Source organism: Natator depressus, chromosome 4, assembly GCF_965152275.1.
Source record: "Natator depressus isolate rNatDep1 chromosome 4, rNatDep2.hap1, whole genome shotgun sequence".
In the NCBI taxonomy this organism is placed as follows: domain Eukaryota; kingdom Metazoa; phylum Chordata; order Testudines; family Cheloniidae; genus Natator; species Natator depressus.
The window spans coordinates 11,551,620-11,695,798 of record NC_134237.1 but is presented as its reverse complement, the minus strand read 5'-3'; the positions used below and the strand labels follow the sequence as shown (position 1 = coordinate 11,695,798).

At 45.4% G+C, this 144,179-nt stretch overlaps 2 protein-coding genes across 3 annotated transcripts; both read left to right on the top strand.

Moving 5' to 3' along the window:
• Nucleotides 1-59,016: 59,016 nt before the first annotated feature.
• MTHFD2L (methylenetetrahydrofolate dehydrogenase (NADP+ dependent) 2 like) lies at nt 59,017-118,723 on the top strand. 2 transcript variants are annotated; one of them, XM_074950399.1, is made up of 9 exons: nt 59,017-59,396; nt 74,368-74,552; nt 77,165-77,287; nt 88,862-89,014; nt 90,744-90,851; nt 94,806-94,856; nt 104,660-104,752; nt 109,373-109,498; nt 117,162-118,723. In XM_074950399.1, exons 1-9 carry the CDS (start codon nt 59,284-59,286, stop codon nt 117,272-117,274), a joined length of 1,065 nt encoding a protein of 354 aa, XP_074806500.1. In that variant the 5' UTR covers nt 59,017-59,283; the 3' UTR covers nt 117,275-118,723. The 2 variants fall into 2 exon arrangements, with proteins under 2 accessions (XP_074806500.1, XP_074806501.1); XM_074950400.1 differs by lacking the exon at nt 94,806-94,856 and having other exon boundaries at nt 59,021-59,396.
• Nucleotides 118,724-121,106: 2,383 nt separating this feature from the next.
• Nucleotides 121,107-131,488, top strand: EPGN (epithelial mitogen). The gene is made up of 5 exons (XM_074949921.1): nt 121,107-121,143; nt 121,687-121,776; nt 130,041-130,158; nt 130,877-131,029; nt 131,455-131,488. Exons 1-5 carry the CDS (start codon nt 121,107-121,109, stop codon nt 131,486-131,488), a joined length of 432 nt encoding a protein of 143 aa, XP_074806022.1.
• Nucleotides 131,489-144,179: the final 12,691 nt, after the last annotated feature.

Sequence of the window (144,179 nt, the reverse complement as noted above, 5' to 3'; positions counted from 1 at the left end):
GATCTTCTGAGTCCGGTGCAGTGCCTTCACCACAGGAACATCATTCCTCTCATTGAATGATAACGTTTAGAACTAGGGCACTGAGCCATGGGGAGTAGTGACTAAAAATTTTCATGCAGAGGTGCCAGCCAAGGCTAGATTAGGGCTTGCCTACATAGGGAAATTGACTGGAATAGCTATTGCGGAATAGCTATTCCAGTCAATTTCCCCATGCAGACAAGCCCTAAGGAGATGCATCTGATTCCGCCATGAGTTCAAGTGATCACCGCAAAGCTCTCAGCATGACTCAGCTCCCATTCAATAACACTCAGCTCTGAAGCACGAACAGCAAAATATGAATTATTTATATAAAAGAGACATCTCTGGACTTGTAGATCGCTTATATAAAGAACACCATCTACTAGCAAACGAAAATCTGTAGCATTGTTCATTGGTATGTAGGTTCAATAAAGTTGTTGATATGCACTACAAACGGCTTCCTAAGGCAGGCCTTAACAAAGATCGTATAGAATTATAACAACCTCGGGGGTTGAGGCTGCAAGATTGGCAACTTTGTGTGGACTGGCCTGAGCAGCAGTAGTAATTATGTGGCTTTCAACATAACACATTTATAGATGACTTGGTACTTCAAAAAGATGCCTGTACGTAAAACAGGGATCTTGTTGGGCAATGCGCTGATTAGAGACATGCTGGAGGGGGCACTCAGATCAAAGGGAAAGCAAGGCTGATTTTTCTGACTTTGGAGTCACCCTCTCTCTGGATACTGCCAAACCATTCCCACTAGAGATGATAAAAAATACTTCTGATGTTTTATCTTTGGCATGGGTCAGATTGCAAGAATTGCAAAAGGTGTTTTTTGAAAAATGTACTGTGGGAGGATGTGTGTGGTTCTCCTAAAGCTCTTCCTCTCCTTCTCCATTCACATTGAGTACTGCATTGTATCAATATATTCAATCTAGTTTTCTAGACTGTGACAAAGTTCCTCCTCTACCTTGGTGGGTCTTGCGCTTATTGGTGGATTTGCTCACCTTGGAGCTTCACGGCAGCCCTCAGTTTGGCTGTTTTCGTGAACCCACAGTCCAGGTCATCAACTCCTGTGTCTGACCAGGAGTTGGGAGGTTTGGGGGGAACCCAGGCCTGCCCTCTACTCCGGGTTCCAGCCCAGGGCCCTGTGGAATGCAGCTGTTTAGAGTGCCTCCTGGAACAGCTGTGCGACAGCAACAACTCCCTGGGCTACTTCCCCATGGCCTCCTCCCAACACTTTCTTTATCCTCACCATAGGATCTTCCTCCTGGTGTCTGATAATGCTTATACGCCTCAGTCCTCCAACAGTCCACGTTCTCACTCTCACCTCCTAGCACCTCTTGCTCCCAGCTCCTTACACACGCACCACAAACTGAAGTGAGCTCCTTTTTAAACCCAGGTGCCCTGATTAGCCTGCCTTAATTGATTCTAGCAGCTTCTTGATTGGCTGCAGGTGTTCTAATCAGCCTGTCTTGATTGTCTCCAGAAGGTTCCTGATTGTTCTGGAGCCTTCCCTGTTAGGAGACGGAATCGTTTCTTTGCTCGCTCCTGAGCTATCTGCTTTCCTTTCTTTCCTGAAGCCCCCTGGCCCAGATTTTTCACACTTTTCCTTTTGCTTAGTTTCCCCCCCCGCGTTTGGGCCGGACGCTTTGTTTTTTTGGTTTTGTTTTCTCCCGCTTTTCTGAGCTGCGTTAGTGTGCTGGCCGGTTGCCAGCACCCCCCCCCAGACGCCTGCTTTTGGATTTTGCTTTTTGCTTAATTGAAACCCCCGGAGGAGGGGGGGAGGACTGCCGACCCGCTGTCCAGAGAGGGGAGTGGACGCCCCCAGACCCAGCCGTTTTGTTTTTTGCCTGGACTTTTTTCTTATCATTACAACATTCCTAGCTGCCGAGAGCCTTGGGACAGAGCCAACAGCTGCAACAGATGCCAGAGGCCGGAGAACTCGCCCGAGCAGTTATAAATCATCGTGGAGAGAAGCCGTAAGACTGAGGGATTTCCTTTGAATTATACCCTCGGGGGGGGGAGTTGACTGCGTTCCAGCTGCGTCTGTGGCGGCACAGGGGTGTAGCAGGGAGCTACCCCCAGATCCACCGGTGCCCCCAACCCCCCCACCACTACTACGACTATCACGGCCCCCGCTGCCTCGTCCCTGCTGGCGATCTGCCATCTGCCTTCGGATCCAGCTGTTTGCTTTGGACTTTGCCTTTCGGACCGGACATAACAACCAACCAAACGAGACTCTTTGGACAATTGTGGTGGGTCGTCCTCCCTCCACCCCCACCCCCCGGATTGTTTATCCCATAGTTTACCCCTACCACCGGACCCCGTTTTTTGCCCCCCCCCCTTCTTCCGGTGTCTCCCTGTCTCTCCCTGCTTACAATGGCAGAGATGGAGAGACGCAAGGCCCCTCCAACGAAATTGGTTGTCCCTTCCCCATCTACCCCCCTGCCCACCCCTCAAGATTTTCCCACCGCCTCCATTGTTAGAACCCCTGCCCCCGCCCCCGCTGGGGCCTCGGCAGTGGGAGGCACCGGGGCAATTACCACTGCTGCTTTGGTTTTTGCCCCATTAGATTCTAGGAACCCCCCCCCAGTTCGACGGAAGGGTCGGGGCGGGCCGAAAGGAAAGGGCCCCGCTAAAGCCGCTGGGCCCTCCATGGCAGAGGCCGCCCCCACCACTGTGGCCTCATCATCGATCGTGGCACCCCTCCCAGCTGTTCCCTCCACCAGCTCTGCGACCGTCCCTCCCCCGGCCCCCAGGACGTATGCCCGGGCGGCGGCAGGCTCCCCCTCGCCTGCCGCCTCCTCATCTCGCCCACCCACTACCTCCGCTACCATCACTAGCGCCCGGGGCCCTCTTCCCGCCCTGACCAGGAAGCACGGTGTCCGTTGCCTCCTGGTGCCCGCCTCGCCCCACGTGGAAGCATACGTGCAGGCGTTGGCGAAGGTGGTAGGACCCATGGCCATTGTGGCGGCCTCCAAGATGTATGGGAAGGTCGTTTTCTTTCTGGCTTCGGAGACTGCCGCCCAGGAGGCGGTGGAGAAGGGCCTAGTGGTAGGAGGGGTGTTTATCCCCCTAGAACCGCTAGAAGATCTGGGCGTTCGCCTCGTCCTCACCTCCGTTCCTCCCTTTTTACCTAATGTTGCCCTGTTACCCGCTCTTTCTGCCCTGGGAAAACTTGTTTCTGCTATTAGCCCTCTCCCGTTAGGCTGCAAGGACCCCGCCCTCCGTCACGTCCTCTCGTTCCGCCGGCAAGTGCAGATTTCACTGCCGGCGGGGGTGCGTGACGGAGAGGCGCTTGAGGGGTCCTTCCTAGTTCCCTACCAGGGAGCCCGCTATAGGGTCTTTTATTCCACCGGAGAGGCCCGGTGCTACCTCTGCCGCTCGGCGGGGCATGTCCGTAGGGACTGCCCTTTGGCCCGGGGGAGAGGGGCACCTGAGACCCCCGAGACCCGGCAGGATATCGGCCCTGTCGTTGCCGACACCCCTGGCCACCCGGCACCTGAAACCACCCCTCCTCCCACCCGATCCAACGCTGCCCCCGTCCGGGCCCAAGAGGTATCTTTCCAACAACGCCCGGGCGACCACGGGAGTCCCGCTCTTGCTGTAACCACCTCGGCAGAGCCTCCGGAGGAAAGTGTGGCACAGCTATTACCAGGTGCAGGAGAGGGCTCGCCCCAAGGAGAACCCCCCGCCCCTCCTGCTGCCTCACCGCTATCCCCCCGAACCCCTGAACCTTTGCCTCCGCGCCCCGCTCCGCCCCCTGCTACTCAACCCCCAGATGATGCTATGGAGGGCTGGACTGTAGTCCAGGGGAAGCGAGGCAAGCGGAGGGCTCGAGCCCCGCTGCATCCATCTGACGCGGAAGCCCCCCGGAAGACCAGGAAGGGAGGTACTGACCTTGAGCCTCCCGCCTCGGCCACGAGTGAGATCCATTCGCTGGTGTTGGGAGGTGAAGATAGACTGGCATTGGAGGGAGGAATCCCCCCTCCGCGAGGGACCCTCCCCTCCGAAGCCCCGGAGGAAGCCCCTTCTAACTGGACACCACCTGAACTCCCTACGAACCCCGACGTGACCGTTGAGGCGGGCCCTAGCGGAGAGGCCCCCAGGGTAGTAGGAGTCGGCCTCTCCTCTGTGTATGCAGAGATTGAGGCCCTAGATTTGACCCCGGTCACCCAGGGAGGGGATGATTTACTGCCGGCCAGCCTCGTTTTAGGCAATCTCACCCCAGGCCCCCTTTCCCCATGTTCTCTCCCCCTGACTGCCTTTCCGGGTGAGCACCCCACGGAAAGTGGTTTACCACCTGATGCCATGGCTGCCACGACCACCCCGAAGCCAGCATCTAGCATTGCTCGGAGCCCCCTCCCTTGCCCCTTAACCCCCGACCCTGCTCAGGAGGCATCTTCTTTTTGCTGCTCGCCTCCTGAAGCCCAGGGCCTTACCTCTGCCCCTGTCCCCACCCCTGTCCCGGTTCAATTTCCCTCCTCCTGCAAGGCTACTGCCGCCCCTGGGGTTATTTCTTTTCCGCCTTTTGCAGACCCCCCCCAGGGAGCAGTCTTTACGTTTTCTAGTTGCGACTCATTAGGAGTTGCGCTTTTCCCCCTGCCATCCCCTTCCACTCCAAGGCACGAGATGGATTTACTAACCCCAGCCTGTCAGACGCCCCGTCGGCGGTCCGCACCCTGCCTACCCGCCTTAGCGGACCTCGAGGCTGTATTAAGAACCCCATCGGGGAGTACCCCGGAAACCGTAACCCCATCCCCCCATGAGCTGCGGCATGCACTACGGCAGTTCTTAGAGCACACCCGTGGTGCCCGCAATAGGGCACAGCTGGCTCTCCAGCGATGGGGGGACTTCGATCAACTTGTTCAGGCCGCAAGGGCCCTTATGAAGGAGGGCAGAGGGCAAGGGAGGCGCGGTGCTGCGGCCTACGAGCGGGCCCGCGGCTTCCGGAAAGAGCTACTTACTTATGGGATGGGACACGGGTTGCTACGCGACCCGCCGGGGGCCATGAGCACCCCCACCACTGAGAACTCCCCACCCCCCCGGCCCTCCGCATGACACCTCTCATTATTGTAACCCTGAATACCAGGGGCTGTAGGATGGCTCTCCGCAGGTCCCAGGTGCTCTCCTACCTTCGGGAGGGGGGGTACTCTGTGGTTTTCCTGCAGGAGACCCACACGGACCCAACCGCCGAGGATAGGTGGCGGCTGGAGTGGGGGGACGGGGTATACTTCAGCCATTGCACGACCTGGCAAGCTGGAGTGGCGACCCTGTTCTCCCCCGCCCTGCGGCCCGAGGTGCTAGGGGTCACTGAGGTCGTACCGGGCCACTTGTTGCACCTCCGAGTTCGTCTGGAGGGGCTCGTGGTCAATCTTGTTAATATCTATGCCCCGCAAGTGAGTTCACAGCGGCCACAATTCTACCAGCAGGTGTCCGATTTTCTCGGCACCCTAGACTCGCACGAGTGCCTGATCCTGGGAGGGGACTTTAACACTACCCTCGAGGAGCGGGACCGCTCGGGGGCCGAGCCGAGCCCGGCCGCCGCGACCATTCTCCGAGACATAGTCGATTATCATTCCCTAGTGGACGTCTGGCGTGACCATCACCCAGATGACACTTCCACGTTTACCTTTGTCCGGGTGGAGGCCCATCGGTCACACCGCTCTCGGTTAGACCGTATTTACCTATCCCGTTTCCATCTTTCACAGGCCCACTCCTCCACCGTGCGGCCGGCCCCTTTTTCCGACCATCATTTAGTTACCGTCACGGTCTCCCTCCGTGCGGAGGGACCGGGGCCGGCCTACTGGCACTTTAATAACAGCCTGCTGGAGGACGAGAGCTTTGTGATGTCCTTCCGGGAGTTTTGGCTGGCCTGGCGGGAGCAGTGGCGTGCCTTTCCCTCGGTGCGGCGCTGGTGGGATCTAGGGAAGGTGCGCGCCAAGCTCTTCTGCCGCAACTACACTCGGGGCGCCAGCCGACGGAGAAATGCAACGATAGAGCAGTTGGAACGGGAGGTCTTAGAGCTGGAGAGGCGCCTGGCCGCCAGCCCCGGGGACCCGTCCCTCTGCGGAGCGTGCCGGGAGAAGCGGGAGGAACTTCGAGCCCTCGAGGACCACTGGGCCCGAGGTGCCTTTGTCCGGTCCCGCATCCGCCTCCTTCGGGAGATGGATCGCGGCTCCCGCTTCTTCTATGCCTTGGAGAAAACGAGGGGGGCCAAAAAACACGTCACCTGCCTTCTAGCGGAAGACGGCACCCCCCTCACGGATCCAGAGGAGATGTGTGGGAGGGCCCGTGACTTCTACGCAAGCCTTTTCTCCCCGGATCCGACCGATCCTGGCGCTCGCGGGGTGCTCTGGGAGGAACTCCCCACGGTCAGCGTGGGCGACCGAGACCGGCTAGAGCTGCCTCTCACCCTGGCCGAGTTCTCGGAAGCCCTCCGCCGCATGCCCACCAATAAATCTCCGGGCATGGACGGGCTGACCGTGGAGTTTTACCGCGCGTTCTGGGACATCCTCGGCCCAGACCTAGTCACTGTCTGGGCTGAGTCTTTGCAGGGCGGGGTCCTCCCTCTGTCGTGCAGGCGAGCGGTGCTTGCCTTGCTGCCGAAGAAGGGGGACCTCCGCGACTTACGAAACTGGCGTCCCCTCTCACTCCTTAGCACGGATTACAAAATCGTAGCGAAAGCACTTTCGCTGCGGCTAGGGTCCGTGATGGCGGACGTGATCCACCCAGACCAGACCTATACTGTCCCGGGTCGCAGCATTTTTGACAACCTCTTTCTAGTCCGAGACCTTTTGGAACTCGGGCGGAGAGACGGTCTGTCGTTCGCCCTCCTGTCTCTCGATCAGGAGAAGGCGTTCGATAGAGTGGATCATGGGTACCTCCTGAGCACCCTGCGGGCGTTTGGATTCGGACCTCAGTTTGTGAGTTTTCTCCGGGTGCTGTACGCCTCCGCGGAGTGTTTGGTTAGGCTCAACTGGACCCTGACCGAACCGGTCAGCTTCGGGCGAGGGGTGCGGCAGGGGTGCCCCCTCTCAGGCCAGCTGTACGCTCTGGCGATCGAGCCTTTCCTCTGTCTCCTCCGCAGGAGGTTGACGGGGTTGGTGCTGCGGGAGCCGGAGCTGCGGCTGGTCCTGTCGGCGTACGCCGATGACGTCCTCCTCGTGGTCCAGGACCCGGGCGACTTGGCGCGAGTGGAGGCATGCCAAGCCATCTATTCAGCAGCCTCCTCCGCCCGAGTCAACTGGGTCAAGAGCTCTGGCTTGGCGGTGGGGGGCTGGCGGCAGGTAAGCTCCCTCCCACCCGCGCTTCAGACCATCCGGTGGAGTGCCGGCCCTCTGCTCTATCTCGGCGTTTACCTTTCTGCCACGCACCCTTCTCCGCCGGAGAACTGGCAAAATTTGGAAGGCGGCGTGATTGAGCGGATCAGGAAATGGACGAGGCTACTCCGCTGTCTCTCCCTTCGGGGGAGAGCACTGGTGCTTAACCAACTAGTCCTGTCCACGCTCTGGTACCGGCTCAACACCCTAGCCCCGGCCCCGGGTTTCCTGTCCCACCTCCGGAGATTGATTCTGGAGTTCTTTTGGTCAGGATTGCACTGGGCCCCTGTTGGAGTTCTTCATTTGCCCCTGAAGGAAGGAGGGCAGGGCCTGAAGTGTCTGTACACTCAGGTCCGCGTTTTCCGCCTCCAGGCCCTGCAGAGGCTCCTTTATAGTGCAGGTAGTTCGACGTGGAGCATATTGGCGCACGCCTTCCTACGCCGCTTCCATGGGCTCCGATATGACCGGCAGCTCTTTTATCTTTGTCCGAGAGGTTTTCCGCGAGACCTCTCCGGGCTGCCGGATTTCTACCAGGACCTCCTCCGGACCTGGAAACTGTTTTCAACCACCAGGTCTGTGGCGGCCATCGTGGGGGCAGATCTCCTCACGGAGCCCCTGCTACACAACCCCCAACTTCGTGTGCAGGTGGCGGAGTCCCGCACGGTGCGCCAGAGGTTGGTCCTGGCGGGAGTTACGAGGGTCGGGGACCTCCTGGACTACGACCGGGGGGACTGGCTCGATCCCCTGACGCTCGCTCGACGCATGGGGCTCTCCAGCCTTCGCACCCCCCGGCGCGTGCTTCAGGAGGTGGAGGCCGCTTTGACCCCCGCTGCTCGGGCTTATGTCAGCCGAGCCTTGCGCGAGGGCGCACCCCGCCCATCCTATACCCCAGGCCCGCCGGACCTTTCCATCGGGCCCCTGCCCTGCCGATCCCAACACACCCCTCATCCTTTCACTGCAAGCCGGCTGCATGAATTGCAACCGGTCGGTTTTCAAGTTGCATCGCGGCAATATCTATATACACTCACGCTCCATACCCTTCACGCCCACACCCTGGTGTCCCGCCCCGACACAAAGTGGCGAGATCTCCTGCCACCCTTGGAGGGGGAGCAACCTCGGTGGGCCAGCCTGTACTCCACCTTGGTCCCGAGGCCCGTCGGGGACATTAGTTGGCGGCTCCTTCACGGGGCCGTGAGCACGGGCGTGTTTTTGACACGTTTCACCTCCGTTCCGGAGACTTGCCCCTTTTGTAATGTGAGGGAAACCCTGGCGCACGTCTATTTAGAGTGTGCCAGATTGCAGCCTCTTTTTCGGCTCCTCACAAATATTCTCTTGCGCTTTTGGCTTCATTTCTCCCCTCACCTCTTTATCTATACACTCCCCATCCGTGGCCCCACCAAGTCGCGGGATCTCCTGGTTAGCCTCCTCCTAGCCTTGGCTAAGACAGCCATTTATAAGACCAGAGAGCGGAGGTTGGCTCATGAGGCGTCCTGCGATTGTAGGGCCGTTTTCCGATCTTCAGTACATTCACGCATCCGGGCGGAGTTCCTCTGGGCGGCGTCCACCGATTCCCTTGACACCTTCGAAGAACGGTGGGCGCTGTCCGGGGTTCTCTGCTCGGTGACCCCGTCCGGCTCCCTCCGTCTGACCCTCTGATTGAGGGACAGAGCGAGAGATGCCAGCCACAGCCGCTAGCTGCTGTGAATACCATCATTATTGTTATTTAGTAGGGGTTTATAATGCATGGGTGTGCCCCCCTCCCTCCCAACCACCCACCCCGCAGCCGTGCCCATCTTGTCGGGCACTCTCAGGAGAGGGAGGGTCGGTGACCCTGGGCGCGGCACTAGGTAACTCGAGGGGGTGGAAGACCACGAGTGTCGAGGAAGCCCCCCCGCTCTAGGCCACCAGGTAACTCAGGAGGGTGGAAGACCACGAGTGTCGAGGAAGCCCCCCCGCTCTGGGCCTGGGCTAGCCTGAACACCTCTCCCTCCTGAAAGCTGTTGTGTTATACCTTCTGATTGCGTTGTTTTGTTGCTAAGTTTTTCTTTGTCTTCTTGTAATCTCTGTAACTGTTACAAATAAATTTCTTTTCTGTTTCAAAAAAAAAAAAAAAAAAAACCTTCCCTGTTAGGAGACGGAATCGTTTCTTTGCTCGCTCCTGAGCTATCTGCTTTCCTTTCTTTCCTGAAGCCCCCTGGCCCAGATTTTTCACACTTTTCCTTTTGCTTAGTTTCCCCCCCCCGCGTTTGGGCCGGACGCTTTGTTTTTTTGGTTTTGTTTTCTCCCGCTTTTCTGAGCTGCGTTAGTGTGCTGGCCGGTTGCCAGCACCCCCCCCCAGACGCCTGCTTTTGGACTTTGCTCTTTGCTTAATTGAAACCCCCAGAGGAGGGGGGGAGGACTGCCGACCCGCTGTCCAGAGAGGGGAGTGGACGCCCCCAGACCCAGCCGTTTTGTTTTTTGCCTGGACTTTTTTCTTATCATTACAACATTCCTAGCTGCCGAGAGCCTTGGGACAGAGCCAACAGCTGCAACAGATGCCAGAGGCCGGAGAACTCGCCCGAGCAGCCGTGAATCATCGTGGAGAGAAGCCGTAAGACTGAGGGATTTCCTTTGAATTATACCCTCGGGGGGGGGAGTTGACTGCGTTCCAGCTGCGTCTGTGGCGGCACAGGGGTGTAGCAGGGAGCTACCCCCAGATCCACCGGTGCCCCCAACCCCCCCACCACTACTACGACTATCACGGCCCCCGCTGCCTCGTCCCTGCTGGCGATCTGCCATCTGCCTTCGGATCCAGCTGTTTGCTTTGGACTTTGCCTTTCGGACCGGACATAACAACCAACCAAACGAGACTCTTTGGACAATTGTGGTGGGTCGTCCTCCCTCCACCCCCACCCCCCGGATTGTTTATCCCATAGTTTACCCCTACTACCGGACCCCGATTTTTGCCCCCCCCCCTTCTTCCGGTGTCTCCCTGTCTCTCCCTGCTTACAATGGCAGAGATGGAGAGACGCAAGGCCCCTCCAACGAAATTGGTTGTCCCTTCCCCATCTACCCCCCTGCCCACCCCTCAAGATTTTCCCACCGCCTCCATTGTTAGAACCCCTGCCCCCGCCCCCGCTGGGGCCTCGGCAGTGGGATGCACCGGGGCAATTACTACTGCTGCTTTGGTTCTTGCCCCATTAGATTCTAGGAACCCCCCCCCAGTTCGACGGAAAGGTCGGGGCGGGCCGAAAGGAAAGGGCCCCGCTAAAGCCGCTGGGCCCTCCATGGCAGAGGCCGCCCCCACCACTGTGGCCTCATCATCGATCGTGGCACCCCTCCCAGCTGTTCCCTCCACCAGCTCTGCGACCGTCCCTCCCCCAGCCCCCAGGACGTATGCCCGGGCGGCGGCAGGCTCCCCCTCGCCTGCTGCCTCCTCATCTCGCCCACCCACTACCTCCGCTACCATCACTAGCGCCCGGGGCCCTCTTCCCGCCCTGACCAGGAAGCACGGTGTCCGTTGCCTCCTGGTGCCCGCCTCGCCCCACGTGGAAGCATACGTGCAAGCGTTGGCGAAGGTGGTAGGACCCATGGCCATTGTGGCGGCCTCCAAGATGTATGGGAAGGTCGTTTTCTTTCTGGCTTCGGAGACTGCCGCCCAGGAGGCGGTGGAGAAGGGCCTAGTGGTAGGAGGGGTGTTTATTCCCCTAGAACCGCTAGAAGATCTGGGCGTTCGCCTCGTCCTCACCTCCGTTCCTCCCTTTTTACCTAACGTTGCCCTGTTACCCGCTCTTTCTGCCCTGGGAAAGCTCGTCTCTGCTATCAGCCCTCTCCCGTTAGGCTGCAAGGACCCCGCCCTCCGTCACGTCCTTTCGTTCCGCCGGCAAGTGCAGATTTCACTGCCGGCGGGGGTGCGTGACGGAGAGGCGCTTGAGGGGTCCTTCCTAGTTCCCTACCAGGGAGCCCGCTATAGGGTCTTTTATTCCACCGGAGAGGCCCGGTGCTACCTCTGCCGCTCGGCGGGGCATGTCCGCAGGGACTGCCCTTTGGCCCGGGGGAGAGGGGCACCTGAGACCCCCGAGACCCGGCAGGATATCGGCCCTGTCGTTGCCGACACCCCTGGCCACCCGGCACCTGAAACCACCCCTCCTCCCACCCGATCCAACGCTGCCCCCGTCCGGGCCCAAGAGGTACCTTTCCAACAACGCCCGGGCGACCACGGGAGTCCCGCTCTTGCTGTAACCACCTCGGCAGAGCCTCTGGAGGAGAGTGTGGCACAGTTATTACCAGGTGCAGGAGAGGGCTCGCCCCAGGGAGAACCCCCCGCCCCTCCTGCTCCCTCACCGCTATCCCCCCGAACCCCTGAACCTTTGCCTCCGCGCCCCGCTCCGCCCCCTGCTATTCAATCCCCAGATGACGCTATGGAGGGCTGGACTGTAGTCCAGGGGAAGCGAGGCAAGCGGAGGGCTCGAGCCCCGCTGCATCCATCTGACGCGGAAGCCCCCCGGAAGACCAGGAAGGGAGGTACTGACCTTGAGCCTCCCGCTTCGGCCACGAGTGAGATCCATTCGCTGGTGTCGGGAGGTGAAGATAGACTGGCATTGGAGGGAGGACTCCCCCCTCCGCGGGGGACCCTCCCCTCCGAAGCCCCGGAGGAAGCCCCTTCTAACCGGATACCACCTGAACTCCCTACGAACCCCGACGTGACCGTTGAGGCGGGCCCTAGCGGAGAGGCCCCCAGGGTAGTAGGAGTCGGCCTCTCCTCTGTGTATGCAGAGATTGAGGCCCTAGATTTGACCCCGGTCACCCAGGGAGGGGATGATTTACTGCCGGCCAGCCTCGTTTTGGGCAATCTCACCCCAGGCCCCCTTTCCCCATGTTCTCTCCCCCTGACTGCCTTTCCGGGTGAGCACCCCACGGAAAGTGGTTTATCACCTGATGCCATGGCTGCCACGACCACCCCGAAGCCAGCATCTAGCATTGCTCGGAGCCCCCTCCCTTGCCCCTTAACCCCCGACCCTGCTCAGGAGGCATCTTTTTTTGCTGCTCGCCTCCTGAAGCCCAGGGCCTTACCTCTGCCCCTGTCCCCACCCCTGTCCCGGTTCAATTTCCCTCCTCCTGCAAGGCTACTGCCGCCCCTGGGGTTATTTCTTTTCCGCCTTTTGCAGACCCCCCCCAGGGAGCAGTCTTTACGTTTTCTAGTTGCGACTCATTAGGAGTTGCGCTTTTCCCCCTGCCATCCCCTTCCACTCCAAGGCACGAGATGGATTTAATAACCCCAGCCTGTCAGACGCCCCGTCGGCGGTCCGCACCCTGCCTACCCGCCTTAGCGGACCTCGAGGCTGTATTAAGAACCCCATCGGGGAGTACCCCGGAAACCGTAACCCCATCCCCCCATGAGCTGCGGCATGCACTACGGCAGTTCTTAGAGCACACCCGTGGTGCCCGCAATAGGGCACAGCTGGCTCTCCAGCGATGGGGGGACTTCGATCAACTTGTTCAGGCCGCAAGGGCCCTTATGAAGGAGGGCAGAGGGCAAGGGAGGCGCGGTGCTGCGGCCTACGAGCGGGCCCGCGGCTTCCGGAAAGAGCTACTTACTTATGGGATGGGACACGGGTTGCTACGCGACCCGCCGGGGGCCATGAGCACCCCCACCAATGAGAACTCCCCACCCCCCCGGCCCTCCGCATGACACCTCTCATTATTGTAACCCTGAATACCAGGGGCTGTAGGATGGCTCTCCGCAGGTCCCAGGTGCTCTCCTACCTTCGGGAGGGGGGGTACTCTGTGGTTTTCCTGCAGGAGACCCACACGGACCCAACCGCCGAGGATAGGTGGCGGCTGGAGTGGGGGGACGGGGTATACTTCAGCCATTGCACGACCTGGCAAGCTGGAGTGGCGACCCTGCTCTCCCCCGCCCTGCGGCCCGAGGTGCTAGGGGTCACTGAGGTCGTACCGGGCCACTTGTTGCACCTCCGAGTTCGTCTGGAGGGGCTCGTGGTCAATCTTGTTAATATCTATGCCCCGCAAGTGAGTTCACAGCGGCCACAATTCTACCAGCAGGTGTCCGATTTTCTCGGCACCCTAGACTCGCACGAGTGCCTGATCCTGGGAGGGGACTTTAACACTACCCTCGAGGAGCGGGACCGCTCGGGGGCCGAGCCGAGCCCGGCCGCCGCGACCATTCTCCGAGACATAGTCGATTATCACTCCCTAGTGGACGTCTGGCGTGACCATCACCCAGATGACACTTCCACGTTTACCTTTGTCCGGGTGGAGGCCCATCGGTCACACCGCTCTCGGTTAGACCGTATTTACCTATCCCGTTTCCATCTTTCACAGGCCCACTCCTCCACCGTGCGGCCGGCCCCTTTTTCCGACCATCATTTAGTTACCGTCACGGTCTCCCTCCGTGCGGAGGGACCGGGGCCGGCCTACTGGCACTTTAATAACAGCCTGCTGGAGGACGAGAGCTTTGTGATGTCCTTCCGGGAGTTTTGGCTGGCCTGGCGGGAGCAGTGGCGTGCCTTTCCCTCGGTGCGGCGCTGGTGGGATCTAGGGAAGGTGCGCGCCAAGCTCTTCTGCCGCAACTACACTCGGGGCGCCAGCCGACGGAGAAATGCAACGATAGAGCAGTTGGAACGGGAGGTCTTAGAGCTGGAGAGGCGCCTGGCCGCCAGCCCCGGGGACCCGTCCCTCTGCGGAGCGTGCCGGGAGAAGCGGGAGGAACTTCGAGCCCTCGAGGACCACCGGGCCCGAGGTGCCTTTGTCCGGTCCCGCATCCGCCTCCTTCGGGAGATGGATCGCGGCTCCCGCTTCTTCTATGCCTTGGAGAAAACGAGGGGGGCCAAAAAACACGTCACCTGCCTTCTAGCGGAAGACGGCACCCCCCTCACGGATCCGGAGGAGATGTGTGGGAGGGCCCGTGACTTCTACGCAAGCCTTTTCTCCCCGGATCCGACCGATCCTGGCGCTCGCGGGGTGCTCTGGGAGGAACTCCCCACGGTCAGCGTGGGCGACCGAGACCGGCTAGAGCTGCCTCTCACCCTGGCCGAGTTCTCGGAAGCCCTCCGCCGCATGCCCACCAATAAATCTCCGGGCATGGACGGGCTGACCGTGGAGTTTTACCGCGCGTTCTGGGACATCCTCGGCCCAGACCTAGTCACTGTCTGGGCTGAGTCTTTGCAGGGCGGGGTCCTCCCTCTGTCGTGCAGGCGAGCGGTGCTTGCCTTGCTGCCGAAGAAGGGGGACCTCCGCGACTTACGAAACTGGCGTCCCCTCTCACTCCTTAGCACGGATTACAAAATCGTAGCGAAAGCACTTTCGCTGCGGCTAGGGTCCGTGATGGCGGACGTGATCCACCCAGACCAGACCTATACTGTCCCGGGTCGCAGCATTTTTGACAACCTCTTTCTAGTCCGAGACCTTTTGGAACTCGGGCGGAGAGACGGTCTGTCGTTCGCCCTCCTGTCTCTTGATCAGGAGAAGGCGTTCGATAGAGTGGATCATGGGTACCTCCTGAGCACCCTGCGGGCGTTTGGATTCGGACCTCAGTTTGTGAGTTTTCTCCGGGTGCTGTACGCCTCCGCGGAGTGTTTGGTTAGGCTCAACTGGACCCTGACCGAACCGGTCAGCTTCGGGCGAGGGGTGCGGCAGGGGTGCCCCCTCTCAGGCCAGCTGTACGCTCTGGCGATCGAGCCTTTCCTCTGTCTCCTCCGCAGGAGGTTGACGGGGTTGGTGCTGCGGGAGCCGGAGCTGCGGCTGGTCCTGTCGGCGTACGCCGATGACGTCCTCCTCGTGGTCCAGGACCCGGGCGACTTGGCGCGAGTGGAGGCATGCCAAGCCATCTATTCAGCAGCCTCCTCCGCCCGAGTCAACTGGGTCAAGAGCTCTGGCTTGGCGGTGGGGGGCTGGCGGCAGGTAAGCTCCCTCCCACCCGCGCTTCAGACCATCCGGTGGAGTGCCGGCCCTCTGCTCTATCTCGGCGTTTACCTTTCTGCCACGCACCCTTCTCCGCCGGAGAACTGGCAAAATTTGGAAGGCGGCGTGATTGAGCGGATCAGGAAATGGACGAGGCTACTCCGATGTCTCTCCCTTCGGGGGAGAGCACTGGTGCTTAACCAACTAGTCCTGTCCACGCTCTGGTACCGGCTCAACACCCTAGCCCCGGCCCCGGGTTTCCTGTCCCACCTCCGGAGATTGATTCTGGAGTTCTTTTGGTCAGGATTGCACTGGGCCCCTGTTGGAGTTCTTCATTTGCCCCTGAAGGAAGGAGGGCAGGGCCTGAAGTGTCTGTACACTCAGGTCCGCGTTTTCCGCCTCCAGGCCCTGCAGAGGCTCCTTTATGGTGCAGGTAGTACGACGTGGAGCATATTGGCGCACGCCTTCCTACGCCGCTTCCATGGGCTCCGATATGACCGGCAGCTCTTTTATCTTTGTCCGAGAGGTTTTCCGCGAGACCTCTCCGGGCTGCCGGATTTCTACCAGGACCTCCTCCGGACCTGGAAACTGTTTTCAACCACCAGGTCTGTGGCGGCCATCGTGGGGGCAGATCTCCTCACGGAGCCCCTGCTACACAACCCCCAACTTCGTGTGCAGGTGGCGGAGTCCCGCACGGTGCGCCAGAGGTTGGTCCTGGCGGGAGTTACGAGGGTCGGGGACCTCCTGGACTACGACCGGGGGGACTGGCTCGATCCCCTGACGCTCGCTCGACGCATGGGGCTCTCCAGCCTTCGCACCCCCCGGCGCGTGCTTCAGGAGGTGGAGGCCGCTTTGACCCCCGCTGCTCGGGCTTATGTCAGCCGAGCCTTGCGCGAGGGCGCACCCCGCCCATCCTTTACCCCAGGCCCACCGGACCTTTCCATCGGGCCCCTACCCTGCCGATCCCAACACACCCCTCATCCTTTCACTGCAAGCCGGCTGCATGAATTGCAACCGGTCGGTTTTCAAGTTGCATCACGGCAATATTTATATACACTCACGCTCCATACCCTTCACGCCCGCACCCTGGTGTCCCGCCCCGACACAAAGTGGCGAGACCTCCTACCACCCTTGGAGGGGGAGCAACCTCAGTGGGCCAGCCTGTACTCCACCTTGGTCCCGAGGCCCGTCGGGGACATCAGTTGGCGGCTCCTTCACGGGGCCGTGAGCACGGGCGTGTTTTTGACACGTTTTACCTCCGTTCCAGAGACTTGCCCCTTCTGTAATGTGAGGGAAACCCTGGCGCACGTCTATTTAGAGTGTGCCAGATTGCAGCCTCTTTTTCGGCTCCTCACAAACATTCTTTTGCGCTTTTGGCTTCATTTTTCCCCTCACCTCTTTATCTATACACTCCCCATTCGTGGCCCCACCAAGTCGCGGGATCTCCTGGTTAGCCTCCTCCTAGCCTTGGCTAAGACAGCCATTTATAAGACCAGAGAGCGGAGGTTGGCTCATGAGGCGTCCTGCGATTGTAGGGCCGTTTTCCGATCCTCAGTACATTCACGCATCCGGGCGGAGTTCCTCTGGGCGGCGTCCACCGACTCCCTTGACACCTTCGAGGAGCGGTGGGCGCTGTCCGGGGTTCTCTGCTCGGTGACCCCGTCCGGTTCCCTCCGTCTGACCCTCTGATTGAGGGACAGAGCGAGAGACGCCAGCCACAGCCGTTAGCTGCTGTGAATACCATCATTATTGTTATTTAGGAGGGGTCTTATAATACATGGATGTGCCCCCCTCCCTCCCAGCCACCCACCCCGCAGCCGTGCCCATCTTGTCGGGCACTCTCAGGAGAGGGAGGGTCGGTGACCCTGGGCGCGGCACTAGGTAACTCGAGGGGGTGGAAGACCACGAGTGTCGAGGAAGCCCCCCCGCTCTAGGCCACCAGGTAACTCAGGAGGGTGGAAGACCACGAGTGTCGAGGAAGCCCCCCCGCTCTGGGCCTGGGCTAGCCTGAACACCTCTCCCTCCTGAAAGCTGTTGTGTTATACCTTCTGATTGCGTTGTTTTGTTGCTAAGTTTTTCTTTGTCTTCTTGTAATCTCTGTAACTGTTACAAATAAATTTCTTTTCTGTTTCAAAAAAAAAAAAAAAAAAAAAACCTTCCCTGTTAGGAGACGGAATCGTTTCTTTGCTCGCTCCTGAGCTATCTGCTTTCCTTTCTTTCCTGAAGCCCCCTGGCCCAGATTTTTCACACTTTTCCTTTTGCTTAGTTTCCCCCCCCGCGTTTGGGCCGGACGCTTTGTTTTTTTGGTTTTGTTTTCTCCCGCTTTTCTGAGCTGCGTCAGTGTGCTGGCCGGTTGCCAGCACCCCCCCCCAGACGCCTGCTTTTGGACTTTGCTCTTTGCTTAATTGAAACCCCCAGAGGAGGGGGGGAGGACTGCCGACCCGCTGTCCAGAGAGGGGAGTGGACGCCCCCAGACCCAGCCGTTTTGTTTTTTGCCTGGACTTTTTTCTTATCATTACAACATTCCTAGCTGCCGAGAGCCTTGGGACAGAGCCAACAGCTGCAACAGATGCCAGAGGCCGGAGAACTCGCCCGAGCAGCCGTGAATCATCGTGGAGAGAAGCCGTAAGACTGAGGGATTTCCTTTGAATTATACCCTCGGGGGGGGGAGTTGACTGCGTTCCAGCTGCGTCTGTGGCGGCACAGGGGTGTAGCAGGGAGCTACCCCCAGATCCACCGGTGCCCCCAACCCCCCCACCACTACTGCGACTATCACGGCCCCCGCTGCCTCGTCCCTGCTGGCGATCTGCCATCTGCCTTCGGATCCAGCTGTTTGCTTTGGACTTTGCCTTTCGGACCGGACATAACAACCAACCAAACGAGACTCTTTGGACAATTGTGGTGGGTCGTCCTCCCTCCACCCCCACCCCCCGGATTGTTTATCCCATAGTTTACCCCTACTACCGGACCCCGATTTTTGCCCCCCCCCTTCTTCCGGTGTCTCCCTGTCTCTCCCTGCTTACAATGGCAGAGATGGAGAGACGCAAGGCCCCTCCAACGAAATTGGTTGTCCCTTCCCCATCTACCCCCCTGCCCACCCCTCAAGATCTCCCCACCGCCTCCATTGTTAGAACCCCTGCCCCCGCCCCCGCTGGGGCCTCGGCAGTGGGAGGCACCGGGGCAATTACTACTGCTGCTTTGGTTTTTGCCCCATTAGATTCTAGGAACCCCCCCCCAGTTCGACGGAAAGGTCGGGGCGGGCCGAAAGGAAAGGGCCCCGCTAAAGCCGCTGGGCCCTCCATGGCAGAGGCCGCCCCCACCACTGTGGCCTCATCATCGATCGTGGCACCCCTCCCAGCTGTTCCCTCCACCAGCTCTGCGACCGTCCCTCCCCCGGCCCCCAGGACGTATGCCCGGGCGGCGGCAGGCTCCCCCTCGCCTGCCGCCTCCTCATCTCGCCCACCCACTACCTCCGCTACCATCACTAGCGCCCGGGGCCCTCTTCCCGCCCTGACCAGGAAGCACGGTGTCCGTTGCCTCCTGGTGCCCGCCTCGCCCCACGTGGAAGCATACGTGCAAGCGTTGGCGAAGGTGGTAGGACCCATGGCCATTGTGGCGGCCTCCAAGATGTATGGGAAGGTCGTTTTCTTTCTGGCTTCGGAGACTGCCGCCCAGGAGGCGGTGGAGAAGGGCCTAGTGGTAGGAGGGGTGTTTATCCCCCTAGAACCGCTAGAAGATCTGGGCGTTCGCCTCGTCCTCACCTCCGTTCCTCCCTTTTTACCTAATGTTGCCCTGTTACCCGCTCTTTCTGCCCTGGGAAAGCTCGTCTCTGCTATCAGCCCTCTCCCGTTAGGCTGCAAGGACCCCGCCCTCCGTCACGTCCTTTCGTTCCGCCGGCAAGTGCAGATTTCACTGCCGGCGGGGGTGCGTGACGGAGAGGCGCTTGAGGGGTCCTTCCTAGTTCCCTACCAGGGAGCCCGCTATAGGGTCTTTTATTCCACCGGAGAGGCCCGGTGCTACCTCTGCCGCTCGGCGGGGCATGTCCGCAGGGACTGCCCTTTGGCCCGGGGGAGAGGGGCACCTGAGACCCCCGAGACCCGGCAGGATATCGGCCCTGTCGTTGCCGACACCCCTGGCCACCCGGCACCTGAAACCACCCCTCCTCCCACCCGATCCAATGCTGCCCCCGTCCGGGCCCAAGAGGTACCTTTCCAACAACGCCCGGGCGACCACGGGAGTCCCGCTCTTGCTGTAACCACCTCGGCAGAGCCTCTGGAGGAGAGTGTGGCACGGTTATTACCAGGTGCAGGAGAGGGCTCGCCCCAGGGAGAACCCCCCGCCCCTCCTGCTCCCTCACCGCTATCCCCCCGAACCCCTGAACCTTTGCCTCCGCGCCCCGCTCTGCCCCCTGCTATCCAATCCCCAGATGACGCTATGGAGGGCTGGACTGTAGTCCAGGGGAAGCGAGGCAAGCGGAGGGCTCGAGCCCCGCTGCATCCATCTGACGCGGAAGCCCCCCGGAAGACCAGGAAGGGAGGTACTGACCTTGAGCCTCCCGCTTCGGCCACGAGTGAGATCCATTCGCTGGTGTCGGGAGGTGAAGATAGACTGGCATTGGAGGGAGGACTCCCCCCTCCGCGGGGGACCCTCCCCTCCGAAGCCCCGGAGGAAGCCCCTTCTAACCGGATACCACCTGAACTCCCTACGAACCCCGACGTGACCGTTGAGGCGGGCCCTAGCGGAGAGGCCCCCAGGGTAGTAGGAGTCGGCCTCTCCTCTGTGTATGCAGAGATTGAGGCCCTAGATTTGACCCCGGTCACCCAGGGAGGGGATGATTTACTGCCGGCCAGCCTCGTTTTAGGCAATCTCACCCCAGGCCCCCTTTCCCCATGTTCTCTCCCCCTGACTGCCTTTCCGGGTGAGCACCCCACGGAAAGTGGTTTACCACCTGATGCCATGGCTGCCACGACCACCCCGAAGCCAGCATCTAGCATTGCTCGGAGCCCCCTCCCTTGCCCCTTAACCCCCGACCCTGCTCAGGAGGCATCTTCTTTTTGCTGCTCGCCTCCTGAAGCCCAGGGCCTTACCTCTGCCCCTGTCCCCACCCCTGTCCCGGTTCAATTTCCCTCCTCCTGCAAGGCTACTGCCGCCCCTGGGGTTATTTCTTTTCCGCCTTTTGCAGACCCCCCCCAGGGAGCAGTCTTTACGTTTTCTAGTTGCGACTCATTAGGAGTTGCGCTTTTCCCCCTGCCATCCCCTTCCACTCCAAGGCACGAGATGGATTTAATAACCCCAGCCTGTCAGACGCCCCGTCGGCGGTCCGCACCCTGCCTACCCGCCTTAGCGGACCTCGAGGCTGTATTAAGAACCCCATCGGGGAGTACCCCGGAAACCGTAACCCCATCCCCCCATGAGCTGCGGCATGCACTACGGCAGTTCTTAGAGCACACCCGTGGTGCCCGCAATAGGGCACAGCTGGCTCTCCAGCGATGGGGGGACTTCGATCAACTTGTTCAGGCCGCAAGGGCCCTTATGAAGGAGGGCAGAGGGCAAGGGAGGCGCGGTGCTGCGGCCTACGAGCGGGCCCGCGGCTTCCGGAAAGAGCTACTTACTTATGGGATGGGACACGGGTTGCTACGCGACCCGCCGGGGGCCATGAGCACCCCCACCAATGAGAACTCCCCACCCCCCCGGCCCTCCGCATGACACCTCTCATTATTGTAACCCTGAATACCAGGGGCTGTAGGATGGCTCTCCGCAGGTCCCAGGTGCTCTCCTACCTTCGGGAGGGGGGGTACTCTGTGGTTTTCCTGCAGGAGACCCACACGGACCCAACCGCCGAGGATAGGTGGCGGCTGGAGTGGGGGGACGGGGTATACTTCAGCCATTGCACGACCTGGCAAGCTGGAGTGGCGACCCTGTTCTCCCCCGCCCTGCGGCCCGAGGTGCTAGGGGTCACTGAGGTCGTACCGGGCCACTTGTTGCACCTCCGAGTTCGTCTGGAGGGGCTCGTGGTCAATCTTGTTAATATCTATGCCCCGCAAGTGAGTTCACAGCGGCCACAATTCTACCAGCAGGTGTCCGATTTTCTCGGCACCCTAGACTCGCACGAGTGCCTGATCCTGGGAGGGGACTTTAACGCTACCCTCGAGGAGCGGGACCGCTCGGGGGCCGAGCCGAGCCCGGCCGCCGCGACCATTCTCCGAGATATAGTCGATTATCACTCCCTAGTGGACGTCTGGCGTGACCATCACCCAGATGACACTTCCACGTTCACCTTTGTCCGGGTGGAGGCCCATCGGTCACACCGCTCTCGGTTAGACCGTATTTACCTATCCCGTTTCCATCTTTCACAGGCCCACTCCTCCACCGTGCGGCCGGCCCCTTTTTCCGACCATCATTTAGTTACCGTCACGGTCTCCCTCCGTGCGGAGGGACCGGGGCCGGCCTACTGGCACTTTAATAACAGCCTGCTGGAGGACGAGAGCTTTGTGATGTCCTTCCGGGAGTTTTGGCTGGCCTGGCGGGAGCAGTGGCGTGCCTTTCCCTCGGTGCGGCGCTGGTGGGATCTAGGGAAGGTGCGCGCCAAGCTCTTCTGCCGCAACTACACTCGGGGCGCCAGCCGACGGAGAAATGCAACGATAGAGCAGTTGGAACGGGAGGTCTTAGAGCTGGAGAGGCGCCTGGCCGCCAGCCCCGGGGACCCGTCCCTCTGCGGAGCGTGCCGGGAGAAGCGGGAGGAACTTCGAGCCCTCGAGGACCACCGGGCCCGAGGTGCCTTTGTCCGGTCCCGCATCCGCCTCCTTCGGGAGATGGATCGCGGCTCCCGCTTCTTCTATGCCCTGGAGAAAACGAGGGGGGCCAAAAAACACGTCACCTGCCTTCTAGCGGAAGACGGCACCCCCCTCACGGATCCGGAGGAGATGTGTGGGAGGGCCCGTGACTTCTACGCAAGCCTTTTCTCCCCGGATCCGACCGATCCTGGCGCTCGCGGGGTGCTCTGGGAGGAACTCCCCACGGTCAGCGTGGGCGACCGAGACCGGCTAGAGCTGCCTCTCACCCTGGCCGAGTTCTCGGAAGCCCTCCGCCGCATGCCCACCAATAAATCTCCGGGCATGGACGGGCTGACCGTGGAGTTTTACCGCGCGTTCTGGGACATCCTCGGCCCAGACCTAGTCACTGTCTGGGCTGAGTCTTTGCAGGGCGGGGTCCTCCCTCTGTCGTGCAGGCGAGCGGTGCTTGCCTTGCTGCCGAAGAAGGGGGACCTCCGCGACTTACGAAACTGGCGTCCCCTCTCACTCCTTAGCACGGATTACAAAATCGTAGCGAAAGCAATTTCGCTGCGGCTAGGGTCCGTGATGGCGGACGTGATCCACCCAGACCAGACCTATACTGTCCCGGGTCGCAGCATTTTTGACAACCTCTTTCTAGTCCGAGACCTTTTGGAACTCGGGCGGAGAGACGGTCTGTCGTTCGCCCTCCTGTCTCTTGATCAGGAGAAGGCGTTCGATAGAGTGGATCATGGGTACCTCCTGAGCACCCTGCGGGCGTTTGGATTCGGACCTCAGTTTGTGAGTTTTCTCCGGGTGCTGTACGCCTCCGCGGAGTGTTTGGTTAGGCTCAACTGGACCCTGACCGAACCGGTCAGCTTCGGGCGAGGGGTGCGGCAGGGGTGCCCCCTCTCAGGCCAGCTGTACGCTCTGGCGATCGAGCCTTTCCTCTGTCTCCTCCGCAGGAGGTTGACGGGGTTGGTGCTGCGGGAGCCGGAGCTGCGGCTGGTCCTGTCGGCGTACGCCGATGACGTCCTCCTCGTGGTCCAGGACCCGGGCGACTTGGCGCGAGTGGAGGCATGCCAAGCCATCTATTCAGCAGCCTCCTCCGCCCGAGTCAACTGGGTCAAGAGCTCTGGCTTGGCGGTGGGGGGCTGGCGGCAGGTAAGCTCCCTCCCACCCGCGCTTCAGACCATCCGGTGGAGTGCCGGCCCTCTGCTCTATCTCGGCGTTTACCTTTCTGCCACGCACCCTTCTCCGCCGGAGAACTGGCAAAATTTGGAAGGCGGCGTGATTGAGCGGATCAGGAAATGGACGAGGCTACTCCGATGTCTCTCCCTTCGGGGGAGAGCACTGGTGCTTAACCAACTAGTCCTGTCCACGCTCTGGTACCGGCTCAACACCCTAGCCCCGGCCCCGGGTTTCCTGTCCCACCTCCGGAGATTGATTCTGGAGTTCTTTTGGTCAGGATTGCACTGGGCCCCTGTTGGGGTTCTTCATTTGCCCCTGAAGGAAGGAGGGCAGGGCCTGAAGTGTCTGTACACTCAGGTCCGCGTTTTCCGCCTCCAGGCCCTGCAGAGGCTCCTTTATGGTGCAGGTAGTTCGACGTGGAGCATATTGGCGCACGCCTTCCTACGCCGCTTCCATGGGCTCCGATATGACCGGCAGCTCTTTTATCTTTGTCCGAGAGGTTTTCCGCGAGACCTCTCCGGGCTGCCGGATTTCTACCAGGACCTCCTCCGGACCTGGAAACTGTTTTCAACCACCAGGTCTGTGGCGGCCATCGTGGGGGCAGATCTCCTCACGGAGCCCCTGCTACACAACCCCCAACTTCGTGTGCAGGCGGCGGAGTCCCGCACGGTGCGCCAGAGGTTAGTCCTGGCGGGAGTTACGAGGGTCGGGGACCTCCTGGACTACGACCGGGGAGACTGGCTGGATCCCCTGACGCTCGCTCGACGCATGGGGCTCTCCAGCCTTCGCACCCCCCGGCGCGTGCTTCAGGAGGTGGAGGCCGCTTTGACCCCCGCTGCTCGGGCTTATGTCAGCCGAGCCTTGCGCGAGGGCGCACCCCGCCCATCCTTTACCCCAGGCCCACCGGACCTTTCCATCGGGCCCCTACCCTGCCGATCCCAACACACCCCTCATCCTTTCACTGCAAGCCGGCTGCATGAATTGCAACCGGTCGGTTTTCAAGTTGCACCACGGCAATATTTATATACACTCACGCTCCATACCCTTCACGCCCGCACCCTGGTGTCCCGCCCCGACACAAAGTGGCGAGATCTCCTACCACCCTTGGAGGGGGAGCAACCTCGGTGGGCCAGCCTGTACTCCACCTTGGTCCCGAGGCCCGTCGGGGACATCAGTTGGCGGCTCCTTCACGGGGCCGTGAGCACGGGCGTGTTTTTGACACGTTTTACCTCCGTTCCGGAGACTTGCCCCTTCTGTAATGTGAGGGAAACCCTGGCGCACGTCTATTTAGAGTGTGCCAGATTGCAGCCTCTTTTTCGGCTCCTCACAAACATTCTTTTGCGCTTTTGGCTTCATTTTTCCCCTCACCTCTTTATCTATACACTCCCCATCCGTGGCCCCACCAAGTCGCGGGATCTCCTGGTTAGCCTCCTCCTAGCCTTGGCTAAGACAGCCATTTATAAGACCAGAGAGCGGAGGTTGGCTCATGAGGCGTCCTGCGATTGTAGGGCCGTTTTCCGATCCTCAGTACATTCACGCATCCGGGCGGAGTTCCTCTGGGCGGCGTCCACCGACTCCCTTGACACCTTCGAGGAGCGGTGGGCGCTGTCCGGGGTTCTCTGCTCGGTGACCCCGTCCGGTTCCCTCCGTCTGGCCCTCTGATTGAGGGACAGAGCGAGAGACGCCAGCCACAGCCGTTAGCTGCTGTGAATACCATCATTATTGTTATTTAGGAGGGGTCTTATAATACATGGATGTGCCCCCCTCCCTCCCAGCCACCCACCCCGCAGCCGTGCCCATCTTGTCGGGCACTCTCAGGAGAGGGAGGGTCGGTGACCCTGGGCGCGGCACTAGGTAACTCGAAGGGGTGGAAGACCACGAGTGTCGAGGAAGCCCCCCCGCTCTAGGCCACCAGGTAACTCAGGAGGGTGGAAGACCACGAGTGTCGAGGAAGCCCCCCCGCTCTGGGCCTGGGCTAGCCTGAACACCTCTCCCTCCTGAAAGCTGTTGTGTTATACCTTCTGATTGCGTTGTTTTGTTGCTAAGTTTTTCTTTATCTTTTTGTAATCTCTGTAACTGTTACAAATAAATTTCTTTTCTGTTTCAAAAAAAAAAAAAAAAAAACCTTCCCTGTTACCTTACCCAGGGAAAAGGGACCTACTTAACCTTGGGCTAATATATCTGCCTTCTGTTACTCTCCTGTAGCCATCTGGCCCGACTCTGTCACAAGACACATAAATACTTTCAAGGCAAGGCATCTTAAAAGCATTTCGTTTGCCTTAGTGGTTGCCAAAACATATTTTTCTAATCCTAATATGCACTACACCTGTCTTCTTGGTGTGCAGTGAGATTTAAATTTTGCAGCTGTGAATCTGATTTTATTTTTTCACATAGGTTTTTTTTTCCTTACTGATGTTAGAGTAGTTAGCGTTAGATGTGAACCAAGACTCCACATCCCTTGAAAGAACGTCAATGTCCTTGGTATCATGGCTCACTTAGATTGTACTGTGAGTAAAATGTTAGTGAATTTTCGTGAAATATGCCATTAGTCTCTAGGCACGGGTAAGCTGTATAACCCTGGAGAACACCAATTAACGGTGCCTCTTCTGAACCCCCAACGGTGCTGAATGCTCCTTACTCATGTGAACAAAGGAAAAACCAATAAACTATAAATATTTTTAAAAATATTGGCAATGTGGACTTGTTACTGTTGTAAGGTTGTTACACTTTTGGTTTGTTTTCCTTTGCAGCTCCCACTTCAATATATGCTAAACCAGCATAAAGCCCATGTAACTCTTTAATCTCAAAGTATCAAATCATTCCTGTTTGTATCACTTCCTATTTTCAATTAAAAGAAAGGTTCATAATTTAATTGCTATCACTTGCAGGCTAGAAGATTTTCTTTTCGAAGCAATAAGCCTCTGGCTGCTTACACAGAAGATCCAAGTGGAAAAAGGCTACTACAGGTACACCCACAAATGCTGGGATGTGCTGAGTAGACAGCATTCACTCCTTGGGGAAGTGCCTCACCCAGTTATGTAGAAACCTCTCTCTGTGTCTCAGGACAGGAGCGGCACTGATGGATTCCAGGGAGCTATGATTAGCCTTACTTGATCAGAGAAGTGATAAGTAGCAAATCTCAGGGGTCTGAGCGTGGGTGGACAAAGAGAAAGATGCTACCCTTTTCAATGATGATGTCATCTTCACATAATAAGCAGCAAAGTACCAGTGTTATTCCAAAATAAAGGCAAAACAGAGCACAGATTTTTTTAAAAATAAGCATCAAAGAACACCAAACAAAGAGAACAAGACGGGAAAACAGAGCTACTGGAGGAGACCCAAACTGACACATTTTCAGCACAAGCCCAGTGTGTGCATGCCCATCTTTGAACAGGTATGCTTTTGAGCATTATCACTTGCGCATGTAGGTGACAGGATGTACATGTGCAAACCCAACCTGTCCAAGGGATAATCTTTCAAGTGCATGTACTGGCAATAGTTTGAGCCAAACATCTGAGCCAAAAGGTTGACAAAATCAGTCCTTTCTTGGTTCTGAAACACTCATTTTGCTTCTCTGAGGCTACTTTCCAATTATTTTTGTTATACTTTAAAATTGTGGCTCAATGATCATTCTTAGACATATTTCTTCCCTCCCCCGTCTTGGTCAGATGTTCGTTATTGCAGTTTGTTTAACAAATTAGTTTGGGGTCAGGGAGTATATTATTGAGCAAGTCTGGATTTGTCACCTGTTTTTTGGCAGTTATGTATTGTTGCTGGAATAGGCGTTCATGACCCAAGAACAAAAACAGCTAATGGCACTAGAAATATTAACAAATTATCCCATTTATTAAGTAATTGTCTCTAACTGGTAAATGTTGTTAGTTCCCAAAAGTTTTAGTTTCCTTTTTCAAGGTGCATATCTGTATAATATATGGGGAAAGTGTTAAGCAAAAATATATAGGACATACATTTGAAATATATAGAAAACTTACTCAGTAGCTTGTAAAGCCATTTGTGTCATCCGAAGATATTAACCTAGGCTAGGCCAAACGCAGGGATCACAGGGCTTTTGACCAGAAATCACTTGTTGCAGGTCACTTAACACTTATGGCCATTTTTGTTGGCCTAAATTTGGTGTAACTGGAAAGTGCGTTTCTGGTCAGAGTTCTGGTTTGTAGAGTTACTGATACAAATAGGGGCCATTCTTGGTTGGTCCCTAGGCACTATGGTAATAAATATGATTAATAACAAATACCCTTGTTTATAAAAAGGCTGTTTATAACATACAAAGATATGGAGGAATAACTGAAAAAAGCACTGGATTCAGTTGCCAACATTGGAAGCTGAAAAATTGTCTATAAATGACAAACTATTTATTATGACCTCTACAAGGGATGTTTTGAGGGTGGATACCAATAATGCTGAGTACATTTTTTGTTGCAATTATCTGAGCGAATATTTCTTTGCAGAAAAGAAGTTGAATTTCTTGAAACTCAATTGAAAAGTAAAAACGCAGGCATACCTGATGCTTATGAAAATCTCTCCAGGAAAAAAAATATTTGATTCATTTTTTTAAATTGAATTATCATTGAACGTTTAATTTTTTGTCACCATTTTAAATGAAGAAAAAGTTTGAAGTGTTCCCAGGAAGGCCCTGACAAAGTCTCGAGTTCTTGGCCTGGGTGGGTTAAATAAGGAGGCATATCAGACTGTTTCTTATTCCCTTCATTTACAGACAGTTGTGCTCAATATGCATAGAGGAAAAAATGCAGGTTTTCTGTGTAGAACATAGTTACTGTGGGTGAAATTCATCTACTGTTTTCAATGTAGCTATTCTGGGAATGGAACTATACTAGGGAGGAATCTAGCCTTATGTTTTCTGGCCTTGCATTTCACACAGTAATGAGAGATATGAATTATATTTATAAGAGAGGGAGGCCTCACCCTTTCAGTAGCTTCCTTCAGGTTCCCCTTCCTGCCAATGGCATGGCTCTCTGCTCTAGTCCCTTGCCAGCTCCCATACACCCCAGCATAGATGATCCCGGCTAATTTAATCTGTTTGGCACTTTCAAAGTTCCTTCTCATTAGCTGTAAATCCACCTGTGGTTTATTGATTTTTGCGTTTTTCATTTCCTGCCTGTCCTGAACAGATTCTTCTGTATTTGATAAGTGTAGGATCAGTGGCTTTTTGGAAAAAAAAAAAAGCGAATTTCCTTATTTACCTAACAAAATGTAAATTTATCTAATTAGCATACAATAGCAGTATTATACAACACACTATTATATCAAGTGTTATGTGTTCTTATAAACTAGTGAATTGGCTGTTTCCCCTAAATATTAATTGAATTGTTATCTATAAGTTCATGTTAGGATATTAAACTCTCCAGTTTAGAAAGGGAACAGGGTTGAATCATGCCAGCTATTAGCCAGGATGGGTAAGGAATGGTGCCCCAGCCTCTGTTTGTCAGAGGGTAGAGACAGGTGGCAGGAGAGAGATCACTTGATCATTACCTGTTAGGTTCACTCCCTCTGGGATACCTGGCATTGGCCACTGTTGACAGACAGGATACTGGGCTGGATGGACCTTTGGTCTGACCCAGTATGGCCATTCTTATGTTCTTATGATGCTGACAAGATGAAAAATAAATAAATCTTTACAACAACCAAATGCAAATGATGATGAGCATATTTCAAATACAGACATAAACAGAACTTACTTTCAAATGCCCTTTTTGTTGTAATCTGAATCTGCAATCACTTGATGTTTCATTTTGCCCAGGGAAGCTTGGCTGTCCAAGAAAACTCTGGTCACCAACATCTAAGTTATTACACTTCCTTTCCCCTATCCCCACCCCAAGTCATATAAATAATCTGTTTGTTCTTTGTTATATATTTGAAAATATAGCTTTCAAAAAGAATTCTTCTGAAAATTCTTTTTTCCAAAAGAGACAGTATTCTAAATCAGCTGTGTGTTTTCATATACCCAAATCAATTATATTTTCCGAAATTCTCCAGCTGATCATAGCAGACTGTATCTGCAAAAGGTAACGAAGTGCCAAGCCACCATGAATCTCTCTTCCAATGAGTATCCAACCACCGTTACTTTTTGATCCCCTGCTCTTCTCTGAAAACTCTCTCAACAAGAATTAAAATTGCAGGGGACCTCTCTCACAGGGCTAATTTGCACTTGCTCTAAGGTTTTTCTTTCTGGAGCTAAATTAAGTTCAACATCTTTACCCCTCCAATCTCTTACCTGCTTGCTGTGAAAGTTCTTCTGAGCAGAAACATGGTTCTGAAGAAGGACTGAGGTGATTGTGATAGGGAGAAAAGAGCACTTTGAAGAACTGGGAACTACTTCAATCACATCTTCAATTGAGAATTCCTGCCACCAGTTGTCAAAGTGGTATGCTGCTTTTTGGTCCTCTTGGACTCATTGTTGCTCCTGAACACCCAAAATTGCAAAAAACAAAACAAACAAACTTCTGCCATTTTCTATTAGTAAAGAGACTTTGTCCTGTCCTCCTGAAGACAGCCACTGTGATCTGTGAATTTGCCACCTCCAGGTTGGACTATGTCAATTCTGTCTGCCTGGAGCTGAAGAGGAAGGCTATACAGAAACTGCAACTAGTACTCCTGGGAGGATTCTGTGCTAGTGTGCATGTGCATAATTAATGAGCTGTGCATATCTTTATTTTTTTTGCCCAGAAAAAAGCTTCTGCCAAAACGTTGCTGTAGTTCCACTTTTTGCCCACCAGAGGGCGCTGTGGTGCAAGAACAGCAGCGGCTCCCAGCAAAAATAACTTCTGCTCTTCCTCCTTTTGCCCACCAGAGGGCGCTGTGGCGCTAGAACAAAGTAGCAGCTCCCTGCAGCTAGGGAAGAGAAAGCATCTGCCTTCTTCACAGTGCCTGCCAGGCCAGGTCCTGAGACAGGAGCTATGGGGAGACAGACAGTGTGGGGTGCTGAGGGTGGGGTCAGACAGGGGCTCATAAGGGCTAGTGCGGAAGGACAGACTGGGGCAGGGGCTGAATGGGAGTGGAGGCACAGTGCCACGGGGGGAGGGAGGTGCAGGGGCATGTGGTGATGGGGGAGGGGATGCAGAGCTACATAGGGACAGAGGGTGGCTGAGTGGGGGCACAGAGACTTATAGGGACAAGGGGAGGGGGTATAGGGACACATAGGGACAAGGGGGTGGCTGGGTGAGGGACAGAGGAACATGGAGATGGGGGAAGGAGAACAGAGCCACCTGGGAATGGGGGAGGGGTGAAGGGCCACACGGGGATGGGGGGAGTGGGTGTCTGAGTGGGGGTGGCAGGACACATGGGGATGCAGGAACACATGGGGGCAGGTGTGCCTAACTGAATGGGAGGCTAGGGGTCAGCCAGGGTCTGCATTGGGGAAGCTCCCTAAAAATCCCCCCCCCCCAAAAAAAAACCCCTGTTCCATACTTTTGTCACCCATACCCAACAACCCTCCCAATTCACACCCAGGCTGCTTCCCAGCAATTTACTTCCCTCTCCCTCAGCTGACTTACCCCTGACTCCCTCAAGCCTTTGCACTGCTTCTGAGGGGTTTGGGAAATACGGTTCTGTATTGTAGTTTAAATGAATTATTACTCAGAGTTCTGTATTAATATGCCCAGTAAGGAATCTATTTGTCAAAAAACATTTCTTGAATCTTTTTTGTTGTCTGTATTGTTACAGACATACTTGTCAACAGGTATTTTGAAATAAATGACCAAAAATAATTGAAACTGGTGTGATTATTATTGTGTTATTTTGACAAATAAAATAAGCAGAATTTTAAAATATTGTGAGCAGAATTTTTAATTTTTTGAGCAGAATTTCCTCGGGAGTAAACTAGTCCATGACTCTCAGGGGCACTGGCGGCTCCCAGCTGGTCATGAGGCAACCCAGAAAGATCAGCTGTGCCCAATGAGCTCCCTCCAGATGGTTGCACTTCCTGATTGGGCAGGGGAGCCAACAGTCTGATGCTTGAGTCTTGCAGCACAGTGGCTGCTCAATATATACCTACCTCTCACTTCTACTTTCTACTCCAATCCTTGGTCAAGCCCTGCTCCAGCTCCAGCCTTCCTGTCTGTTTGGATTTCTGACTCCTGGCTCTGACTCTCAGCTATGTACCTATGATTACAGCTTTCCCTTTGGCTCAGACTTTGACTTCTGACTCCCATCTCTCATCCCCTGGCTACTTCTCTAACCATGACTCTGACTTACCTGTTGGCTTAGGCTTTGGCCTCTGACTCTGGTTCTGACCTTCAGCTTAGCCCCTTGATCCTGACTCCGGCTACACCCTTGGACCAGTGCCTTATCCCTGGATCTAAGCTTGTCATGAAACTGCCACCGCAGCCATCAGGCAAGGGCCTGGTTCACCCACTAGATAGGCTGCCCAGGCCCCAGCAGCTTACAATCACTTTCACATGGTATCTCACTTCTTGAGCACAACAGCCCAAAGGGAGCATATAATACTAGTGCTCTGCAACCAGCATTAGCTTATATTTATTATTAAATCAATCTCAGTAACCCATATTAATGAACTAGGCCTGCTCTCTCAGGAACACTTTCTCCTTCCATGCTGCTCCATGGAAGTTTTGATTGTTGGCACACTGTAGCTGATGAAGCCCGGGTTCAGACTATTGGCAGGGTCTTCTTGGTGTAGGGTCCCAAACACTGAAATTTCATACGACCAGAGATAGCACAGAACAAAACATCTCTTCCTGAATGTTTGCAGTGTTGTGGCCCTCATGGGCCCAAGATACGAGAGAGATAAAGTGGGTGTGGTAATACCTTTTATTTGACCAATTTATGTTGGTGGAAGAGACAAGCTTTTGAGTTTCACAGCGCTCTTCCTCAGGTCTGGAAAACATAACCAGAGTAGTTACAGCTAAATACAAGGCAGGACAGATTGTTAAACATAAGTGGGTAACACTTTTGTTTATGGGGGAACACTTTTCACAAAGCGATCACTCCATATCTGACCTCTCAGTCTTAGTCCTCAAAGGAAACCTGCACAACACGTTCAAAAGATGAGCATGGGAACTTGAATTCATGATTCTACTAGACATTAAAAGTCCTGGTCTGAACAGAGACACTGGTTTTATGGCTCATTACAATAATTGTGTTTTTTGCACCGTGTTATGTTTATGCTTAACAACCTATCCCATCTTGTATTTAGTTGTGACACTCTAGTTACCTTTTCCAGATCTAAAGAAGAGCTCTGTGAAGCTCAAAAGCTTGTCCTTCTCAGCAGCAAAGTTGATCTAATTAAAGGTATTACCTCATCCACCTTGTCAATCTCTTCATGAAGGCATTCCCTAAGTAACAGAACTGAGGAAAAGCCCAGCAGCTTTTGTATGAAAAACAATCCATGATGGCTAGGAAAAGTGGAGGATTTTGGTACTGCATTGGACAGAAGTCCCTGAGATTCTTGCTCATGCACAGTAACAATGTCTGTATGCTAAGGAGGTGGGCACTTTATGGTGATTAGATCATGCAGACACCTAAGCATGGGAACAAGATGGTAGCATATAAAATGTGAACTGCACTGAAAAATGTATAGAATTTTCAGAGATTCTTGGGACAATGAACATATTTTTAATGTAAAAATGTCTAGTGCCCAAAGGTTAAGATGACAATTTCTTATACACAAGCAGTTTTTGATGAGCGTATCATACATGGAAGCTGTCTGAAAACCTGACCTTGTAATTGTTTTTAATATGGAGTTTATTAGAGCTGACCTCTTTATAAATGAGTTGGAGATAACTTTCTTAGTGAGAGCATGTTGAGTTCTTCATTCCAAGTGATTACTTTGGAAATGAATGTTTTGGCAAAAGTTACAGGCATTCCATGCTTAGATTTATCACAATAAATCAGTTCTAGTGGAAATCTACTGAATGCTTTGCAGGAAACAAACTAATCGGATGTAACAAAAAAAGGTCTTGTTAGAACATGAGCTGGTTGGGAAATATGATATGAGTTTGACTTCAAGAGTTTGTTTCTGTCTTAAATTTGTAATGACACCTTCCTCTTATGTTGTTAATAATGCTGATTGCATTTATGTATCAGTAAAGTAAAATGTGGTTTCACTGACATCTGCTAACAGGAAAACAACTTCCAGCACGCCTTTTCTCTGGAATTTAGAATTGAGAGAATAAATTCTGTACTATAACGCACACATCACGTAACCTTTGAGTCCTGATGAAAGTCTTGCATAATTTTTACCCTATAATTTAACCAAGTACTTAAAATAATATAAATATTTGCATTTGTTAAATTCAGAAAAATTGTGAAAGAGCTACAAAATAAAATTGGAAAGTCAACCATGTGGAGACTGCATTGTGCTTTAACTGAAGCCCTTAGATAAAACGTTATGTGCTCACAGCTGCCTTTCTACTAATATCAAAGAGCAAAAGCACCCAATAACAATCTCGTGCTTATTTCCTATGGTTCTGCACAACAAAAGTAAATGTATTCAGAAGAGCAAAGAGTTTGGGGGAAAATATTTGAACCTATTTGACTATTGTAAATTTGACTAACCCAGTGTTGACCAAAACACTGAGGATTTAGGCACCTATCTGTATGTTTAGGTGCCCAAATACATTTGAAAATCCAGGCCTTAATACTTGAAAGTCAATCTACTTTCCACGGACAACTCTGTGAGTACATCTTTTTTGTGCATCAGTGTGATTCATTTGGACAAATGGGTTTTGTGCATGCAGGTGGTAGTGAACAAAAATACATGCATAGGTAGCTTCTATGTTACACTGAGGTGCTAGGGGTTGGAACTTATCAGATCCTACTACCCTTATTAATATCCCAGCATAGAATCACAGAATCATAGAAGATTATAGTTGGAAGAGACCTCAGGAGGTCATCTAGTCCAACCCCCTGCTCAAAACAGGACCAGGACCAACACCAACTAAATCATCCTAGCCACGGCTTTGTCAAGCCAGGCCTTAAAAACCTCTAAGGATGGAGATTCCACCACCTACCTAGGTAACCCATTCCAGTGCTTCACCACCCTCCTAGTGACATAGTTTTTCCTAATATCCAACCTAGACCTCCCCCACTGCAACTTGAGACCATTGCTCCTTGTTCTGTCATCTGCTACCACTGAGAACAGCCGAGCTCCATCCTCTTTGGAACCCCCAGGGCTTCAGGTAGTTGAAGACTGCTATCAAGTCCCCCCCCACTCTTCTCTTGTGCAGACTAAATAAGCCCAGTTCCCTCAGCCTCTCCTCATATGTCATGTGCCTCCAGCCCCCTAATAATTTTTGTTGCCCTCCACTGTACTCTCTCCAATTTGTCCACAACCTTCCTGTAGTGGGGGGCCCAAAACTGGATGTAATACTCCAGATGTGGCCTCACCAGTGCGAAACAGAGGGAAATAATCACTTCCCTCAATCTGCTGGCAATGCTCCTACTAATGCAGGCCAATATGCTATTTGCCTTCTTGGCAACAAGGACACACTGCTGACTTATCCCCAGGTCCTTTTCTGCAGAACTGCTGCTTAGCCAGTCGGTCCCCAGCCTGTAGCAGTGCATGGGATTCTTCCTTCCTAAGTGCAGGACTCTGCTCTTGTCCTTGTTGAACCTCATCAGATTTCTTTTGGCTCAATCCTCCAATTTGTCTAGGTCACTCTGGACCCTATCCCTACCCTCCAGCATATCTACCTCTCCCCCCAGCTTAGTGTCATCCGTGAACTTGCTGAAGGTGCAATCCATCCCATCATCCAGATCATTAACGAAGATGTTGAACAAAACCGGTCCCAAGACCGACCCCTGGAATACCCTGCTTGATACCGGCTACCAACTAGACATCGAGCCATTGATCACTACCCATTGACCCTGATGATCTAGCCAGCTTTCTATGCACCTTATAGTCCATTCATCTAATCCATACTTTTTTTAACTTGCGGGCAGGAATACTGTGGGATACCGTATCAAACACTTTGCTAAAGTCAAGGAATATCATATCCACCGCTTTCCCCATATCCACAGAGCCAGGTATCTCATCATAGAAGGCAATCAGGTTGGTCAGGCATGACTTGCCCTTAAAATCCATGTTGACTGTTCCTGATCACCTTCCTCTCCTTCAAGTGCTTCAAAATGGATTCCTTGAGGACCTGCTCCATGATTTTTCTGGGGAATGAGATGAGGCTGAGCAGTCTGTAGTTCCCCAGATTCTCCTTCTTCCCTTTTTTAAAGATGGACACTATATTTCCCTTTTTCCAATCATCTGGGACCTCCCCTGATCGCCACATATTGTCAAAGATAATGGCCAATGGCTCTGCAATCACATCAACCAATTCCCTCAGCAGCCTTGGATGCATTGCATCCGGCCCCATGGACTTGCGCGTGTCCAGCTTTTCTGAATAGTCCTTAACCTGTTCTTTCACCACTGAGGGCTGCTCACCTGCTCCCCATACTGTGCTGCCCAGTGTAGCAGTCTGGGAGCTGACTTTGTCTGTGAAGACCAAGGCAAAAAAAGCATTGAGTACTTCAGCTTCTTCCACATCATCTGTCACTAGGTTGCCTCCCCCGTTCAGTAAGGGTCCCACACTTTCCTTGACCTTCTTGTTGCTAACATACCTGTAAAAATCCTTCTAGTTACTCTTCATAACCCTTGCTAGCTGCAACTCCAATTTTGCTTTGGCCTTCCTGATTACACCCCTGCATGCTCTAGCAATATTTTTATACTCCTCCCTAGTCATCTGTCCAATTTTCCACTTCTTGTAAGCTTCCTTTTTGTGTTTAAGCTCACTGAAGATTTCTCTGGTAAGCCAAGCTGGTGGCTTGCCATATTTGTTATTCTTTCTGCACATTGGGATGGTTTGTTCCTGCACCCTCAATAAGGCTTCTTTAAAATACAGCCAGCTCTCCTGGACTCCTTTCCCCCTCATATTAGCTTCCCAAGGGATCCTGCCCATCAGTTCCCTGAGGGAGTCAGTCTGCTTTTCTGAAGTGCAGGGTCCGTATTCTGCTGCTCTTTTCTTCCTTATGTCAGGATCCTGAACGCGACCATCTCATGATCACTGCTGCCCAGGTTGCCACCCACTTCTTCTCTATTTGTGAGCAGCAGGTCAAGAGGAGCCCGGCCCCTAATTGGTTCCTCCAGCACTTGCACCAGGAAGTTGTCACCAACACTCTCCAAAAACTTCCTGGATTGTCTGTGTACTGCTGTATTGCTCTCCCAGCCTCCCCTGCTGCACCCTCCTACTTGTGTTTCCTCCCGGTATCCCACTTCCGCACTTATCTCAGGGCTTAGGTCTCCATCTCCCAGCGACCTAAGTTTAAAGCCCTTCTCACTAGGTTTAGCAAGCCTGCCTGCAAAGATGCTCTTCCCTCTCCATTAGGTGGATCCCACCACATCCTAGCAATCCTTCTTCCTGGAACAACATCCCATGGTTGAAGAATCCAAAGCCCACTATCTGCATAACCATGCATTTACTTCCACAATTCGATAGTCCTTGCCTGGGCCTTTTCCTTCAACAGAGGATGGACGAGAACAGGACTTGCACCTCAAACTCCTTTATCCTTCTTCCCAGAGCCACATAGTCTACAGTGACCCACTCAAGATCACTCTTGGCAGTATCATTAGTGCCCACGTGGAGAAGTAGGAAGGGGTAGCGGGCCAAGGGCTTGATCATGGCTCCAATGTCACTTCTGTGTCTCTAGCTCTCTGATCCCAGCCAAATCTAATCTAAAAAACCCCAACCAACCAAACCAGCACATCAAATTACGTTCAGCCAATATCAGAGATTTAAATTTCTTATTTTATCACTCCACAATCTTTGTTCCTGAGCCCTGACCTTCACATTGAGATTTAGGCATACAACTCTCTCCAATTTGAAACAATCTTCAGTTCTACTTGGGGTTATTGTGGCTATCATTGGTAACAGAGACTGTGTATGCCCATGGTCTTTCTCAAACCTTTGAATACTTCCATCGCCACTTAGATGCTAAACCTTTTACATTTATGTTGTTCCAGCTATACCTGTCTCCCTATACTGGTCCAGCATATTTGAACTATGTTTTCCTATTATACATTTCTAACAGTTCATTATTAACTGAATTGGTATGCTACTTGGTTTGTCCTGGTAATAACCTCATGACAATGGAAATCACAGCTTTGTCATTAAAAACAACGAGGAGTACTTGTGGCACCTTATAGACTAACAAATTTATTTGGGCATAAGCTTTCGTGGGCTAAAACTCTGAAGTGGGTTTTAGCCCATGAAAGCTTATGCCCAAATACATTTGTTAGTTTAGAAGGTGCCACAAGTACTCCTCGTTGTTTTTGCTGATACAGACTAGCAAGGCTACCACTCTTAAGCTTTATATCATTGTGCCCATAGATTATGGTACTCAGGTCCTGTTACCATTCATAATACCCAAACCATGATGCCACTTAAAATCAAGTTGAAGGAACATATGTTTGCTGCTGCTTTTAATTGTTAAGCATCCAGTGTTTTGTTTCTTTTTGTTAAGAACACTGCTCATAGAAAAAAAAAATTGTGAGTCTCTAATGATAACATATTTATACAGTGTTCAAGCCAACTCATTCTGAGCTAAGGGCCTATCTGGGTCCCCAAACTATGGGCAAAATATTTTACATTTCACACAGAATATTTTATTTTCTGTTATTTTAAAGGGACTCCTGTATTAAGAAACATGGTAGGAGAAGCTTTAATTTAGTAGGCAGGATCACTTTAGGTGACAAGGGAACATTTGATTTTAATTTATAAGATTAAAAATGGATACAACATCTTGGTAAAAAAGATTAACCATATCTTGGTTAAGCAATGGCTAAGAGTGGGGAAGGAGACAGGACACCTATAAATATTGGAAGTAAGTGAAAGCTAAGGTGAAGAGGTAACATTTATGGTGGTACAAAGGGAGTAATGGTATGAAATTAAAAAGAAAAACTTGGAATGAATAATGAAAAATGAAAAAATGTACTGCACTGCAATCTATTAGGCTGGCAATAAAAATGGTAGAAACCTCACTATTTGAGAGTTTTAAAAATGAGAGAAAACTCAAGGAAATATATTGTAGGGACCATTCTGCACAGGCTGTCGGACAGATTAGATGACTGAATATGTCTAACACCTCTAGTGTTTATGATTCTATAAGGAAAATGTTCAAGATTGCAAATTTTTAATTTTTCTGAACTTTTGGAGAGTGCTCTGGTTTCCCCCCTCCCTCCTTGCTTACTGTACATAATGCCCCATTTCTGTATATTTCAACACATCGGTTTATATGCTACTGATATGCAAGAATAACGATTATATTAATTTAAAACAAAGCACACTAGATACTACCTGAAAGACAACATGCAAGCACAGTTTGAACCAAGTGTTTTAGATAGGGTAGTATTAATGGCCCATACATGTTAAACCCCTTTATATGTCAATACTGTGTGTCATTAATATCTTTTTTAAAAGTGTGATGATCAAGGGTATCACTTCATATATCAAGTGCTACAGTAATAACTTCGAATAGACATAAAACTAAATGGGAAAACAGCTCATCTATTTCCTGGATGAACATACAGATGATAATACAACACAGGCAGAGCATGCGGTCAGTCAAGGGCTCAATCTACTTCATTCATGTCATCGCTTCCAATGTTCTCTTCCCCAGAATGACATTTCTGTGTCAAACAATGCTGATTTAGTAATCGCTAAACCATCATTCCCGGAAGCATTGCCTCTTTGAGGGCAGCAAATGACGTTTCAGCATTGGTAGTTCTGTGACTAAAGAAAGGCATCAGTAAGTAGTTGAGGCAGAAGATATTTTATTATTTGCTAATCTCTAACATGTGCAGATGACTCCAGTTTATCCTTTAGTCCAAGAATTCTTTCATTTCTGATTCTAGGGAAAATCATATATATTTTTACAAGACAGTTTAATTCTCATGAGTATTATTCCCACAGGACAGTCTAATTCCCATATGAATTCTCATTGGTGTAAACTCTAATGACACCTAGCAGTTACATGGTTACAGAGATAAAGATTTTTGAGAAGGCATGCCTAAAGTTTGCTGCCTATATCTTTATTTAAGCTCCTAAATAAGTGGCCTGATGCTGAGTCCCCACAGCTCCCCCTGAAGACAGTCGCTCTCTCATGAATGTAGTTCTTGCAGAGGAATTTATGTGTATTTGCCACTTCAGATGTCATCAGCTATGCACATGTTGTGTGGTCTCCAGCTGTTCTTGCATTTAGATATTACACTGCCATTATCTATCAGAAAGATCCTTATAGAGATTATAATGCTAACGTTAGCAGAAATATTTGAGGATCTTATTTCTTGTGATTAATTTTCTCTATTTTACATCATGATGGTCTTAGCTAAATCCACTGTTACTGTAGCATGTGTGACATTTTTAAAGATTAGTTTGTGCATTTCACGTGTTTCCCCCCCAAAGTACTGTATTGCTGTTAACATAGGAAGTTGCACAAGAACTGGAAATATGCAATAGTGTGGATCAGTAACATTTAACTAACATAGCCTCTGAACTCATGTAGTTGCTGCCATCTAGTGTTTAGTTCTATACCATGCATTGTTTTCTAAACATACCTGACAAGTACTTTGATTTCTGTAATTGTCCCATAATAGAAGTTGATTTTATGGGAGTGCGAGGGATGGGGGAGTCGCTGTGATATAAAATCTTGCCTACAGGTAAATGAGGAGATCACAATGACTGTGCAGAATGGGAACCTTTAGACCTTGCTTTGACATAAATCTCAAGACTGAAGGTCCAAAAACCTGGAGATTTTTTGAGTAAGATGCATTTTTTTCATTTACATAACACAAAAAGTAACTGGATTGTAACACACCAGCATTCAGAATACACTACTCACTATCTATTTATCTTCCCTCTTCTCTCTAAGTAGCAAGTACTTTATGATTTTTCCTATCAAGAAGAGACCACCGGAGTTACTTGAAAGCTCTGAAGAGAGGGCTGGTTTTCCAACAGATGCTCAGACCATGTTCTCTATTGCACGTGACCCTCTCACATTGATAATCATGACTTATACAAAATATAATGAATCTGGATTAAAACTGTACACATTAAAATGCATAAAATCAGTGCTATTTGATGGGATATCTGCTATGTGGCATTTGTATATGTATAGAGCAGTGGTCCCCAAACTGTGGAGTGCGTCCTTGTAGGGGGGGTCCAGAGGGAGTTCCACCTAGCCCTGCTCTGCCCCCAGCTCCACTCCTCAGCTGAGGCCTGGGCTCCCGGCTTTAGCTCTCTGCCCCACCCTCTGACTGCAGCCCAACTCCGGTCCCATTCCGCCCCCAGCCCTGCCCCTAGCTGATGCCCCAGATTTGGCTACAGACCTGGACGCTGATCACAGCCTGGCTCCTGACCACAGCTCCCGCTCCTGGCTTCTGACCCCACCCTGCTCCCCGCAGCTCCGCTCCTGGCCTTGGCCCCAGCTGCAGCTCCAGCCTCAGCTTCCAGTCCCACTCCCATCCCTGGCTCCTGGGAGGTTGCGGATAGATTACATTATGGGTAAGGGAGGGCACAACTTAAAAAGGTTGGGGACCACTGGTATAGAGTTTTAAATATCTTATATGGGTTTTGACACCTCCCCCCCTGCAAGGATTGAAGTGTGTGTTGTGAGGACAGTTTGACCGTGTGCTTGATTGGTTGTTTGAAAAGGGCAGGAACTGGGAGTGCTTTGTTCCAGTTGAGCCTTAAGTGGGCCTGACTGTATAAAAGCCAGTCAGCAGCGAACCAGCTGAGCAGCGAACAGAAGGAGTTTGCCTGGGAGTTCGCCTGGGGAGAGCCCACTGAGGCTTACATCTTGCCGGATTCTCTGAGTAAGTACTACAACTCCTGAGGAAGCTCGTAGAAGGAAGGTAATATGGATGGGGGGTGTTCAGCTGTTGTGACCTGCACTGGATGTGCTATGTTTGTCTTTCTTCCACAGGACAAAAGTGACTTTGTCTGTACAAAGTGCAAGCTGGTCTCCATATTGGAAGAGAAGGTTCAAGGTCTGGAGCAACAGGTATCGACCCTGCGTTGCATAAGAGAAACTGAAGATTTCCTGGACAGACGTCAGGATATGCTTCTACGGACACAAGGTTCTGAAGATTCAGAGCAGGCTGCACATCGGGGACAGGAGGATGGTGAAGAAATTTGGCAGCATGTTCCCTCCAGAAGAAAAAAGGGAACGCCCATGTACCAGCAACGCAGATACAGGTAAGTAACCGTTTTCATGTTCTCTCCACAGGTACTAATGCGGAGAGTGGACCAGATGATACGTCTGAGGGAAGGGAGCAGAAGGAGACTCCGCCGACTGGAAGGCATGAGATGCACTGTCCTAGGGTTGGGGGTTCCACGACTACCACTCCCAAGAGAAGGAAGCGGGTGGTGGTGGTCGGGGACTCTCTCCTCAGGGGGACTGAGTCATCTATCTGCCGCCCTGACCGGGAAAATCGAGAAATCTGCTGCTTGCCAGAAGCTAAGATTCACGATGTGACGGAGAGACTGCCGAGACTCATCAAGCCCTCGGATTGCTACCCCTTCCTGCTTCTCCACGTGGGCACCAATGATACTGCCAAAAATGACCTTGAGCGGATCACTGCAGACTACGTGGCTCTGGGAAGAAGGACAAAGGAGTTTGAGGCGCAAGTGGTGGTCTAGTCCATCCTCCCCGTGGAAGGAAAAGGCCTGGGTAGAGACCGTTGAATCATGGAAGTCAACAAATGGCTACGCAGGTGGTGTCGGAGAGAAGGCTTTGGATTCTTTGACCATGGGATGGTGTTCCAAGAAGGAGGAGTGCTAGGCAGAGACTGGCTCCACCTAACGAAGAGAGGGAAGAGCATCTTCGCAAGCAGGCTGGCTAACCTAGTGAGGAGGGCTTTAAACTAGGTTCACCGGGGGAAGGACACCAAAGCCCTGAGGTAAGTGGGGAAGTGGGATACCAGGAGGAAGCACAAGCAGGAGCACGTGAGAAGGGAAGGCTCCTGCTTTATACTGAGAAAGAAGGGCGATCAGCGGGTTATCTCAAGTGCCTATGCACGAAGCCTGGGAAACAAGCAGGGAGAACTGGAAGTCCTGGCACAGTCAAGGAATTTTGATGTGATTGGAATAACAGAGACTTGGTGTGATAACTCACATGACTGGAGTACTGTCATGGATGGATATAAGCTGTTCAGGAAGGACAGGCAGGGCAGAAAAGGTGGGGGAGTTGCACTGCATGTAAGAGATCAGTATGACTGCTCAGAGCTCAAGTATGAAACTGCAGAAAAACCTGAGTCTCTGGATTAAGTTTAGAAGTGTGAGCAACAAGGGTGATGTCGTGGTGGGAGTCTACTACAGACCACCGGACCAGGGGGATGAGGCGGATGAGGCTTTCTTCCGGCAACTCGCAGAAGTTACTAGATCGCATGCCCTGGTTCTCATGGGAGACTTCAATCACCCTGATATCTGCTGGGAGAGCAATACAACGGTGCACAGACAATCCAGGAAGCTTTTGGAAAACGTAGGGGACAATTTCCTGGTGCAAGTGCTGGAGGAACGAACTGGGGCAGAGCTCTTCTTGACCTGCTGCTCACAAACCGGGAAGAATTAGTAGGGGAAGCAAAAGTGGATGGGAACCTGGGAGGCAGTGACCATGAGATGGTCGAGTTCAGGATCCTGACACAAGGAAGAAAGGAAAGCAGCAGAATACGGACCCTGGACTTCAGAAAAGCAGACTTTGACTCCCTCAGGGAACTGATGGGCAAGGTCCCCTGGGAGAATAACATGAGGGGGGAAAGGAGTCCAGGAGAGCTGGCTGTATTTTAAAGGATCCTTACTGAGGTTACAGGGACAAACCATTCCGATGTGTAGAAAGAATAGTAAATATGGCAGGCGACCAGCTTGGCTTAACAGTGAAATCCTTGCTGATCTTAAACACAAAAAAGAAGCTTACAAGAAGTGGAAGATTGGACAAATGACCAGGAAAGAATATAAAAATATTGCTCGGGCATGCAGGAGTGAAATCAGGAAGGCCAAATAACACCTGGAGTTGCAGCTAGCAAGAGACGTTAAAAGTAACGAGAAGGGTTTCTTCAGGTATGTTAGCAACAAGAAGAAAGTCAAGGAAAGTGTGGGCCCCTTACCCTTACTGAAATGAGGGAGGCAACCTAGTGACAGAGGATGTGGAAAATGCTAATGTACTCAATGCTTTTTTTGCCTCTGTCTTCACGAACAAGGTCAGCTCCCAGACTGCTGCACTGGGCAGCACAGCATGGGGAGGAGGTGACCAGCCCTCTGTGGAGAAAGAAGTGGTTCGGGACTATTTAGAAAAGCTGGACGAGCACAAGTCCATGGGGCCAGATGCACTGCATCCGAGAGTGCTAAAGGAGTTGGCGGATGTGATTGCAGAGCCATTGGCCATTATCTTTGAAAACTCATGGTGATTGGGGGAAGTCCCGGACGACTGGAAAAAGGCTAATGTAGTGCCCGTCTTTAAAAAAGGGAAGGAGGAGGATCCTGGGAACTACAGGCCAGTCAGCCTCACCTCAGTCCCTGGAAAAATCATGGAGCAGGTCCTAAAGGAATCAATTCTGAAGCACTTAGAGGAGAGGAAAGTGATCAGGAACAGTCAGCGTGGATTCACCAAGGGCAAGTCATGCCTGACTAATCTAATTGCCTTCTATGATGAGATAACTGGTTCTGTAGATGAAGGGAAAGCAGTGGACGTGTTGTTCCTGTTCCTTGACTATAGCAAAGCTTTTGACACTGTCTCCCACAGTATTCTTGCCAGCAAGTTAAAGTAGTATGGGCTGGATGAATGGACTATAAGGTGGATAGAAAGCTGGCTAGATTGTCGGGCTGGACGGGGAGTGATCAATGGCTCCATGTCTAGTTGGCAGCCGGTATCAAGTGGAGTGCCCCAAGGGTCGGTCCTCAGGCCGGTTTTGTTCAATATCTTCTTTAATGATCTAGAGGATGGTGTGGATTGCACCCTCAGCAAATTTGCAGATGACACTAAACTGGGAGGAGAGGTAGATACGCTGGAGGATAGGGATAGGATACAGAGGTACCTAGACAAATTGGAGAATTGGGCCAAAAGAAATCTGATGAGGTTCAACAAGGACAAGTGCAAAATCCTGCACTTAGGACGGAAGAATCCAATGCACCGCTACAGACTAGGGACCGAATGGCTCGGCAGCAGTTCTGCAGAAAAGGACCTAGGGGTTACAGTGGACGAGAAGCTGGATATGAGTCAACACTGTGCCCTTGTTGCCAAGAAGGCCAATGGCATTTTGGGATGTATAAGTAGGGGCATTGCCAGCAGATCGAGGGACGTGATCGTTCCCCTCTATTCGACACTGGTGAGGCCTCACCTGGAGTACTGTGTCCAGTTCTGGGCCCCACACTACAAGAAGGATGTGGAAAAATTGGAAAACGTCCAGAGGAGGGAAACAAAAATGATTAGGGGACTGGGACACATGAGTTATGAGGAGAAGCTGAGGGAATGCTCATTCTATGGAAGAGAAGAATGAGGGGGGATTTGATAGCTGCTTTCAACTACCTGAAAGGGGGTTCCAAAGAGGATGGCTCTAGACTGTTCTCAGTGGTAGCAGATGACAGAACAAGGAGTAATGGTCTCAAGTTGCAGTGGGGGAGATTTAGGTTGGATATTGTGAAAAAGTTTTTCCTAATATCCAACCTAAGAGGGTGGTGAAACACTGGAATGCGTTACCTAGGGAGGTGGTGGAATCTCCTTCCTTAGAAGTTTTTAAGGTCAGGCTTGACAAAGCCCTGGCTGGGATGATTTAATTGGGGATCGGTCCTGCTTTGAGCAGGGGGTTGGACTAGATGACCTCCTGAGGTCCCTTCCAACCCTGATATTCTACGATTCTATGATAAGTGTGAACCCAGGCATCCTAGCCAAATCATCGTTTGGTAATTCTCCTCACTCACTCATCCCCACTTTCTGTCAGGCATAAACAGACAACATATTAGCAGGAGACAGAATGCACTCCTCCATATGGAATTGGATGCAAATTGCAAGTTATTTGTGTGAATTATGTGACCACTGAAAGCAATAATGAGCTGGAAAATGAATAAGTAATCACAAACTATTTTCATGTACGTTTTGGCACTCAAACTATCTTTTAACATGGTGAATTTGTTCTTTTAGAAGGATAGCTTGAATTTTCTCCTCCAGATGAGTCAAGTGCAGCTCTGTTGATGAACCACTTATCTGTGGTGTTGCAGGCATGGAAGATAGCAGAGATATATTGTTTAAGCATCCTTTTTAATGCCTCACTATTTAAATGTTTTAACATAACAAATGTCTCAGATATTAATCCAAAGAATTCATACTTGTTAGTTTTTCCCATGTGTTTTGAATTAATGACTGACATGCATGTTCCCATCTTATACAGGGCACAAACCTTTTTAATAATGACATCTCTTTCAGGTCTATAATGGACTGGGTTATGGGACCCAGCATAGTGGGAGGCTAATAGCTGTGTGGCTCTGCTAACCACTACCAGAAATCTGCTACCAGGACAGTTGTACACTCCACTATTCTTTGCAAAATCACTACAGCCAGCTTCTGAGCATCCAGGGACATGGACCTGGAGAAGCCATAAATAACAAGCATTCACCATAAACACCTCCATTTTCTTGGTGCTTGGCAAAGTATTTCCCCAATTTACAATAGTAGTTCACCTTAAATGAATATCTTTTCTATATTACTTAGACATCAGCCTTTATTTCAAATTCACATAGTATATCAGAGATGTTTGTAGGAGCAGACAAAATTGGTGTGTTCAAGGATACAGCATGCAATAATCTATCTATGTATTTATATGGTCTCAGCACGATAGTATCTCAGTGCCTCACAATCGTTAATGGATTTTATCTTCACAACCTCCCTGTGGGGTAACATATTATTCCCATTTTGTAGATGGGGAAGTGAGGCATAGGGTAGATTAAATGACTTGCCCAAGGTCACACAGGAAGTCTGTAGCAGAGCCAGGAGGGAGCAGGGGAGACGATAATCAAGGACAAGTGTTTCAAGCTCATATGGTGGAAAGGGCATAATTCCATTTTTATTCGTGGCCTCTGGGGTGGGATATTCACAGCTGATGTCAAAGAGAAGCTTGCACAAAAGTTAATTGATATGTTTTATGTACCTTATATTTGTATTGAGCAACACTTCATGGGAAAATATGCTCACTACAAATACAGGACCTTTGGGGTAAGTGGCTGTCTGTAGCGTGTGTTTGTGTTTGGGGGTTACTTGCTGTGTGGCGAGCTTGTGTTTGTCTGTTTGTTTGAAGGACCGTGTGCTGTGGCCGGCAGCTGGAAGCTGTGAGCTTCTAAACAAGGTTTGAAATCTAGAAACCTCTATTCATTAGCTGAGCCTTAGTCAGAGGGCGGGGCTATCAAGAAGGCCAGGGCTTTATAAAGCAGTGAGCAAGCGACTAGGGACCACTAACAGGGAATTTCGAGAGGGAGTGTGGAAAGGTGGCAAAAGGTGCCATTCTTTAAAACCTTTAAACTATAATCAAAACTTCTTGATTTAAACAAAAACCCTATCATTAACCTAGGTAGCTGTAGGAGAGAATGCAGGCAGAAGCCCAGCAGCAGAGTGGGGGCTATTCTGTTTATTGCACTCAGTGTAGCATGTATGATTACCTGCCCTGTGGGCGGGTAGCATATGTGTGCATTCGGTGCAAGGAGCTCCTGGCCCTCAGACTGTGTATGGGCTTTGGAGGCCAGGGTGGCAGAACTGGAGGAGCTAAGGGAGACAGAAGTATGATGATGAGGCCTTCCGGGACACTGTAGATTTGTCCCACCTCCGGTCAGACAGCCCCTGAGCTGTTAAGGAGGATGAAAGGCCCAGAGAAGGAGAGCAGTCAACGGGAGCAGAGGGAAACCTTCCCATAGTTGGGACCCTCCTTCCAGATGATGATGGGGTATCCTTTCACACTGAAGTTACCTCTCCGGAGGAGGCAACTCCAGTCATTAGGAAAAGGCAGGTGTTAGTAATGGGAGATTCGATCATTAGAAACATAGATAGCTGGGTTTGTGATGACCAGGAGAACTGTATGGTGACTTGCCTGCCTGGTGCGAAGGTTGCGGATCTCTCGAGGCATCTAGATAGACGTGTGTAGTGCTGGGGAGGAGCCGGTGGTTGTGGTACATGTAGGTACCAATGACATAGGGAAGGGTAGGAGAGACGTCCTGGAGGCCAAATTTAGGCTGCGAGGAAAGAGACTGAAATCCAGGACCTCCATGGTGGCATTCTCAGAAATGCTTCCAGTTCCACACGCAGGGCCAGGTAGGCAGGCAGAGCTCCAGAGTCTCAATGCGTGGATGAGATGATGGTGTAGAGAGGAGGGGTTTAGATTTATTAGGAACTGGGGAAACTTTTGGGATGGGGGAGCCTATACAGGAAGGATGGGCTCTACCTAAACCAAAGTGGATCCAGAATGCTGGCACTTAACATTAAAAAGGTTGCAGAACAGTTTTTAAACCAAGAGATGGGGGAAAGCCGATTGCTGCAGAGGCGCACGTGGATCGGACAGAGACTTCTCTTAGAGGAGAGTCTATAGAGAGAGATTCTCTAGGTTTTAGTCAGGAGGAGAGGATGGAAGAGGATAAAATATGGGCCAGATCAGACGAGAAACATTCACATAAAGAATCTGACACATCAGAAAAGGGCAGACAAATAAACAGTGACAAGTTTTTAAAGTGCTTGTACACAAATGCTAGAAGTCTAAATAATAAGATGAGTGAACTAGAGTGCCTCATGTTAAACAAACAAAATTGGTAACCGTATCCATTATTGATATAATAGGCATCACAGAAACCTGGTGGAGTGAGATCAATGGGACACAATCATTCCGGGGTACAAAATATATCGGAAGGACAGAACAGGTCGTGCGGGGGGTGAGTGGCACTATATGTGAAAGAAAATGTAGAATCAAATGAAATAAAAATCTTTAATGAATCCACATGTTCCATAGAGTCTCTATGGATAGTAATTCCAAGCTCTAATAAGAATATAACAGTAGGGATCTATTATTGACCACCTGACCAGGACAGTGATAGTGACAAAGAAATGCTAAGGGAGATTAGAGAGGCTATCAAAATAAAGAACTCAATAATAGTGGGGGATTTCAATTATCCCCATATTGACTGGGTACATGTCACCTCCGGACGAAACGCAGAGACAAAATTTCTCGATACTTTAAATGACTGCCTCTTGGAGCAGCTGGTACAGGAATCCACAAGGGGAGAGGCAACTCTCGATCTAGTCCTGAGTGGAGCGCAGGATCTGGTCCAAGAGGTAACTATAACAGGACCACTTGGAAATAGTGACCATAATACAATAAAATTTAACATTTCTGGGGTGGGAAGAACACCTCAACAGTCCAACACTGTGGCATTTAATTTCAGAAAGGGGAACTATGCAAAAATGAGGAGGTAAGTTAAAAAGAAATTAAAAAGTGACTAGAGTGAAATCCCTGCAAGCTGCATGGACACTTTCAAAGACACCATAATAGAGGCTCAACTTAAATGTATACCCCAAATTAAAAAACACAGTAAAAGAACTAAAAGAGCCACCGTGGCTTAACAACCATGTAAAAGAAGCAGTGAGAGATAAAAAGGCATCTTTTAAAAAGTGGAAGTCAAATCCTAGTGAGGTAAATAGAAAGGAGCATAAACATTTCCAAATTAAATGTAAAAATGTAATAAGAAAAGCCAAAAAGGAGTTTGAAGAACAGCTAGCCAAAACCTCAAAAGGTAGTAACAAAATGTTTTTTAAGTACATCAGAAGCAGGAAGCCTGCTAAACAACCAGTGGGGCCCCTGGATGATTGAGATACAAAAGGAGCACTTAAAGACGATAAAGTCATCGCAGAGAAACTAAATGAATTCTTTGCTTCAGTCTTCATGGCTGAGGATGTTAGGGAGATTCCCAAACCTGAGCCGTCTTTTGTAGGTGACAAATCTGAGGAATTGTCACAGATTGAAGTATCACTAGAGGAGGTTTTGGAATTAACCTGGAAACTTAACAGTAACAAATCACCGGGACCAGATGGCATTCACCCAAGAGTTCTGAAAGAACTCAAATGTGAAACTGCGGAACTATTAACTATGGTTTGTAACCTGTTCTTTAAATCAGCTACTATACCCAATGACTGAAAGACAGCTAATGTAACGCCAATATTTAAGAAGAGCTCTAGAGGTGATCCTGGCAATTACAGACCAGTAAGTCTAACATCAGTACCAGGCAAATTAGTTGAAACAATAGTAAAGAATAAAATTGTCAGACACATAGAAGAACATAGATTGTTGCACAAAAGTCAACATGGTTTCTGTAAAGGGAGATCATGTCTTACTAATCTATTAGAGTTCTTTGAGGGGGTCAACAAACATGTGGACAAGGGGGATCCAGTAGACATAGTGTACTTATATTTCCAGAAAGCCTTTGACAAGGTCCCTCACCAAAGGCTCTTATGTAAATTAAGTTGTCATGGGATAAGAGGGATGGGATCCTTTCATGGATTGAGAACTGGTTAAAAGACAGGGAACAAAGGGTAGGAATAAATGGTAAATTTTCAGAATGGAGAGGGGTAACTAGTGGTGTTCCCCAAGGGTCAGTCCTAGGACCAATTCTATTCAACTTATCCATAAATGATCTGGAGAAAGGGGTAAACAGTGAGGTGGCAAAGTTTGCAGATGATACTAAACTGCTCAAGATAGTTAAAACCAAAGCAGACTGTGAAGAATTTCACAAAGATCTCACAAAACTAAGTGATTGGGCAACAAAATGGCAAATGAAATTTAATGTGGATAAATGTAAAGTAATGCACATTGGAAAAAATAACCCCAACTATACATACAATATGATGGGGGCTAATTTAGCTACAACTAATCAGGAGAAAGATCTTGGAGTCATCGTGGATAGCTCTCTGAAGACGTCCACGCAATGTGCAGTGGCAGTCAAAAAAGCAAGCGGGATATTAGGAATCATTAAAAAAGGGAAAGAGAATAAGACGGAGAATATCTTATTGCCCTTATATAAATCCATGGTATGCCCACATCTTGAATACTGCATACAGATGTGGTCCCCTCATCTCAAAAAAGATATACTGGCATTAAAAAAGGTTCAGAAAAGGGCAACTAAAATGATTAGGGTTTTGGAACGGGTCCCATATGAGGAGAGATTAAAGAGGCTAGGACTTTTCAGCTTGGAAAAGAGGAGACTAAGGGGGGATGTGATAGAGGTATATAAAATCATGAGTGGTGTGGAGAAAGTGAACAAAGAAAAGTTATTTACTTGTGCCCATAATACAAGAACTAGGGGCCACCAAATGAAATTAATGGGCAGCAGGTTTAAAACAAATAAAAGGAAGTTCTTCTTCACTCAGCGCACAGTCAACCTGTGGAACTCCTTGCCTGAGGAGGTTGTGAAGGCTAGGACGATAACAGGGTTTAAAAGAGAACTGGATAAATTCATGGAGGTTAAGTCCATTAATGGCTATTAGCCAGGTGGGTAAGGAATGGTGTCCCTAAGCCTCTGTTTGTCAGAGGGTGGAGATGGATGGCAGGAGAGAGATCACTTGATCATTACATGTTAGGTTCACTCCCTCTGGGGCACCTGGCATTGGCCACTGTCGGTAGACAGGATACTGGGCTGGATGGATCTTTGGTCTGACCCAGTATGGCCATTCTTTTGTTCACTAGAGCAGCTTGAAAACTGGGAGAGGGGGGAAATCATGAAAAATGTCAGTTGTTTCCATTTCACAAGCTTTGAAATTACCCATTTTTTATTTTCTTACAAATTTTCATTTTTTAATAAAAAAATTGATTGCAAATGTTATAGAAACCATGAGTGGAACGGTTACCAATTTTTTTGTTTGCCAATTTACAAAAGAGTTTTTAATGAATGAAATCTTTTTGTAATCACTTTGATAACACTTGATAAAATGTATATAAAAACGTTGACAATTAAAATAAAAGGTTTTCACAATTTTCATTAAAAAAAAAGTTTTTTGATGAAAAAACTTTTCCTTTGAAAAATTTCAACCATTTCTAATGCTCATCTTTAGGACCACTGCCTTTTTCTGCTCATTGGCTCTCTTCTTTCTCCATCCTGCTTTCTTTCTCTCTGCTTTTCCTGTCTTTGTGTCTCTCCTACTTTCTCTTCTCTGAATTTCTCTCCCTTCAGCAACTCCCAGTTTCCTCTATATGTTTCTCTCACTCTCTTTCCCATTCTATCTGCTAAAATGATCAGCAATGAAACAGTTAATATTCACTGAACTAGTTAATGCTGACATTTAAAGTGTCATCATTAAGCTTTAGGGTGAGCATCCCCATGAGATGAATAAGATATGGGGGAGTTCATACCTCCCAGAGCCATTGTTGCAATGATTTATACTTGCTTCAAGCTTGGAAGGTTAACTTTGCAAGTAAGAGGGACAGAAACATTTTGTTTTAAATAAAAGTTTAAATTCTCCAGAATCTGAGTATCCCATGCAGGTCACATAATTACATCAAACAGAGTAGGGGATAGACTCCACTGAACTAAGTCTAGGGGAATGAAAGAATAGGAAAATTTGTGGTTGTCTACCTGAAAAATTTCCTCTCTAAAGGATAGGTCCACAGATCCTGTGTCTGTAGCTGAAGTGGGCAGAATCAAAGCCGATTGGACAGCTGACGAGGGACTAGTTCCCAACTTCTGGAGGACCCCTGAGTTTGGAGATACATCTAAAACTAGTTCCTCCAGGCTGTAAAACAAAACACAAATCTCTTATGCTGCATCAGCCGCTTTCAATACTGATATTCAACAAGAGAATATTATGAATATTAAGAAAAATTTAACTACTGCAGAGAACTTTAACCATAAGTTACAGATCTCCCTTTTCCAGGCAGGGCTGGATCTATGGACCTATTCCTTCAAAGAAGGGAACATTTTTCAGGTAAGCAACCGCAAATTGTCCTGTTCTCTCTTAGGGCTAGGTCTACAGATCCTTAGTGTGGGATTGTCTTAGAAATGACAAAATTCCTAGAGAGAGAACAAAATAAAGTCACTGAGAGAAAGGATTCCCTTATTCTAAGGAATCACCACAGCATGCAGGACCTGCCTGTCAAAGCAACGGCTGAAGACTGACTATCTTGTAAAATTTGGTAAATGTATGCAGATTTAATTGTAAGGGTCTTACCCTTTCTCAGCCCATGGTACCACTACCACTCATACTGAGTGAGCTCTGATGCCCATCAGAGGACTGAGTCCATTTGTTCTATACTCCTCAGCAATGCACCAGCATATCCACCATGAGACTGATGATTCAGATTCCTTAGCACCTCTTATTCTTGGATGAAATGAGACCACGAAGGCTGCTGTTTTTCTTATGCTCTCAGTTCTTTCAAGATAAAACATTAAGGTTCACCTTACATCCAGCAAATACCAGTCATTCTCCTTTGAGTGAGAAGTTTGTGGACAAAAAGAAGGCCATGGCATGTGCTGAAAACATCAAAACATCCCTGGCTGCACTGGCTATGAATACAGAAGCCACTGAGATTTTTAAGTCTGAACCTTACTGTAACGATTTCTTAGCCTTTTTTGGCAGTGTGGCTGCCAAACTGTCAGTCCAGGCTAGTATTGCTCTTGCAAAACATGTTTCCATAGCAGAAGCCATCAGACAGGAAGAGGCATCCTCAAACATACAGTACAGTGATATTTCCATTCTGCAGTCATTGGGTTCTTTCAGGGAAAAAGTCCCCTTCCATTGGGAAAGCAGTGTCTTTGATTCGTTCTGAAACTACCCTGTCCACTTTGGGAAGAGAGACAAAATCTGCTTTGCTGTGCACATTGTAGAATTTTTTGGCATGCTTGGACAATCTCATAGACTTCGCTGGTGTTTCCCAGTTGACCGCAATTACTTTTTCCAAAAAGGCATGAAGGGGAATGTGTGGTTCAGACTTTGAAAATACTTTGTTGTAATTTCTGTACAAATCCTCTATTCTTATTCCTTAGAATCTTTTCTAATGGGCTCATCCTAATCACCTTTCATAATATTGTCTCAAATTATTCAGTTGGAAAAAGATCCTCTTGCTTCACTTAGTCCTCCTGTGAAGAACATCCTGACTTTCCTCTTGACTTCTTTTTTTCCTCTCTTGGACTTAGATTGAATGGGTTTCCTAGTCTTCTTTTTCTTTGGTGATGCCCATGAGGATGAAATTGAATTAAATGATGATGGTGAAGAAAAGACCCATAACAATTCTATTTAATTCCTTTTTATTATTTTTTTTCTTTCCATGTATGAAAACTTTGTGAGCAGAACCTTTAGCTCTGGGGCTCTTTGGTGACGTCAGAGGTACTGCGGCTATACCCAGAACATGCCAGTTTTCTCCTACATTTTGGAGGTAATTTCCTGAACATTTTAAAACTTGTTTAAATATTACTCCTTAGAGGAGCTGGAGATTGGGAACCTGAGTCAGATGAGTCCTGAGAACCTCTTCTGCTAACAGACGTCTCTCTATCTTTGCCCTTTTGAGAGTGGACATTGGCCGCCCATCCCTGATCAAAGGGCAACAGGGAAGCTTGGCAACACCTCAGGTGACAGAGCAGCCCTTTTTAGGATTGTACTGTTCTCCCTTTGTAAAGGAAGGGGCTAGAAAAGGTGCCTCAAACATTGCCTGCCCAAATTAAATCTGGCCAGTTTACCGCGACTGGTGGATCATCCTCAACATGGTCAAAAACCAAAGATAATTAAAAAAGCACTAAAGATTGTTGCTTGGAATATCAAGCCTATGATAGACAAAAACAACCCCTCTTGATTTGAAAGAAGAACAGCTCTCCTTTCAAAAGAGCTAGCCCGGTATGACATTGACATTGCAGCGCGCAGTGAAACTAGATTGGCAGACGAGGGCATTGTTACAGAACCGGCTGTGGGTTTGTAACGATACGGCCTCTGGCGGGACACAACTGAGAGTATCAATTCAGGACAAATTGCTTAGAGCAGGGCAGTCACAGCCCAAAGCTAGGTGTCCTTTATTGCTCAGGCACACCAAACCAGCCAAACAGAGAGGACTTCGGTTTTACCTCACTGGCTTACCAGAAGTCATACAAGCAATTCCTTTAGACGCTCCAGTTTCCCAGTATCACCACCAGCACCGCTCCTTATGGGGATGAATGGTTATGAAAACCAATACCCCAGTAAAAGAAAAAAGGTTCTCCCGATCCCAAAGGACCAAGCCCCAGACCCAAGTCAATATACCAGTCAGATCTTACCCACAAATCACGCTGTTGCCAATCCTTTAGAATCTAAAATCTAAAGTTTCTTCATAAAAAGAGAAATGTAGATGAGAGTTAAAATTGGTTGAACGGAATCAATTACATACAGTAATGGCAAAGTTATTGGTTCAGGCTTGTAGCAGTGATGGAATAAACTGCAGGCTCAAATCAAGTCTCTGGAGTACATCCATAGCTTGGATGGGCCATTCAGTCCTTTGTTCAGAGCTTCAGTTTGTAGCAAAGTTCCTACAGAGGTAAGAAGCAGGACTGAAGACAAAATGGAGATGATTCAGCTGCCTTTTATAGTCCTTTTGCCATGTGGCTTGTGCTTCCTTTGTTCCAAACACCAGCTACCCAGCATATAGCATGGAAAAACTGTAGAGTTCTGTTCATAGGCATGTCCCTCATTCCTTGCTGGGTCACAAGGTGTATCTGCCTTCTCTCAATGGGTCAGTTGTATAGCTGATGGTCCTTAATCAAGCAGGCTAGGCAGTGCTGACGCCAAACCATGTGGGATATCACCCAGAAGCACAGCACAAGTTTGAAATACACACAGTATAGAGCCAATACTTATAACCATAAATACAAAAATGATACATGCATACAGAAAGCATAATCACAACCAGCAAATCATAACCTTTTCATGGACACCCCACTTGACCTCCTTTGTACAAGATCTGGTGCCACCATATGACCTTGGTTGCAACAATGATCTATATGGTCACAGTTCATATCAATAACATCACAGCCACATGGCAAAAGGACTATAAAAGGCTCAGCCTTCAATCTTACAAGGCTTAAAGCAAAAACAAAAGTAACAGAACTACTAATAAGAGAAGCACTCTTTGAGGATGATTGTGCCCTCTAGCGCACACACAGAAAGATCTCCAATGCATCGTAGATCGCTTTGCTGAAGCATCACAATTGTTTGGCCTCATAATCAGCCTGGAGAAAACTGTGGTGTTGCACCAATCATCTTCACTGCTCCGTGCCATATCCCCTAGCATATCCATTAGTGGAATCCAGCTAAAACAACTTGACAGTTTTGCCTATCTCGGCAGCAACATCTCCAATAATGGATCTCTTGACAAAGAGATCATGAACAGGATAGAGAAAGCTTCTCAATCATTAGAAAAGCTACGTAACTAAGTCCTGAAATCCCGCAACATAACCCTCTCAACAAAAATAAAACTTTATAATGCTTTTGTGCTCACATCCCTCCTCTACAGCTGTGAGACCTGCACACCATACAAATGGCATATCAAACAGCTAGAGGCCTTCCATATGCGATCTCTGCACACCAGTATGGGGATCTGCAGGACAAAATTACCAACCTGAAAGTTCTCCAAAAGTCAAATGACATAAGTATCGAGGCCATGCTGATTAAAAACCCAACTATGCTGGGTTGGACACATCATTAGGATGCCTGAATATCAACTCCCCAGAAAAATTTTCTGTGGAGAATTGACACAAGGACATTGGAATCAAGGCTGCCCCAGAATGCATTACAGAGACAGCATCAAGAACTGCATACACCTTGGTGCAATAAACCTAGATCTTGAGAAGGCTGCATTAAATAGATCAGCATGGCAACACACAGCACTCTGAGCTTTTCAAGCCTTTCTAAAGGACAGAAATCTCTTGTTAGCTGCAAGGGAAAAGCATCATACCACTGCTATAGCTACCAAGATGCAAACCACTGATTTTGTTTGCCTGATCTGTTCACGAGCATGCGCATCACGCTTTGAACATCAGAGTCACTCAAGAATCCACAAAAAGAGAACATGAAAACATCATTGTCGAACCAACAGACTACACACACGTACAGCTATTTCTAGATATTCCATGGACAGGAGATTATTTTTATATGCTGATAACCTCTTGTATATGTGTGCTCTCTCTCTAACCTTCAATCCTTCATGTGCTGAATAAGCTCAAGGAGTTAGAGATAATTTTGTTCTATAATCATCATTTGGTACCATAAATTTCCAAAGCAGATGACACATTACATGCCCCCAAAGTGATCAGTTTTAGACAAACCAGAAATAACACAGCCAAGGCGCCTAGATTCACTTATAACCATTGTCCCACCCACCTCTGACTCTTCCTAAGTGTTCCTTTCTTTAAATAAACCTAAAAATAAAATAATATAAGACATATTAGACTGTGTGTGAAGTTTGTGATTGCTGTTTGTTTTTTTTTTATCTGAGAAGTTGGCAGGGCAAAAGAGAAGATGTATGTAATATATACAATATTAGAGAAAATTACAATATCATTGTTAAAAAGTGGATGTAAATTTTCTGTATCAGTGCTTCATGGTTATTCAGTTTGTGATACAATGCTCGTATCCATAAGCTAATCTGTCAGTCTCAAGAAGCAAAAACTGCAAACTCACTGTCACATTTGAATCTTTCACAATGCAGCAAAATCCACCAGCTAGCAACGAAATTAGCAAACTGTGACTAGAAGCATACTGCAGCTGATGCTGCCATCATTATTTGGACTGGCTGCCTGCTGTGCGGCTATTATTTTAGGATCTCATCACTGGTTTCTTAAGGAAGCCCCACTCCTACACACACAAATCAGGAGTAAGATTTAAAAGCTCCTTTCAAGACAAAAAGGAGCAATAATAATTGAGAGAGGCAACAAAAGAGAGCAGTCATCAGAATAGGCTTGCACTGGGAAGACAATACAAACAGAACAGGAAGGAATGACAATAGATGGAAATGTTCCTCTGAAAGATGAATCTGATGTGGAGTGCTAAGAGAAGTGTACTGAACATCAGCTTGGGTGAAGGCAGGAGAATAAGCCATAAAACATCATTTGAAGTTACACTGGCTAGATGGTAGATTTTCTGTCTTGGCAGGGGGTTACATTAGATGACCCTCGTGGTCCCTTCTAACCCTGTGGTTCTATGATTCTGACTTTAACAGTCTCACAGTCATATTCAAATGTTTATAATCAAAATTTTAGTGCTTTATGGACAAAGGATGTACAGTATATTAAATGCAGCACCCTACCAACATAGTTCCATTCAAATCAGTGGTGTACTATAGAACTGGTATGGCCCTTGAGTGTGTAATATCATGTATACCAGCTGATGTTACATCTAGTGCTGCTCTCTACCCACATTAATAAGCCCTATACTTTGCAAAACTGGATACTACAACAAATGGCAAGGATCACAAATCAGGAATACATCAACAAATAGTCTCCAATTTTAAAAGTAAGAATTTGTTAACTTAGAACAATAAGAAATGCAGAAATAAAAATACCAGGTTTGTGTATAATGCAGATACATTTAAATAATAAGTGAGTGAGGCACTATGTACTGAGATGCAGCCAAGTGTAATTTCTAAGGACCTACGTAAACACAGTCTCAATATATAAATTGTTATTAGACATCCTTGAGTATCTGTGCATTGTACATAAACATGTATTATTAGAGATCACGTTGTGGGAATATGCTGCTCCCTCTTCTTTCAATGAGGAAATCAAACCCCTTCCCTGTTTTATCATTTTTAAGGTTATTTCTCATAACATTTTAGCAGTGGTGATCCCTGCCTCTTTTGTAAGGCCCCCCTTTTTTCACAAGATCCTGGAATTTGTTCCTTATACCACAATTTTAAATTTTCTTCCAATTTTTTTTAATATCCTTGGCTTGCTGCCACTATTAACTACTGTAGGAGTATGTATAAGCTTGTATGACTTACAAGTTTGCTAACATATAGTGTTTTATTAATAGCTGGCAACACGTATGACATCACTAAGCACAGCGGGGCCATGGTGTGCTGGAGGCTACTACCCAGCTAGCACTTGTTTGGTCACATCTGCGATACAGACATATCCTCTGCTTTTATTCTGACCCTGCCTGTGTATTTCATCCTGTTAAAATAATGCAGGGGACTGGGATCTCAATGCCCTTTTTAGCCATACATTTCTACGATTGCAGGCCAGCAGAGTCTGACCAGTTCAGAGGAAGATGCCCTGGCTTTAGAGGGATGTTTTCCCGGTGGAGATGGAAGGTTTTGTAGCAAATGTCTGAGGAGGGTGGATTTGAACGGTAATTTTACACGTCTCTCTGATCCTCCTGTCACTTAGCATAGGTCAATAAAACCGCTGCAGCAGATCCCTGTCTGACTCGGGCTGCGAAGCTATAACATTACAATGTGGATGTTTGCATTTGGGCTGGAGCCTGGCCTCTGGGAAGACCCAAAGCAGAGCCTGAACCTCTCTACACTGCAATTGTGTAGCCCCTGGAGCTGGAACCAGCCTAGAGGGGCCAGGTACAGGTGTTTAATTGCAGCGTAAACATACTCTCTGAGCTCAGCTAGCCCTGGCATGGGCTAGTGAGGCCAGGGGAGGACTGCCCATGGCCCCACGGCTGCAGTACACCTCACAGTCTTTAAGGCCTTTGTTCTCACAGCACCCCAGGGCGCGGAGGTGGGGTTAGGCCATCGGAGGTCCGGAGCTGAGGCCCAGAGATGCCCATCTCCTACTGCTGTCAATGGGAGTTAGGAGCCTAAGTACCTTTGAGGACTGGAGCCAACCCGACCTGCCCACAGGCACACCTGGGGCCGGGGCACTCGCCCACCTGCGGGGCCTGCAGCTCCCAGAGCCCCACCTGGCCGTGACCGGCCGCCGACCCTGGGCTCCCGCCTTACACTCACACCTCTGCGGCTCCTCCGCCGTTGCGCCCGTGGGACTGGGGCGCGGCGCCTCGGGCTGTGGAAGGGAGGCGGGGCCCGGGCTCTCCGGGTGCGGCGGGGATGAAGAGCGGACATGGCGGCGGCCGGTGGCGTCTCCTCGCTGCGCTCCTGCCTGCTGCGCCTGGGGAGAGGGCGACCCCAGCCCGCCAGCTACAGCAGCAGCTGCTCCCTGCGCAGAGCCGCCAGGTACGAGCCCTTCCGGGGGTGGGGGAAGGTCATTTCCCTCTCGCTTCGGCCGGCGTGGAGCTCGGGCCCGCGGGAGCCGCCTCCCGGGCGAGGAGCGGGGGCTGGATGCGCGAGCCCCTTGGCTGCCCTTCCCGCCAGCGGCTGGGGGCGGCGGTTAACGGCTGGAACTCGATGCTAACGGCTCCTCCGCGAACGTTCGGGGCGGGGGGCTGCAGCGCGCGCGGCGGGGCTCGGCCACCCGGGGCAGGCCCGGCGTCAGGGGGCCGTTCTTCCCCGGCACCCCTATGCCCATTCAGCCCCTCCTGGGCGGCGGCGGGGGCTTTAAGACCACGTGACCCCAGTTGTGACGTTGAGCACCCCAATGAGATGCTCAGCTCCCATGTTTGGGTGTCGAAATGGGTGCCTGCCCTGCCAGACAGCCCCTAGTACCAGCCAGCAGGGCTCTGACTGCGCCCTGGGTTGGAGCCGGTGGCCAAGCCCAGGTGTGCAAAAATTCTTAGCCAGGCCCGGGAAATCCTGAGATTCTGCCTGAAAATCATGAGATTTTTTTTCTTTCTGAAATAATGCAGGTCTGTCTCTTTGCCTTTTGGGTTCTGGGCCTCGAGGATTCCGTCGCGTCTCCTTCTCGAGCCTTGCTCTGCAACCAGGGGGGCCGCTTGGTTTTTTTATCCACTAAAATAGGGGTTCTCAAACTGGGACCTCTCAGGAGGTTGTGAGGTTATTACATGGTGGGTCGTGAGCTGTCAGCCTCCACCCCCAAACCCCGCTTTGCCTCCAGCATTTATAATGATGTTAAATATATAAAAAAGTGGTTTTAATTTATAAGAGTGGGGGGTCCGCACTCAGCGGTTTGCTAGGTGAAAGGGGTCACCAGTACAAAAGTTTGAGAACCACTGCACTAAAAGCTGAGATTTGCATGCACTCTTCTGACTCCAGCAGGTGGAGCTTTAAACAAAACTACAAACATTGTCAGACGTGCAATGAAATCATAAGAGTTGCCAGTGTGCCCGACTGAGAGCTAAAATGTAGGGTCTGCGCACCTATGTAAGCACCTACATTTGGCAGTTGAGCTCCGTGATTAATCTCTCCATACAGTCTCTTGGTAGGCCTATATTACAGGGACTGTATTGGCATAGCCACATCACAGTAGCTGTGCTGGCATAACCCAATTGTGTAGACATAGCCTACAGTGACAGAAGAGTTTTTCCATTGGTGTAGCAACAGCACCTTCCCAAATGGCGGTAGCTAGGTCAACAGATGCATTTTTCTCTTGACCAGGCTGTGTCTACATTGGGAATTCTATTGGCATAGCTATCCAGTGTGGATTTTTCATAGCTCTCACCGACGTAGCTATGTTGATGTAAATTTTAAATGTAGACCAGAGTCACAAGCCATTCAGACAGATTGAATGAGGGAGAGAGAATTGCAAAATATTTATTCTGAAAATGGACTTGTTAATGGATTTATTGAAACCTAAGAAAATCCTTAATGCCCAGAAACAAACACTGTAAACATGTTTTGAACCTTAATTGCCCCTGGGAGGGGTACTTGGAAATTTATTTGTATTTTTAAAAGCTTTTATTTGACCAAGAGCCCCTTTTTGCTACCATTTGTTCTGGGTCCAGAATTGCTTCTGTGTTAATAGCCCACAATCTAATATTTTCACTTTGTTAAAGAGTGTTCTTCTTTATACAAAGACAATATAATATTGTGGCACTTGTTTGTCCTTTTGTATGTGTTATGAAAAAAAGAAATGAAAGATATTGTAGATGGATACATTGTGTTTTAGTATAGTTTGTTCAAGAACTTCGTACAAAAAAGGACTAAATATTTTTTGTGGGAAGTTTGTTCAGTATATCACAGCAATGAACAAAAAGCCTTGTGAAGTCTCCCACCTCAACCGTGTAACATATAATTTAATGTGCGCGCCTGCTGGTTTGCTAACTTAATGCATAAGTACTCTTGGTACCATGGTATGACAATTCTTTGCTCTTGTTGGATATGGAAGAGGCCCTTAACAGAGACCCTTTTTTATCTAGAGTCTGTTCTGAGATAAATATTAGTAACACTGGACTTTAAGTACATCATATGAAAAATATCCTACATGGATGCAATGCTATTTTCTCTTCACTAATTCTAAAAGGAAACAATCTGCCAGCACTACTGTGACAACATTAAGTAAATGTCCACCTGAACAGCTCTTCTTTCATTGTTCTAGAAAATAGTGGAGAGAAGTGATCCCATTGTTCCTGAGATGGATGTTGAAAAACATTGCCTTTTTGTATGACTAGCTTTTTGGATATGTGGTGCTTTTTGCTGTTATCGTTTTCCAGATCTGCCAAAAATAATTGCTTCTATGATAATGAATTCAGCAAATCACATGGTTTTGAGTGTATTGATCTTAGGGGCATTGGGATATCAGAGATTGAAAGGGACAGGATGTAATGGACTATGTGATCTCCTGGGTTTGTAGTATTTCTAAAATTGATGCTAGGCAACTTTATCTTTGTTATATTTTATCAGTTACTGCATTTATTAAGAAGAATTATTCTCTCTATATACTATAGTAAATTTATACAAGCTTTAGAAACATAAAACCAGATTATTTCCCTGCTGGGCTTTCTCAGAGCTCAGTTATTGGGGCTTTGTCTATATAGGGAAAAAACATGTGGTGTAACCTTAGGTGAGAGTTTAAACTGATAGTTAAACGAGTATAATTGCCCTGTGTAGACATTCTTATTCTGGCATAAGATTATCTTTTTTGGTTTAATTTATGTTGCTTGGGAAGGAGTTTATGCTAAACTGGAAAAAACCCACTCTTATACTGGAATAAGAACATCCACATAGGGAGGTTACACTGATAAAACTATGTTAAATATAGCTGGCTGAACTTGCCCGTGTAAACAAGGTCTGAGCAAAAAGGTTTTTCTTCAACTGTTACTCTCATTGACCTGTTCAGTGAACAGAAGTGCAATCTCATGTTTGTTTTTCTGAAGTACTGATATTTTGTTTTCTGACTTAGTAGTTTAAATACATATATAAACTTTGCTTTATTTGGAGTAAGTTGTCTAGATTTTGACCTGAGTAGGCAAGGTGGGGAGGGGGGGAGGGGGGAGAGGGGGAAAGGTTTAAGCTAGGCTTTTTTATGCTTAAAAATTGTTGAAATTCCATTCCTTGATGAAAAGTTGCATAAACTGTTCTCACCAATATCATGATTCACAACAGAAGGAAAGTAGTTTGAGAGTATCGGGGTGCCAGAGGAGAGATGGCAAAATATTAGAATTTTCAGTTTGTTTTTCTCTTTCAACAATACCTTCTAGACAGAATCAATTAAGATTAAATGGACAATTGAAATAATTTACAGGAGTTTGCCAGTCCAAATGCCAAACGTGCAAGTATTTGCCTGCTGTTATAAAAGAGAGTTCAAATAGTTGCCTCAGTTATATAGGGAATCCCTGGATAGTTGGCTTTCTTCAGAAGAATAAGTTAGAGATGTCTCATGCAAAACAATCATCCTATTTGAATTCAGAAAATCTCCATTTTTTTTTAGTAGCAGTCTATGCTTGTTTTACTTTAGAGAATTTATGTCCCTGATGGTCTCTTGAATTAGGAAATGAACTTATTTGGAATGTTTTTGTATTAGGCCCACTATTCAAGACAGAGCAACCGTGTGTGTGTTACTACTTCTATATATCTTTCATAGTGTATTTGTCACCACCTCCTTTAAAGTATGTTAAAACTCGTTTTAGCATTAATAGCAGTTACAGAATTTAAGAGAATGTACTCTAAGATTCTATGGATAGCTAGTGAGCAAATAAATGGTTGAAACCCTCATATTTAAGGTGAAAAATAGAATTTACATTACATGATCTTTGCTTTCAATGTAATTGGTATTTTACACTTTTTTTAGAATGTTTGTTGCAGATGTGAAAGAATATAGATTAATCTTAAAGAGAGAAATGCACAAGATAGAAAACATTTACTTTGGAAGAAGTATATTTTTGCTTTGGCATTATCTTCTGATTTTTATATCCACATGGACTCCCGGGAACTGGTTTTCAATTTCTGCACATACAACTGTAGTTCCAAATAATAATTTTCAGCAAGTTGGTAGCTATTAGCAGGAGGCTTTGAAGTGATAGTAAAAATTTGCAGTTTAGGTATGGTGAAAAAAAGTCTCATAATTGGAATTTCCAGAATGTTCTACTGATAAGTGATATATTTCTTAATATAACATAATTCATGCAAAACAGTGCCATGAAGAAGTAGAATCAGGTTGTGAATGGCGTGATGTTGAGTTGTGGGACAAGGCTGGGGTGGATACAAGGCAGTGTGTTTATTCTTATTGGTTTCTCTTTTCTCTTCTAGGACCAGCAGAGAGAAGAGATTCCATCTTCCAGAATTCACCACTGTCTGCTTTCCCCCATATGCCCCCTAGACCTGTTTTTTTTTTTTATCATTAAAGGGACACTGCCAAGTAATATTTTAAAATAATCCTTAATATTAATTTTACCCTAAATTGTGTCTAATTGCACTTAATCTTCTTAGAAGTCTAAACATCTGTAGCTATATTTTTCTTATATCTTGAATCATCAACAATTTTCATGTTATTTTAGTGTCTTATTGTCATGCCAAAACATCTTCCTGTCTGTAGACATGTACTTGATTGACGTTACTTTGGGGAAGTAATTTAAGTGTTGCTCTAGTAGAGAAGGTGCACAATACTGGTTTTAGGAGACTTGAAGAAATATTACTTCCTCTAAATACATTTATTGTTTGATCAAATAATCAGCTTAAAAATGAATTCAAAGGACAGTACTCATCATACATCAATTTAAAATTGGTCAAAAGTTTGAATCTAGAAACCTTGACGGTGTCCCTTTTTAAAACTCGTTATAAATGTCTTTTTGTAATTGAAAATATCAGATTACATTTTGCATTGGTAATTTTTAACCTTTGTAGGTGTAATTGCACAAGAAATTGGGTGGTGGTTTTGCATTGAACATATAGAGTGGTTAGCCTCTCCCTCTCCAAAAAAAAATCATACTGATCACTGTCACAACAAAACGTGGGCAATTTATTTTACTTAAGTAGAAAAATCTAATTATAATCATTTATTATTGGTATTGTGCTTTATAAAGTTATCCTACAAATGAAGAATAATTTATTATTCTACTGCACTAATACTTGACATGCACAAGTTTATTCCTTTTTTAAATGTTGAAATAAATAAATTTTGTTGATGTTATACCTAAAAAAAACCCCTCCATTGTATATCTACTATAGTAGTCTCAGGAGTTCTTATTTGTGTAACTGAGATGTCTCAACACACGTGGCAAATATGGCTAATTGTGAAAATATATTAATATATTCTGTCAATGTTTTTTTTTTTGAATAAAACATGATAAAAAGAATAAGTGTTTATGAATAGCCCCAAAGCATTTAATATCTGTACTACTTGAAGAATGAATATAATAATGTTAAAAATCAATATGATAGTCTACGCATAACTATTCTTTCTTTGTCCTTACCTTGACTTGAAATAATTTAAACACAAGTGGAAATTGGGCAAAATTTTTGCGGGCTGTTTGGCCAGTAAAGGAAGAAGATGAAGTAGTCTGCAAGAAAAAAGAGGCAGCCTGTGATTATTTTGACAAGACTGTACACTTAGTATATATGAAGAGGAGGCAAGCCCCCAAATCTATTTTATTTATCTTTTCTCCTTCTGGAAAGAGGTTTCTTCACGTTGTTGTATTTCCAGAGAACAACTATAGGCACAGCAAACAGTGAACTTCTGCACCAAACACTGATTTGTGCCACAGAACTATCTACATTTTGGCTCCTGGTGTGTCACCTCGTGTATCTTTTCATTTTATAATTGGCCCAGTGGATTAGGGAGGCATTTTTAATAATCTGGGAATAATATGGTAGTTGTGATGTTAGATTGCTGAATGAGTAAAATGTTGTTAATCTTTGCTCTTTAGGGAATTTGTATTGATGACAGTTGTGTTAAGGTTTTGTAAACTATAATATGGCTAAGACTAAAGAACATAAAAAATGCAATATATTAAGGTAGTGTTAAAACTCTAATGTTAAAGCCAGGCAAGCAAACATTTTCAAAACTGGAGAGTGTAGCTATGATCTCAAAGGTACGCTATTGTGTGGTACGATAACTCCCAGAGTTCTGCTTGGCATAGATGGAAATGCATAAATAATGCAGTAAAAATAAGATGGTTGGATCCCATGGATCATGCTAAAGACAAGAGGTGAAATCCTGGCCACTTTGAAATCAATGGTAAAACTCCCATTGCCTTCAAATGGGGCCAAGATTTCACATGATGGGTTTGATTCATTACTTCAATGAGTCTTGAGTGAGGAAAGGGTTCACAATCGGATCCAGAGGGAGTAATCAATAATAGCTTCATTGGCAATTCAGAGTTCTATCATCCTAAGTAATACACAGATAACTAAAGCTTAGTGTCCTTAGTGGCAAAGATTAATAATTAGCAAAATTATCCGACAAATTGGGTATTCACCCACGAAAGCTTATGCTCCAATACGTCTGTTTGTCTATAAGGTGCCACAGGACTCTTTGCCACTTTTACAGATCCAGACTAACACGGCTACCCCTCTGATACTTGACAAAATAAAACTCTTATTCCTTTTATGTAGCCAGTTTCAAACTGAGAGTTTCTTTTAAAATAGAGTTGCATATCAAACAGCTATGATCTGTTTCTGAAGAAGTACTCAGCGAGAAGTACTTAAAAGTGAGCTGTGTGTAGTGTTATAGTTCACTTGCATTTTCCTTGGTACAAATAATATTTTAAATAAAATATTGTTATTAGCTAACAGTTACCTAGTTTACAAAGTGCAATTTACGAAGTCACATATCTTTTCTGATAAAGATGAGTTTCATCTCTAAAACTGCTAATAAAATAATTCCAGCATCCTTAAAGTAATTTTAATTTATAAATTAAAGTATACATGGAAGAACCAATTTGGGGACAAACAGGAATTTTCGATCATTTTAAAAATTTAATCCCCTACATATAAATAATCATCCTAGCATATAATGCTCTTTATACCCCAGTAAGACACTGGTTTTCCAGTAATCCTTTTATTTCTTTTTTTTCAAACTTGATTAAGGGGCTTTCTGCAATTACATTGGGGGGTTAAAAATTCAAAACACTTGAATAACCTCTAAAATGGAAAATGTTCTCTATGTATTTAACCCAGGCAGAAAAATTTGGTGTGTCAGCTCACTTAGGATTTATTTTACATGCCTGACCACAATATATTCTATATTAGCCTTACCATCTTGGTAAACTTGAGAGAAGATTCAGTGTATGGGTGTTACATTTTCTTTAAAAATGTGCAAGACTGCTTTAGTGCATGCTTTTGTTTGTTTTCTACACATGTCCATGTGTCTTTTTATTTTGGTTGCTGAGTTTAAGCAGACCCATCCAGCTTTAGCAATTTTGGATAGACTGGCAAAACTATTTATTTTCCTACCCCTCCAAAAGGTATCCATTTACAAAGGGACCAGCCTAAGGATTTTGGGAAGATTTAGCAAGATTGGGTTTGTTTTTGAAGGGAGGTGATAACTACATCTTAACAGGCTCTTTTTACATACAAAGTGTGCCTTTAATGCCTCCCTCCCCCACTAGTCTTATCTTCAATTTATAGAGGCCTATCATAGATAAGGCCATCACTACTGTTTGAGTTTTCATCTTCTTTGGACTTTTATCCAGCAGAAGTAATATGCCTGAAACTGGGCATGGCATTCCAGGTGGGCTTTGCCATGGCCTTCTACAATGGTATAATTTTTCTTGTTTCGCTTACGTTTATTTACATCTTCTGATGTAGCCTGGAATCCTTTTGACCTTCTGTGCTTTAGCTGAACACATTGTGTCCATTTTCATATTAGTGCTAACTTGAAACCTTCCTTTCATTGCCAGTATATTGCAGTACTCTACCCTGCATGTTATAGTTTTTGTATTATAGTTTTTAAGCAATCCATCTCAGCTCTTAAATTTGCTCATATTAAAATCCAACAGCTGTTTAATAGTTTGCTCCCTTAATGTGTTTAGGTCTTCTTGAAGATGATCTCTGTTGCTTAAAGCATTGATGATGATTTGAATGTCAGTGTTTTCAGCAAAATACACCACTAGGCAGGAACAACCCTCCATTAGGTTGTTAAAATAAATTGAAAAAGCTACATTCTCCTGTGAGCTGTTACCATTTACAATTAGCTCTTGCTTATGCTTGTCTGATTTGCTTTATATTATATTTAGAAGGAACACTAAGTAGGTACAGGTATATCATATTGTCTAAGAAATTTGTTACCTCTCAACCATAATACATTGGCATAGAGTTTGTTCTTGACCAAGGTTAATGCACTATATTGATCTGTTGCATTTTTTATTTGGCACTTCATGCTCTAAACCATATTAGTTTATACCACCAATTTCAGCTTGATGGATGTTAGAGTCCTAAATATTTTGTTGTCTGTAAGCCTTGAGTGATGACAGCTCTTTTAGACCTATGCCATGGAGCTGGCGTTACTCTTTAAGGATACAAGCTTGCACTTAGATGTTTTAGAAGGTTAGGCTGTATATGTAGAATTAAGAAAATTAGTCCCTTGATAATACAATTACAGTGAAAACTAGGAGGCTAAATGAGAATAACATGATTTCACTTATATACTGTATGATATGTTTTAAAGACCGGCTTCAGAGTAGCAGCCATGTTAGTCTGTATCTGCAAAAAGAACAGGAGTACTTGTGGCATCTTAGACTAACAAATTTATTTGAGCATAAGCTTTTGTGGGCTACAGCCCACTTCATTGGATGCATAGAATGGAACATATAGCAAGAAGAGATATAACTTAATTAATTAGCCTCTTACTCCACCTTTTCATGTTCTCTCTCTCTCGTGTGTGTGTGTGTGTATATATATATCCTTGTATCATGGATATGTGGACCACCAGCAGTTATCCTGATGCTGTGTGTAAGAATAGAACACTGGTACCCTCCCCTGTGCAGTTCTATGTTTCGGAGGAAGAGTAGACATGTCCACTGATACTTGGCACTTCATATATATCTTGTAAATCTTACTTTCAGAAGTTTAAATGTTATCTATAAAATGAAGTCAGATATAATAGACATATCTTAATATAGAAAGATATACTATTCCTGTCTAGAAACAATATTTAATAAATATATATATATATCATGCTTGCCTTCCTTGGTTTTCCTTGGAATGTGTGAAAAGATAAGGAGTTGAAATATTCGAGGAAACAAACACATAATTACTTCAGAGGAGGGGGAGTCAAAGCAGGGTCATATTAAATGCCGGCAGTGTTGGCACAGAGCTAATATGCACATTTACATATATCAGACAGGTGAGACTGGAAAACAGTGGGGGTGTAGACAGCAGAGTCAAATGGGAGATCTGGATGGAAAAGATGGAATTGCTCCTGAGGACGCTCTTGTCCAAGTGAATGACTTCCATTTTGAAAGGGTGAACTGAGGGATGTTGAGAGAAAGCTGCAAACTCAATTTGAGACAAGAAAGTCAACAGAAAAGAGTTGGTAAAGCGGCTGAAATATAAGTTCAGTTAAGTATCAGCAGCATAAGAGTGACAGTTAAGGTTAAATGTTGTTATAATAAGACCGAGAGAGAGGCTAAAGTTTACTAAAAAACTGCAGCTAGTGAGGAATTCAGCCGCTCACTTGCTTAGCAGTGCTTCTAGCAGGCCACCTATTAAGCTGTACTCCATAGTCCATGATCCTATTTTCAAGTACAGTTCAAGGTGTACTTACTACTTAAAGACCATATTACAATCAGGGACAATTGAATGTCACGATGGACAAGTTTTTAATGTTGCTCCTGCTTATAAAATGCAGACCCTATTTTCTTCATGCACCTCTTGAAATCAGTGAGAGTTCTGGCTATGTAAAATGTACAGGATTGAGCCTTAAAGTTTGGGGAGTTGCTATCTTTATGAACTGCAGTACTTTACTTCAGCTTGTAAAGTGCTAACCCCCTTCTAAGAGAGAGAGAGATTTTATTTTTTAAAATGTTATTTGTAGTTATAGAAGTTGTCTGACCTCTAGTTGGATGTGTGAAAGAGGGAGAATGAAGCTGTGAAATGGTACAAAAATCCTCAATGTTTCTTTGGTCTGTATCCCGAACAACATATAGCATGCTGACTACTAATAAGACAGTGTTTAGAACCCACTTACTCTGCCTCTGATTCTTAGGCCTTGTCTACACTACCAAGTTTTGTCAACAAAAACTGCCTTTTGTCATCAAAACAGTGAATGCATATACACTGCAATGTGACTTTTGTCGGGAAAAATGCCCGGTTTTGGAGACAAAATACTACCACTCCAATGAGAGACATATGTCTATTTCCTCTAAATTTTTCTCGACAAAGTGCCAGTGTAGACACCACGCTTGATTTCATCACTTTAATTGGCCTCCAGGAGGTGTCCCACAATGCCCATCGTGACCGCTCTGGTCAGCAATTTGAACTCCACTGCCCTGCAGCCAGGTAAACAACTATCCGTCCCTCCCGCTTAGAAGCCCTGGGAATTCTTGAAATTCCATTTCCTGCTAGATCAGCATGGAGAGGTCTCATTGCTTCTTCCCAGGTGACCATGGCAGGTTATCGCACCAAACACTCTCTCTCGCTTGGACCGCTGTGGAGCTGTTGGATCTAATCAGGATATGGGGAACGGAGGCTGTGCAGTCACAGCTGCGCTTGAGCCGTAGGAATTGGGATACCTTCAGGCACATTTCTCGAGGCCTGTGCGAAAAGGGCTATGATCGGGACCGCTGCAGTGCAGAGCGAAGATAAAGGAGCTGAGGCCGGCGTACCATAATGCGAGGGAGGCAAACCGTCACTCCAGTGCTTCACCTAAGACCTGCTGGTTCTATAAGGAGCTGGACGCCATCCTCGGAGGCAACCCCACCTCCACTGCCGAGAGCCTCGTGGATACTTCAGTGGGCCTGGAGGTGATGGAAGGAGGACCTAACCTGGCAGACAAAGTTATTGATGAAGAGGTGGAATTAGATGACGATGTGGAGCTCTCGAGGGGGTTGCCTGGGGGGGGCAGGCAGCCAGGAACTGTTCTCCACTCCAGAGGTGTCTAGCCAGTCTCAGCAGTTGCTCTCGGGCGAGCAAAGCAGTAGAGGAGATGGCTGTGATTTGCATAGTGTGGAGGTGGGTTGGGTGTATAGAAATGTGGATGGATGGCTGTGTTTCTGTCAGCTGGACATTTCCCTGTGTAGCTAATCGGTACAGCGGAACAGGGTGTTGATGCACGGTGAGATCTCATGGGAATCCTCCAGAGAGATCTCCAGGAAAGTTTCCTGGAGGTACTCGGCAATCCTCTGCCAAAGGTTCCGTAACAGAGCAGCTTTGTTCCTTCCCCCATTGTAGGAAATTTTCTCATGCCATTCGGCAACCCCTTATGCAGGGAAAAAAGCAGCACGCAGGAGAGCAGCATAGGGAGCAGGACGGAAGCTGGAAGCATGGAGTAGATGTACCCTCATTTCCCTGCTTATCCTTAGTAGTGAGATGTCTGCTAGAATTACCCCCGCCTGTGGAAAAGTGTGGGAGAATTTTAGAATTTTTTCCCTAGTCAGCTACACCACAACCCTTGCAGAGTGTGTGCTCTTTTCCCCATGTGGAGCACCCACCCCCACCAACACTCGCCATGCTTTGGGTGTTCGCAGCGATGTGTGCCTACCAAGGGACAGTGAGAAAGTGATTATGTTGCAAAAAGTGTATTTAACTGAGATGTTTCAATGCTATGTGTGAATTTAACAATCCCGCTTCTATGCATTGTCCCTTGTGCTTCGGTAGATGTGGACTTCAGGAACACCCCACGCACCCCGGCGGAGCATCTCTGCCAGATAAGAAAGCGCCCAAGACACAGCAAAGAAGACACGTTCCGGGAGGTACTGCACTGCTCCAATGCAGAGAAAAGGGAATGGAAGGAGAGCTGGGAAGCCAAACAGCAGGACAGAAAAGAGAATCAGGAGTTTAAGGATGCAACTGAGTGGATGATTAAAGTAATGGAGGAGCAAACGCAGATGTTGAAGTCCTTAATAATGCTGCAGACTGAGCAGATCTGAGCCCGCCCTCCATCCCCTGCAGCACATTCAGAACTCTTTTCCATACCCCTCCCCACCCAAACTCCACCCGCACAGTCCTTTTCCACTGTCCGGGACTTCTCAGTTTCCCCCTCACTCCACCCCCTCAGACAACTTTCACAATGATAGCTGGATTTACACACAGCTGTGAAAGTCTGCCCTTCCCTGGTACCTCCTTTCCCATCAAGCATCTTTTGTGTGTGCTATTTCTTGTGCAATAAAAGCAAAGTTTTCACATGATAACTCATCTTTGTTTCCTGCAAATTGAGATTGCAGGTGCTACCAATGCGTGCACAGGCATGTTAATCATGTGCTTACTGGAATGTAAGGCCCCAAATGTCACCATTGTTTTCTAGGAAAACTACATGTAATGTAACATTGAAGCACCAATCACAATGATATACATCACTGGTTCCCATTTTCAAATTGTTGTCTCAAAGCCTCCCTGATTCGAATTGCCCCCCTCTGGGATCCTCTGATAGTTGTGGTATCTGGCTGCTCAAAATCAGCAGCCAAGCAGTCTGCCTCAACACTCTACCCGTAAGAAAACCTTGCACCCTTAGCTTCACAGAGATTATGCAAGGACAGCATGCGGCTATGACCATGGGAATATTATCCTCATTAAGGTCTAACCTGGCATAAAGGCATCGCCAGTGTGCCTTTAATCTGCCAAAGGCACATTCAACTGTCATCCGGCACTTACTCAGCCTGTTGTTGAACCGCTCCTTACTGCTGTCCAGGTGTCCTGTGTAAGGTTTCATGAGCCATGGCTGTAAGGGGTACGCTGGGTCTCCCAGGATCAACAACCCCCACTGTAATCTTCTGGTTTGGAAAGAAAGTCCCCGCTTGTAGCTTTCTGTACAGGCTGGTGTTCCTGAAGATGTGTACGTCATGCACCTTCCCGGACCACCCCGTGTTGATGTCAGTGAAATGCCCATGGTGATCCACAAGCGTCTGCAACACCATGGAGAAGTACCCCTTCCTTTTGATGTACTCCATCACAAGGTGGTCTGGTGCCAAATTTGGAATATGTGTGCCATCTATCGCCCCTCCACAGTTAGGGAAACCCATTTCTACAAAGCCGTCCACTATTTCATGCACATTTCCCAGAGTCACGGTCCTTCGTAACAAGATGTGATTTAATGTCCCGCACGTTTGCATTAACGCAGCCCCAAAGGTCGACTTCCCCACTCCAAATTGATTTGCAACTGAGTGGTAGCTTCCACACAGCGATTGCCACATGCTTTTCTACCAATAGGGCAGCTCTCATCCTGATGTCTTTGCACCGGATTGCTGGGACAAGCTCTGCACACAGTTCCAGGAAGGTGGCTTTCCGCATCCAGAAGTTCTGTAGCCACTGCTTGTGATCCCACACTGCATGACGATACGATTCCATCATTCAGTGCTTGTTTCTAGAGCCCAAAAGCAATGGTCTACCCTATGCAGCTGTTCTGTGAGTGCCAAAAGCAATCTAAAGTTGCTCCTGTCCATATCATGTAGCATGTCAGGCGTCTGTGAGTCGTCTTCAGTTAGGAACTTCACAATTAACTGCACTGCCACCCGCTATGTCTTCATGACAGGTAACGGAACATAGGAGAGCAGGGCGGGATCCATCCCTTCTCACAAAGATGCTGGGGTGCACAGCAAAGGAGGGCCGTTGCAAAAATGCTGCAAAAGAAAGCCAGAAGCCCATGGAATGCTGGGACAGAAAGCAATGCATCATGGGACATTGAGCCTGGTCCCAAGATGCGCCGCGATCCGCTCTGCCTTCCCACAACACCTAGCGACAGAAGGTGTTGAGCTGGACTGTAGGATAGGTACCCACAGTGCATTGCTCACACTGTCGATGATAGTGCCCCCACTGTGGATGCGCTCTGCCGACAGAGGGTGTGAGTCTGAACATGACTTTCGGATTTTTATTATGTCGATTTTTGAATGTCGACATCACTTTTTGTCGACAAAACTTTGTAGTGTAGACAAGGCCTTACCTATTTAGGAGAGACTTTAGAACTATCTAACCCAACTGCTCTGTGACCTAGCTTTATTTATATTTTTTTAATTCTTCTTATTTTGCATCAACAATGTTTACCTTTATAAATTTGGAGAAACTCTGGTGAACTAATTGTTCTCATAAATGGAGCATTCCCAACCCCTGTTGGATTTCAGTTCCTTCATCCTATGAAATAATATCCCCTCTTTTATCTAGATTGAGCTTCCACCAGCTAGTTCTCACCCACCGCCTTATCTCAAGAAGGCCTTGGGAAAGCAAGGAAATGGCACCATCTAGATCTGATAAAAGGGATTATATTGTAAATAACAGGACAATTATAGCCTTGAACTAAGTATGGGGCAGGAGTATCTCCTACTTTGTGGGCCGGGGGGAGAGGAGGGGAGCCACAGGAAGGTTTTAAGGAAGGATATCTCTAATCAGATTCCCTTGGACTTTATCCCCAGACTCCGTTCCCAATCCCATGGACTTCTGGGATTAACATGATGCAGCCAGCTGTGTGTCTGAGGAAAGTGAAGCAACAGTGCCACACAGGTGGCTGAGCTGCCCTTTTGTATGTGTGGGGGTTCTCTGGACGCAGGACCTTCCACTTCTAAATGGCTTAGTATAAAGCTCAAGTATGGCATGCCAGTTGCTTTCTATCATTTATACATCATTCAAACAGCAGGTCTATCTCCATTGGTCCCAACATTTGTAAATATACAATACAGTAGATCTATTTTAGGCATTTTGATTGTGAAATTTTTGACTTAAGATTGTAGGTTTTTTAACGCTTGAATTTGTATCTTTGTCTTTACAGTGATGAAGCAACCATTATCTCAGGGACTCAGCTTGCTAAAGAAGTCTATAAAGAAGTCCAGAGGGATGTAGAATCATGGATGTCCCTCGGGAACAAGAGACCTCATCTCACTGTCATTTTAGTAGGGGACAACCCAGCCAGTCATACATATGTAAGAAATAAGATGAAGGCAGCTGCTGCTGTAGGTATGTGATGAATAAGAACAAATGTCTGCATATTAAGCAAGAGATTTTGTTCTTGTTCAAAATGACCAATATCTTTGGATTCATTTTGCATCATTTCCCTTTCTGAATACCCATGATTTACATACTGTGGACAATATTGTATTGTCATACTGCAGGAATATAGTCAAAAGGCAAACAAAGAAAACTATGTTCATATTATATTAATATTAGGCATGAGAGTGGTGTTGGCCTACAATGAAGTAATTTTCTACACTTTAAATGTTTTTGAATAAATTATTTGCATGCTTTCCTCAGAAATCAGAAACTAAGGGAAACCACAGGTGGGGAAATGCTTATGGCTACTCAACTCTTTGTATGGTGCTTTTTGGCAATACCCTGTATTTGCCTGCCCTGGAAAGACAGATGATGAAAGGTAATCAAGTGGAAGTCACTCCAGTTTCTGGTCCTCCCCACAAGGTACCCCAGGATAACTTATTTTAAAGTTTTAGATAAATTTAAGAGATTACCTTTCCAATCTGAATTAATCTTTCTCTATAACTAGTACAGCCACCTGAATCCCTAGAAACAAGTTCTAATATCCTAGAATTTGAGGGAACTGAGCTTGTGAATTGACACATCTCAAAAGAAGTAGCTACATTTTGTAGGAAAATTTCATATCATAATATCATGATTGTAAGGCATTATATAAAATTATAGCCACAGTACCTTGTGGAATTCCTTTTGCCATTGAATACCTTCTTTCTGGATTCATAAATAAAAGCAACAGTGTCACACCTCTAAATCCAAAAAGCAGCAGTCTCAGCATTAAGAATAGTGTAAATAGCTCATAGATTCTGCAGTTGAGGGCCCAGTCCGGTAGACCACACTGCCTCACAGCTACTCCCCATAACTCGTCTAACTCTTTTGCACTATCAAAATTCTGAAAAGCTTCTGCTTACAATTCCATCTCGGAGGCTGATTATTTCTCCATGCTAAAGGCCTGGCTTCATTTCTTCAAATGTAAGTTGTAAGCATGCTCAGTTCTCACTCACTTCTGAAAGTCAGGCTACTTATTTGTATGAACATGTCTTTCAGTATTCCTTAGAGCGGGCTCAGGATTCTTGCTTAAAGAGGGTACCTATTTTCATAAGACAAAGCACATTCTTTGGTTCAAATATCATCATTAAAACAATAAGAAAATTATGTGAAACCACAAAGAACCTTACAAAAAATCACATCTTTTATCCTCCTCAAGCAAAAATAAAGCATATAAGGTCATCTAGGCCATCTTCCTGAAAAATGAGAGGGAGAAAAAGGATCCAGGTCTTCCCTAACAAAATTTAAAAAATAGGTTAAAATCAGTTTTTGTACCCTTCAGTTATGGTGTAACTACAAGAAGTACATCTACCTCTCGGCATAAAGAAAACTGTCATTCCTAGCAAATATATGTAATGCAGCCAGTTGCTCAGCTACAATATTATTTTCATTCTACCTAATAGACACATTACTTCAATAGAGGCAGAATTTCACCTCCTACCTTACATCAGTCTTTTGATCACAGTGAAAATTCAGTAGCAGTGAAGAAAGGAATAACAGGAGATATACTGATTATATAATTAATTTTAACAGTGCTAGCTGGTTCTGCATCCCCACTACCTTAAAGGGGGCAGACCATCCTGTTACAGTTTTGCTTTTTACCCCTATTTTCATCTTCTTCAATTTTGACATCTTCACCTTGCTTGGAAAGGGTTGTAGATTATACTATGGGACAGGATGCTCTGACACCATGATGATGAGTGTGGTATAAGAATATAAAACAGATAGGTTGTGGGTGTTTCTTTTAGGTGTCCTTAAGAATACCGGCTTTAAACAAAAATCCTTGTCTTGTACATTATTACCTGTAGTAGTGAAAAGAATGAATTGGCCCATTAATAGTCAGTTGGCTTTATATATTTTTAGATTAAATTGTATCGTTTTCATGCACTAGGTTTTGTATTAAGTTAAAAACAAAACAAAAAAATGGAACTGCTTAGGAATGTCATATGATGTTGCAAAAATCTTTATTTTTCCCGTATCGTTTTATTATTTCAATTCATAGGGAAGATGGAGAACTTGATATATAAGACAAAATGAGAATTGTGTTATATTGTCTTATCAATAGAAGAATTACTTTTATTATTATAAATGTTTCCTCTAAGATCCTGCAGAAAAATACATTTAATAATGACTACATTGGAAGAATAAGCAGACCTCCTGAATTAACACCACAGTCTAAATGGAAACCTGAATCACTTTGATATCAATACAACTACAATTCTATGATGTTGCTTGACAAATTATTGTATTAGGATTTTCCAAACATATATAAATCTGTTTTAATATTGTTAGACTAACTGAATTAAGACATTTAACTTCTTATGAATTTCTTTATAAGGTTACACATGAATTATATAAGCATACTATTAAAATTAAACAGAAAAGGTGAAATTTTCATAAGTGCTCATTGAAGACAGTCAATAGGAGCAGAGTTGAGCGAGTGCTGGGCACTTCTGAAAATCTCACCCAAAATGTCTCCGCTCACCTTAGAAAAAGCTTTCACTATGCAAATGTCTTTTGTTTTGCTTTTTTATCAGGCATTTGTAGTGAGATAATACTGAAGCCTAAAGACATTTCTCAGGAAGAACTTTTAGATCTGACTGCCAAATTAAACCATGATTCAAGAGTTAATGGTATATTAATCCAGCTACCTCTTCCAGGTAAGTAATGCAGTTTTATTATATGCTTTACAGTTTTTCCCTTACAACTGTCCAAATTTAAACAACTTGTGTATACAAGCTGCACCCCATTGGTATAAAAAGCTCTTTAGAGGAAACTGCTGATTATAATGAGTCTGCTGCGTGATGCTTACACCTGATATTTAATATTGATTCCTTATTTTGTCCTATATCTCATGAATGAAACAGTGGAGATTATTCTTATTGAATCTGAGGTTTCTTATCAAATGCACAAATTTCCCTGTTAATCTGATTAAGAGGATAGGTATCTGTTCATGCCCCGGAATATTGTGCATCTCACGTATTTTCTGAAAGGTGGACAGGAATTATTCTATAAGTCAGTCTCTTTATAAATTGAGCAGACTTTCTCCCACTCCCTTGTGTTGTGTGTGAGAGGGGGTGGGGTTATTCTCACTGGATGGGGAAGCTGTGACATACCTGGGTACAGTCCAGACTAATGAGTAGCTATGTCACTCCGCCCTGTAACCTGGGGTGCCCTTTCCAATGCTTTGCTGCTGAAGCCACCAGCTTGGACTGCTCACAAACAGCCTCCAGCATATAAGTCACTCCCAGCTCTGTGTCTCTGAGTGCTGCAGCCAGGCAGCCACACCTTGTCTCTTACCAGTCTTAAAAATCCCCACAGGGTGATCCCAACACGCTCCCAGTTCCAGATTTTTCCCCAGAATAGAATCCTAGGGTTAGAAGGGACCACAAGAGTCATCTAGTCTAACCACCTGCCAAGATGCAGGATTTGTTGTTCCTAAACCATCCAAGACAGATGGCTAGCCAGCCTCCTTTTGAAAACCTCCAGTGAAGGAGCTTTCACAACCTCCCTAGGCAGTCTGTTCCATTGTCCTACTGTTCTTACAGTTAGAAAGTTTTTCCTGAGATTTAATCTAAATCTGCCATGCTGTAGTTTGAACACATTGCCTCTTGTCCTGCCCCCTGTGGCAAGAGAGAACAATTTTTCTCCATCTATTTTATGGCAGGCTTTCAAGTATTTGCAGACCAGTATCATGTTCCCCCTCAGTCTCCTCTTTTCCAAAGTAAACATTCCCAGTTCCTTTAGCCTTTGTTCATAGGTAGGGCCCTACCAAATTTGCGGCCATGAAGAACGCATCATGGACCGTGAAATCTGGTCTTTTGTGTGCTTTTACCATATACTATACAGATTTCACAGGGGAGACCAGAGTTTCTCAAATTGGGGGTCCTGACCCAAAAGGGAGTTGCAAGGGGATCACAAGGTTATTTTAGGGGGATTGCGGTATTGCCATCCTTACTTCTAAGCTGCCTTCAGAGCTGGGCAGCTGGAGAGCGGTGGCTGTTGGCCGGGCACCCAGGTCTGAAGGTAATGCCCCGCCAGCAGCAGCACAGAGGTAAGGATGGCAATACCGTACCATGTCACCCTTACTTCTGTGCTGCTGCCTTCAAACCTGGGCGGCCGGAGAGTGGCGACTGCTGACTAAGGGGACGGCTCTGCAGGCAGCCATGCAGAAGTAAGGGTGGCAATACCGTACCATGCAAACCTTACTTCTCTGCTGCTGCTAGCAGCAGCTCTGCCTTCAGAGCTGGGCTCCTGGCCAGCAGCCACCACTCTCCAGCTGCCCAGGATAGCTCAGTGGTTTGAGCATTGGCTTGCTAAGCCCAGGGTTGTGAGTTCAATCCTTGAGGGGGCCATTTAGGGATCTGGGGCAAAAATAAGGGATGGTACTTGGTCCTGCAGTGAAGGCAGGGGACTGAACTCAATGACCTTTCAATGTCCTTTCCAGTTCTATGAGATGGGATAGAATAGGAACACTGCACAGACACGATATAGTATTTAAATGTGTGTCATGGAAAATAATTTATCATATTAAAATATAACTGTTATAATAAAAACTAATTAGGTAACACACACAAATATATGAGCAACAGTAATTATTAAAAATGGGCCATAGAAATATAAGATCTGATTGCTTTGCTAACTGCTTCACTGTTACTGACTGCAAGGAAGTCCTAATTTTACAAGTGAGTTAAACCTTTGTTGATAGAAGTACTTTGAACTACTTAATGATTTGCTCCAATTACTTGTTAATTCGCAGAAGTGGAGTTCCAGAAATCACTAGTTAATGTGACCCCTGTATAGGTGTACACGGAGGTGTCCCTTCACAGGTGGCACTCAGATCGATGCATGTGCAGCATGGGACAAGCATATGAGATGTTCATGTTTACATAACTCAGTGCGCACCCATGGATACTATGGCAGATGCAGTCTGGTAGTGCAAATGTCAAGAGATTTAACCACTTTAGGCCTTTACCTTTTAGACACAATCCTTTGCTTGAGTCCCAGTGTGCAGGCCATATATACTTCTCCTGATGAGCCCAACACACTCCTTGGGGTGCTTTGGGGGAGAGATAGGGTCCTGGTTCCCCCTATTTATTTTGAGGTGCTGTGTGTCATACTGGCATTTGGCAGCTGCTATGTATTCCCCTCCATCTCAAAGGGTATGTCTACACTATGAAATTTGGTCGATTTTATAGAAGTCGATCTTTAGAAATCGAGTTTATACAGTGTACGTCCCCACTCAGTGCATTAAGTTGGCGAAGTGTGTCCTCAATACCGTGGCTAGCATCAACTCACAGAGTGGTGCACTGTGGGTAGCTATCCCACAGTTTCTGCAGTCTCCGCTGCCCATTGGAATTCTGGGTTAAGCTCCCAATGCCTGATGGGGCAAAAACATTGTCGCGGGTGGTTTTGGGTACATGTTGTCAGTCTCCCCTCTCTCCCTCCCTCTGTGAAAGCAACAGCTGACAATCATTTCGCTCCTTTTTTCCTGGGTTACCCATGCAGACGCCATAGCACGGCAAGCATGGAGCCCGCTCAGCTCACCGCTGCTGTTGTGAGCATTGTAAACACCTCGCGCATTATCCTGAAATATGTGCAGAACCTGGCTAAGAGACGCCAGCATGAGGATGATTGTGAGGAGGACATGGACACAGACATTCCTGAAAGCATGGATTGTGGCAATTGGGACATCAGGGCAGCAGTGGGGCTGGTTGATACAGTGGAACACCGATTCTGGACCCAGCAAACAAGCACAGGCCAGTGGGACCGCATAGTGTTGCAGGTATGAGATGATTCCCAGTGGCTGCGAAACTTTTGGATGCGTAAGGCCACTTTCCTTGAACTTTGTGAGTTGCTTTCCCCCACCCTGAAGCACAGGAATACAAAGTTGAGAGCTGCCCTGACAGTTGAGAAGCAAGTGGCAATAGCCCTGTGGAAGCTTGCAATGCCTAACTGCTACCGGTCAGTTGGGAATCAATTTGGAGTGGGCAAATCTACTGTGGGGACTGCTGTGATCCAAGTAGCCAATGCAATCACTGATGATCTGTTATCAAGGGTAGTGACTTTGGGAAATGTGCAGGTCATAGTGGATGGCTTTGCTGCAATGAGGTTCCCTAACTGTGGTGGGGCGATAGAAGGAACGCATATCCCCATCTTGGCACTGGACCACCTTGCCAACCAGTACGTAAACTGCAAGGGGTACTTCTCAATGGTGCTGCAAGCACTGGTGGATCCCAAGGGACGTTTCAACGTGGGATGGCCGGGAAAGGTGGATGACGCTCGCATCTTTAGGAACTCCGGGATGTTCGAGCAGCTGCAAGAAGGGACTTACTTCCCAGACCAGAAAATTACCACTGGGGATGTTGAAATGCCAATAGTTATCCTTGAGGACCCAGCCTACTCCTTGGTCCCCTGGCTCATGAAGCCATACACAGGCAGCCTGGACAGTAGTAAGGAGCAGTTCAACTATAGGCTGAGCAAGTGCAGAATGGTGGTGGAATCTGCCTTTGGATGTTTAAAAGCTCGCTGGCGCTGTTTGCTGACTAGGTTAGACCTCAGCACAACCAACATTCCCATTGTTATTGCTGCTTGCTGTGTGCTCCATAATATCTGTGAGAGTATGGGGGAGACGTTTATGGCGGGGTGGGAGGTTTAGGCAAATCACCTGGGGGCTGATTTTGAGCAGCCAGACACCAGGGGGATTAGAAGAGCACAGCTAGGCACGCTGCACGTCAGACAGGCTTTGAAAACCAGTTTCATGACTGGCCAGGCTACGATGTGACAGTTGTATGTGTTTCTCCTTGCTGCAAACCCACCCCCTTTGTTGATTTTAATTCCCTGTAAGCCAACCACCCTTCCCGCTTTGATCACAGCTGGCAAAGGAAATAAAGTAACTATTGTTTTGAAACCATGAGTTCTTTCTTTATTAATTAAAAAAAAAAGTGAGATAACTGACAAGGTAGCCCGGGTGGGGTGGGGTGGAGTGGGGGAGGAGGGAAGTACAAGGCCACGTTGCTTATTGTAGCCATACTACAAATCAAAACTGTTTGAATGACAGTCTTCTGTGGCTTGGGCCATCCTCTGGAGTGGAGTGGCTGGGTGCCTGGAGCCTCCCCCACCGCGTTTTTGGGCATCTGGGTGAGGAGGATATGGAACTTAGGGAGGAGGGCAGGCTGTTATACAATGGATGCAGTGGGGTTCTGTGCTCTTGTTGGCTTTCGCGCAGCTCTACCAGATGCCTCATCATGTCCGTTTGCTCCCCTATTAACCTCAGCATTGCCTCCTGCCTCTGCTCATCGTGGTCACTTAATGCTTTCCTGGGCTCTGCCACTGAATGCCTCCATGCATTAAGCTGTGCTCTATCAGTGTGGGAGGACTGCATGAGCTTGGAAAACATGTCATCTCGAGTGCTTTTTTTTCTCACCTTCTAATCTGCAATAACCTCAGGGACGGAGATGATATGGAGAGCACAGAAACATTTGCACCTGCAGGGGGAGAAAAGGGGAGAGTAAAATTTAATAAATTTAACAGCAGACAGCACATGTGCTTTAGGTACAAGGTAGCATTTTGCCTTCTATATTGAGCGTCTGCCGGTATGGTGACACATCACACACGGCTGGGCAACAGAATTCGGTTTCCAGGAAGCCATGGTAAGCCAAAGGGTATGCGGGGTTGGCTTCTTACGCCTTCATAACATGTGGGAATGGTTTCAGACTGCAGCGCCCTCTTTTCCCATAGCAAGCAATGCCGGTTGGGTTTCTCATTTAAAAGGAGGGGCTGCGGTTTTCGGGTGGATGTGCAGCACACACCTCCCCTGACCCCACCGTATGGCTATTCTCTGGGATGATCCCTTCACCCCTCCCCTCCGCCACATGGCTATTTTCCGGAATGATCCCTTTTACCCAAACGCAAACAGCCCAGCATGAATGGGGTTCTTTTACTGTTCCCTTACAAAAATTCCCCTATTTCAACCAGGTGACCATGAAGGATATCACTCTCCTGAGGCTAACACAGAAAGATATAGATCAAGTGTTGCTTGAATGCGATCAAAACCCAGGACCATTCACTGCCATGCTTTGTGCTGCAGTGATTCCAGACGACTTGCTACTGGCTTGGCGTGGTAAAGTGTCCTACGGTGGAGAACGAAATAAGGCAGCCCTCCCCAGAAACCTTCTGCAAAGGCTTTCAGAGTATCTCCAGGAGAGCTTCATGGAGATGTCCCTGGAGGATTCCCGCTCCATCCCCAGACACGTTAACAGACTTTTCCAGTAGCTGTAGTGGCCACGAATGCATCCCAATTGTTCAGGGCAAATCAAACATTAAACACAATTGCTTTTAACCCCTGTAGTGTAGTTACAAATGTGCACTCACCAGAGGTGACTTTTCCGGCTTCAGGGTCGGGGATCCCTCCTTGGGAGGGTATTGGCTCCAAGGTGATGAAAGGGTCCTGGCTGCCGGGGAGAACGGATTCACCACTTGCCTGCTGCGCATTCTCCTCTTCCTCATGCACAAAATCCTCCTCCCTGTTGTGTGAGGCTCCCCCCCTTGCAGGTGTCCACGGACAGTGGTGGGGTAGTGGTAGGGTCCCCCCCAGAATGCCATGCAGCTGATCATAGAAGCAGCATGTATGGGGCTCTGACCCGGAGCGACTGTTTGCCTCCTTTGTCTTTTGGTAGACTTGCCTGAGCTCCCTAACTTTCATGCAGCACTGCTGTGTGTCCCTGTTGAAGCCTCTCTCCACCATGCCTTGTGCGATTTTGGCAAATATATTAGCATTTCTTCTTTTTGATTGGAGTTTGGCCTGCACAGATTCTTCTCCCCATACAGCAATCAGATCCAGTGTCTCCCTTTTGGTCTATGCTGGAGCTCATTTGCGATTCTGTGGGGACTGTATGATCATCTGTGCTACTGAGCTCACCACACTGACCAAACAGGAAATGAAATTCAAAATTTCCTGGGGCTTTTCCTGTGTACCTGGCTAGTGCATCGGAGTTCAAAGTGCTGTCCAGAGCGGTCACAATGGAGCACTCTGGGATAGCTCCCGGAGGCCAATACCATCGAATTGCATCCAAATTCAACCCAGCAAGGTCGATTTTAGTGCTACTCGCCTCGCGAGGGAGGAGTACAGAAGTCGATTTTAAGAGCCCTTTAGGTCGACGTGGCTAAATTCGACCTAACCCCATAGTGTAGATCAGGGCAAAGAAGCACAAACATTTTAAATAAAGTGCTTGCTCTTAATTAGCATCACAGAAAATTTTGTTTGCATTGAGTCAAACATCTTTCTGTTTTGTACTTGACCATGGCCAACTTTATCATTTTCATGGGATACGCACGTTTTGTTCTGTTTTTAGATTACTTGTTCTGCTCACAAAGTTTTTCATTAAAGGTGACCCCTTCATACCTGCTAATCATAGCCTTTGGTCAGTATTTTCTGCATGTTTTTTCCCTATGTGAAAACAAACCAATATCCAACTAATTAATTTCCAAAGAAAAACATCATTTGATAAAATAGTAGCTAGAATAGAAGTGAGAGATTTATTTTTTTCCCGGAGGAAATATGGTATCATGGTTAAAGCAAACTTCTTAGGGCTATGTCTACACTAGTACTTTTTGTCAACAAAATTTTTGTCGATGAGGGGTATGAAAAAAACACACCCTGACCAACACTCTTCCGCCGACATAGCTACTGCCGTCGTTAGGGGTGGTTTAATTATGCCGACAGGAGAGCTCTCTCCCACCGGCATAGAGCGACTACACAGGAGACCTTTCAGCAGCTGTAAGGTCCACAGTGTAGACCTCCTCCCAAACTACCCTTCTACATCCCTACATCTTTCTGTCATCAAGGACAACACTCTGGTCCTCCTTGTCACTTTATCCTGGCATCTTCTTTTGACTCTGCCCTCTTTCTAAATCCACACATCCAGGCCACATTTAAATCTTGCTGCTTCTTTCTAGACAATGTCTCTAAAGATACGTCTACACTACGAGCTAGGGGTGCGATACGTAGCTTCTGTACACGTACTTGTGCTAGCTCTTTTTGAGCTAAACCACTAGCCTGTGCCACCACTTGCCACTGTCCATGTTACCATGGCTATTCTACTGGTTTTAGCATGCTAGCTTGAAGAGAGCTAGTGCAAATATACGTACATGAGGTGGGTAACACACCGCTAGCTCACAGTGTAGACATACCCTAAGATTCAACTTCTCCTCTCTGTCAACACAGCTAAAACTCTCATGCAGGCTCTCATTATCTCCCAACTTGACTACTGCAACCTCTTTCTTTGAAGTCTTGATAAAAGTCATCTTGCCCACCATCCATTAAATATACTGAAAACACTACTGCAAAGATAATTTTCTTGACTTGTTGCTTTGTCACTTCCTTTTGCATTCCTCCATTGGTTCCCCCTTCTCTACCGCATAAAACAAACGATTTGTCTTCACTTTTAAGGCCTTTTTATGGCATATTTCAATCCTACCTATCGCGTCTTGTATGCTATCAAGTGATCAACCTCACCTCTGTTCCGCCGGCAATGCTAACCTTTATCACCCATTAGTCCAATTTTCCTTCAAACAGCTTCATGCTTTCTCTCATGTTATCTCTTATGCTTAGAATGAGCTTTGTGTAAAAATTCACAAAGACTTTGTTATCCTCCTTTAAGTCTCTCCTAAAAGCCAACCCATGCTGTGATGCCTACAAAAGACTCAGCAATGGGTAGGCAGTTGGTGTGCTGTGACTACTGCTTACTGAGCTAATCATAGTCTGTTGCCTTGTGTTCTCCTCGTTGTGTCCACTTGTTGTCTCATCATGCACTTGGATTGTGAGCTCTTAAGGGCAGGAACTGTCTTTTTGGTACACATGTGTACAGTGCCTAGCAGAATTGGGCCCTGACTCCTGACTGGGGTTTCTAAGGTCTACTGTAATACAAATAATAATAATAATTAATAAAGTACAGGACTGTGAGTCAGATCAAGTTTCCACCTTTGCTGCCAGTCTTGCTCTTTGACCTTGGGGAAACTAAGGCACAGAGAGGTGTCCATCTGTAAAATGGGAGTAAATAATCTATACTTCACAAAAGGTTTTAAGGTTTACTATCTCTTGGCCCTGGTCTACACTATGAGTTTAGGTCAAATTTAGCAGCATTAGGTCAATTTAACCCTGCACCCGTCCACACAGTGAAGCCATTTTTGTCGACCTAAAGGGCTCTTAAAATCGATTTTTGTACTCCTCCCCGATGAGGGATTAGCGCTAAAATCAACATCGCTGGGTCGAATTTGGGGTAGTGTGGACACAATTCGACGGTATTGGCCTCCGGGAGCTATCCCTGAATGCTCCATTGTGACCATTCTTTACAGCCCTTTCAACTCCGATGCACTAGTCAGGTACACAGGAAAATCCCCGGGAGCTTTTGAATTTCATTTCCTGTTTGGCCAGCGTGGCGAGCTCATCAGCACAGGTGACCATGCAGTCCCAGAATTGTAAAAGAGCTCCAGCACGGACCGAACGGGAGGAACTGGATCTGATCGCTGTATGGGGAGACAAATCCGAGCTATCAGAACTCTGTTCCAAAAGACGTAATGCCAATATATATGCCAAAATCTCCAAGGGCAAATGTGATGTGTTTATAATGCTCACAACTGCAGCGGTGATCAGAGCAGGCTCCCGCTTGCTGTGCTGTGGCGTATGCATGGGCAATCCAGGAAAATGGGTGAGAAATGATTGTCCACCGTTGTTTTCATGGAGGGAGGGAGGGAGAGGTCACTGACGACATGTACTCAAAACCACCCACAGCTACCTTGTCCATTATCTCAATTTTTTAAAATTAATAAAGAAAGAATGCATGGTTTCAAAACAATAGTTACTTTATTTCGAAGGGGGGAGGGTGCTTGACTTACAGGGAATTAAAATCAACAAAGGGGCAGGTTTGTATCAAGGAGAAACACACACAGCTGTCACACCGTAGCCTGGCCAGTCATGAAACTGGTTTTCAAAGTGTCTGTGATGCGCAGCGCTCCTTGCTGTGCTCTTCTAATCGGTGTCTGGTTGCTCAAAATCAGCCACCAGGCGATTTCCCTCAACCTCCCACCCCCTCCATAAACATCTCCCCCTTACTCTCACAGATATTATGGAACACACAGCAAGCAGCAATAAAAATGGGAATGTTGGTTGCACTGAGGTCTGACCAACAGCGCCAGTGAGCTTTTAAACGTCCAAAGGCACATTCTACCACCATTCTGCACTTACTCAGCCTATAGTTGAACTGCTCCTTACTACTGTCCAGGCTTCATGAGCCATGGGAACAAGGGGTAGGCTGGGGTAGGTGTGACCACTCAGTGCTGCCAGTTGGGAGAGCAGCCTGAGGCAGAAGCCTCCAGCTCGCAGGAGATCAGGATAGCAGAGTTGCAGCGGAAGCGGTGGAGCCGTTCACCATTGATGCGAAGGCACCTGCTGCTGTGTGGCCAAGGCAAAAGATCAAGAGCCCTGGAGCTGTTACATGTGGAATGTATGGCTGCAAGACTTCTTCACCAGTGACAAAGGACAGGAATATGATGGACCGAAAATCTAAAAAGGCCCGCACGTTTCCCAGAGTCACTACCCTTGATAACGGAACGTCAATGATTGCATTGGCTACTTGGATCACAGCAGCCCCCACAGTAGACTTGCCCACAACAGCAGCGGTGACGGTGAGCTGAGCGGGCTCCCGCTTGCAGTGCTATGGCATCTGCATGGTTAATCCAGGAAAAAAGCCGCAAAACGATTGTCTGCTGTTGCTTTCACGGTGGGAGGGAGGGGCGACTGACAACATGTACCCAAAACCACCCATGACAATGTTTATGCCCCATCAGGCACTGGGAGCTCAACCCAGAATTCCAATGGGTAGCGGAGACTTCAGGAACTGTGGGATAGCTGCCCACAGTACACTGCTCCAAAGGTCGATACTAGCCACGGTACTGTGGATGCACTCCGCCGATTTACTGCGCTTAGTGGGGACGCACGCAATCGACTGCATAAAATCTGTTCTGAAAAATCAACTTCTGTAAAATCGACCTAATTTTGTAGTGTAGACATATAAGCTGTTTTGAGATCTGTGGCTGGAAAGTATTTTTTATTTTTTTAAGTGCAAAACTTTATTGTTATCTAGTATTAATTTCAACAGTTTTCAATCAGTGAAATGAATTAGCCACATGATGGCAGTGTAACATAAGTAAGTAGGACAAAGTCTGATTTACTGAATAATGATTGACTCTGGGAATAGATTGGAGTGTCCTGACTTTTAGCTCTGGAGTCATTGTTTTTGTCTGAAAAGCAGCAGCGATATTAACAGATTCAAGGGTGGAGGTGAGAGCTGTTCATTAAGTATTTCTTGTGAATTTAGAACTGGTGAAAGGTACCACATCAAAGCCTGGGGATTGAAGTCCTCTCTATAACCTCAGAACAGTTATAGTAGTGGCTTTGTAAACTCCCCTCTTTCTTGCAGAGCCCTGCCTTTAGGCCTCTGCACTGATCTAGAGGGGCCACCTCTAAGGCTGTGTCTACACTAGGCAGCTTACAGCAGCACCGCTGCACCAATGCTGCTCTGTGCTCTCCTATTGACATAATTAAACCACCCCCAATGAGCGATGGTAGCTGTGTTGGCAGGAGCCTGTTTCCCGCTGGCATAGCACTGTCCACACCAGCGCTTATGTCAATTTAACTTATGCTGCTCAGGGAGGTGTTTTCTTCATACACCTGAGCAACATCTGCCAACATAAGCTGTAGTGTACATAGCCTAAAAGCGAGAGGATAATTCACCCTCCTTTCTCATTTGGTCCTTGACTACTCTGTTTAGACTGTCATTTATGGGGTGGTTTCTGAGTGATACAGACATCAATCCACTGGAACCTGGTCTGAGACCACTATGTTATTTTCACACAGAACAATGAACAGCTATATTTTAACAACTGATTTAAATTTTTACTCATGAGGTATCTGGGCTTGTCTGTGTTACAAAAGTTGTGATAGTTTGAAATCGATCTCCGTTAAACTACTGATTGCCATATGCTGGGTTAGGAAGGATTTTTCCCCCAGATCAGATTGGCAGTTTACTCATGGTGAATAATAATGGTGACCTGACACACTGTTAAACTGAATAAAATACATGTGGTTTTCCTTAAAAATAAAATAGTTGGGCTGGGAGCACTCACTTCTGTTGACAGCTGAGAAAAAATATAATTTTTAAATAACAATTTTCCAGATCATATTGATGAACGAACAGTCTGCAATATTGTTGCACCTGAAAAGGATGTGGATGGATTCCATATTATCAACATTGGACGACTGTGTCTTGATCAACCTTCTGTTATACCTGCCACAGCTGCTGCTGTTTGGGAAATTATAAAAAGAACAGGTAGGAAACTAAATGTCTATTGAAATGTTCTGGAGAAGAAAAATTAACGCTAGCAAGAAGGCATATACAAGGAAATTTACATGATAGAATACAGCAGAATGGATTAATTTAAATCAAAGTGATTTAAATAATCAATTTTAATCAGCAAGTAGGAAAGCTTGATTTAAATAAACTATTTGAATTATGTTTTGCATTTGTTCTTTTTAGTTATTTCCTAACGAAAGTCTGATTCTCATTAGTTGGTAAACTTTAAAACATGGCAAAGCGTCCTGTGGCACCTTATAGACTAACAAACATATTGGAGCATAAGCTTTTGTGGGTGAATACATGCATTCGACAAAGTGGGTATTCACCCACGAAAGCTTATGCTCCAATACGTCTGTTAGTCTATAAACTGCCACAGGACTCTTAGTCTGGATCTCTAAAAGCGGCAAACACGGCTACCCCTCTGATACTTTAAAACATGTTGAATTGCTACTAAATATAGCCTTTCATAAATTTGGTGCTTCTTTTTGCTAACCAGGAGGATGTACTATATGCATTTATTTAAACGATTAGTTGAACTTTTAACTTTTTACATATTTTATTATATTAAAAAATTAAGGATTATGCCTTTATTTATTAGATTAACTTTTTGTGATTTTTGTGATTTGTGCCAAATTCTATTTGGATGGAAATTCAACTTAAATTAAAAATGAACAAAAACAGAATTTTATTTTTATTTTTTTAAAATAAAGCTACCTTAAATGTGCTGGGTGCATAAGAAGAAAAGTTTTAAATGTAAAATAAAGTTTTTCAAAATGTGTGATAAACTAACTGATGTATTAAACAAAGTAAATATTATCTGTAGTTAGTGAATTGAACAGATTATTTCTGGTCACCATGTGCTTCCACATTTTTGAACTAGTAGATCCCATGCGCTTTCACCAAGTTTTTATTCATAGATCAGAAGAGGAAAAGAAGTTTTCCTTCTTTTTCAACTCCCAATTGATGTCTTAACTTTCAGTGAACTCATCATTGAATTTAACTAGTTGAATACATTGAAATGAAATAGGTGTTCTCTCTGCACTGCAGAAGAGATTACTGCTGTCAAAAGTTGGTTTGGCATTTCAAAACTTGGCAGCAAACGTACTTTTTCGTATTATATTTTTATGTTACTGTACTGGTCTGAATGGAAAAGAAAGGATTAAAAGAATATTTAAAGACTAGTAAGATGGATGGAGCAGTATTCTGCAGATAGAATAAGATATTTAAAGCCAGTAGATGTACAATAAATTGAGCACAGAGAGAATAGTCAAAACAATGCGTTGATCTTTCATGATGTAATTTTATGGTCACCAGTATATTTTGCATATTTTTGTAATATCATATGCAAGTACCTGTACTAGAGTTTGTCTGAACCTCAGTTTTCAATAATGAAAGATAATTTAAGTGATAAATTGGATGAGTTCTGCAGAAAAATATAAAACTGAGGGCAAAAATTCCCTATTATTAAAACACCTCTTTTAACACTAAAATAGGGGGAAAAATATGTTTCTAAAAGAAATAGTAAAATGATGGTGTAGATTAACTGTACTTATACTAAATTTAACTTTGAGAGGAAATTTGAATAGGTGATAAAATTGTTCCTTTACTGTTTCAGATGGCTGACATGTCAAGTTCAAATGGTGAGGTTTTTTGGGTCTTTTAGACTAACTGAATTATTTTTTATTCTGTTTTTCCCTGTAAGGAATACAAACATTTGGAAAAAATGTTGTTGTCGCTGGAAGATCTAAGAATGTAGGAATGCCTATTTCAATGCTTTTACATACAGACGGAGAGCATGAAAGGCCTGGAGGTATGTCCAAGAATATTATGATTTACTTTAATAACCTGATCAGTGAAAATGCGCAAAATGAGAGATATGCAAAGGGGAAGGGGACAGAGAAAATGTAACAGTTCATCCCTAGTACCATCACTTAATTTTTTTAGAATCATACTCAGACAATCTTTTCTGTATTCTGAATATGTTTGGATTAATAATGTTTCCTTCAAGTTTCCATGCAGAAGACACCATGCTCGTAATCTCATGAAAATATTTATTCTTGCAAAATTTCCAGCTTAATTGTTTAAATTCAAGAGTTTCAGATTGTTTGGATAAGAATTTGAACTTTTGGATACTTATCCAAATTCAGCCCAAACTCTGCACTTCTGAGATTCATCAATCCCTACTTAAAATGAACATGTTCAATTTGGCCAATTGTCATTTTTGGAACACATCTTAGCAATCTTGTTAGTGTATAGTTCCTACATTTACCTTGTTTAGGTGCATAACTAGCTATTTGAAATCTCTCTACTCACCAACAAATCTATTCCACACAAACGCAGAAACAGTCTCCCAAGATAGATATTCCTCTGCGCTGAATCTGATGATAAGCGCAACTGAAGCAGTTAGACAGTGGTCTCTATCAATGTATTGAGGAAGGGGTTGATTAAAACAAAATTAAATTTTCTATCAGAAATTTATTTGAGCATGAGCTTTCGTGAGCTACAGCTCACTTCGTCGGATGCATACTGTGGATGAAGTGAGCTGTAGCTCACGAAAGCTCATGCTCAAATAAATGGGTTAGTCTCTAAGGTGCCACAAGTACTCCTTTTCTTTTTGCGAATACAGACTAACACGGCTGTTACTCTGAAATCTATAAGAAATGTTGACCGTAGAAATGTTAAAAATGATATGCAGTGACTTAATTTTTTATACATGTCCATCCTTAGGACTTTACTGAAAGCTTGCAAAGAAACACAAATCTCAAAGCAGAAATGGTCGTTTGTTTCTAGCTCACAGTGTCAGTAAGACAAACTATCCATAATCCAAACTCTCCTTATCTTCCTGTCTTCCTTGTCCCTTGTTTTTTCTGGGCCAATCACAATATTTCATCACTGAGAATAGTCTCAGCAACAACCATTTCATCTTGATTTCAAAGCCATGCAACAAATGCAGTTTGTCTTTCTCTCCCAGATAATTACATTGACTTAAATGGGACTATTCATGAAAGGCCCTTAATTTGGATTTCATCTTACTGAGTGATAAGTATTAATTTACACAGCTGATTAGGATCAAATCCTGAAAGGTGCTGAGCATCTGCTGAATTCCTGCTACCACTGGCCTTGGATCAGGCCCTCCCTTTTTGCCTCCATATACCTACGGCCCTGATTCAGCAAAGTACTTACACGTTCTTAACTTTAAGCACATAAATAGTTCCATTGACGTCAAATAAGGATGGGGTTTTAAGTTATATTAATGAGAAAATGCATCCAAAACAAATAAACTGTTTGCTCCAATATAGCTTAAAACTGTTGATAATGATTAATTTTTTATTGTATTAAAATAGTATCTTCTGTCAGGCATGTTGTCACGGTTACAGGGCGAGATGCACTTTAGACCCCTTTTAATCTCTCTCAACTTGCACCCCTTTGTGGAGAGGTTTAGCTACCTTCACCCCTCTCTGGGTGAAACCATGTGGTCCTACCACTCTTAGACTTGATCTCTGGTCTTCAGTCTCCTGTTTACTAACCATGTTAACCCAAAAGATCCAACTGTGTTTGGCATCTGTAAACTGTTTTCCTTTGGGTGCCCGAAACAGCTGCTGATTAAAGTGACTCAAAATATTTTATTCAAAAGAAAGCATTGTTTATTCAGCGAAATGTACATAATTCACACAACAAAGGATAACAACAAAAATATTTATATGCATAGGTCTTTACCTACATCGTAATCTTTCCTTGCAAGTTTTTGTAAGTTCCCTTCTGCCTGGCTATCTCCATCTCTAGGTTGAGAGAGAGAGTTGGTTTGCTGCAGTTTCTGTGTTGCTTTCTTAGTGTGTCTCTGTCAGAGTCTTCTCCCCTCAGCCCTCCAGGCAGCTGCTGACAACTGACTCTACCTCCTTCTTCCCTAAACCAGCATCTTTAAAGTTTTAGCATCCCCTATGTTCATGGGTATGGCTGGGAAAGAGTAAACTTTGCCAACCTAGTTGGAATCTGGCCCAGGGGTATTTCCCAATTGATAGCTTCCTCATTGTTTCCCCAGGGTGTGTTCTCTGAACTGTACATTATTTTTGCCATAGTTTCATTTCCCGATGATTTCCCCCAACAGCATCCTTTGATTTAATTCTGTGGAGCCAGGCAAGATGATATCACAGAGGTAAACTGAGGTACACATGATATTTATATAAAAATAATGCAGATACATCCCTCATTCTCCAAACTTTATATATTACTTTTAATTTTTTTGATGTTCTTTTAAATTATTGGTATGTATATCTGACCACTTTTGTAGTATACTGCTTATCAACGTTTATAAATGAAAAACAAAGTATCTTTTCAGCCTGAGACCTATAATGTTAACTCTTAGCCTGGAGGAATGTAGTTATGGTTCAATTTATGTCCCCCCTGAAAATAAGGAAAAATAAGTGTTTATAATGGGATTACTGATGCTTCCTTCATTATAGCGGCACTGATATGCCGCTATAATTGCAGTGTAAAAAGAATAACAAATGCTATTTAATTTTAAATAAGATATTACCCTCTTGCAACATTGTTTTGATGTTAGAACTGCAGAAGTGTCATTCATAAATGAAGTAAACATGGGTGTTGCTTAATTTCAGTCATGTTTAGTAGGAGTGTAGTGAAATGTATTATTAATATAATGAAATGTTGAAAGCTTGTTACTAATCATATAGTTGGTTTTTTCCATGAAGACTCTGTGGGAAAGTTAGTGTTTGGAACTTCTCTGTATGTTTTTGTAGTAATTATAGTCAGTGAAAAGCTTTGGGCTCAATCCTGCTCTCATGAAAATCAATGGGAGTTTTGCCATTCATTGCCCTGGAAGAAGAAGAATTAGTTCTCTTATATTGTTAGTTATGAGGTTTAAGGAAGAAGGACTAACTTTCCAAGTTCCTGTCTGCAATGCTGATCTAATTAGATGAGTGAAGTTTGATAGGCAAAAATACTGTACAGTTTTCTGGCTTCTACCAGCCAAGACTCAGAAGAATTAGTGATCTGAGACACTTTTTGTTTTATAATCAGAAAGAGAAATTGCTATGGAATTAGTTAGTAATGACCTGTTTCACAGCTTAGATATTCGGGCCAGTTAAATACCTCAGTTTCCTTCACTTGTATTCAGGATCTGCCTCTGTTCTCCCATGCTTAGAATTGTTGATACAGTATTTAAATGAACCAGTTCTCGCAATGTTTTCTTTGTAACGACTGCCATCTGAATTTATTTGCTCCAATGAAAGTTCGGCCTGCTTCCTGAGCATTCTGTTACTTACTGCTGTTGTCAATTAGGCCCCTAACATGTGGCCTAAATTACATGAAAATGTAATTAAAAATCTGCACAGCTACATCCATAACTAATGTTAAACCTTTTTCTTAAATCAGAAAGAATAGCAGAATGTGCAGAAAAAATAGCAAATATGGCAAGCCACCAGCTTGGCTTAACAGCGAAATCTTCAGTGAGCTTAAACTCAGAAAGGAAGCTTACAAAAAGTGGAAATTTGGACAGATGACTACGGAGGAGTATAAAAATATTGCTCGAGCACGTGGGGTGTAATCAGGAAGGCCAAGGCACGATTGGAGTTGCAGCTAGAAAGGGATGCGAAGGGTAACAAGAAGGGTTTCTACAGGTATGTTAGCAAGAAGAAGAAGGTCAGGGAAAGTGTGGGACCCTTACTGAATGGGGGAGGCAGCCTAGTGACACATGATGTGGAAAAAGCTGAAGTACTCAATGCTTTTTTTGCCTTGGTCTTCACAGACAAGATCAGGTCCCAGACTGCTACACTGGACAACACAGTATGGGGAGGAGGTAAGCAGCCCTCAGTGGTGAAAGAACAGGTTAAGGATTATTTAGAAAAGCTGGACATGCACAAGTCCATGGATCCAGATCTAATGCATCCAAGGGTGCTGAGTTGGCGGATGTGATTGCAGAGCCATTGGCCATTATCTTTGAAAATTCGTGGCGATCGGGGGAGGTCCCGGACAACTGGAAAAAGGGAAATACAGTGCCCATATTTAAAAAAGGGAAGAAAGAGAACCCAGAGAACTTCAGACAGGTGAGCCGAACTTCAGTCCCTGGAAAAATCATGGAGCAGGTCCTCAAGGAATCCATTTTGAAGCACTTGGAGGAGAGGAAGGTGATCAGGAACAGTCAACATGGATTCATCAAGGGCAAGTCATGCCTAACCTGATTGCCTTCTATGATGAGATAACTGGCTCTGTGGATATCGGGAAAGGGGTGGATGTGATATATCTTGACTTCAGCAAAGCTTTTGACACGGTCTTCCACAGTATTCTTGCCAGCAAGTTAAAGAAGTATGGATTGGATGAATGGACTATAAGGTGGATAGAAAGCTGGCTGGAATGACGGGCTGAACGGGTAGTGATCAATGGTTTGATGTCTAGTTGGCAGCCAGTATCAAGCGGAGTGTCCCAGGGGTCAGTCCTGGGGCCGATTTTGTTTAACATCTTTATTAATGATCTGGATGATGGGATGAATTTCACCCTCAGCAAGTTCGCAGATGACACTAAGCTGTGCAGAGAGGTAGATATGCTGGAGGGTAGGGATGGGGTCCAGAGTGGCCTAGACAAATTAGAGGATTGAGCCAAAAGAAATCTGATGAGGTTCAACAAGGACAAGTGCAGAGTCCTGCACTTAGGAAGGAAGAATCCTGTGCTCCACTACAGGCTGGGGACTGACTGGCTAAGCAGCAGTTCTGCAGAAAAGGACCTGGGGATTACAGCGGATGAAAAGCTGGATATGAGTCAGCAGTGTGCCCTTGTTGCCAATAAGGCCAACGGCATATTGGGCTGTATTAGTAGGAGCATTGCCAGCAGATCGAGGGAAGTGATTATTTCCCTCTACTTGGCACTGGTGAGGCCATACCTGGAGTATTGCGTTCGGTTTTGGGCCCCCCACTACAGAAGGGATGTGGACAAATTGGAGACAGTCCAGCGGAGGGCAACGAAAATTATTAGGGGGCTGGGGCACATAACTAACCCCAGTTCCCTCAGCCTCTCCTCGTAATTTAGTCTGCAGAAGAGAAGGGGAGGGGGGATTTGATAGCAGCCTTCAACTATCTGAAGGAGGGTTCCAAGGAGGATGGAGCTAGGCTGTTCTCAGTGGTGGCAGATGACAGAACAAGAAGCAACGGTCTCAATTACAGTGTGGGTGGGGAGATCTAGATTGGATATTAGGAAACACTATTTCACTAGGAGGGTGGTGAAGCACTGGAATGGGTTACCTATGGAGGTGGTGGAATCTCCATCCTTAGAGGTTTTTAAGGTCAGGCTTGACAAAGAGTTGGCTGGGATGATTTAGTTGGTGTTGGTCCTGCTTTGGTCTGGGGATTGGACTAGATGACCTCCTGAGGTCTCTTCCAACCCTAATATTCTATGATTCTATGATTGCATGACTCCTCCATATACATTTGATATCTAGAACTATGTAAACTATTTGTAGCAAATAGTTTGTTTGAGTAAATTAGTTCTTTGTCTGTTTGCAGATTTACTTATATCAACAGACTTAAACTTGTATGAACTTCTTTTTCAAGCTTATTTGACTAATGTTTTATGCAAACATCTTTCAGTCTATGGGATTTCTCACAAATTATAAGCAACTCCTATTCACCATCCATAATTCATTTTTTATGCTGTGTGACTGGACATCTGAGTCCCAGGGCTATTGTTTCTGTTCCATGATTGGATGTCTGAAACTTTTGTATACAGGGGGAGGGCTTGAATAAGTCACTGGAGCTGTTTAAGTCAGTTTCTAGATGACCATGCAAATACTTCTGTCACAAAACTTTGCAACTATATATTTGCACAGGTATTTGTAAGACTTTTGTTTTCTATGAACGTTCTTGCACATGAAAGTTATTTGTATGAATATTTGTGAGAACAAATGAAAGGGTTATGAATTACCACTGAAATACATCATTGTTTTTTCATTCCAGAAAATGTTTGCAATACTGTTTTGCAATATTCACTCAGCTTTCTGAAAGCCCTCCTCCTGGAAATATTTCCTGTTTCATTGTTTCACGCCAAAGGTTCTTAAAAGCTATAAAAACACTTTCTGTGCTGTCATCTTTCTCAAAACATATCTTTAAATACAATGAGCCTTGCTTCATTAGGAAATCTTTTTCATGCCCCTTGAGCTAATTTGTCAAGTTCTGTACTCTTTCCAGAATTTGAATATCTCTGTAGACTCAATATTCATTTCTGTATTGTACACAATACACTGTCATCTAACATTGCCTTCTAAAAGGATAGCATTATCTTACATGGCCTTTAAATGCCTACCCTGCATATACTTTGTAGGACTTTATTTGCTTGTTTTATTTGTCAAGGATGAAGCCTCTACTTTCTGACTATTGTTACTAATAGGTACTTTTCCTCCTGTGTTTCTGTGCATAAGGTACCGTTCAACATATAAGTGGCTTTTTCATTGGCTCTCCTTTGAAGCAGGATTTTATATTTATGAACACTGGAGAAATGAAGCAGGGGAACAAGGCAGGGGACTCGGCCAAAAGCTTCACCCAACCACTGAATAGAATCCAATTTTTTTTGTATAGCTTGATAAAGGAGATCATCATCATGCCTTTGGCTCCTCACATTTCCCCCCATAACACTCAACCACAGTATCTGCTCCCAGGTCGTGCCTCCAGCCTACTCTCCCCCGGCTCTCCCCTTCACCCCCACCATCATGTTGAGACTCCCAATGTGTTCCTGGCTGGCAAAGATACAATGTGCTGCTTTCCTCCCTGTCAAATGTATTGTACTTCTGGGGAGGTGTCTTTGTGTTTTATAGGTTAAATTATCTATTCTTCTAATCAAAGCATCCATAACAAAACAAGTGTGGGAATGAAAGGAAGATGGATGTGTAGGTGTGTAACAGGGTTTTTGCCAACCCAAAAGCTGGCCGTTACTTGGGACTTGGGTGACTTCTTATTAGAGGATGAATTAATTAAAGATGCTTCTGTCAGTTTAACCCTTATTTGGCTTGATAGGAGCTTTGTAGGAGATCCAAAAGTTGTCTTTGTAGGCATGATTTCCATCCCTATTTAATCAGTCTTTATCAAATGGTTGAATTACAGACACAAGGGGCTAGATTCTGCCCTGTGCTGTGACCCCTGTATGCTGGCTCTATGGAAAGCTCCCAGTCTTAAAGGGGATTCCCTAGAGGCATATAGCCAGCAGAACTGGCTCCCTTTCTTATACAGCCCCTGTCATAGTGGTATGGAGCTATGCACTTCAGGCACACTGTGACGGTAGGTGGCTCTGTGGGGAGTCATTGCAGCGTAGCATATTTTGAGTGGCCCCTGCTGTAGCCTAATCTGGGAGGTGCAAAAGTAGTGTACAGCCACCTTTGTACTTACGAGGCTCCCACAACCTCAGCTCAGCCACAGCCCAGAATCAGGGCCCAGGTGAGAGGGAAATGATAAAACAAGGGAAGCGTTTTGTTGGTTTCCTCAAAACACTCAGTTTACACATCATGCAAGTATAATAGATATTTGTAATCTGCAACAGTATTCACATCTTTGGTTATAAAACAAAATGAAGTTCTTTTGTGTATAATATTTGTATTATTTACTGCATTGTAGTCAAATTACCCAATGCTCAGGTAGTAGACAACATTCTTGTAATCCCTGAGAGCAAGGAGATAGTTGCTAAGGGAATCTTCATTGAATTTTCTATTATTAATTTGAAATCTCAAATTTAGCATTTTGGCATACATTTTACATACCTTTTCCTTGTTTTAATCTATAAATGAGAGTGAATATACTAATTGTGGTGAAATGGTCTAATGGTATAAATCTTTTTTAAAAGCATGTATGTTTCCTGGTTACATTAAGGGTTATAATTTGCATCATGCCATGTTTGAACCTACCCCCATAAACCAGCTACCTCTTACCATCTGACTTCTAAAAAGTAAAATACTAGTCAGAATTCTTCCCTCATTCTGACCCCTACTTCCCTGATAAATCAAAAACTTCACAGTGATTTCCCAAGACCATCCCACCAACGATGCACCACCTAGCATACAGCAACCTGTTGTTAAGGAGCATCTGGAATCCACTTGCACATCATTCTGGGTCAGGGTAATTGATGATGATGAGTGAGCAGAAAAGAAAAAAAGCTTGACTTTCAGATCTCATGGAGAGCTTGAAGGTCTAACATTTTTAAAAATGCATATTTTTAATTATAAAATTAAGAATTTTATCTGAAATCAGTGAAGGGCAATAAGCATCTAGCCCCACAGTGTCATTTTTCCAGCCACTGCTTAGAGTAGAACCACACTTTAAACATTTATGACCTTTGATGGAACATCCACCTGTTCCTTGTCAAATCTCACTAAACCAAGTCCCATTCTGTATTTCTTCTGAGTGGTTCTTTCCCTGACAACAATTATTCCTCCTCCACCAATAGGGGCAAAGGTGAAAAGTAAGTAAAAAATAGTCACCCCCAGTTTCTTCTAAGACTAAGACATCTACCCCCAAACAAACCCACACACCTTTAAAAGAAACTTTAAAAGGTTTTCCTCTTCCTCCTAAGAACCCAGTTAGAACAATAAATACAGATCCTCAAACAATGACTCTTTGAGGAAGGTTAAATTGGATGGCATCAATAATCTGATTAAATTATTTTCTATGGATTTACAGGCTTCTCTTAAAGCTGAAAAAGTTAGGGGCACAGGGGGATCTTTCTGGATGCTGAGAGAAGATACAGAACTTGTCTAGCTTTATCTGATCAGGATTAGGTTGTATCAGAGGTCACAGGTGTTCCTGGTGAGGAATCCCCCATATCTAAAAGTTTTGATAAATTGATACAATTTTATTTACAGACATATCTCAATTATGGGGCTCTTCTCCTGTGCTGGGTTCAACTATACTGATATGTTTCTAGAAGTCCTTCTGTCCTGCAGATGGCAACACCTCCCTAGCTGATCCCTCTGGCAGGAAAGTTGATGCTGGCCTCAGAAAGGAAATTGTATTCTTCTCTAGAACAGGGGTTCTCAAACTCCATTGCACTACGACCCCCTTCTGACAACAAAAATTATTACATGCCCCCAGGAGGGGGGACCAAAGCCTGAGCCCAGCTGTCCCGGGTGGCAGGTCCACAGCCTGAGCCCCACCATCCTGGGTGCGGGGGCCAAAGCCAAAGCCCAGGGGCTTCAGGCCCAGGCAGGGGGCCTGTAACCTGAGTCCCACAACCCAGGACTGAAGCCTTTGGGCTTTGGCTTCGGTCCTGGACAGTGGGGCTCAGGCTTTGGCCCCAGCCCCAAGCCCCAACAAGTCTGAGCCAGCCCTGGATACCCCATTAAAATGGGGTCCCACCCACTTTGGGGTCCCGACCCACAGTTTGAGAACCGTTGCTCTAGAAACCAGGCTGCAATCCTAACTATATTTGCAGGCTGGTGGAGTGATTTCAGCAGGAGCACACAAAAATCCTTAGTCAGCAAAATCTTTTCCTCCAAGTTTATTCTTGAAACTTAGGTAATGGTGTATAGAAAAAATATATTTATGCTATTTTAACCTAACCACAAAATAAATAGAAAAGCTCCCTACTTTGAGGTTCATACAAGTCCCATGATAACTGCTGTGGATGTGAAGCCCATTCTTCAGTGCAGCTGCTAATTGTTTGGCTTTAGGCATTGCCTAAGGACAAATCCTTCCTCAGAAGTTCTAGGGAAAGCCTGTAATGTTCAGCCTTAGAAGCTGATTAAGTTTCCAGCCTACTCTTGACTGCAGACTCTCTGGCCTGTAATATAGTAGCTCAAAAGGCTGTGTGATTATGTGCATGAAGGAAAGGTATTTTTTTTTCTAAACAAGCTGGCATTTCCTCTCTTCAGAGGAAGTTTCTTTGATGAAAGTTGGTGTGGAAGGACTTTTCAGCTTTATAAAAGTCTTCCTTTCTAAAATCTTAATGAGAACTGTACCCATATTTACTGTTGCAAAGGTGGCTCTTCTTTCAGAGATCCCCTATTAGATACACAGCTATGTTTCTTGGCTCTGGATTCCATAATGTCAGGGTCTATATTTCCCCTCCCTCGACTTTTTTCCCTAAGGGAATGGGAACTGATAACATCAGTTTCTAATTGCTGCCTCATGGACATTTCCTCCTCTGTGGCTTCATCCCTTTTGATCTCCCCATCAGTCCAGAAGAGAGGGCAGGTCTACAGCACTTCATCTCTGGTGTTGCAGTTTTAGCATGGAACAGGAACTAGGCATGCTACCCTTTTCTTCACCGTTCATTTGAAGCTTAAGGATACCAAGCAATGATGTAAAATAGCTGAATTCTTTTGTTCTTTACAAGAAATTTGAGATCAGTGGCAGCAGCAGCTCAGCTGGCGCATTACTTATGCTTGGAGGAGTTGAGTTACACATTCCAGAAGCTCAACAACATTATCAATTCCTGCACGTGGTAATGCAGAATTATTAGTACCAGCATAAAGCTCTTCCATTCAGGATAGCAGCTACACCTCAGGCTGTTTTCCAGAGTCTAGATTGTCCTGGCAATGTGAGGCATTTAGTGTGCTTTTCTGAAATCTTAGCAATTATAGATCAGTGCAGACAATCTGGAATCTATTATTTATATCAATGAACATGGAAACCCATCGCGCTAATTTCCTAAGAGGAGATCTGGTTCTTCTGCAATTTGGGTGGAAAAAATAAATTAACTATAAAGTGGTTCATCTAATATAAGCATCTCAATACGCAAGCAGGTTGGCTAACGTATCAATTCACTTATGTGAGAGCGAGATCCTTGGAGAAGAAAAACTTTTGCCAGTGGAATTGCTCCCTCATTAAACCTTTTTGTGCCAATGATAATCAGTAGGTCGAAAGATATGACAGCAGGTTTCCAGAAAGAATAATATCTCCTTTCTGTTTCCACAATATCTGTTTTGTGCATTTCCTTTCATTTATTGATCCCTAAGATGCTAAGGGAGGAAAATGTAGCTTTAAGTAACCTCAAGGCCTAAGCTTCATCTATAGGATTCTTGACAAGAATGATTGGGGTGTTGTTATCACAGCAGACCTTTTAGCTAAGAGATTCTAGAAGAATGGTCCATCTTACACTCAGAGTCAGCTGCAGCCAGGCTCTTCATCCTTGGAGCCTGAATTTGAGTACGGAAAGTTGCTGCCCTCCCTTTGATCCCTAATCATCTTTTCTGTCTATCTCCTGTCACTTAGAATTGTGTTTCAGCCAGCCAACCATCCAGGTTTTTTTTTCCAGGGACCCCATCAACAAAGAACTTAAGTGCTGAACAGTTAGATCAGATCTGTACAGTATGCTGATGTCCAGAGGGTACTTTGTAGGGGATTCACCCTTTCCAGTTTCTATGAGTCTATGCTTGTTGGTTTCTTTTTGGCTTATTTGGTTGTTTTTTTTCCTTGTTTGTTTTTAACTTTGGCTATGGATAAGCTTTAACAGATAGGTGAGTTTTGCAACAGCTTTTTAAATTCTCTCAGTGTAACCTCCTCTGGTCCACTGATTCAGTGAATCTGTTCCCACACTCTGGGTGTCTCCCTGCTGCCAATTACTGTAGTATTCATGATTCATTTCTCTTGTGGGAGAGCACATAAAGTACAGGCATATGCTGGAAGAGGGAGTGACCTTCACAGTAGGGTGGATACATGAAGGATGGATAGGGAAAAAGAACAAGGAATCCAGCAAGGGCACAGTTTGAAGGTATAGGAAGAAAAGTGTATCAATGAGATGAGGTGCAGATTTGATCAATAATAGATATTCCTGAGGTGTCGGAGCAGATGGCAGGGACTGAAATAGTGAAAATTGTAATGTAAAATTTTAAGAGGAGACAATGTGCCAGGGGACCTGAAATGGATGGAGGGTGAACAGCATGGGGTAGAACAGGTTCAGCATATGCAGGGAAGATAGCAAAGAGAAAGAGAGGGGGCATCAGGCTCAGGGCCTAGGAAGAGTCTCCTTTGCTGATTGTTACCTTCATTGCTTTCACAATTATCTCCTCCTTGCTTTTGGAAGACAACCAGGAAGCATGGTCCCCATGCTCACAAACCTCCTTGATTTGCATGATGGGCTACTCTCGGGTTCTCTGTCAGGTTCCCCACAATTGTACGATTTTTCATGTCTAGTGTTAGGAGACACAGAAGAACTGTCCTTGCCCAACTACATACACCCATGCAAGGGCAGGTCTCCAAAGCTTCTGAGTTAGCCCAAAAGACTGTAGGCCTCCATTTGCCATGCAAACTCTTCCTGTGGTCTCTGGCACAGATGAGTGATCAGCTCTTTGTTTAACAGCAAGTAACAGGAGATGGTGGAACAAGACTTTTCTGCATCTGCAATGAGAGAAAAGCAGAAATGGATATTTGGGAGACATTTTCCTTTCTACTTTTTTTGGTATCCATATTAATGGAATAATAAGTGTCTGAGCAGTGTGAGATGAGCTATCATTGTGCTTCTCCTGGGGTTTAGGAGAAGAAGGCATAGGACAGCCAAGATACCTCGCTTGATAATACCATAGGATTTGGTCTGGATAATTTCTTCCCCTGAGGGGGCATAGTGACAGGCATTCTCAAGTCTGTCTAATAGGAATTTTATCAGATACACAAATAGTGACAGTGTTGTTAATTGTTTTGGGCATGAATGTTTCTTAAAGAAATCCTCTCCTCTCTGAAATCTGCTAGGGACACTGCAATCAACAGGGATATTCCATGTGCTGGCCGCCAACATGAAACTAATGGTAGCCAGGGGCAGAGCTTTGTAAGCAGAAAATCCTTGGTGGTAGACTTCCATATTGGTGTTATAGCTCCCAGGAATCCCCATGCAATCCAAGCTGTGTAGTGGATAGAACGGAGGCAGAGCCATGCATGTCTCCTTCCTGCACGATGAACCATTTTCAAATCCAAAGGGAAATATCAACAAGAATGAATGCTGTTCCTGTTAACGTTAATTACCACTTGTTGCACATTCAAACCTCTCCAAAACATACATTGAAAACTAAACTCTGACCTGCGGGAAATGCAGAGATGTGAAGGTATCTCTGCTGTTACCTCTGGTTGTAGACACAGAGAAGTCCATAGTCTCCCTCAGAATTTGTGCCACAGAATGGCAAGAGAGGTGTATAGTAGGCACAGAGAGAGATGAATGATCAAGGGCATATGAGGAGAAAGTTATAAACATAGTCTCTTTATATCCAGTGTTTTAGGTTGTGATGAGTGAAGGGGTCTTATAATGCTATACTCATATCACATTTAGTAAAATAGATTCATGAGGCCAAATTCATTCCCATGTAATTCCATGAACCTCAGTGACGTTAACCCAGAAAAGAATTTAGTCCACACTGTTAAACAGCTGCACTGGGTTATGCTTTTGAAGGATGAGACTGATATGGTTGCACTTCTTTGTACCTGTGGGAGGGCAAGCAATGGCATTCTGCATATGCTGAAAAAAAGGTGTCCAGTCATAAAAAAGAAATATATCTGATGACGTATCAGATCATAAGACAGGAATTTATTTGATCAAGTGTGTGTTCTTAATATGCCAAAATCTAATGAATCATTTCCACATGTTAATAAATACTTCATGGGAGTTTTATAAATGACAATTAATTGTGAATATTGTACATTACAGGTGATGCTACAGTGACAATTACTCACAGATATACTCCAAAAGAGCAGCTGAAGATCCATACCCAACTAGCTGACATTATAATAGTAGCTGCAGGTAATACTAAGTGTCCTTAATACTACAATGGCAAATGTTAAAAACTCACCAGGTGCTCGGTTTCTACAACTGTGGTGCCACTATCCGTTTTAAATGTGTTATCTAAGTGGGTTGTGATCATCCTTGCTGAGGGTGCTTCAGTGGGTCCGCTTGTTTTGAGTAAGGGAAGAGATTTGGCCCTCAGTTTTTGCCCTTCATATTTGCAGATTCATAAACTAGTTTCTCATCATGTATGACACCTTCCCTTTAGGGAAGCTTAAGGATGAACTCAGGAATGGAAACCAGTCAGTGCACAGCTAATACAGGTATAATTATATAAACTAAAACATTTTCTGTACTGTACAAAAATGGTGAGTCATTCAGCTTCTGACAGTAGGGTTTCCGTAAATCAGCTGGAGGCCATGTTCAGGTAACAATAGTGTCTTTCTTTTGCTATTAGAATTAAGGGCAGTCTTGGCAAATTAAATGTGGTGTTTTGGTATTATGTATGTATTATTCATCCTTGTTTTGTACAATTGCAGTATAAAGAGGTAAACGGAAGAATGGGCTGTTGAAAGAATGGATTTTCTATAATTAGTAACTGGAAAGTTCAGTGGTTTGATATTACTGGAGATATGTAGACAGAAATACTTGTGTTTTGATTGGGCTTTTCTTTACTAAATAAAGAACTGATCAGAGTTCCAACTTTGGATGGCAAATGTTGCTTTAATGATATTTTTAATATACATCTTAACAACATTAGAAACAAGTTTGGCCAATGTCTATGTAGTTCTTCTATTTTTTTTTTCACAGTGGTCATTCAAGCCCCTCTTGCTGTACACAGGATTTGTGTCATTTCACCTCCCCGATCACTCCTCCACACTCCAAACCCCAAGCCTTGCTAACTGCCTTCCAGATGAATATGGGTATGGCTTACTCTGAGGCTTATCATTTCTGTTCAAATGTGAAGTGAGGTGCTGCTTTCCCTGACAGGGTAAATGCACTTCTTCACATGCCAGCTTAGGAGCAAGAAAACAAGCTCGGGTCTTGAGCTCAGATCTCCCATATGGTGATTACTAGACTGTGCACTTAACCAGAATTCACAAATTATAAGTAGAAAATAATAATGGATGTGGAATCATTTTCTTTAGCGTGTCTGTGTAGATAAATGCTGCTTAGTAGTTCATCAGAACTTACTGTCAGGGTTTAATCACAGCTTCTGAACAGAGTTTGTTGTTGGCTATGCTTGCAGTTAAACTGCGTTCAGTACCAATTCAGCAATACCTGTTGCTTACACTTTTTCTTCATGTCACTCGTTAGAGGAACATGATACAACACTCATTACACAATACGAGATATATCTGGGCTAGATTGGGCAAAGTATACGCAGCCCTGCATTGGGTGTGGCGTGGAGTTGCACAGCCCCAGTGGAAGCTTCGGGAGAGATCGCGCCTCAGGAAGGCATAATCCCTTTAAGTTTCCCTGAGTTCACAGGAACTGTGCAGACTGCATCTTTCTCTGGGATGGTGCAATATTCTCCCCGATGTGCCTGGCTTGCTCTGCTGCTAGGATGAAGGGAGTTCAGGGCATGAACCTATTTCCTCCCCACCCCATTTGTGGTGGGACCACAGTTGCGACAGGGCTGTATGTGGGAAGTGCCAGCAGGAGGAGGCTCCTTGTGTGTTCCCTAACACATCTATAGCAGGCCCACTTGCAGGATGGCTCTCAGTTTGACTCCTTTTCTGCAATAAATGCTATTCATGATGCAATACTCTATCTTCCATTTAGTTGTTAGTTTTTGAAGCCTGCATTTTATCAAGCCAATGGTTTATTCATTTCCTCAAGTGTTCTTATTTCACATTTCTTGCAGAAAACAGCTCTGCCTAAATTGTGATTTTGAAAAAATAGATAATTAGCTTTTTCTGCAAAACCTACGCATTTAAGAATTTCCCACATATTAGACATAAAGCATGTTAGGAGTCAGTGATCTCCTAGCCGTTGATATGCAAAGGAGACTTTGGTAAATCACAGAATCCTAGAAATGTAGGGTTGGAAGGGATCTCAAGAGGTCATCTAGTCCAGCCCTCTGTGCTGAGGCAGAATTAAATAACTGTGTTAATTTTGGGGGGGAGGAGCAAGCAATTTTTTTTGTTTAGTTTAAGTATTACTGTGTTAATGGGGCATGTTCTCAAATCGTTATAAAGGATTTAGCTGTGCAACTCCTGCTAGCTTTAATAAGAGTTGTAGAGTATGACTCTATGCCGCTCAGATAATTTCCCCCCATAAAATTGTGGAGTGGTCCTATTACCAGTACAACTTCCAGTTTATTGTGTAACAGTTTGATGAAATAGACATAGGCCAGCACCTCTCAACATTATTGGAACGTATATTAGAAAATTTGCCTCTTTCAACACTTTTCAAGCTCATCTATATACAATATAGAGAGAGAAATGTTGTTGTATCACCTCTCTCTCATACAGCAGTCCCTTTCTCCCCTAAAACAGCTTGCATCCAGAAACACTCACTTTTGCTTTCTATTCTCCTGCCCCCCACAGCTCTCTCAAACCATTCTGGCCTGTGACCCAGCTAGTGGGAGAAGGGAAACCTATTACAACATATATCTCTGAGGGGCACTGCAGATGTTCTGTTCTAGAGTATTAGAATGACCATATTACTAAAGAGTGGCAGAGTCAAGAGAATGAAGGTGTCCTTATAACACATGAAGCAAGACTGTATTTTATTTTAAAGATGGAATGTTTTCTCATTTAAAAAGCGGGGGGTTCTGTAATGTAATAGGTAAGAAAATTTGGAAATGGCTTTGAGTGGTTACACTTATCAGAATAACATGTCATTCCTTTTAGATCATGTAAAATAGAATATGGAGGTAATGTACAAGTATTTCTATACTTTATTCCTCAATAGCACATAATGGTTTAGGTGTCGTATAGTATTTGTCTTAACAGTTGAGGGAACTGTTAGTTAACTAGCTGCCTAGCCAGGCAGATCTGTCTGATGTCTAGTCAGATCTATTGTTGTTGTCTCTAAAGCCATAGCAATAAGTCACATTAAAAATATAAAACACTATAAGTTTATTTAAATATTGGAACACAGTTCAAAAAGATGGCACTAAAATTCTGTTCTTGACAGGAAGGGCTTTTCTCTGCGTTAAAGAGAATTGTTGAAATGGTTCAAAGAGCTTATGTTGGATTTTAGCAGAGCCTGGAAACCAGATTAGAGCAGTCATCTCTCTGCACAAGCCTCGGTGTTAAAATCAAGCTCCTTCCGATGAGGATTCTTGCAAAGAAGAGAGTCTTTGTGGACCATTCCTGCTTCCATTGACATCAAAAGAGTTTTGCTGTTGTCTTCAATGGGAGTAAGATCAGGCTGCATGTGTGTCTACAAAGAGGTCACCCTTATGCTTACCAATTACCTTGGATAACAACCTTGGCATTTGTAGAATTCTAGTTATTTCCTCTAATGATTGATTATAAGGAAGTTTAGCTAAAACTGCAAATTTTGAGATAACCTTCCATTCTATTCTGGTTCTTATACCACATTCATCACCGTGGTATCTTCCTGTATAGTGTTTTAAGTGACGTAACTATCATCTGTGGTTTTCTCTTTCTCCCATCTTCTCTCTGAGCTGAAGGGAATTATGTGAGTTTTTCTTTTTATGTGTATTAAGTTGTTTTTATTAGTGATGGCTGGTTGAAGACATGCACTGTGCACTTGAGTTCAGTTGGAATTTCTTAGTTGCTGAGGGCTTCACGCTCAGGTAGACTGCACTGCTGTAGTCCAGTTAGAAGTTAATGAAGGTGTGTTTTACTGAGGCCAGGTCATCATCCATCAGGATGGGATGCAATCTCCTAACTAGCTATAGGTAGTAGAATTATTTATTTGTGTTATTATGGAGGTTGCTCTGCACTTGCTTAGCATCAGCAAGGAATCCAAGAGCACTCCTAAAATGTGGACTGACTAACCGATTTTGGGTGTGTATCTTCAACCAAAGGAGACTGTTTCATAGCTACAAACTTCTCTGCATTTACTTCTGCCAGTAACGTAACCTCCACTTGTCCAGGTTCAACCTCAAGCAATTATTCTTCATCCATGAACTGATCTCAGTCAAGTACTGGGTTAGCTTGGTGACAGTGGTGTTTTCATATGTAGTGAAAGATAGAGTTGTGTGTCACCTGCATATCTTGAGTCCCCAATGTCTTGCTAGATCTCCTAGTGGCTGCATGTATATGTCGAACAGTTGCAATATTTTATCTGCTTCTAGAATAGTAAAATTTGTGTCAGCAATGTTACGTAAACAATATTGTACGCTGTTCAGGTAAATGGTTGGAATGTCAAATATTTAACAGTTAAATATATGGGAAATCAAAGAATCCAAGGATGTGCTGTGAAATAGGATCTTACATAGCCTCACTGAAATTATTTGCTCATTGTAGACACAGCCTCTTGACATCAACCTTGTTTCTGACCCTCAAAATCTAATTAAAACCATGGTGTTTTCTGTGTATCAAAACTATGACAAAGATACTGAAAAAATAAACCAATTGTATAATTTTCTATAATTAAGAGCAGATTACTTAGTTCTGTATCTGGCTGTGTTAATCAAATATTTCTTGATGATTTCAGGTATTCCAAAGTTGATTACAGCTGATATGGTTAAAGAAGGTGCAGCTGTGATTGATGTAGGCATCAACCATATCCATGATCCTCTGACACGGAAAACCAAATTAGTAGGGGATGTGGACTTTGAAGGTAAGAAAAATACCCCTTCTGATATAAAAGTACTGGATAAGTTGGGTTTAAGGTATTTGATTATTTTTAAAAATGAGATGGTTAAATTAATTTGTCAAATCGGATCTTTTCTCCTCACCTGAAGAAGTGTATTGACAAAGCAAGAAGTTGTATCTAAGCTTAATACATACTCTATTAAAGAGCCCAAGTATGACTGTTTTTAAAGGAAACTGGTACATATAATTATAAAATGCATACCAGCACTGATGACAGGTGCAGGGGAAGCAATGGCAAAGGGCTGTGGTGCCACTTCCTCCCCAAGTTTCCCATCTCCCTTTAGGCATCTTGTGTCCATGACCACTAAGAGAAAGCCATCCCCAGACCTCAACAAGTTTAGGGACTCCAATTGCATATAGTATGTATTACAGCATCACTGGTCAAGTTGCTGTTATCAAGGATCTTTCTGTACTTCCACTGGAAACTCGTATTTTAAAATATTAATTTTGCTTAAGTAATTTTCTCCATGCTAAGACTTGCTATATATAAATCTTTTGATCCTGAAAATCTTGGTGAAATTATCCTATCTTAGATCACAAATGACAATGTGCACATTGATCTCATTTTAGTATCCTGTTTTTGTGCAATGTATTACCAAACAACTGCACAATACGTCTTGATTGACAATGTCTGCTCAAAAGAAGCTCTAGACTGGAATAGCAGGATTGTTATAGTTCAAAATTAAAGTTTATTGGCAGAGCTGTGTGTGGGAAGCTTACACCTATCCACATTCTAGCTATTGGCCCGTCATTTTTGATATGCATTAAATTCATTCACATTTTTTAAAAATAATCTTTCAAGTCTTGGCATACAGGCTCTCAGTCCAACAGCGCAATTGTATTCAAAATGTTTTTTAAAGGACTACTAGAGCTTCACACACACAAACTAGACAAAATCCTGCTTGCTTTACTCACACATAAAGATCTGTTAAAGTCAATGAAATTACTCTCATGAGTAGAGCAACAGGCTTGATCCTAGATATATTTTAGACATGTATGTGCGTATGTATAATTGCATGTTTAAAATAGAGATATACAGGAAGTTATTATGAAAATATAGTTGTAACAAAATGCTCTCTTCATTTGCTGCTTTGTACAGGAGTAAGTAAAAGATGGTAAAATGGTACAAGAAATGTTACATAGCAGATGCTGTTCAGAACTGCAACAAAATATAGTAAACAAAACTAGTAAACTACTAGTATATACAAGGGAACATAATTTGCATAAACACATCTTAAATATGTGTGCCACATTTCTCTTTCTTTCTTTAAAAAGTTTATCTGACACTCTGAATATAACATAAAGCTATATCCGGATGGCCAGGTCATGATTCAAAGTTTCTGTACATGCAGACATAGTACTGTGCTGTGTATGTCTTGACAAGTTCTGCTGTGGCTTGTTCCTCAGGATTTTACCTGGGGTGAGGGAAGATCCCAGAAGGAGGGAGGAACTTTAACTTGTGTTATGCCACTGAAGTTATAGGTAGTACTTAACTGCACATTGCCATAGGGAGATTGTTTTGTTTTGATTAATGATTTAGTGAAACTTTCACCGATACTAATGAACCAGCAACAATCTGATGCATATAGGCTGTAAAGTAAAACATTTACATGCAGATTATTCGACTTAGCAGTTAAGAAGTGGAGCAAGCCATTATATCGAGTGAAAATGATATGGTAATCACAATCTGAGTTATTAGATATTTGCATTTTTGTTTAACGTGTTTGTTTTCACCAACAGTATCTTAAATTGAGGAAAGTATTGTACTGAGAATTAATTTAATGATTCTCTGAATTATAATCGGTTAGTATACAAATCTGACCATTTGGCTGAATTCATATTTATACACATCTGATTTTTTTTTTTTTAGGGTTGAATATAAGATGCTTTAAATGGCCAGCAGTAATATGCAGTAACAGTTTAAAGTGTCACCTGTCTCCATCCTGCCACCCTCCCTAATCTCAGCTGTTCTGTACTATTAAACCATCCTTGACATAGAAAAATGTGCACTGGAATAGAAAGCGGGGCATTAATTCTCACATGGGCAATCCAAATTTAAATTTCCTTTATAAGAAACATGTATAAATATGGCTTGGATTAATCAAGCAGTATGATTTGAGATCACCTTTAACAGCAGGGTGGGATCTTCAATTGCCACATCACAACTAACATCTTGGATTCCCTGCTTTATAAATACTGAAAGATGCTATTTAAAACTAAAGCAAGCTTTAAATGCTTTAAAAGTGGACAGTGGGGTGAATTCCCACCTCTGCTGGAAGGAGTTCAGGATGGCTCTCTACATCTGTTTTTGAAGATCTTATAAAGTTTTACTTTATGGTATTTATAAAATTTCTCTTTATGCTCAAAGAAACTATAATAAAACAAAGTTTTCAAGCTTCACATTTGAGCAGAGATGAGGATCAAAATCATGTGGGTGTCCATGCTTACTCTTCCCCAGAATATAAGGTTAAAACAGACATCTGATGGGACTCAAAGGAAATAAACATAAAAATTGTAATAGGGAATAGTTGTGCAACATACAAAACATTATATAATTAGCCTGTGGCACTCACTTCCACAGAGTATCATTAAAGTAAATAGCTTTAGTAAGTTTCAAAAGAGGAATAAGTATTTTGGTGCAGGCCCAACACAATGGGCTTTATGCAGCACTTTATCATGTACATGAATTGATGTCAAAGGGCCTAATCATGTTTGAATTTTTAAGTATTTCCCCCTATTAGTCCTGGGGGAGATTTTCAAAACCACCCGAGAGGCTTAAGAGCACAAGTTCCACTGACTGTCAGTGAGACTTGTGCTCCTAATTCCCTTAGGTGCTATTGAAAACCTCCCCTCTTGTCTCTGATTTGCAGGTGAACTCTGTCCCCAGAGTTCAGGTTGGGTCTTTTCTCAACAGTGACTTCTAATGTGCCCAGGATAACCTGGCATTTGCTGATAACTGCCTGGAGTTTCTCATATGGCTCAACTAAAACCCTTCTTTTTCCTTCCTTCTTCCAGAGTCTGGGGTTTCATAGATTTGGCAGGAAGGCTGCAGCAGAGCCTCCATATGTCAATAAGGATTTTGCAGCAGATAGTAAATTTGATGGCTGCAACAGTTTTTGAAGTACCCATAGCATATTTTCTACACAAAACATCCGGAGTTTCTGACCATGCAGAGACGCACACCATATCTGTTCTCAGATGTTCTGAGTTGGTCCAAGTACAGAGACAATGTGAAATTAGCTATGGACTTCCAAGCAGGATCAGGCCTGACTTTTTCCATCCAGATTGTCTCTTACTGCTGTTGGTCTCTGAACCAATTCAATCCTGGTGTAAACAGCTGTCAGTTCATTGCTTATTTTGTCTCTCTATGCTTACTACACCCCAAACCTATTAAATAAATTGTTATATCCAGACGTTGCTCAAACTCGCACGCTTTCTCACTCAGGTAGTCCTGGTGTGTTTGGATCTTCTCTTTTGGACCAAAGGGGACAGCTCCTGTTGAAGGCAATGATAGCTGGGGGTACTCAGCACTTCTGAAAATCAGAATTTAGCTCCACACAACAAACTTCTGCTGGCCTAGCTATGTTGGTCAGGATCATGATGAGGTGTGACCCCTGACGGAGCTATGTTGGCAAAAGCCCTATATTGGCAAAACTGAGCTTCTGCCATTATAGCTTATTTCAGCCCCCCACCCCCACCCCTTCACTCCCAAACAGACTGAGCTATATTGGCAAAAGCTCAGTTTTGCCAGTATAAGCTGCATTCACACTAGGTGCGATTTGCCAGGCTAGTATACAAGTATAGCTATACCAGCAAAGCACTCTTTGTGTAGACATACCCTAAGGGTCTGAGGTAGGGCATCCCACATGAGTGGGATGTTTTGAAAAATTGGCCAATATCTGCAAGCATCTCTACCATGTGGATTGAGGCTCTTGGCCAGGGGTGGGCAAACTTTTTGGCCTGAGGGCCACATCAGGGTTCCAAAATTGTATGGAGGGCCAGGTAGGGAAGGCTGTGCCTCCCCAAACAGCCTGGCCCCATCCGCCCCCTCCCACTTCCTACCCCTGACTGCCCCCCTCATAACCCCCCACCCATCCAACCCACCCTGCTCCTTGTTCCCTGACCATCCCCTCCCGAGACCCTCCCGCTCCTAACCACTCCCCCCAGGACTCCACCCCCTTTCCAACCCCCCCTGCTCCCTGTCCCCTGACTGCCCCAACCCATATCCACACCCCCACCCCTTGACAGGCCCCCCGGGACTCCCAAGCCTATCCAACCCCCCCTGCACCCCCCATTCCCCATCCTCATTAGAAACAATGGAGTTACACTGGTGTACAACTACTGTACAAAGTGGAAAATCACAGCCTAGATATTCACATAGGGAAAAAATAGTACTTTGTATGAAATATATAATGAAAAAGTTACATTTTAAATTAATGACAATTTGGAGTAAATAACGTGCTAAATGTAATGTTTGTGCCAAAATGCTCTCGTGAGTGTTGTACACAGCTCAACTTTTGATCTGCAAAAGTTGCAGACTGCTCCTTGAGACTGTTACCCACAAACGTTTAGTTCAAAGAGTGAAGTTATGTTTGTATCTGGCTGTTGTTGACAAGAGTGAGTCTAGTTGGTTGGCATAAGAGCACTGTCATCTACTCTTCTGTGATTAATCCTCTTAGATGTCTGAAGTTCTTAACTTTAAAGGAACCTAGCAAATGAAGACTGTTCCCAAAGTAGAGGATCCTGTTTGTCAAGGAAACAATCTGCTTTTCGTTTCTTGTGAAGAATCAAAGAAATATTTTAAAGTTCTAAATAAGCTGCAAAATGACAACTCGTTCCCCTTAAGCGCTTAATTAGAATCCTGGCATTTTCCAGACTGCCAAATAAATGCTTAGGGCACTGTATGTTTCAAGAGTCTCCATGCAGTTAAAGCAGATTCAGAGGCTAGAGCTTTTACATCACCTAAAAGTGAAGGTGAGACAAAGTCATTGGTAATGCAACACGTCATTTGCTGCTGATTGGTCTGTCCTATCCAAACACCATCTCAGAAACTGCACATTGATTTATCATGTTTCACAGTCAAACCAAATCTACTTATAACTTTCAGGGCCAAATTTTCAGATCTGGGCACCGAAGTTTGTCTGCAAAAAATGCATTCAACACATCCACGTTTACTCCTCTAAATAGGGATTTACCAGACTGCAATCACCCTTTTGCAAGGGCAAACTCATTTTTAGATGGCTTTACTTAGTCACCTACTGTTCATTTTAAAAATGTGGCCCTTGGACTGTCCTTTGCAAATTGACCCTAGGCAGGTAGTTATGTAAGCCAGTATAAAATTAAACCTTTGCAGGATAATGGTACAGTACATAACAATACAGTGCAGGAATAGAAACTGCCCAGCATCTGAGAAAAACAGCACCCTATGCATTTAGTCCTAGCAGGGTCACCAGCATGTCAGGTAATTAATACTATCCATGATTTTCATTGCTAAGCTTTCTACAGGAAAAACATCTTCAGTTTGTATATTGCATCTCTTTGTAAATAAGATGGTATAAATTGCATTCTGAATAGTACCCCAAAGAAAACCATGAAATATTACCACTTGGAAACAAATTTGTTGCCATTTGAGATACATTCTGTTTTAATTAGTATTATGTTATTCCCCAAAACGGGATAACAGTCTTGATATGTGCTAATATTCGTTCAGGCATGGGTATAGTTCCATTCAATGATTATGACATTGATTGGGACAGTGCAGTGATAACTTTACTAAACTAACACATCAAATTCAATAAAAAAATGAGTAGTAAGTAGTTCAAAATTATAAAACTAATAAAAGAAAAGGCAAATAATGTATCTGAGAATTTTAAGAGTGAGTGTCCTATTTCATCAAATTCATTCTTATTGTATAATGTAAGCAAAAAACCACATTGCAATTTATGTTCACCTTTCAAAAAGCTTTCAACATGTCTAGTGGCATCAATCAATTCAGTTATTAAAACCCTATCAACTTTAATTACCACTACTAGATTTTGCTTCAGTAAGGGCTTGATTTGGCGCTAATGAACTCAATGGGAACTTTGTCGATTACCTCGGTGGATGCAGCATCAGGCCCTAACTGCAAAAAATAGTATGGAGAGGTATCGTCATTCGTAATCAATTGTTTGTTACCAAAAAAACAACTAGAAAATTAATTAATATCCTGTGTATTAAACTTGTAGCAACCCTTCCTTTACTCTTCTCAATAGTTCTTTCTAAGATCTTTCATTTTACTCACCAATCGAGCACCAGATACATGTAAATTTAATTATTCTGTAGTATTGGCAAGTAACTTTATTCCTCATATTTTAGCTGCCTAATTTTCTAGCCCTCAATCTACATGGATCTCATCTAATGTTTAATTTGAAAATAATGGTGCAATTTCAGCCCATTATTGACTTTGGTGGGATAGTCCCACTTACATCAGAGGTGAACATGGTCCACTTAGGGGAAAAAAAGATATTTCCTTCTTAATCCACAGATATATGCTGTGAGTACGTGCCTTTCCCACACTGTTCTCGAGCAGTGTCCATATGCTATGCAGAGTCCAACTCAGTGGCAAATACTGTTTAGCAATTCCAGTTCACTCCTCTATTCTGTTTCATGCATTTGGCAAGAACAACGGGGTTTGATTTTTCTGGCAATTCCTTAAGAGCTAGCACTGCCAATTCTGAAGCTGGTAGTGGGGAGGTGAAGATGTACAACCTGAAAAAATCACATGTTCTGCAGCAGTTGAGTGCAGAAATAGACTTGCCATGTAGAGGAACCACAACTAGCCCGTAATTTATTGATTGCATTCCATCATTTGTTGGGTTTTCTGAAAGTTAAATGATTCCCTTGCAAGTGGTGAGCCTGGAGTTCCAATTGTTAACCTTATGCAAAATATATAAGTAGCACATTGTGTCAAGAAATTCCATCTCCCATGTCAACAGGTTAACATGACACTGTTTTCCATTTCTCCTGTGTCCTTAAAGGCTGTTTTTTAAATGTCTGGGATCCTGCCATTAGTATTTCTCATGAGTAATGAAAGAATGTCCTAACCCTGGGTAATGTTTCAAGGTTTGTGACTGGGTTGCTGGTGTAGTTTTCAGCAGCTTCCTGGGGAAACTGATTATGTAAAACTGACCCCCGTGAGAATTTATTACTTGAGGCATTGAATCCATTCAGCCCCAACTTTGTCTTTTGGTCTTAGCCCAGATCTCTAAGCCATGTCAGTAAATTCCTCTCTCTCTTTATTCCTCCCTTTCCTTTGTTGGACACTAAGTTTTCTGGCCACAGGCGGTAGTCCAGGTTGAGGAGAGGGGTTGGAGACAGAGGGCTCAAACCTCAACCGCAGCCCTGCTGTTTGTACATTTTTAGAACAGTGGTGGTGGAAGTCCATCTGTAATCCCATCCGCCAGACGCATAGGTGACTTGGACTTCCATTTTTATTTTCAAAGTGAGATTCCCAAACTTTTCTGAGATGCGCCACTGATTTCCAGCTGATGACACAGTAAATTCATGCGCACTTTTGAAATATCAGAGCTTTTGAAAATAGATTGTTTGGAAATATTCTTACAGTAGTATATTTTTTCTTTTTATATTAGAGGTAAAGAAGAAAGCTGGCTTTATCACTCCAGTCCCCGGAGGAGTAGGACCTATGACTGTTGCCATGCTCTTGAAGAACACGCTCATTACTGCTAAAAAGCTCATTTACTAGAGAGCTACTGCTACACTGAAAAATGAATCCAAGTCATTCTATTTATTGATACATAAAACATTTATTTTTTACTACAGATATATTTATTTCTACATTTATTTATTTTTTCATGTAAAATATTATGAATCCGATGATGATTTACAAAATGTTTCAATACCTTATGTTACCTCCTGCAGCTGAATTGTGAGTAAAACAAAGTGCAGTTACAGCTTTCACATGTGTATTGTTGTTCTGTAGGTCAATCTTGTTTATAAAAAAAATAAGGACTAAGATGCTTTTGAATATTTTACTCTAAGTCCTATTTTCAAAAGTGACTTAGTCAGTTAGGACCCTAAACTTCGTTGAAAGTTAATGAAGCTTAAGCTCCTAAATGCTAGATCACTTTTTTGAAAATTGAACTTAGGCTCCCAAGTCACTTATACACTTTTGAAAATTTTATTCTAAATCTTGAATTCCTTGCAAATCCAAAACTTCTGTTGATGTCAGTGGGAATTTTGCATGCCCAAGTAATGCAAGATTCAAACCTAAGATTCAACTGCACGCCAGTAATGCTGAAATCATAAAGGGCTCACATTCAGCATGTACTTTTTTTTTTAACTAAAATAAGCTTACACACAAAAGGCCAAATTCTGACTTTATTTTCCCACCCAGAAGTCAGTGGGAGCTATGTGCACTAGAATGGAAACCAGAATTTGTCTCCTTCAAAATCCAGGCTTTGTTAGCCAAATGTGTTGATACACATGCAGCGTGTTGTGTTTCGTTTTAAGCATGCTCATGTTTGATATGCGATGATCCTACAATGTGACCATGCATGGATCACTTAGTAGGATCAGGACTGGGATTAATAAGTCTATAGTAAAACCTACTATAGAAATGTGTCATTGGTAACATAAAAGGGCAGAAAAAGATCATCCAGAATGAAATAGTTGTGTTAAAACTATGAACTGCATTCCCTCTTGCCTCCTGTGATCAGCTTATGTTCTTAGTCTCTGCCATAAGGCCCAATCCTGGTCCCATGGGAGTTTTGCTATTAACTTCAATGACCACAGAATAGTGACATTGGGAAGAGGACACTACTGCTATAAAAATAAGAGGTAAACTTGGAAGAATAGGGAATATTTATCTGCATTTAAAGAAGGAATAAAAATGTTAATGCTCACTTATTCATTCAGTGAGAGAGAGGGTCAGTTAAAAGACTGGATTAGAGTAATCAAATGCGATGTAAAATTAAAATGGGAATGCCAGTAAATACCAATAATAAGCCATTCTGATGATGATTGCATATATTATTAACACTGAGGGCCCACTCCAGCTCTGACTGACGTCAGTCAGAGTCAGATTGGGCCATTGTTTACATCTCTGAATCTCAGTAGAGAGGGTTTTGATTATTTACTCTAATCAAGAGCCATTGATGCTTGCCAGTAGTTTGTAGATTGCCTGAATGAAAAAAGCCCAAATATAATGCTGAATATTTCTTCAAATACAAAAATGTACTTTCTACAATAAAAAAATGTTGGAAAGTTACATTTGTACTGATTTTTCTTATGACAGTTTTTTCTGTTTAGCTTTTAAACACCAAATACCTGCTATTTTCTTTAAATGTACATAAAATACAAAAATGAAAAGTAAAAGTATTTATATTTCTGCTAACATTTTTCTACATATTTAGAAAAATTAATGGTGGCCCAAATAGTATAAACCGAGGAAAGAAATAAAACGGCTGTGCCAAATGAACAGAATAAAATTATAATTTCTGTAATGTGTTTTTTACAGGAAGAACATTTGAAGCCTGAGGCATAAACAGTGTCAACAAACATGTACAAACAATGTCCCAGTCCTGCATACATTTAGGCTTTGTCTACACTAACACTTTTGTCGGCCAAACTTTTGTCAGTCAGGGCTGTGAAAAAATATACCCGGATCAACACAGGTTTCACCGACAATAGCGCCAGTGTGGACAGTGTTATGTCGGCAGGAGATGCTCTCCTGCCAACATAGCTCCTGCTGCTCATTGGGGGTGGTTTAATTATGCCGGCAGGAGAGTGGCTACACAGAAGACCTTACAGCAGCACAGCTGTGCCGCTGTAAAGTCAGTAGCGCAGACATAGCCTTAGGTATGTGCTTAAATTTAAACACACACATAAGTGTTTGCAGGATCAGGGTATAAGGATACAGTCCTGTTGAACCTATTGATAATGAAGAAGCCACCTTGTGGGTACTATAAATTAAGTTCCTATTGTGTGGGTAGGTGGATGGATGGATAGATATAGAAAATAAAGCTCGCTTGATCCAGCTATCCTCCTGAATTGGGACTTATTAGCAAGGGTTACCCACCTAGGCATAATACACAAGCTGCACCCCACACCTGAAGAAGATCAAAACCTACTGTCTGTAATGCATTCCCAGGAGAGTGAATTAGAATGGGCAAGGCTAACACGCCATTTCCCTCCTGACAAGTGAAGCTCCTGGATCTAATCCCATGGGTCACTGAGAGGAACACAACACAGAGGAATAACCTGACACAGTGAGACACGTTAGAGATGTACCACAGTATCCTTACATTGTGAAGTGTTCGTCCCTCCCTCTAGCTCTCTCTTGAGAAAGTGGAAGTGGCTGCTAATGTTCTGTGAGCATAACAATGTGCGAGAGTTAGGAGCAATGGGACTACTTGCATGTACAAGTACTTTACTGGACCAGGGCCCGCTGTATTTTATTATGTCTGATTAAATTAGTGACCCTGGGAGGGACCAGTCCTAATTGTAAACGCTAATAGAAATGTAACTGATGCTGTACTATATTCCAGGTATCTTATCCATCTTAGGTACTTATATGGCTCCTTATATCAGGCCCTTTGGAGCCAATATGCAGGGCCTTGCAGGATTGTTTCCATTAGGAAGAGCAACGAGTGATATGAGTGAGGTATATTTGTCAGTGCAACCCTGTTTATTTACAAGAATGTAAACAGAGTCCTGTTTCCCTGCACACAATAGAAACAAACAGGAAGAGTCAGTTTTCTTCCTCGCAGTTTCCAAGTCTACCTTCCTGGCCAGTAGTCTCCCCAGAGAGAAGCTCTTGGCTTCCTTTCACAGTCATGCTACCAGTTCTTCTCTGGCTTTCCCAAGGCTTTCTGCTTCTCACCCACGTAGCTCCAACCAAAGAATGCCCCTGCTCCTGCATTTTCAGTCAGTTCCAAGGAAACCCCTTGGCATGCATGGCTAAGCCTCTGCCCCGGCCTTATGCAGCCAGTACTTTAGGTGGTGGTTTCCCATTGTTTCAGCTATCGCTAAACAAAGGGACATTTCATTGCTCCCTTGTTTATCCTGAATGAGAGGTAGCTAGCACTCCCATCATCTTCAGTGAGGTCTGTGTCTTCTAAGTTCTCAGCTAGTGCCTTAACCATTGGCCAATCCTTCCTCTCTAGGAATAATATAAGGCCCCCAAATACAAGCCACACAGAAAATCTCTCTCATTTGTAAGTAATACATAGGTTTAGTTTCACTGACTTTTGCTTCACTGCGTCTTTGACAGATACCAGGTTTCTCCATAAAATAGTGTCTTTGCATGCACAATTATGCCTACAGGTAATAGGAAACGGGTGTTTCAAAAGAAAACCCAAACAGATTGCTAGATAATGGTAGTTTCCTAAATGAATGTGTGGTTGCCCTGAGGCTTTAGGTTGTTGCCAGATGCACTTTTTTTTTTTGATTGGTAAGAACACCAGGTGACGCTTCATGATATAATAAGTGCAAGAAAGACACATGAGCACAGGTAAGCAGAACAACTCATCTCTCTGGAAAGAAGAGAAGAAACCGCTGTTAATCTGCTGCTAGATATGGCATTTGGAATGCTAATATATATTTTGCTACGAGGTAGGTTTATTGGGGTTTTTATTGGTGTCCTATAGACATAGGGTTTTGTATTGTTACATTTGTTTAAGAAAAGTTCACTCATACTTTCTGTAATAAGCAGTGGGGGAAAAAATCCAAAAAGCTCAAAGGAATTCAGAAACAAAATTAGTTTCAATAGTTTCTGACTTCACTGAATTTTTGGATAGATATGATTTCATTTAGAATCATTTTAAAGAGAATCTATCTATCAGTAGATATGTCTTGTGTAGCATGTTCTAGTGAACTGTATTGTATGCAATATAAAGTAACTACAATGGGATTTATAACAGCATGGATATGTATTTGGAGACTGTACAAACAGTAGCTCATTTTCTGTTCCCCACAGTCCTATAACTAAGCTGTGACAAAAGGAATCCAAAGAGGCAAGAACTTAATAAAAAGAAATCCTCATTATTTAAGTTTATTAATTCAGAAGTCCATTTAACGGACACATTTGTACAGATGAAATAAGCTTCATGCAAAAGTGTTTTCCTGCTAAAGCCAATATGTGTTTGCATTATACAGCAATGGTAGCACTTGGTGAAGAGGCAGCTATTACTGTTTCGTCGCTAACCACAGGCCTATGGAATAGCTGGGCAAAAAACAACACAGAAGGTATTTCTTCTCTGCTCTGTATTGTCTCAAATAAGCATTTGTAGACTGAAAAAAAAAAAACCTATCTACTCACTGTAGCTGAATTGATAACTACTCTTAATGTGACTGTCATTTAGTCAAATGGTAGTGTTTATTGTAATGCGAACATTTCTCGACCAGTTTCAGAGTAGCAGCCGTGTTAGTCTGTATTCGCAAAAAGAAAAGGAGGACTTGTGGCACCTTAGAGACTAACCAATTTATTTGACCATAAGCTTTCGTGAGCTACAGCTCACTTCATCGGATGCATAAAGTGGAAAATACAGTGAGGAGATTTATATACACACAGACCATGCAAAAATGGATGTTTACCATACACATTGTAAGGAGAGTGATCTCTACTAGTTTCAGAGGGGTAGCTGTGTTAGTCTGTATCAGTAAAAACAATGAGGAGTCCTTGTGGCACCTTAGAAAAGAGGTGGGTAAACTACCGCCCACGGGCCACATCCGGCCCGCAGGACTCTCCTGCCCGGCCCCTGAGCTCCTGGCCCAGGAGGCTCACCCCCAGCCCCTCCCCCGCTGCTCCCTCTTCCCTGCAGCCTCAGCGTGCCACCAGCGCCGTGCTCTGGGAGGCCAGGTAGCGCAGTTGCAGAGCCACGGCCTGACCCGGTGCTCTGGGCAGCGTGGCTGTAGAGCCGCCAGCCACCGGTGCTCCAGGCAGCACGGTAAGGGGGGGTTGGATAGAGGGCAGGGGAGTTTGGGGGTGTGGTCAGGGGTCGGGGGTGTGGATAGGGGTCAGGGCAGTCAGAGGGTGGGGAACGGGGGGGGTTGGATGGGGCAGGGATCCCCGGGGGGCAGTCTGGAATGGGAGGGGGGGTTGGATGGGGTGCCGGGGGCGGTCAGGGGTGGGGGTCCATCAGGCGGCGAGAAGCGGGGGCGTCGGATAGGAGGCGGGGCTGGGCCACACCTGGCTTTTTGGGGGGAGACAGCCTCCCCTAACCGGCCCTCCATACAATTTTGGAAACCCGATGTGGCCCTCAGGCCAAAAACTTTGCCCGCCCCGCCTTGGAGACTAACAAATTTAGTTGGGCATAAGCTTTTGTGGGATATAACCCACTTCATCAGATACATAAAGTGGAAAATACAGTAGGCAGGTATAAATATACAGCACATGAAAAGATGGGAGTTGCCATATCAAGTGTGGGGAATCAGTGCTAACGAGGCCAATTCCCAGCAGAAGATGTGAGTATCAACACAGGGAAAATTATTTTTGTAGTGTCCCGGGGGACACAGCTGTGAATAGAAATTGTACGGCGGGCCACGAATGCTCACAAAATTGGGGTTGGGGTGTGGGAGGGGGAGGGGGCTCTGGTTGGGGGTGCAGGCTCCGGGGTGGGGCCAGAAATGAGGAGTTCAGAGTGCGGAAGGGGGCTCCGGGCTGGGGCAGGGGGTGGAGTGTGGGCGGGGGGGGGGGGGGGGCTGAGGGCTCCGGCTGTGGGTGCGGGCTCTGGGGTAGGGCTGGGGATGAGGAGTTTGGCGTGTAGGAGAGTGCTCCAGGCTGGGACCGAGGGGTTTGGAGGGCGGGAGGGAGATCAGGGCTGGGGCCAGGGGTTGGGGCACGGGGGGTGGTGAGGGCTCTGGCTGGGGGTGCAGGCTCTGGGGTGGGGCTGGGGATGAGGGGTTTGGGGTGCGGGACAGTGCTCCGGGCTCGGCTCGAGGGGTTTGGAGGGTGGGAGGGGCATCAGGGCTGGGGCAGGGGGTTGGGGCACGGGGGGAGGCTCAGGGATGCAGGCTCCGGGCGGTGTTTACCTCAAGCGGCTCCCAGAAGCAGCAGCATGTCCCTCCAAGTGGAGAAGTGGCCAGGCAGCTCCCAGATTAAAATGGCTGGTGGGCCGTACTTTGCCCACCCCTGTTGTAGATGGAGCCCATGATGTGGCTTGGCGTTTATGTTTCTCTGAGACATGGGTGTTCTTCCAGGATTGGATAAAGAAGAAAAAAGGGTCCTCTTTGGTGTCACATCGCTGTAGACATTTATGTTCTGATTCACTGACGAGCGTTGCTGTTTGAAATACTGGTTGTACTAGAGCGAGAGAATTTATTATGGGCCAGATTTTTACAAATGAGAGGTTCACTTGCATGAACAAAGCCACGTGGGCAGCAGTGTCACCTCAATGTGCACTTGCTGTCGTTACGGATATAAAATGGATATTTGCAGTCAGCGAGACGGTGGCTTTAACAATTGCTCACAAATACAGGCATGCAATTGCACACTTGGGCTTGCAGATATAAGTAGTCGTCTGCTTTTAAAAACTGTAACCCTTTAAGAGTTAGAAGACTGGACTTCGGGGTGGAAGGAAGTGTTTAAAGACTCTTGTGTGAAACTGGTCACATCCCTTCACTCCATTCTTGCAGCTTCCATTTCTAGGCAGGTGGAACAGTCATTAAATAGTGAAGAAAGGAAGCTCATAATTAAAGCATGTTAATAACAAACCCTTAGGAAATTAATTAACTCCCAAGCGAATGCCAGGTTGGAAATGGCACTATCCTGTGGGATTGTGGATCCAGGCAAGAGGGAGCTGAGTCCCACACCCATCAGCCAGGAACCTTCCTCCTTTCCCTAGTCTGCATGTCATATACAGTCATCCTCAACTGCAAAAATTAGAGGTTGGGGGGTCACCTTGAGTGGCAAGGTCAGCGAGAGGAAAGAAACAAGATGGAGAGACAGGAGGCTGGGCTGGCAGCTGCCTGGAAGTTGATAGGGAATATGAGAATTTCTTCCTGCCTGAGGGGGACATCTTCCAATGTTCGTCAGGAAGGAATCAGGGAGCTAGGAAGGGTCTTGTTTTACTCAGAGTGGGATGAGGGGGACAGAACTGGGGGAGAGTTAGAAGAGCTGGGTCATGGATGAAAATCTACATACTCATTGTCATTAGCTCAGTGCCAGCAAGTGAGGGTGAGTATACTACTCTCATCCTCAGTGTCAAAATGCAGGGAAAAGAACCTGTGCAGGCCCGCCCGCCCGCCAGCCAGCTCCTGGTCTGTTTTGCACAGCCTACTCCAAATAGCACCCTGATGGATCAGCTGTCATACTGCGGTCAGATAAGTTTTTTGATGCATTTACCTGCATCCCTGGGGATGATTAGTTCAGAAATGGGGCAGTATGCATCAAAGTTAATGCAGAAGAAATGATGGATCTCTGTCTGATGCAATTTCTATTAAGTGCATTGCCGTCTGGAGCTAAGGCTGGGCATTTGTAGTTTATACAAATCTACCTCTGGCACTCACGATGGTTTTTGGATATTTTGCGTGTGTGTGTGTGTGTGCATGTGGATGCACGGACTCTGTGTGTGTGTGTGTGTGTGTGTGTGTGTGTGTGTTGGTATATATGGTAACTATATAGCATATACACTTAGTTTTTCTTTTATAGCAGCTCTGTCATTCTGTGTCAAACCATAACGTTTGTCAGTTTTGTCATGATCAACCCTTCAGTTATCCATTATTTTGATTTCATGTCAGATCAGGTCAAATTCACTCTTTGTATGACTCTCATGTGGCAAACATCCATCCATAGGCATGCTTATACTTCATATTTTCTTCACGTGGACTTAAAGGGCAAATGGGAACTAATACCTGGCTCTTATATGATGCTTTTCATTGATAGATCACAAAATGCTTTGCAAAGGTCAGTATCACTATGTGCTCTTTAAACAGCTTATCCAGTGCTTAGGTGGATAATATGATATTTAAATTAGTAGAATTGTCTCCATCAGTGACTAGAAGAAAAGTTTTTCTTTTTGTTTCAGATTTTGTAATTCATTTGAAAGTAATTACTTTCAAATTGTAGTCTTACAGTATTTAACACTTTTAATTTTGGGGTCTGAATTTGAGATCTGAGCTTGCAGCCCTTAGTTAAACAAAACTCCCTCCAATGTCAGCGGGGGCTTTGTGTGTGTGTGAAGAATTACTGTAGGACTGGGCCTCGGAATTACAAGATTATTCTCTCCAAGCTTTGTCTCAAAACATTTTCTAGGCCTGTTTTCACTCCTGTTTTAAATGTATTTAGAATAACAATATGAGGTCTGATACAGCTATTTTGTACTTTCATCGTATAAAAATGGAATGCTGCCACCTTTTGGCAACTTGCAATGGTACTTCCAAACAAAACCAGGAAGGGTTTTTTTATGCAGATTGAAAATATTACAGTTTTATTCTGACAGCTGGAGATTTTGAGCTTTTTTCTATGTAGATTAGCAAATGTTAATGATATTTTTTTAATTTATTTAAACCGTTATACCATGGTTTTAAGTGAAATATTTAGCAGAATAATCCTACCTCCCCGGTGTTGACAACAGGGGGTGCTACTACCCCTGAAATGGATCTTTACAGGCTCCTGGTGGAGCAGATTACTGTCATACCAGTGAGAAAGATCCACAGTAATTATTTTCAATGCACAGCAGTTTATTGAGAAGGAATTACACAAGCAGTAAAGGGTTATATCAAACACATGACTCCTATGTTAGACATTAAAAGCTATACATTCCCCTTAACGAGTCTCTCTTTCACAAACAGGCCCTGCGCTAGCCTCACACAGTTCCTGCTTGGCAGACAGAGAAGGTGGTTACCAATTTTATAGACGGCTTTTTCCTTCCAGGTCTGGTCTTCTCAGCCCTCTGGTCTGTCTCGAATTCCCCTGAGGCAAGACCTCGGCTGCCTGGAAACCCCTCTTGTCACAGTCCTACTTGAGCCCACGGAGCAGAGTTTTGGCTACTCTGTCTAGCAGCGTTGCTTCTTTAAGTGTTAATTAAGGAATCCCAACAGTAATTTAATTTGCTTGATTTTTATACTCTCTTTCCTCAAAGGAGTCACATGTCTTAAAAGCGTGCCCAGTGGGCATATGGCTACTAATTTTTACGTGGTTATTACTTTTGGAGGAGACTGCAGAGCGATGCCAACTGAACATTACCCCACATTCACTCCCTTATCAATCGTTCACTTCAGCCCCCTGTGTGATGTCCTTCAACAGGGTCAATATGCCCCCATCAGCCCATGCTCCATTTAGGATGTTCTACACATGTTCTTTGCTTTCAGGTGGACTTATTTGCTGACCCGAAGATCAGTATTGATCCTACACGCAGCATGGAGCCAGTCAGTTTCACCTCTGGCATCTGCCTGATGCTAAGAGAAGGATTCTGCTCCCAGAATCCTCTTTCGCAGTTCAGTCATGTCAAGCCATGTTCTCACACCATTCATTCAGTACGGCCACACCAATTCGGCACCATCCCAACAACCAGTATCACTGCGGTACATAAAATTTAAAACAAAAGGCAGAGCTTAACTCTCTTGTGACACTGTGGTTTTGCGCTTATGCTCTCGTTGTGGTTCCAGAGTCTGTCAGCACTACCCTCTGAGTCAGCCGCAAGAGTTGCTACAGAGTGACATAAAGGGTATGTCTACACTGCAATTAGACACCCGCAGCGGGCCCCTGCCAGCTGACTGGGGCTTGTGGGCTGGGCCAGTTGCGGATGTCTACTTGCAGTGTGGACCTACCCAACGTGCTCCTGCAATCCAGGGTCTGGGTGCGTTGTCTGCACAGCCCGGCCATCCTCAGCTGACCTGCAAGACTATTGCCAGGCCTCTGCTTTGTTGTACTGTCACTTGATTGCTAGGCCAGCCTCTGTTAACATGGGTATGATTTAGAGTGTGTGACATTTTACTCTGATTATTAGATACAGGGTCTAATTCTCTGCTGGCAAGAGTCATTGACTTCAGTGGCTACAGCAGCAGAGAATTTTGCTTCACCACCTAAAAAAGTTCATTTTAAATGAAGGTGGGTTCTTCCCACTCCAGAAGCAATTCCTGAAAGGGAGGAATAAACCACCTACTTACTTCAAGAATAAATGTGTATAGGCCCTTTCATCCCCTAAAATACCAAAGCACTTAACAAACCTGAGGCTTGATGCTCCTACCAATACACATGTTGAGTTGTACTCTTTGCCTCTTTTTGACCCTGAGGAGCAGTTTGGAGCTCTGGGGATGTTCAGCTGGGGGATGAAATTGGTGATATCAGGTATTTATCTGATGCAATTTTGTTTACAAAGAATGTACAAAGTCCTATGTCTCTGAGTGAGTGCAGAAAATGTTAAATAGCAGGAAACCGCTTCTTAGCTTACAGCTGCAAGCCTCTTTAGCCAACAGACCCCAAAATACTCTCTGTAGCTTTTTCAAGGGTCACACTGTTTTCTAGGGTTGTCACCTTTCTAATTGCTGGTAACAGGACTCCTGAGGCCCCGCCCCCTTCTCTTCCTCTTCTCCCCAAGGCCCCCCCCCATCCCTTACTCCTCTCCCTCCTTCCCTCCCCCTGTCGCTTGCTGGATCATCTCCACCTTCCTCCCTCCCCAGCTGGGCCCCTCTTGCTCCAGGGCTGGCACGGGAGCTCCTGCAGCCTGACAACAAGCCTGCCTGCAGGTAGGAGGCAGCCCCAGCTGAGCAGGGGCTGGTGTGGGTTAATGACCTGGCGCCGCCTCCTTCCCTGTGGTAACTGGACTCTTGGTGTCCAGTCAGTACATCTGACTGGGCACTGCCAGGTCACCTTTTCAACCGGACTTTCCAGTCAAAAACTGGGCACCTGACAATGGCACCTGGACACAGAAGCCAAAAACCGGGTTCTCCAGGTAAAACCCAGATGGCTGGCAACCCTACTGTACTCTCCGGCTACTGCTTGGCTTGCTTGCTTTTTGCCTCTGCCTGCTGCTCTGTGTTCCATCTGGTCCTCTCTCTCTCTCAGCAAAGCTCTCCCCCGCCCACTCAGTCCAAACTCCTGGGCGGGTTCACAACCCCCTTTTGTCTTCGGAGCAGGCGTGATGGTGGAACGGCTTCTGATTAACTCATCCTGTTAATTGAAGGGTGAGTTCGCATCCAGTCTCAAAAGAGATATGTGATTGATGCAGTCTCCAGTCCCGCTGAGCATAACAGTATCTTGAATGGCAGTGGGGCTACTCCCTTAGGGAGCTGCTGCTCAGCCTGAGTAGTGGTGACAGAATCAGGCCCTCTATATGTCAGAATCACTTGACTCGTCACCAAAGTGCAGACAGACGTGGTTTACAATACATTGGCACGCAAGAGCCATCTAGAGCTGTTTAGACTAGCATGAGAAGAGGAAGAGCTCACCCAGCTGAGCGCACGGGGGAACGTAGCAAGGCAGAATGGAATGACTCCGATTGGAATTTGGTCAGGAAATGGGGGATTAATAATGTTACCCTTGAGAAATGTGTCATGGGATCGTCAGTGACCACAAGTGGTCAGGACAGGACGTTGGGCTTACATCTCTGACGGCACCTCCAACAACATACAGTACACGTGCACCCTTTTGGAGCATTGTTTCAGCATGTACTAGGAGGGAAGCTTTCCGCTTGACAAAAGACCAATACCAGACTTCAGTTACTTGGAGGTGGTGGTGTTCTCATCCTGCATGGTTTTGCTTTTCTTGCGGTCACAACTGAAAGCAAGTGTTGTGAAATATTCAGGTAAGAACTCACTCGGCTATGTCTAAAACAATTCCCTGAAATAAGAGGCATTGATTGGCCACTCCTCCCAATCAATAACTCCGGCAGTCAGGAGGCCTGTTCAAACAAATACTGCCTCCGACGGCAAGCCTTTGAGACCTTCCATTCCTTTGCCCCACCACACCCCCCCATCCTGCGACCTGTTACTGTTGGCCTCTGGCTCGTTCTATCAACAAATAGTGATCTATCCACAGTCCTGAAGAATGGTCCTGATATGTGTCATTGACGTAACAAAAATAGCTGCTAGGGTTGGGAACAAACTATGGGCAAGCTGCCTTACAGCCACGGTGTTCTGTCCTTTTGATTTAAAATTAATCACAGTTGGCCAGATTCAGAAGCACTGGCTAACAGCAAGGTAAGTTACAGCTCCCTGAACCTGCTAATCCCCTGTGCCCCTATCCTGCTGGGTTTCAGGCTGTGTTATGCTGACATTAAGTTGGAATGAATCCAGCATATTCATTAAACTTCTGCACATTTATGAAGAGGAAATCATTTCTTTAAAACTGGTGTTTGAAAAACTCCATGCTAAGGTGTCCAGCGTCTCCGTTCTGTTTTAGTTGGCAGTGTCGCTATTGGTCAGCAATATTTACATCACCTTAAACCTGGGTGCAATGGGGTTTTCTCTTGTAAATGACTGTATGTTTAAAAATGACGTGATAACTGTTTTCAAACAATTTCATTTCTTCAGATGTAACTTTCCCTCCTCCCCAACGTCTTTCCCAATAGACTCCACAGAGGAACCTATTGCTCTGAAGCTTATGCAATCCTGTCTTGAAGAACACAACAGTTATTGTATTAATGGCCTCTGTGCTTTTCATAATGAACTCAAGAAACCCATATGCAGGTAAATACATTGATTGTTTAAATAAATGCTCTTGGAGAAGTAAACAAGTTTATATTTGTTTTCCTGTGTATGTTACACATAACTGTTATCCTGACCTGCACTCTGATCTGTATGCGGGCATAAGTTTAATGTCTGAGTAGTCCCACTGAAGCCAGTGGGACCTACGCACATGCTTCAAGTTAGGCACTGTGCAAATTCAGGTTCTCTATTAACAAAACACTAGAGCTGTGACAACATCATACTCTTGGGAATTAAAGCTTGCTGGAGAAAGCGAAAGCAGAAGATGAAGTGCTTGGAAGCTGCTTTTGACACATTCTGATATCAGAACTGCAGCATCGAGCTGAAATCTGAAGCTGAAGGGTTAAATTTACAGCTGTGTCCATTGTTTGACTGCTGGACTCAGGGCAGGGGCCTCAAAGGAGCTTTCTAGAGCTATTCTTGGTTGCCTGTGGGCCCAATGGTCATTACAACAGCTAGGTATCACCAGAGCACAGTGTTCTCTCACGACACCCTCTATCAAGGGGAATTCTCAGCGCGAGGGATCCAGCAGCTTTTTGACATACAGGGTTCCAACTGCAAAATAGAATCTGCCCACCCCAGTTTAGTTCCCTTCCACATTTTAATTGCAAATTGTTTAAAATTAATCAAATGTAACAGGCATCTTACAGTCTCAAGTTAAGATTTTCTGAATACTCTTGTGGATTTTTTTTTCTTTTAGGTGCCTGACAGGTTACAGTGGAGAAAGATGTGAACACTTGACGTTAAATTCTTATGCGCTTAATTCTTATGAACACTATATTGCAGTGGGAATTGGTGCTGGAATGTTACTGAGTGGGATAATTGCTCTAAGCTATTGCTATGTAAGAAAGAGGTATGGAAAATGGTATTATCTGGGGCACAGAAAATTGTTATGTGACTTTCTAAACGGTTCAGAATACCTGGAAGTATGAGTATTCCTATGCTAAGGATTTAAGTTAAATATGGTTCCTTTGCATTATATTAGTCTGAATAATTTGACAGATTTTGGGGAATGTTGTCTAGTGGATAGAACAGAGGGCTCAGGAATCTGTTCCTGGGTCTGTCACTCACGTATTATGTGATCTTAGACAAGTCACTGAACGGCTCTGTGCCTCTATTTCTGCATCGGTAATGTGTAAAATTATTCTGAAACTGCCAACCAGCACTGATTTCATGGGGACTGCTCACGTGACTTAGGCAAGTAGGATTTGGCTCAATTTACATCATTACAGTTCTATCATTGTGTGATGAAATTCACAAATCTGTTATCCACTTTAGATGCGGGAAGTTGAAATCACCGTACAAAGTCTGAACCGGGGAGACAGCATTGTGAAGATCTGACATAGGACACTTACCAATTTGCCTGTAAATTACAGGAGGTTCCGAGTTGAAAAAACTACCAGTGCCAACAAAATACTAGCAGGTGCCACAGCTTGACTGATAACCTGAGACAATGGAAATCAAATAGCTGGTACCCAACTGGCACGCCTGTAGAACTGGCTGGCTTCACTCATTTTGATGAAAGCCTTCGTTGCTTTAATAAAGGTTGTTGGGGGACTTATCTGGGTGGATTGAAATGGCTGAGGATCCTTCCCCTGTTCGACTACAGTTCACTTGTTTTTGGGAGGAGATCTGACTTCTTTTAGCTGCTTTTGGAAACTTCAAGCCTTGATTGTTCAACAGGGAAGGGCATTCTGTATGGAGGAAGACAACAATATGTCTCTCAGTGCTCTGAGGCAAAGAATGGAGTTCACACCCTGCCAAAGGCAAGAAGTTCGTCTAGCCAACTTCTGGTTTCCCAATGGCCTATAGTATGGGTCTGGGCTGACATGAATACTGCAGATCTCTCAAGTGGGTTAAATGCAATATATGCTTCTATTGCCACAATGGACAAAGGCGGCAAAGGCTTTGCACTGGGAAATGGGTGAGTGAAAAAAGATATAATTAAAACTAAGAAGAATAAAGATCAGATGATTTTGGAAAAATAATAAGGAGAATGAGAGCAGTCCCAGAGATCTTAGAGGACAAAGGGCTCCTGACGTTTTGAGAAGAATAGAGCTCAAATGACATCTTTTTTCAAATGGACTATGAAAGTGTTCATCGGGACAGCTTTGATCTTCCAGTACATCACATAGCAGCTCCCCACACTCCCAGAATTGTCAGTCAGGCATCTTCTTGCCCAGTGATGTGCACTGCTAGACAAGAGAAACAAGATTCTAGTTGCTATGGAAGTTGCAATTTTGTTATAAGGACTGTGACAAAGTTCCTACTCTGCCTTGGTGGTTCCTGTGCTTATTTGCAGATTTGCTTGCCTCAGAGATTCAAGGCAGCCCTCAGTTTGGCCACTTTTGCTGGTGGCTCAAACCTGCCGTTCACTCAGCTAACCTCATCACTGGCCAGCCTTGGGAAAAGGAAGGAGAACAATCCCCGCAGTCTCTGCTGATCCACCATGTGCGTCGGGGAACAGCCCAGAGACCTTCCCCTCTGGTGGAACCCACAGTCCACGTCAACTCCTCCTGTGTCTAATCAGGCGTTGGGAGGTTTGGGGGGAACCCGGGCCCGCCCTCTACTCCAGGTTCCAGCCTAGGGCCCTGTGGACTGCAGCTGTCTAGAGTGCCTCCTGGAACAGCTGTGTGACCGCTACAACTCCCTGGGCTACTTCCCCATGGCCTCCTCCCAACATCTTCTTTATCCTCACCACAGGACCTTCCTCCTGGTGTCTGATAATGCTTGAACTCCTCAGTCCTCCAACAGTATGCATTCTCACTCTCAGCTCTTAGTGCCTCTTGCTCCCAGCTCCTCGCATGCATGCCACAGACTGAAGTGAGGTCCTTTTTAGCCTCAGGTGACCTGATTAGCCAGCCTGCCCTAACTGATTCTAGCAGCTTCTTAATTGGCTCCAGGTGTCCTAATTAGCCTGCCTGCCTGAATTTGTTCCAGCAAGTTCCTTCTTCTTCTTCTGGAACTGCCCCTGTTACCTTAACCAAAGAAAATGGACCTGCTTAATCTGGGACTAATATATCTGCCTTCTAACACTCTCCTGTAGCCATCTGGTCTGACCCTGTCACAGGACTCACTAATACAGTTCTACCCAGCTGACTTCGCTCTCATGGAACGTGTAGTGTATCACCATTTAAACAAGAATGAAATGGATAAAGGAAATATGCCCAGCTCCAACCTGCCAGATTAATATTATGTGCTTTCTTTTTCTTCTCACCCACAAGATGCTTCAGATGGGGAAATTTGTTCTTGAGATAGGGAAATAAAAGAGATTCAGAGGACAATGGCTCTTGAAAGACTTTGCAGCTTCTAACTGTGAGTTTTGGAATACTGGCGCTGATCATTTTCAGCATTGCTCAGAAGGTTTTTTGTTTCAGGCGCTGCACATTGTGGATCCAGATTTCAGCTGCATTTAGACACCCGGGGCGCTAACAGTGCCTAACTGTGTAAGGGCTAGTTTGGAGACATCATTTGTCTTTTGAAAATCAGGCTCCCTTGTTATGTGGGGTATTCACTTTTTCCAAGTGATGCATGTCGGGGTTTTTTTTTTTAAACATAATGTCATTAGTAAGAATTGAAATGCTCACAACAAAATATGTAAGATAGAGTCCAGTTTAAAAGGGGAAATGTGCATGTTGACCTAAGTCCTCTAGTATGACATGCCCTGCTTGATTAGAAGTGCCAATGTACAATGAATACAATAGCAAGGATGTATTGGCAAGGAGTTGACCTCAGGTGCAGTGCCATCCATTTCCTCTAGGTTTTGAAGCGAGCATTCCTTAAGGTATGTTGTTTTGGTTTGCCATATCCCTGACTTGCCAGTCCCCTTTTTCTCAAGGTCAGCCTTATTAAACTCACTAGCTGTCCAGTTAATCATAGAATCATAGAAGATTAGGGTTGGAAGAGACCTCAGGAGGTCATCTAGTCCAACCCCCTGCTCAAAGCAGGACCAACCCCAACTAAATCATCCCAGCCACTGCTAAAGCCTTAAAAACCTCTAAGGATGGAGATTCCACCACCTCCCTAGGTAACGCATTCCAGTGCTTCACCACCCTCCTAGTGAAATAATTTTTCCTAATATCCAACCTAGACCTCCCCCACTGCAACTTGAGACCATTGCTCTTTGTTCTGTCATCTGCCACCACTGAGAACAGCCTAACTCCATCCTCTTTGGAACCCCACTTCAGGTAGTTGAAGGCTGCTATCAAACCCCTCCTCTCTTCTCTTCTGCAGACAAAATAAGCCCAGTTCCCTTACATTATCTTTACTTCTTTCTTCTACACTTTTACAATTTCTGCTCTCTCAATTGTTCTGCTTAGAGTAAATTCATCAGCTTGAATCAATTTATTTTGGCTTCTTGCATTTGTAATAAGAGCAAAATCTGGCCCAGAATGATTAAATCATTTGGGCAGGTACTTCACGTAGGCACCTGTTAGAAACTTATGCACAGCCTGGAGGCAGTGGGTTGTACATTTTCTCACCAATCCTGATTTCTCCTGTGAAACTGGCAATGGACTGGTGGGTCAAAAGAGGAAGACTTCAGGGTTTTTGTGTGTCTCTTTACCCAGCAATGATCTGTATGTACACACACATTATGCAGATTGCATGCGATTCTGTCTGTGCACAGAATTGCTGCATGCCGGAATATAGACATACATTAACGAGTTGTTTGAAGGACACATATTTTGTGGGTATGAACATAAGCAACTTATAACCTTAAAAGGTTTACACAGAGAGACATGGTTTTGTTTGTTTTAACATCCTGGCTGCAATTTTTGAAGCCCATTAGGGTGAGCAGCTGACTTGGCTAAGTGGCCACGTAAGTACTTAACAGGGTGCATAATTAATTGTCAAAGGGGTGTCAAGGCACATAGGGTGCCTAAAGATGTGCACGCCTCATTCCTGTGTTTTGTGAGTATGGCGTAGTGTATGAGCAAACTGGTCTGGGAGATGGCTAAGCAGATTGTGTGGCCTGAAATGGAGGCATGATCAGAGCACACCTATATTGTTAGGCTCTCTTCCAGGTTCCTCTCTGGTGCCAGGGCAGCACTGGAGACGCTGCCTAGGGAGAACATCTGAGGATTCTGCTGATGGAGGAAAATCTCAGTAAAAGAAACACCAGACAAGTGAGTGCTGCAGGTTAGACACTGATCGTATAAGTGAATCTGGGACAGAAAGAAAAGGGAAATGAAATGGGACAGAGCAGAGAAGGAGAGAGGCAGTGCCTGCTTTATTTCTCCACTGCCTTTTCAGTGAGTGACTTTGAGGCTTCCAGAGATTGCACCCTTGCCAACCAAGCGACTGGGCAGGGACATTGACCTGGCCCGCATCTGGTGTAAGTGTCACAGGTAAAGGTGATTGATGGAGGGGACGGTGTACAGATTGCTCCCGGGATGCAGCCAATGGGGGAGAAAGGGTGTTGTCACTGCTAACCCAAGGTATCGCACCAGGCCTCCTGTGCCTCTGAGGCAGTGGAGACAAATGTGTCACACTGGGTACTGGGTGAGCAGCTGACTCAGTGACCCCACTAAGGAAGTCCACGCTGCGAGAGATTCCTTCATGGAGTCAGCCATGCTGAGCCTTTGAGTTCTTTGGGGAATGCCAGCTGCTTTGGGGCTCATGCTCTATGTTGCTGCCTAATTTGCCTAACTTCCTGCAGAGCCTCCCCAGGTTCTACTCCGAGATGTGTCTCCCTCTGGATACTCCACTTTAGGTGCACATGTGCCCCTGATGCCTTCGATCGCAGATTTCCATTAGCAGTGTCCATTCAGCCCTCTCATGCTCCCTATTCAGCCTTGTTCCCAGCACTGAGGTTATGTCGGGCTGCTCAGGTGAAACACCCTCAGTTCCTTCTCAACCACGTTGGCTTGAGATGGCGCTTAAGAGTGTCCGCCTTGAGCATGCCTTGGCTAAAAGTTTTTTCGCTTCATTGCTAGTTTAATTTTAGATAGTTTGCTTGTTAGTTAAATTAACTTAGTTTAGGAATCAAGATTAGCTTTGTTCCTCTAGCCTCCCTCTGGGGAAGTTTGTCTTTCTTGGAAAGGCATGCGGATCTGCACCCCTTGTGTTAGCTTCCTATGCTTTATTTACACGTGGGACACGTGAGCATGTCTGGCTCACTGGGGTTCTAACACTGCATCCCTTGCTGGGTGGCCATCACTGTTGGCGACGGTCACTCCACGTTCCTTTGTTTCCTTGGAAAGTTGCAGATTGATGTGTCATTAGAGGAGGTTTTGGAACAAATTGATAAACTAAACAGTTTAAGTCACCAGGACCAGATGGTATTCTCCCAAGAGTTCTGAAGGAACTCAAATGTGAAATTGCAGAACTACTAACTGTGCTTTGTAACCTCTCATTTAAATCGGCTTCTGTGCCAAATGACTGGAGGATAGCTAACATGATGCCAAGTTTTTAAAAGGGCTCCAGAGGTGATCCCAGCAACTACAGGCCGGTAAGGCTGACTTCAGTACCGGGCAAACTGGTTGAAACTATAATAAAGAACAGAATTGTCAGACACTTAGATGAACATAATTTGTTGGGGGAGAGTCAACATGGGTTTTGTAAAAGGAAATCATGCCTCACCAATCTACTAGAATTCTTTGAGGGGGTCAACAAGCATGTGGACAAGGGGGACCCAGTGGATATGGTGTGCTTAGATTTTCAGAAAGCCTTTGACAAGGTCCCTCACCAAAGGCTCTTAAGCAAAGTAAGCGGTCATGGGATAAGAGGGAAGGTTCTCTCATGGATGGGTAACTGGTTAAAAGATAGGAAACAAAGGGTAGGAAGAAATGGTCAGTTTTCAGAATGGAGAGCGGTAAATAGTGGTGTCCCCCAGGGGTCTGTACTGGGCCCAGTCCTATTCAACATATTCATAAATGATCTGGAAAAAGGGGTAAACAGTGAGGTGGCAAAATTTGCAGATGATACAAAACTACTCAAGATAGTTAAGTCCAAAAGCAGACTGCAAAGAGCTACAAAAAGATCTCACAAAACTGGGTGACTGGGCAACAAAATGGCAGATGAAATTCAATGTTGATAAATGCAAAGTAATGCACATTGGAAACCATAATCCCAACTAGACATAGAAAATGATGGGGTCTAAATTAGTTATTACCACTCAAAAGAAAGATCTTGCATTACGGATAGTTCTCTGAAAACATCCACTCAATGTGCAATGGCAGTCAAAAATCGAACAGAATGTTGAGAGCCATTAAGAAAGGAAGAAATAATTAGACAGAAAATATCATATTACCTCTATATAAATCCATGGTACGGCCACATCTTAAATACTGCTTGCAGATGTGGTCGCCCTGTCTCAAAAAAAAGATATAATATATCTAAAAGGAAAAGGTTCAGAAAAGGGCAACAGAAATGATCAGGGGTATGGAACAGCTTCCGTATGAAGAGAGATTAGTAAGATTGGAACTTTTCATCTTGTAAAAGAGATGACTAATGGGGGATATGATACAGGTCTATAAAATCATGACTGGTGTGGATAAAGTAAATAAGGAAGTGTTATTTACTCTTCATAACACAAGAACTAGGGGTCACCAAATGAAATTAATAGGCAGCAAGTTTAAAACAGACAAAGGGAAGTATTTCTTCATACAGCGCACAGTCAACCTGTGGAACTCTTTGCCAGGGGATGTTGTGAAGGCCAAGACTATAACAGGGGTCAAAAAAGAACTAGATAAGTTCATGGAGGATAGGTCCATCAATGGTTATTAGCCAGGATGGGCAGGGATGGTGTCCCTAGCCTCTCTTTGCCAGAAACTGGGAATGGGCGACAGGGGATGGACACTTGATAATTACCTGTTCTGTTCATTCCCTCTGAAGCACCTGGCATTGGGCACTGTCAGCAGACAGGATACTGGACTAGATGGACCTTTGGTTTGACCCAGTATGGCCATTCTTATGTTCTCTCCTTCCCTGCTTCTGCTGGTCTCTAATGTCCAGCTGTTTCTATTGCTCTAGTGCAATGCAATGTATATCTAGGCATTGCTCTCAAGCAGTAAGGGAGGAAACAGTTACCAGCAAGACCAAAAGGAGCCCTCCTTTTCCATTCCCTGGTCCCACCCACTAGACACCACCTAGGGCTCTGTCCTGCAAGGCAAAGGGCACAGAATAAAAAAAATTCTCCTTCTCCTTTGAACCATGTCCACAAAGCCTCCCAAGCAATTATCTGTATTGTACAGATGGGGAGGAGAGGCACAGAGAAATTTGGCCAAGGTCCCACAAGGAGTCTCTAGCAGAGCCAAGAACTGAACCCAGATCTCCTGAGTCCTTGGCTGGTGCCCTAACTACTGGAACCTCCTTCTTTTCCACTGATAGTGAGTTTCTCAATGAAATTACAGTAAAATATTTGTATTATGCACTACAGTAGTGCACAAAAATCAGAAGAGAAGGGGTAAGAAGGAAACAAGCTATCACTCTCAAGGGCAAGCAGTGTTGGAAGACCATGAGCGAATACCCTTTTTTGACTATACATATGAAATCTGCATCATCACATTAAAACTTGGTATTTGTCTGTGTATCCATTCCCAGGGAAATGTCATGACAAACTGGAAGAATATGTCAAAATTATCATTTGAGAGTCTAGCTAAATAAGCTGATGGCTGGATTGTGCCACCCTTAGTCCCCTTGAATTAGAACCCTGCTCCTCAAGTAGATTAATTGATTTCAAGGGCACTCCCACAGAACGGAGCTATATGAAGTGAGTTAGGGTGGCTGGGTTGGCCCCTAATAAGTAAGCATGAAAAAGTAGTGAAGGGGGGAAAAATAGAGAAGTAATCTGTTATGTTTCACTAATCCTGGTCTTGGCCAAGTAACATGCACAGGTTAGAAGTATCACAGGGATAGCCGTGTTAGTCTGTATCCACAAAAACAACGAGGAGTCCGGTGGCACCTTAAAGACTAACCGTTTTATTTGGGCATAAGCTTTCGTGGGTAAAAAACCCACTTCTTCAGATGCACGCATAAATATATATTGGCAAATGAAGAGAAGGGAGTTACCTTACAAGTGGAGAACCAATTCTGAAGGCCAATTCAATCAGGGTGGATGTGGTCCACTCCCAATAACTGATGGGGAGGTGTCAATAGCAAGAGAGGGTCCCTATTCAAGCCCAAATTGATGGTGTTAAATTTGCAAATGAATTATAACTTTGCAGTTACTCTTTGAAGTCAGGACAGGCCCAACAAGGAAAATAACAGAACACCACTGGCCATCACTTACAGCCCCCAGCTAAAACCTCTCCAGCGCATCATCAACAATCTACAACCCATCCTGGAAAACGATCCCCCACTCTCACAGGCCTTGGGAGGCAGGCCAATCCTCGCTTACAGACAGCCCCCCCCAACCTGACGCAAATACTCACCAGCAACTACATGCCACACCACACCACAGAAACACTAACCCAGGAACCAATCCCTGTAACAAACCCCGTTGCTTTCTCTGTCCCCATATTTACTCTAGCAACACCATCATAGGACCCAACCACACCGGCCACATCATCAGGGACTCATTCACCTGCACATCTACCACTGTGATATATGCCATCATGTCCCAGCAATGCCCCTCTGCCATATACATTGGCCAAACCGGACAGTCTCTATGTAAAAGGATAAATGGACACAAATCAGACATCAGAAATGGTAACATACAAAAGCCAGTAGGAGAACACTTCAATCTCCCTGGACATTCAATAACAGATTTAAAAGTAGCCATCCTTCAACAACAAAAAACTTCAAAAACAAACTTCAAAGAGAAACTGCAGAGCTACAATTCATTTGCAAACTTAACACCATTAATTTGGGCTTGAATAGGGACTGGGAGTGGCTGGCTCACTACAAAAGCAATTTTCCCTCTCTTGGTATTGACACCTCCTCATCAATTATTGGGAGTGGACCACATCCACCCTGACTGAATTGGCCCTGTCAGCACTGGTTCTCCACTTGTGAGGTAACTCCCTTCTCTTCATGTGCCAGGATATCTATGCCTGTGTCTGTAATTTGCACTCCATGCATCTGAAGAAGTGGGTTTTTTTACCCACGAAAGCTTATGCCCAAATAAATCTGTTAGTCTTTAAGGTGCCACCTGACTCCTTGTTGTTTATGCACAGGTTAGTAACGTTACCAGTATGCAGTACATATACAGTACTGTGCTCTGCAAGGCTGATACAGATCTGAGAGCTCTGAACTTCATCTGTCCCCTGTGTTCCCAGCTTCCCTTTTTGGCAGTTGCGTTTGTCTGTTTGGTCACATCCCACTCCAAGCATGTTATTGTCCTTGTTGATATCAAGTGGAGGACACCTGTAGAGGTCCCTATTGTACTAGGTAAATCATTTGGGACTCCTTCACAGCCCAGGTTTAAAAAGGGATTGCTCATTAAGAGTTCAGTGTAAACAGTCATTAATTACCATGGCAGCAATAAAATCTTGTCCTATGACTACTTTCTGGACCTGATTCTACTCTCTCTGAATTCAATGGGAGCAAGGCCTATTAGAATGAACCCTTATTAGCCTGGAGGAGCTGGAATGCTCCCTGAGTCACAGGGAGGAGGCTGCCATCTCCGGGTTGTCAGCGTGGTTGAATGCTGAGTGCATTCTGCAGGAGAGACGCACACACAACAGAATGATGATTATAGCAGCCCCTCGACGCCCCAATCATGACTGACGTCCCCTCATGCTAGGTGCTGTATGCCCACATAAAGAGAGGCCAGTCCTGCCCCAAAGCACTTACAGTCTCAGTAGACAAGATGGACGAAGGATAGGAGGGGAAACAGACGCATAGAGAGGGGAAGTAATGTGACCTGGATTGCACAATGGCAGAGTTAGGAACAGAATCCAGGCTTCCTGCCACCCAGTCCAGGGCATACTGCAGCGTTAAGGCTTTGCTCTTTTATTAGCCACTGCAGGAGAGATCAGGGTAGTGTAAGGGCTTGAAAAGAGAGGAGAAATGAATCTGGAGCAGCACCCTCTGGTCCCTAATGTTGCAGCTCACCCCCGTGAGAATTGTGGAGGTCTTGGTAGGACAAACAGGAATTTGCAGTATCCAGTGAGGGCATTTTCTTAAAATAGGAGAAAACAAAATTCTCAGCATTCTTGTGGTGGTTGCTGCCTTCTTGGGACTGCAAGTTGATAAACAAAGTCACAGAAAGGACATCAGATGGCAGGTATTTAGAGTATGAAAGGCTTCAAGATACCTGTGTTTTATCCCTCTCTTGTCCTTCTAGTTCATTTCACTCTACCCCTTCCTGGTTTCTCCCAAAGCATTATGGTCCCAAGCCTGCAATCAATTCCATGTGGACATCATAGTTCTCATTGCAAGACTGGGGCCCTGGCGGTTTAGCTTGTGAGACTCATTCATTGCTTTTGTTGGATAAGAATCTCAAACACAAATTAGAATAAGGACTATTTTAAATGCCCATCCTTCATAAGAATTAGAGATGAGCTTAGAGCCTGGGTTTAGACATGTCTTACTGCTCCAGATTCCAGGGGAGGTTCAATTTGAGGTTTTCATTTGCCCCAGTATAGAGATTGGGCCATCTGTGGAATTCACATGTGGATTCAGAGTTGAATTCCTAACCCACACAAAGTTCAGAGATGTCCAGATCTGAGGTTTTGCTTCAGGCCAATACTTAAAAGTTGAGCTTCACAAATTTTTTTGCAATGAAGACTTTGTGATAAATTTATCTGATGAATGTCCTCAAACAGATTGTGATTTCCTCATATTTGTTCATTATTCATATCTATTCATCTTTTTCCCCCCTTCTTTTGCTCAATGGATGAATTGCAAATAGTTCACTGAGCACGTTTAATACTTGATATTTAAAGGTCAAGCCGTGTGTCTTAGACATGACTGGTCAGAGAAGTCAAATAGTATTTTCTGTTCCCTGCTTAAATGAGCATATAACACAAATACTGACACATGTGATGTTGACATTTGATTTCTGCAAACATTGATTCCAGCAAAACTCAGAGGTTCATGGGCAGCAAACACAAAAGGGTCACAAAACAGGGGGATTATTTCATCCTGTGTTTTTAAAGCAAATCTGAATTTCTACTTTAGTGTCACAGTGGTTTGTAATGGATCTTTAGTCTTTTGTGGTAGATGCTAAGACAGGCAGTGATATTATAGAGCAAACATCTCTGTATTGGATGTTTTTCTACATGTTCTAGTTCAAATAGAAATTAATTCAGGGAAGTCCTATTCCTCGTATTATACAAGAGGTCAGACTGGATGTTCACAATTATCAGCTTTGGCTTCATAATCTATGAACAGTTAAACTTGCAACCTATTATCAAATGTGATTTTTGACTTCCTTTAACTTTGATACACACACAACCCCCTTCTTTTGGCCAGAAATGTCTGTCTCTCACGGGTGGGTTTCTTTTCCTTTTCTTTTTTTCTTTTTCTTTCTTTAAGTTCAAAGGAAATCAAGCACATGCTTTTAAGAAACCTGTTCCCCTTCCAGTGCCTTCTTCCTTTTACAAAGAAATGTCCACCTTTGCTTGGTGATACATACCACTCAAAAATAGCTCAACTTTTGGAGTTCAAATGTCTTACATATTTCAACCCTGATTAATGGAAACCCTTAAGTACATGCTTAGAGTTAAGCACATGTTTAAATCCTATTGAATTCAGTTGGATTTCAGGATGTGCTTAAACTTATGTGCCTAAGTGCTTCACTGCATTGGGGGTTAGCAGCCCTGCCCAACAACCATTTAAAACCAATGGGAGTCTTTCCATTAAGTTTAATGGATGTTGGATTGGGCCATGATGCAGTATCAGGGCAGAATTTAGTGCTTAAAGACTGAAATAATTTGTCACTACTCAGCAAAGCTCACTAGATATTAGTACTGGAAGTTACTATCAATATCGAGAGATGAAGGGCTCAGATATGGCTCTCGCAAAGCTGACCAACGCTGGGGATAGGGAGGCTGCAGTGCCTGTAAGTATTATGCCTTTGAAAGGTATATGTAGAGGCAGGGAGAATGCAGGGAAGGCTGCCTTGCTACACCTGTGTCCAACACACAAGCACAGCCATCCAGTGTGCAGTGCAGGTAGGGCCGCAGATCTGCCTAGAAATTCCCCTTTTGGAGCAGCTATCACTGCTGGCTGTGTTAGCTGCCAGCCCTTCCACTCCCCAGGACTGGAGCCAGATTACTGCTGGCCCCTGGATAGGGCGTTCTGGACCTTTCTCCTTTGTAGTGCACCATGTTGCAGAAGCAATGTTTAGCACCGTTTTTACAAAATCAGTCCAAATAATTCATATTCTAGGATGCTGTGGAAAGACTAATCTAGCTAGGAAATGTAGAAAAATATAGCAGCCAGGGCTGCAATAATTAAGAAGAGGAATGACTCTGCTTCCTAGATGTTTATGACTAACCCAGGCAAAGTTAATTGCGTTATGATGAAGTATTTAAACTGAACTACCTAGAGATAAGAAAGTGTATTTGTCTCCTATTGTTATGGCAAGACAATAATGAGCTGCATTTTATTGAATTCTTGAGCTGCCTAATATGGGCAGCAGAAGATTTGGATATGACACACCTTCCAGGGCCCCTCCCAGGGGTTAATAGTGCAAAGCTTAATGGTAGCTAGGCAACAAATAGATGGGAGAGAGGACTAATCACACAGCTACTGCAGCTTTATGTAGCAGGGAGGATCCACTTGTGTGAATGGGTCCCCACTTTGTAAGCAAGGCAGAACTGGCACCAGCCAAAGTGCATGTGGGGCTGGGTGAGCTGAGGCAAGCTGACCATGCAGTGGAGGATGTGAGGGACTGTTATCCCTGAATCACGAGCCCAGAGAGCTGGACAACGGGATACGCATTTTACTGACGTCTTTGTGAATTTCTGGGGTCTGCGTATGTGTTTGAGGGCGGCTATCTGGACACCCAGGGACATAGTGCAGGAAGCAGGATGCCAAGGCCTTGTCTGCGTTTGTGTGTCCTTCATAAATTCTCCACTCTTGTCTGTCACTGGTAGGGCCCTGCTTATGGT

Excerpts from the sequence above, each read along its gene's own strand:
- MTHFD2L (XM_074950399.1), top strand. The coding sequence starts at position 59,284 with ATGGCGGCGGCCGGTGGCGTCTCCTCGCTGCGCTCCTGCCTGCTGCGC. Across the intron at positions 59,397-74,367 it reads TCCCTGCGCAGAGCCGCCAG|TGATGAAGCAACCATTATCT; the intron begins GTACGAGCCCTT and ends TTGTCTTTACAG. Across the intron at positions 77,288-88,861 it reads AATCCAGCTACCTCTTCCAG|ATCATATTGATGAACGAACA; the intron begins GTAAGTAATGCA and ends ACAATTTTCCAG.
- EPGN (XM_074949921.1), top strand. The coding sequence starts at position 121,107 with ATGGCATTTGGAATGCTAATATATATTTTGCTACGAG. Across the intron at positions 121,144-121,686 it reads AATATATATTTTGCTACGAG|CAATGGTAGCACTTGGTGAA; the intron begins GTAGGTTTATTG and ends TGCATTATACAG. Across the intron at positions 121,777-130,040 it reads GGCAAAAAACAACACAGAAG|ACTCCACAGAGGAACCTATT; the intron begins GTATTTCTTCTC and ends CTTTCCCAATAG.